The sequence below is a fragment of the Catharus ustulatus genome, chromosome Z (genome assembly GCF_009819885.2).
Source record: "Catharus ustulatus isolate bCatUst1 chromosome Z, bCatUst1.pri.v2, whole genome shotgun sequence".
Taxonomy (NCBI): domain Eukaryota; kingdom Metazoa; phylum Chordata; class Aves; order Passeriformes; family Turdidae; genus Catharus; species Catharus ustulatus.
In genome coordinates, this window is record NC_046262.2 from 17,988,107 (window position 1) to 18,116,199 (window position 128,093).

Consider the following 128,093-nt stretch of genomic DNA (forward strand, 5'->3'; position numbering starts at 1 on the left):
TTTGCTTTTTGCTGAGCCCAGTGCAGGCAAAGAGGAGGGTGTGACCAGTGCAGCCTCTTTTTTCTGCAGACTTCCTAGCCCCTTGTCATAGTTTCTGCTACTCAGAACCAGTTAAAATTGAACTAGTCAGAATTAAAATTGCATTCATTGCCCAGAGTGTCTTGCGATAGGAGTTGTAGCTTTTGTGCATGTTCTTTAAGTGCAGAGGAGCTGTGTTATTTGCCATAAAGCCACCAACAAACCCCCCCGGTGTCTGACTCATATTATCAAAAACATTAGAGCTTAAAAATATTCATGTGGGTTTTTTTGCTGTAACTGGAAGACAGAATAAGTACCATGGAATGTAATGACCTAGATGAATTAGTTCAATCCTAGATTACTTTCCATTAATTTGTGGGCTAAGTACATGTGTTTGCAGCAAAGAGAATTAAACATTCTGCTTTAGATGAGTTGATAAGAATTCCTTTAAGAGCATTTTGATGTTTGAATTTAAGAGAAACAGTATTTTAGCTGTAGTCAATGACATTTAGACTAAAAAACACTGAACACAAGATCTCTCTCTTCCAAGCATTACTTGCTGAGGCAAAGAGAAAGACTAAGACATGACATGGAAGCCCTTTTATAATTTCACAAGGAAGTGGGCCTATGCCTAGTGTCCAGAGCAGATGATATAACTTCCAGTTTATGCCATGATTTTTCTGAATGATAGTAAGATGTTTCACTTGTCTGTGCTTTAGCAGTTGCTGTTACACAAATAGAGCACGGATAATAAGAGAATTACATTGTTAAAATTGCAGAGCAATCTAAACTGTCCACCTAACAATGAAATCTGTGTTTAAGGGGATCTTCATATCGCTATTAACACACCTCACACTTTTTCAAGACAGCGACATGTAACATTTTGATTTATCAGAAGCACCTTTCATTCCTTAAGAGGTTCTTCTGAAACTTAATTTCTCATAGGGACAACAGAATCATTAAAGCTGGGCTTTGGGAAAGAGAGGACACAGATGTTGCCTTCACTGTGCCTAGGGACCAGGAGTGCAGGGGGCAATAATGGCAGCAGAAGCCTTCCCCCGTCCCTGGAGTTTAACCATCAGGGCCATGCCTCCGTGCCTGGTGCTCTGCAAAAGCTTAGCTGAGATTGCAAAGGAGAAGTAAACAGATTTTTCCCTCTCTAATTCTTGAGCCTATGTATATCCTCTTCTAGACCAATGAAAGCCAAAACACTCACAAAACTGTATGATAAGCTTAGGCTTACTAGCAACATTTTCATTCATACTTTCCCATCTTCTGCAACAAGACTAGAATGCAAGACATCAGTGGAATTCAGACCTCTGACCTTCTGAATATTCACAATGAACACGCTTTGAAAGCATCATACACTCCAATCTCAGGACAGCTTTTGTTGTCTTTGGTGTGGTACAATTACTAAAATAAGATGGTTGGAATGCCTTTCCATGTACCAAAACAAACACCTTCACCTGGTTCTGTAGCATGCATCTACACCAAATATACTATGGTTGTGGTTTTAAAGAAGTTGTTTGACATGTTTATAAAGCTAGTCTAAGTTTCAGATATGAATCATTGTTATTCCAAAAAGTAACAGTTTATCTCATGATTTGATGAGAGCAGGGGAAATAGAAAAATTTTCTCTTCATCGCTATTAATTCGGCATTCTTCACATCATCAAAATGCATTGGAGTTTAACTTCTCTACTTTCAATACTTTCAAAAAGAGAGAAGGATGGAGAAGACAGGAGTTCATGATACATACCACTTTAACATGCTGTCATTAGTGATAGTTTTAGAATGAAAAATAAGAACCAAAGAAAATACTAAGAGTAAAAGGTTACATACAAAGCATTTATTGACTTATTATTTATTGACTGATTTAAATACATATTCACATAAATTATAGAAATAGTCCTGTTCAATTTGAGGTGCAAATAAGTTGTTTTATGCCATTTATATCAAGGGAAATTCTGCATTTAAAAAATAGGATTTTTTAAACTTTCTGCTGGCTTTTCCAATTGGCCGTATTCTTCTTTCATCACTTTCTCCAGTGATACTTCTCAGATGCTCTTCAGCTTTCTTCAAACACTGGATTACTTAACATGGTAAAAAAATGAGTTGTGTCATTCTTTGATACTTTGATACTCATGGAGTAGTGCATATCCACAAATCCTACGAAATCTGAAAGAGAAGCTTCTGGTTGACACGTAAGGTGTTCCACAGAATTACATACCATTGCTTTGAAACTGAAGATTCCCACAATTCAAATCTGAGCCTTAACAATCTGAGGGAATTTTTAGAAATTTGGAAAAGAAAAGGATTTTAGTCAGAGAAAAAAAAAATCGATAGCTTTCTATTGCTTAAAGATGCAGCAAATGACAATCTCCCCTACTAAAATTTAGTTGGCAGGATAAGAGCATAGAGGATCGACCTGGACTAGAAGGGTGCTTTAATATATTAAGAGAAAGGTACCTTTCCTTAAGGTTTAGTGAGTTTACACTTGGAGATTAATGTATATGGAAAGCTAGGCTTTCCTCGTACTTAAAATAAAATGTTGCTGAAATAATGTGGAAGTGCTTCTACTGAACTAAATTAAAATAAATCTTAGTCCTCTGTGAAAAAGAAGGAATATATATTGTCACAATTCATAGTAAACATGGGAAGTTAGACTATTTAAAGGAATTTGAGAAAAACTCAGGAAGTTAGGAACTTAAAAATAAGAGGGAGGATTATTTTATTTGTTATCATCAGTCTGCATTTTATTTTTACATTTGGTAAAATGTAAAAATACTCTCCATACTTCATATATACATTGGTATATTTCACTAGAAGCCGAAAGAAGTTATTAGAAAGTGGCTGCAATTGTTCTTACTGTAGTCTGGAAGGTATGTTACCACCCTGTGAAGGATCCTTTGTTCTTGTTAAACAGAGCAAAAAAAAAAGCTATGATCTCAAGATTTCCATGACTAATATGTAAAAGTGTTAATACACATTCTTATCTTGGATAGAAATTAAAGGAGAGACTGTTCTCTTCAAGATAAAGCGGACAGTCCATGCAGCTTATAATTAAGATGTTAGAAACTAACTAAATCAATATAATGAAATTGGTGAATATTTTTAAACAAAATTGCTTTCCGAATCTCATGTCTAGAGGAATGAAACTAAATGCAGCATCTCAGAACCATTTCTTTGTTAATGAAGTTTAAGAGAAAATTGTGACATTTGTTTTTTAACTGATCTGACTTGCACTGTTAGTGTCATGCACAGAAAACTTGATTAGGGCACTGTCCTTGAAAAGCAGTTACACAACTAACTGGAAGCAGTTTGCATGGATAATACCTTCAACTGTAAGTTGTCACTTACGCACTGGAGACTTGCAAACCTTTATTCAAAATCTGAAAAGTTTTGGCTTAAACCACAAAGAACAAGGAAGATAGGCAATCAGTCAAAATAAATTGTGTATACTACCTTGGCAAGCATTAGAGTAATGTCCTCTCCCAAATCCACACAACATATTCTGTCAAGGTCATTCCTTGCTTCTCCAAAGCTTTCATAGTGCAAACACGTAGAGTATTTGAAGTCAGCTCAGTTTTGTACCCTGATAATATTTTTAGGTTACATCAGTGAGATGAAATGATCAAAACAAAAATTGCAAAACCACAAAATCTAATCCAAATCCATAAAAGTAGCAGCATATATATGTAACACAAATATACATGGTATTTGCATGCTTTTATATAACATGAAAAATAACTTTGCAAATGTCAAAGACCACCAACTAATACAACAGCAGTTTTCTGTGATTTCAGCACCTAATGAAAGGATGGTAAACACACAGAAAATAAAGGATTTTTCTATTCATGATTTATTGATAGGGTTAGTATCCAGACATCATAAAAATTACAAATTAATTTGATGTAGCAAAGAAAGTTGCAATGTAAAACAGTTAGAGTCTATAAATGACAAACCTCAGGAACAGCAATCAGATTCAACAAGTAGGTTTATATTATGGAATAGAGAGAATATTTAAAAAAGTATCTTACCAGTAAAGTAGAACTCAAGAAAGGTCAGAAATTTGTTTTGCAAAAATATATTTTATTTCTTTATATTCTTTTGGAGACAGCTTTTCATGACTTACAAAGATGATTGATTTTAATAGCAATCAAATACTAGAACTGAAACGTTACTTTCCTTAGAACTCGCCAGTGCAATTTTCTCTTTCCAGAAACCACATGGGAAACTTTTTTATGACTCCTGGACTCTTACTTACATATGCACAGAAAATGTTGATCAAAATCGTGTTCAAAACACATTGTCATTAGATAAGCAAACACCTACTACTGATGTCCGGATCCTATGGTTTTTAAAGATGTTTAGTTTAGATGATAGCTTTGGACACTATGATTAAATGGCTTTGGAAACACTGTTCTCAGGGACAGTGACTGGCACACAAGCAATAAAACAGTGTTGTGCCAACTACATTGTTGGAGGGAATAACAGAGATTTAAATGCCTAAGAAAAAGGCCATACAGCTTTTTCTAAAGAGGTGGAGATGGTAAAGATCTGACTACTTGGACACAGAGGATCCCAGAAATATTTTTAAGATCTGGATTCCCTGCCATTGTTACAGCTAATAGCTGTTTGATTCACTTCTACCATGGTGCCAGAAAATTGGCAGACTTAGCATAAGGGGTCACATGATGAGCTGGGCACGGATGCTTCTGCCGAGTTTTATTCCCTCCGACAGCTGTGAGGTCCTTGGCAAGCCTACCTGCTGCATTTAGGAGAGGAACAGCACTGCCATCATTGCTAGGCATCATGAATGGAAGCATACAGACATTATGACTGGAGGGCCAGGGTGGGATGAACAGAAATTAAAAGGAGGGAGAGAAGGTGTCAGGCTGGATGCCATTACTGCACCCAGAAATGATTATTCAGATATTTGCTGGCTCTGGAGAAAGCAAGCAGGGTACTCTGTGGAGAGTGTTCCTGCCAGCTCCTTGTCCATCTGGCAATTATTCAGGGAGGCAGTTATCCAGAGGTCTCTGTCAAATTGTGTCACTCTTGTCTGCTTTTCTTTTACAGGATGCTCAAAAGGATTGTGTGGTATATGCTGGATATATCAATCACACAAGACCGTTGTTTTAGGGCTCATAGCCATGTTGAGATATACCAACAAGGCTTTTAATGTTTGCTGGTGGTTAAATGTTTATGTTTTCAAGTTACCATCCTCTAGTAACTGCAGTTGGCCCTGTGTGATTGTGCTGCTGGCAGAGCAAGGGTGATGAGCAGCAGGCAGAGGACAAGAATAATTGCAGGGTCTCTTGAGTGGGAGTGAGAAAGTGGTCCTTCTTCCGTCCTGTTGAGAAAAAAATAAAAGTGAAATTCTTCCATCTGTTTCTCCACAATTTAGAAATTTGTAGCTTCCGGTGGAAAAAAGCTGCCACAATTTATTACAAGCTGTGCTTCTATTTGTGTCTTTGACTCATAGAACAGAAAGAATAACAAATACCTAGGCTGAAAGAGATGTAACAGGTAGTAGCAGGGTGACGGAAAACTGAGCTATTACTGTTTTTCTGAAATTGTAGAGTTGCTTTCCCCCAGAGAGAGAACATATAGTGGTGCTTACAACAAATGGAATTGCTGATCCAGGTGAGAATTATGCTATCAACCTGCTAGTCTGGAAGAATACAAGAAAAAGAGCTGATGGCTGGTTTTGCTCAGTTCTTTAATATATTTCTTTTGAGCAAGGGCTTCATCTTGAAACTCAATAATATTATATCCCTCAGCCTTGTGTAATGCCTTAGGTAGATAAATGTATTTGTTACACAGTTACAGTTGGAAAAAATTGAACCATGAAAGGATCGTGACTTATTCAAGGCCAGAAAATCCTCTGTAGTACAGCCAAGAAGAATACCCAAGTCACACATCATGCCATCAATATTCTAAAGACTATTCAAGGTTAAAAATTGAACTGATTTCAGTAGTTAATGCAAGATGTACGAACTAGTGATAAAAAATCAAGGCAGCAGATATACTGTACAAGGACTACACTCTAGCTTGCTGATTGCTCTGTTGCCTGTTTGTTTTTCATACTTAAGTTGCAGGCTCTTTGGTAAGAGATCACCTTTTTGCTTTGGATCATATGGTGGATAGACCAAAATGTTCACCAGTTCGTGAGTGGATGCCACAGCAAAAAGAATTGTTAAGTGTAAGGAATGTGACTAGACAATGCTGGAGTGTTATAAGCAGCATCAGCATCATTAGTTTTTAGAAAGAATCAGAGAACTGCTATTGCATCTTTGGCAGAACAAGGAAATTTAAATACAGCTCTTTCCTTATGTGTCTGATGTCTAGGTCAAAACATCACTCTCAATTTCATGGATTCCAGAAACATTTTTACGAAAAGTTCAGTTCCATGTGGACTGAAATGTGAGGGAAGAGGTTTCCATTGAAATAAACAAGAAAAGCATAATCAAAATGTTAAGAAAAGAAAAACATAAATAACAATAGACTAGACTTTCCCAGTGTGCGAGCAAAACCCCTACCATTTTCTGTAACACATTCCAGTTTTCCCTGACATTCTCTCTCCTGAGAAGTGGAATGGGATCCTGCTTTTCTGAAGGAAACTTCTTCTGAAAGGTACACCTGTTATGCCATAAAGTAAAAATGGTGCATCAGCAAGATGGCAAAGCATTTCTACAGAAAACAGTAAAGCCAGCAGATTTTCAGTAGGACCTAGGAAACAATCATTAAAAGGTCCTCAGATTGGACCTCATTTACTTGCTTCACTTTTCCATTACATGGAGGAGTAAACAGGAAAGGATTCTTGCTTAGGAGCAGGTTTGTTTTCCCTTTCTCACAACGGAAAGAATGAATAGAAGATGAAGGTGGGGATAAGTCGTTCTACACAGACTAACAAGACAGGAAGAATCCAGCTTGTATACGGTATTAAAGCACTTTTTGCATGTTTAGTCAAGACCAGAAACTATGGACTGTGTTATCTCTCATATTTATTCTGTTTGTGCTTGATGATGCCTAGGTTATGTATTCAGGGGCACAGCAGATTCCTATCTCTAGCATGTTGAAAGTTGTTGATTATTCATTACACTGTTACAAGTTTTGTGCAACAAGGAAACTCCTTGGCTTGCAAAATCTTAGTGCGTTCCCAAACAGAAGTTCCTTTGTGTACAACAGTAGATGTTCCAAATATTGCACGATGCTAATTTGAGGCCAAAGGCCTCTGTTTCATAACAAACCCTGAGTGCCGTTACTTGTGACTGAAAACTGCTAGAAGTTAGTCTCAAATTACCTTCTAGACCTGTGTTTTAGGCAGACTGAGAAATAAACTATGCAAGAGGTAACTGAGTATCTTTAAGAGCTCTTCAGTAAGTTTTGTCCTTTTTTTTCCCAATCAGCTTAACTGGTTTAAGTGCAAAATAAATGTTAAGAGCAAATGGGTAAACGCAGATGTCAATCAGCATGTTCAATTTCTGATTTCAAAGCGGTAGAGGCTTTGTATTGTGCATAAATCTGTGTTGCATGCCAGCAGTGCACTACATAGTGTTCTGGAGTGAGTAATGGAAGGTGGGTTTTATTAGCCACTGTGCTTCCTCCTCTGGTCAAGGCGCTGTGGAGAAACACACATTTGAAAAAATAAGGTGAATATAAAGATTAAAGACAGAATGTTATTTATTAGAATTGAAATTCAGCAAGCAGTCAAGAGATAAGCAGCCAACATAAGGCATGTTATGCAATTTTAAATGACAGAATAATTTGGGTTTTCCACTTTTCATCTTATCCAAAAGTCACTCAAAACCTTGACAGCACTGGCCTTACTCAAAAGGCAAAGTAATGTCTTAACAGGAGTGGTGACAGCACCTGTCTCCTTTCAGCTATTTCTTACACTGGTGCCTCCCACTGTCACTCTATTTTATGTTTTGCCTTGTTCTTAGCTGCTTTCCAGAAAGTGTTTCACTCCAGTGTACAGGCACATTCCTCAGTACCCTACTGCCACTCTGATATTTTCTTTGAATTTCCTGTTTCCTTCTCCCTTGTTAGAGTCTTGGCACTCTAGGACAGCTGTCCCCTGGAGCTGTCATACACACTGTATGCACCCTCACTGCCTAGATTATTTTGTATTAAAGATATGCTTTTCCTTCTCTGTATTCTGTTCTGACCAATTGCTATTCATTAGGATATTCCTCTTCAATGTGATGAGTATTTATAAAATACCTGAAGTCATCTTGTTCTGTTTAGATGTCTTTAAAAGCATAGGGTTTTGTGTGGTTATTTTCTTTCCTTTTTCTGTAAATGTGATTTTATGGCAGAGAGGAATATTTGGAAAGATATAATAGAACACTAATTTGCATGCAAATAATTTCATGCTGTGTCTATAAAGTGGATACTTTGTTATCTTATTCCCATAAGTAACATTCTCACTTTGTCAATGCGTCTTGGTCTAAGAATCTTCCCGAAAACTGTCTCTAATTTATAGCAGAGGCTTTAAATAACCTTAATGAAACTCAGAATTAATTTATATCTCTGAGTTGTACCTCACAAGAGAATATTAGATGATCTGTTTATCCCAAAAAAACCATACCTTCAAGATGACAATGAATGCAACTGACTTTCTCACATCTTCTTTCACTGAAAAACCTGCACAAGGACGATTGTAGTGTGGCATCTTGATAGACCTCCTAAATAATTCAGTGTGACCTCAAGGCCTTACCTGTTGACTCTATTCTGCAAGTATATAGAGTACAAAGGGTGTCCTCAGCTTTTTGTCTAGCGGGAAAACCTTTTCCTATCTGCTTATCACATCCTCCAGCAAAGACACTACATTTAGTCAGTCTCTGATGTATGTATATGTAAGGCAAGAAAGAATCTGCTTCTGTTAGAAGGTATTTCTCACTCAGCTAGTGCTCCAGATCAAATCACTAATCTCAGCAAATTAACCATACTAATAATCATTGCTGAGACGCTGAGTTAATGTTACGCTTAGATACCTGCCAAATTCTGAGAAATAAGCCTAAAATATTCAGCTTCACTGCTTTGAAGTGCATGAGTTCTAAAAACCACATCATCCTGAAAACAACCTTGTATGCGTAGCAATATTCATTTTTCCTTGTCTCATCTCAGATCAGAAAGCAAAACCATCCCAATGTGGTGGAGTGACAATCCCGACAAGTAGAAAATTTACTTGAACCTCCCCAAGGTTCGGTCATGTGATGTCTCCTGCGTTTCTTCTCTCTCGCAGTCTCTCAGGAAACAGCCGCAGCGGTAGGTGTGCGCGGCAGGGTTTAATCTCATCTACATGTGCATTCCTGCGCACACATGGAGACGAGTGTGCTCCGGCGGGACATTAACGCTTCTCCGTCGTTTACAGACATGGAGAAATACCCGGGGACGGGTGGAGAGGCGCCGGCCAACTGAGGGCAGCCTGCAGAAGGACGCGCGGAGGCTACGAGCGAGGATGCGCATGTGATTTCCTACTGACTCCAGAGAGGGACAACCAGGTGAGCTGGGGCGCTTGGGAGAGGCGATTGCTCGGCTGCACGCAGCTCGGCAGCTCGGGCGCTCCGCTCCTGCCGGCCCCTCGCCGGCTGCCAGGGAGGGAAATGCTGGGGAGAGGAGCGGCTCAGGTTACGGGGGTGCTAGCTGGGAGCGCTCGGAGATCCGGGAAAGGCTTCTCCGCTCCTCGCACGGGGGAGCCCAGCCCAGCCCAGCCCGGCCGGCCGTACCCCGCCGGGACCACCGGAGCCTCCGCCGCGCTCCCGCACGTGGGGAGGGCCGGTGGGGGCGGGGCCGCGCTCCCCGCCTGGCGCCTCCACGGGCTCCCGGGCTCGGCTCGGCCATACGGACGGACCCCGTCCGGCTCTGGCTCTGGCCCTGGCTCCAGCTCTGCGGATCAGCCGCGGCAGGCGCAGCTCCCACCCGGCTCCCTCCCCGCCCCGACACCTGCGCGGGGGCGGGCGGGGCGCGGCCCCGCGGCACCTACGGGCGCGGCCCCGCCCCCGGCGCCCGCCGCCGCCAATCCGCGCCCGCCGTCCGCCCCCGCCCTACGCCGTTTGCGCAGGCGGCGCCGTTTGCGCAGCGCGCTGTCCGCCGGCGGCCCCCGGTGCTCGGGAGCCCGATGTGACCCGACAGAGAAAATGGCGGCGGCGGCGGGGGATCGCGCCTCGTCATCGGGATTATCCTCGGGCGGCGGCGCGGAGGCGGCCGCCGCCGCCGCCTGCGGGAGCCTGAAGGGCGGCGCGGCGGCGGGGAGCGTCGCCGGGACCGGCGGGGGGCTCTTGCGGGAGGCGGGCGGCGGCGGCTGCCGGGAACAGCGCTCTGACTGGAGACGGAAGCAGCTGCGCAAAGTGCGGAGCGTGGAGCTGGACCGGCTGCCGGAGGCGCCCCTCTTCCTCGCCGCCGCCCCGGCCGCCTCCTCCTCTTCCTCCTCCTCCTCGCCGGAGCCCCCCGAGACGCTGCTGCTCCACTACCTGCCCGGGCCGCCGCGCTCCAGCCCCGCCAGCCCGGCTGCCTCCCCCAGCCGCTGCGCCGAGCTCCTGGAGCCGCTGCCGGCGGGGAGCCTGGCGGGGACGGACCCCGCCGCGGAGCGGAGGATGGAGCCGTCTCCGGCCGCGAGGTGAGGGGCGGGCAGGGGTCGGTCCCGGCGGGCGCTGCGTGACAGCGGCGGCGTCGGGGCTGTTCCCGCGGACGGGGCTCGGGGCGGGCTCCGGCGCCCCGTTCCCCGCTGGCCGCGGGCCGGGAGCGGATGCGGGGGCGGCGGGAGCTGCTGCGGAGCGCAGCGCTGGGGCGCGGCAGGCTGAGCTCGCCCGCCCGCCTTCCCCCGGGGCACCTGGTTCGGGGCGGAGGGAGGGGCACGGCCGGGCCGGGCCGGGCTGGCTGCCCCGCCGGCCGCAGCTGTCAGCGGTGCGGGGCTGCGCGGGAGCCGAGCCGCGGGGGGCGGCCCGTCTGGCTGCGGGGTGCGTTTGTGTTTGACTTCTGCCGGAGTCCTGAAAGGCTTTGAAGTGTGAGCTCGGGGCGGTGGCGGGGCCGGGGCCGGATGTGTCAGCAGCCATTGGGGCTCGGGGCGAGCGAGCGCGGTGCTGCCCGCGGGGCTGGGGCCGGGCTGCGGGCGGCGGCTGAGCTGCCTTGGGTGCTCCCAGGCGCTGCCCGAGCACTTTGCTGCAAAACTACTCAGCTGAAATCGACTTTATTTCATTTGTATTCCAACGCCCCCCCGCCCCCGCCGGCCAAGACTTCTCCGAAGTCAGATTCTGATTTGCAGCTTTGCAAAGAACTGATTTCTTTTAGTAAGAAGAGGAAAGACTTAGAAGCATAAATATCCTCTCTGGTCTGTTTTCCTAGGAGAAAGTAATTTTATCGTGGCTTAGTCTAGGTGATAAACTAAAGTGGTTGTGTTCAGCGCCCTGGTGTTTGCAGCCCTTATTTGCCTTCTATACGTATTCATTGATAAGTCCATTTTAATGTTAACTGCCAGTATTTCGCGTGTTTAACTTGTGTGCAAGTATTCAGGATGAAAGCGAACTTATACCCATGGTGAAGCAGTTTAAGTGCTTCAGAACACACTTCAGCTTTAACATGTACTCGCTGGGTCTTTCTGGTGTGTAGGCACTGCAGTATGACCATGTAATTTTGATGTGAAAGTGACAATTTCACCTAGATCTCTTGTAAAGTTTTATCTGATGTGGACTCTGTAGTTTAAAAACTTAGTGTTAACATCCAGGAAGCTATTTTAGTGATGCCTTACAGTTTGGCTAGTCATTTAAACCTCATAAAAATATAATTCCTCTTTGGACTTATGACTTGTGTGTTCTTTTCGATTGTGTCTTATGTCAGCCAAATAGCAGGAATATTTTTTAAAGATTAAATTGCCAAGGGAGTACTGTAGTAAGAACTGTTTTCTAGACCAATGTCCTGTTTATATGTATTCTCAGCAATTCAGATGATTTTGGCCTGTTCCTAGGGTAGTGTAAAAATACTTTTTCTGGTGTGGTTGTTCAGATATGACTCTGTCCTTACAGAAGGTTTTCCAGGAAATTGTAAATGTTTTGGGGAAGGGGAATGATGTACAAATTTTAGTGAATGCCTTGTCTTTTATAAATTCTCAGCACCATCTTTGTTTTTATAAAGTCATGGAATTATAAGGGACTGTATATTGTAATACAGTTATATCAAGTTTTGTGGTTTTCCAGAAAAAAAAGGATCTGCATCAGAATATGTTTAAAGCAATTGAGTCTCATGGTGATAGCAAGTAGGAGTTAGGCTTGATGTTTGAGGTGCAGGAAGGTCAGTGTCTATCTCATCCATGCTGAAACTTTGCGTTCATCCTTGGCAGCTGGTCCCAAGTAGCAATGACAAAGCAGCTGTAGAATTTTTCTCCTTTTCACACTGACAGTTTTGTTTACTTTTAAGTACCTGCATTTGAGCAACTCTGTTTATTGAGTGTGTAAGTTAAAATACTTTTAAGTGCTTTGTGCTATTTGACTAGAAATGTTAACAAATCTTTGAAAATACTGAATGCCAAATGCTGTTCAGTATTTCAGTGAGTCCACTCTGAGTTTATTATAAGTGCAGTTGAAAATACATGACTTTAACAATGATTGTCCTTCAGAAGTACCCTATAAATGCTCATATGGAATATCTCAGTAATTCTGTGTGTTGTGTTACCAATAAAAGGGTATTAGACCAAGTTGTACTTTATCAAGCTGTTTAAAAATTTAAAACATCTATCTGCCCTTATTTCAATATTGACTTGTTTTGTCTGGAGGAGAGAGGCTAATTTATATGTGAGTAACAGTAATACACATTAAATTTGCCTGGGCAGCTGTTGCCCAGATATTTATTAAGAGGCAAACTGGAAGGCATAATTTAAATAGTGTTTTATGAGGAGGCTTTGAATACAGTTAGCTGTACTTTCATGTAAGAATCTACTATTAGTTAGAAGATACTGTGCTTGCTCCAAAGTCCCCCTATCAGTCTCTTTGGTATTACAGTTACTTCCTTTTAAATAGATTCTCTGTTTCTGTTTATGCTGGAAGACCTTCCTGAGCCTCAAAACGAAGCTGAGAAGGGAAACTGACTGCTATTGAATTATAGATGTAAATATTACCTTTTTTTCTTTAAGCTCTCAAGCATTCTGCTTGTCAGCAGTAGAGTGAATATTTTACTAAAAGCAGTGAAGGGTGTAAGCTGTCTTATATCACTAGAAGAGAAGGAGCTGTTTTCCTAGGAATTGCAGCTTGAACATGATGAAGCACTTCAGATCTCCTATCCCACATATATTGCTTACTGCAGTGTATTATTTTTGTTTATAACAAGATCCAAATAATGGTAACTGTAGTGTGATTTCTTGTAGCATGAGTAAATACATGGAGGTGAAGTGTACCTCCTCTTCTGTGAACTTAACAATATGCTTTTAAAACATCCAGATATTAAAGTAATGGTTGTGTCTGAAATTGGTGTCGATGCCTTGTTACTTCCCCAAGTACAGAATTAGTTTATATTGCTGTAATAATGTTTTTATAAAAACGAAAGGAAATAAATGATGCAGATCATCTCTTCTGTGTGCAGTAACCACATACTTTGACTTCCATGAGAATTAGGTGTTTGAAAAGGCATATGCTGGGATAGTTCAGCTGCAAGGCAGCCCTTGTAGACGTTTATACTGTATTTTTCTGCAGTTGCTGTTTGACAGATGCTAGAGGCACCAAAGTCACACTGGAAAACAGAAGTTTTGTCTGTATGTACAAGTGTACTAATAAAAGCTCACTAGTTTTGGCTCTGTTTATCAATTTGTAGCACCTTTGATGACTTTCAAAGGAGGACATGAATGCTTTTAACAGAGCACTGGGAGTTGGAGTGGGAACAGAGGGGGAGCACCTACAGTAACTGCACAGCATGGCCAAGGATTTTTTGTGCCACTGAAATGCTAACTTTCTCTGTTCCTGTCAGAATGTAGCTAAGGTTAAAAAAATATAGCTTATTGTTGACCTTGCTGTTCCCAGCTAAGGTAAAATATAATTTTGTATTTTGTGTAATTCTCTAATGCCGGGTGTTTGTAACTGTCTGTGTAAATAAGCCACCAAATTTTCTGCATCCAGTTTGAGTGAAAGAAGATTGCCTTTCTACCTCTTCTGTGCTCTGTGGCTTGGGAGTACTTTTGGAAGAGGGTCACCCTCTACTATGTCTGATTTTTATCACTCTTAGTTATTGCAAGTTGTAGGGTTCTGCTTAAATGGTCTGATCTGGTATGGCAGTTTCTTTGTTCCTGTGCAAAGTAAATAGATTGTAACTAACTAATCTGGAGCTTTCTGTCTCATTGGATTTAGTGATACTAAAGGTTCAGTCTCTACTGTCACTCAGTGGAGTCTAAGTACTGCTCAGTCCAATACCTGTGTGTAGACATACGCAGTCATATTTTACCCAAAGGTCAAACATGTAGAGCACAATATTTGAAGACCAGTTTTTCCTTCTATATGATGGATTTGAACTTCATGGACCCTCTAGCGTACTAACACTCTCAAAAGTAATGTTGCAGCTGTGCAGTGATTTATGCTGCTGCAAGGGACCATGAGACAGACATAGAAACAAGCATCTAAGAGTGGAATGACTGTGGGAATGCTTCTGTTGGCTTTCACTGGCTCCCAGTATTGGTGAAACTTGGCTTAAGCTTGTTTAAAATACAAATTATATGTTACCATGTGGCTGTTTTTTAGACAAACTTGTAAAGCTAGTTTTCAGCAGAAGTGGTGATAAGAGGACGGGTCTGGTTTGAGTTCTGAGTTTCCAAGCCTAATCTAAGTGTTCTCAGAGGATTCTCTGCAGAGACCCGAGGGTCATTCTTAATTTACGTTTTATCTGCTGTGTGCTCTCTTGAAGCTCTAGAATTACGTTTCATTCTTTCACTTAAGGCAGAGTGGACAGAAAGCCTTTTAAAGGCTTCATTACTTGTCTGTGACTAGAGAACGTGGTTAAGTGGAGAATTGCTTTCTGTTGCTACTGTCCCTTTTTATCTTTACCTGGAGGCTGAGTGTATTACCTGCAGGATAGCTTCCGCTTTCCAGTATCAGAGCACTACACAAGCAGAACTGGAGAATTGTGGTTGGTGCTGAGGTGTCTTGACTATTTTTTCCTGTATGTTTGGAGTTTTGAGGGGGTTTTGGTGGGTTTTGGTTTGGTTGTTGGTTTTTTTTGTTTGTTTGGGTATCTTTTTTTTTGGTGGGGGGGCGAGGGGGAAGTGGGGAGTTTGTGTTTGGTGGGGTTTTTTTTGGTTTTTTTATCTGTTTCTTGGCTTGTAGGTTTTGGGTTTCTGTTTTTGCTGAGTTTTGGAGCGGGAAGTTTGTTTGCTTTATTTTGTTGGGGTTGTTTGTTTGTTGGTGTGCTTTTGGAAGTTCAGTTTTGTTGGATCTTGGCTGTAAAATATCCTGAGAACACAGCAGCTCTATTTACTTGCTACTTAAGAGCAATCTGAAATTGGAAATTATATACCTTCTGTCTGGAAGTTGATGAAATAGTTTTCAAATTGTCTTAATAAAAGGTGATACAGACATCATTCCCTCTCTTTTTTTATTATTAATGTCCAGTTGTTTTGATAGTGTTCAGCATGTGAAGATTTTAAGATGTTTGCAAAAAGTGGGTTTTTTCTTTAAACTTAGAATGTCAGAGTATTCCTGTTTCTGAGATTAAACTGTAATTCAAGTCAGTCTACCTTTGTTTCACTCTGTCTCCATATATTTCATTTGCATTCCTGAAGTGTAAACTATTCAAGTCATTCATGGAAATACAGCATAATGCTGTCATCTCTTGTCCTAGTATTCTAATTGGTGGTTAAATGACTGCTGTGATTATTGTGCTGGACAACTTCAGTTCTTTCCTATTATTTCCCATCAGTAGATTTCACCCTCCTCTTGGTACTGGAGCTCCTTGTAACTTGCCCAGGGTCACTGTGGAAGGTGGAAATAGAATGCTAGGAAGCGAGTTGCGTCTGCTTGACCTCACTGACATCTGACCACATCTGACATCATGTTTTCTGAGCTCTTCCCCATCCTGTTCATGGGCCTCCAGTCATCTTGCTTTTGAGCAAACTGAAATGAGTTTTTACCAGCTGTCAGCAGTGATGATCAGGTACTTTTGGGAACTGGTGGTTTGCTCTCAAAGGTGTGCATATATTTCAGTTATTTCTCTGAAATACTGTCTTACATCCTGCTGATTCTTGTGGTCCTGGATAACTGTCATGTTTCTATCTCCAGGGCTGTTCCCTTCAGATGCTTGAAGAGCTTGGTCTAAATATTTAAAATGTTGAAGGGAAAAAAACCCCTAATCCTAATTTGTCATAACAAAGTGAGGAACAATTTTGGGGTTTTTTTACAAATTTTGTGTTACCTCACATTCTACTGCTAATAAAATGTCTGCACAATATTATTTTAAAATTCTAGTATTCTTTAAAAGGGAGGCTTCTAAGCTCGGTGAATAGTATTTCTCCCTCACATCATATGTAAGTGCCCTGCATTTCAAGATGTATACGAGAATGTAAATATCTGTCACAGGTGTGGTGAATCTGTGGGATTGTGTGTGAAACTTGCACTGACATCCAGTTTGCAGTTTGTGTACAGTTTATTGAGCTTGTCAGATAAAGACAGTCTAACAGGCTAGTGTTTGTTTACCACCATGGCTAAGACAATATTCTAATTGCTTTGAATTATGACAGTACTTTTAATTTATGGTTGCTGGATATATAGTTTGAAAATTCTTGTGTAGTCAGAGACAGTTTCTCCATTTATTGATATTTTACTTTTTTTTTTTTATTGCTTCTTTCATGGTTTTAGATGGTAGAGTTGCAAAGTCTGATATTAATAACCTTTTCAATCTTTTTTTCTCTGGTTGCACATTTTAACTTTAGCATTAGTTCTATAATTAGTATCTTAAATCTTTTCATAAATAAATATCTGAAATGTTTGTTATTTTACTAAAGGAAATGCCTCTACAGAAGTCTAAGCTAGGATTACAGATTTCTTTGCTTAATGTAAGAAATTATTGCAGTTTTGATTGGCATGGAAGCTTTCTGGGACAGTGTTAATGTATTCTTAAACACTTGGAAAGGATCTTCCATATTAAGGATCTGTATTGCATATTAATTTTGTTAGATTATTCATAGAAATAAAACATAGGGGATGGCTTCTGTAGTTGGGTGAGGTTCTTTCATAGTTCATACTTGAAATGGAAGTGTGAAGGTTAGTTTTTTTTAATTATGTGGAGCTGGATGGAGTTACTCTTAAAACTGTACTAATATGCATAAGTTTATTTTTAAAAAGATAATTCAGGAATGCCTCCATATAGATCCAGAAAATGGTTTCTCCAGTAAAGATAGAATTAATATTGGTTTTTTTGGGGTTTTTAACTGTAAATTCTGCATTGATTTATAATGAACAGCTTAATACAGTAGGTCTCCTGATCTCTGCAGGCAAATTGAATGCCCCAGCCTGTAGAAATTGTGAGGGCTTTGAGGGTTTCTATTAGACTTTCCATAGAGTGGAAACTTTTTCTGTAATGCCCAGTAAATGCAGCCAAGCTTTTCACTATCTACCTGGCACGGATGGGTGGTGGTTTCTGGCAGGGTCACAGTAACCAGCATAACTTGCTTTCTCTTTGAACCTCCGAGGTTAGGGCTAGGACTGGTGGCTTCGGACGTTCCGCTCCACACAGCTTTGTTTACGCACTTCCTCAAACATCTTCCTGAAATTAACTAAGTCAGAGTTTGTTCCCTGGAGAAGAATTTAGTTTTGATTTGCAACTGCATGTTTCTTACCCTTCCTACAGGCACTTGGGAGAAGAGCAGAGGAAAAGAGATCTTAAAAACATGCAGATTTTTCTGCATTTGCTTTAAGCAGTAGTACAAGAAGAAGGAGAAGAAGCTCCTGCTTCACCTCCCCTCCAGCCTTGTGGACAAGAAAGCCTGAAAGGAGACACCGTGAGCCATGCAGAGCTCTGGCAGGGAGCAATGCAGATGGCCTTCAGGGTTGTCATTTTAGAAATGCCCTGTGCCAAACCAACATAGAAAAGTTTGATCTGCTTGGTTTCCCTCACTATGAAGATTAACATGCTGACTGAGTGCCCTTTTTTATGTTAAGAGGGCATATGATAAAACAATAAATATTTTTGATTAAACTAAGATGTCTTCCATCTCTTTAAAGTTGTCAGGGGCTTTCATGTAAGGATGTGTTCAGCATTGTAAACCAGCATACACTGATACGCTCAGCAAGCTGAGTGAGGAAAGGTATAGATTCACAAAATGTTCAACTTGGGAGATTTGTGCCTGGTCATTGCATTGGCTTATGCTGCACACCAGCATCCTCGTTCAATGTGGTTACTGTTTTCACTCATTTCCGCTATGCTTCTGGTAGCAAAGGATTCAACTCTGAAAAAGAATGCTTTTTTCCTTGTATAGATACTTCAAAGCCCAGTGAGTCCAGTTGACACTCTTAGGAATGGAAAATACAGGAAAAAGGCTTAGAAAGTACCAGAGTACTAATATAAAAGAAACACGAAGTGTTGCCTGTACCTGAGATGCTCATTATTTTAGCCAAATAGAATTTCCCAGTCTGAGGGGGCGTTTTATTCCACAAAAGGAGAGGTTAGGATTTGCAGACTCTTAGAAGACCCTCCTGCAAATCCTGTCTCTTTTCTGCAGTAGAAGATGGACTTCCCTTTCTGAAGAAAAAAAAAATGTTGGAAAAGTTTGATCTGAACATTGGCCATTGACATGTCCATGAAAAAGGTCTCGATGACATCTCATTCAAATGTTTACTGTCTGTTCCAAATAAAACAGTGACAGTAACTTTCCTTGGCTGCTGCTCTTTGGGATACGGTTTACTCATAGTGTCACAAACCTTTGAATGCCAGTGAAAACTGGCATTTCTCAGAAAAATGGTGTCTTTAACCAAACCTGAATTCATGATAGTAGACTAGTGAAACTGCTTACTGTTTGTCTTTCTAAACTCATTTGAAGTACAGTTATACTGGATCTTGAAATTGTTATTTGTGTTGAAAATACTGAAATATAGTTCTTTATGAAAAGTTAAGTGTTTGTTTGATAAGCAGAACAGTGCTACTGCATTGTCAGATTTGTCTTTTAAGCATGTGGTTAAGTTACAGCATGTTCAGGTACAATGGTAAACCATCTTGTCCCGGTAAATATGCTGAAGTATTTAATTCTCCCTGGTGTCTTAGCAGTAAATTAGTATGCTCTCCTGTTTGCTTGTTCTGACCTGCTCCGAGTTGCATATTTGTGGCAGTGTTTCACAGTTCTGCTGCTGCTAGTGAGGATACCCAGCAAAGCCAAGGGGAGAAGAATTGCTTTGACATTTTGAAATCAGCTACCTATGAATTGTATTCCTTTATTTTAAAGTTGACTGGAAATGAGAATATAGGTCCACTGCCAGGGCAAGCCACTTGTAGACCCTGGGAATTAAGACTACGGGGGTGAGCACAGCCAGAACTTTTAGATTTTTGGCTTCCTTTCAACCTACCGAGTGGACTGTTGAGAAACTAGCAAAGGGAACTAGTAGGAAATCTACCAGTTTCTATCATGTAGACAGAGTTCCAAAGGAGCTTCATCAAAATAGGTCTTTCACTTCTTCTTATTCGACAAATAATTTTTTTAAGTATTTCTTCCCTGAAAGCAACTTAGCTGTATGCATTAGTATTTCAACTGGGTTTAACATTCTTGCACGTGTGTGAGTAGTTGAGACCTAAATAGCCATAAATACCTAGGACTTAGACAAAAACTCCGATTTTAATGTTGTCAGTGAGCCTCTAGCAAAAACCTTAAACAGTGGTGGAGCCTTATAGGCTTTTATTGGTATTCTTTGTGAGCAAGTGTTCACTTAATGTGTATCTATCATATTTATAATATTGGTTCCCTCGCCTGAAATAAAGCAAGGCATTTATCACTAAGTATGTGACTAACTAGTGTGGATTTTGTTTGAAATGTCATTTCCACTTCAGAGGAAAATCGGCATCCAAATTTACCACTGTGCCCACCTTGTTACATGTGACTCTGTCAGGGTTCTGAGCGAGTTTTCTCTGCTCATCAGCTCTTTTGTAGCAGCTGGCAGCAGATGTAGCTGCCATACCTGTTGTACTCACAGTGGCTAGGTAAGTTCTTTGCACCTTGTGGCACTCAGCTACATAAAACTTTGTCCAGGACTTGTAAAGTTAGCAGTCTGGACTGCTTCTGATGCTTCAGGCACTATGTACCTCTCTAGAAATTTTGGGGAGAAAAAGAAGGGTGCGGCATCTGGTAGTGTAGGATGTGCTACAAACTGCAAGACCTCCTGGCTGTAACAGAATCTCTACGTAGGAATGTGTGGTTCAATTATCACACTTACGTTGCTTTTGCCTAGGCTAAGCTGATACTGTTTTGATGGATGCTGATTTGTTAAATATCTAAAAAACTCATGGGTTTGTCATGATTAAAATCTGGATTCAGAGGATATAATGGTGAAAGTGGTCAAAAGTAAGCCTGTTTCTTTTATGTGCCTAGGACCTTTAGCTATAAATAGCTGTATTTACAGAGCTGTAAGATTTTGAAAAAAAAAACCCAGTTTCTTTCATCCAACTTATTGGGAAATAATTCAGGTTTGTTCCATTAATGTTTGTGAGGGGAAAGACTACTGAACAAATATGCCTTCTCTGGTTAACCTTGGTACAAAAGCTACATTGTTTCTCTGATCATAAAGCCAAAAGTGCTAAAGCTTGGATTTGCACAACTAGTAAGTAGGCAAAGTGGATTGGAACAAAGCCAAAACAGATGGAGGACTGATTTATACTATAGCAACATTTTCAGAGATGTGACATGTCATCTCTGAGAAAGAGCTCAACTGGTTATACTACTTAGGACCAGCTCTGTTCTGTCTCTCCTCTGTGGGGAGAGCACAGCTCATGTTATGGGAGGGAGCTGGTGCCTTAGGAAGGATAGGCTCTTTTTTTCTTTAAGTATTGTCAGTTAATCTCTGGTCGAGAAGACACCATTGCCTCCAGATCTCAAAATATTTGTGCATCAGACATGATGACTAATTTCTAATTTGGTGCAGGTACAGAGTAGGCATATGGATTTTGTGCTATTAACATTTTTTTAAACTACTGTTTTTTGCGTGAAACCTCAAATAATTATGCAGTCAATGTTTTCAGTGTAGTTATTATCAGGCAAGGTTTTGGCATTTTTCTTAACTGTCAGTCTGCCTAATCTTTCCTTCTGTTTCTTTATAATCACTTTGGAGGAGGAAAAAAAGCTCTGTAGAACTTGCTCTTTTTCCTCCCTTAAGTTCGTTTTAGAGAACCAACATTTATTTCACTTTATCTCCTGAAGGCCCAATGTATGCTTCATTGCATTTCTGAATCTCATTGTGAAAAGACCTGCATTTTGATACTTAAAAGGAAATAGGAAATGAGACAATATGGGTTTAGCATACTCCCTTTCCATGTTCAAATAAATGGCATGTTTTCATAACTGGGAGGGGATGAAGCTGGCTCTCACAAGGGAAGTGGTTAGTTCTTACCATGGTGACTTTTGATAAGGGTTTCTTGGGCTACTGTATACTTATTTGCACTTGCTAAAATAATCTATAATTACAGGATTTTAAATTCTTAACTCTTTCTGTGTAACTGCATTAGTTCTTCAGTAGTTGTGAATGGGCAACCAAGGAATAAGAATTTTGAACTCTGCTATTCCATATTCATACAGCAGCTTGTTTCTAATTTTGTGTAGGTGCATGACTGGCTGGCTAATACTTAACCCAGACATAATAAGCAAGTATGGGAAAGGTGTTTTCTGAAAGTGCTCACCTTCCCTGTGGAGCGTATTCAGAGTGATAGAGTTTGTGTTACATATCTGAGTGCTCCTGAGGCTGACTATGCAAATGCCTTTTGGTTTTCCAGGACGGGACTATGTGACAGCGTGTTCTTCACTGGTCCTGGGCTGCAATCAGCCTTGTTCCAATGTTTCAAAGGCGTGTTTTCTTCCTGATGTCTGCATGGACTTGGGGCTCTGTCACCCTTTGCTTGTCCCAGGTTGCCTGACATTTTAATGTAGCAATTAATTCAATGGGTCACAATGAAGACATGAGTCTTCAGCTTCTAGTTCACAGTCAGGTCACTCCAGTACCTAGTAAAATATTAACTTGTTGAGAAAAGTATTTCCATAAACAGTCCATTAGTAAGTCACAAGGTTACGACTCATTTCACATGCAGACTTTCCCCCAGCTGTAGTTACACCAGTGTGTCCTAGAAACTAGTTTTTATTTCTGGACTTTTATATGTTATTGTCGTTTCATGGTGATTTGAAAAGCACTCGCACACCTCCTTGAAGAAGTGAGACTGCTTTTCCAATTACTGTCCTGTGTTTGAGACGCTGCTACTGTCATACAAGTTCTCATGGTAAGAAATAAAAGTAGTGCGACATCTTTAGTGATCACATATGTTTGCCTAATCTTTAAATAATTTATTAAAATTTAATAAGTTATCTGTGCATTATAGAAAATGCTTTTTTGTTATCTTTTTCTTTGGCATTTGTCTTGTAAAGGTCTTTCAGGATAGTATTCTTTTGTCTGTAAAATGAGCGTATTGCAAGTGTGTTTCAGTGATGGTGGTTAAACTTTTAAGATGTATGATCATGTGTTGATTTTGCATGACTCCTTTTGTAATCTCTGAATATGTGCAAATGCCATTAAACTGGAGCACCTTCTGGAGTTGCAAGAGGCGTGGATATCTTTCCCCCACTTTTTTTTCCCTTTAAAGTAAAACTCACGTGGTGCAGAAAAGTAAATTAAATTTGGTTTGAAATTGTCATAATCAGACAAATTCTGCAGTATAATTGTTACTATGTCAAGTTGTTTCAACTGAGGTTGAAAGTCCTCTAAGAGGAGTCATAGCACAGTGGGGTAATCACAAGTGGAACTCAACTCATACTGTCATGATGTTCAGCATTCTTGATAATTACCTGTTTAATTTATTGCTGCTTTACTATTTCATGTGCTGAATCAGTGGTGATGAGTTTCTTGATAACACCTCAGGGAACTCAGATTTAGTTGTTGTTACTGATTTCCTTTGAGTGAAAAATACTTCCTCTAACAAGTGGCATAATTTACCCTTTCTTTAGTTGGTTCAGTGAAATCGTGAACTTTTATTTTCCTTATTTTTGTGATTTCCATTGCTTTCACTTCAAGTTCTAGTTTGTGTTTATGTTTAAATGTGTTGCCTAAAAAAGCAACACTGTGGCTTAGGCTATACTGATTTTTTTGTACGGATTCTGATATTAAATCCTCCAAAAGATTATTGAAGTATGGACAACACAAAACTGAGCTTTCACTTATGATTGTGTAAAAAATATCCATGAAACTTGAAGAAAAACTTTATTAAGGCAGATGAGACAATCTCATCTTTCCAAATAATAATTAATCTTCTTGAATATAATTAGCTCTCCATTTTCTCTTCACTTAATTTTGAGTAAAGACTGCTGGCAAATACATGTAGTCACTTTAAAATCTGTAGATTGGTCCAGTGAGTCTAATACAAAAAGTGAGGAATTTGCTTCAGAAGGAATTAAACAATAAAGCACAAGGATAAATACTCTTTTGAGCTATGCAATTTAGTTTTTTACTTTCTGAAGATACTTTAACATAATTGAGAATTATAGAGAGACTATATATCGAGAATTACAGAAATGTAATGGATGGCTTCATCAAATCAAAAAAGAATTAAGTGACCTGGGAGCTGACCATCACCTGTGCCATAAGTACTTGATGCTATTTGCAAACGGCACAGAAACTATACCAGAACTTCAAACTAGCAAATTGTTCTTGGCGTGGTGTTGGGGATTTTTTGTTTTGTTTTGGGGTTTTGTTTGGGATTTTTGTTGTTGGTTTTTTTTTGTTTGTTTGGTTGGTTTGGTTTTGGTTTTTTGTTTGTTGTTTGGTTTGGTTTTGGTTTTTTGTTTCTTGTTTGTTTGTGTTTTGTTTTTTGGGCATTTTGTGTTTGGTTTTTGTTGTTGTTGTTGTTTTCGGTTTTTTGTTTTAATATCCAGTTGAATTCTCATTCATTGTAGTCTCATTTTCACTGTGAACTATTTTTCCAAAGTAAGTGTCATATCCTTTATTCAGTGATTTGGTTTTGGTGTTTTGGTTTTTTTTAGTATTGGAGTTTTAAAATGCATTCTTATCTTGTATTGCTGCTTTTAGGCTGATACACTTCCATCTGGATGTTTATATAGAAAAGAAACCTCACTTCAGTTACTAAAATATATCTATTTTTTAAAATTTTTTATATTTTTAATAGTTCTGAATTTCTCACGTTGTTTGATTTACGTGTTCTCTGAAAAGGAATGCCTGTTCTGTTCTTTTTTCTTTACTGTGCTGTTTTTAACTGGAATTGCTTATGTCAAAAGTGAAGGTTGGTTTTGAATACAGCTGAAATACAGATTTAATGTGAAACCTGCATTTGGAAATGGCTTTTGGAGGCTTGACATTTTTTAGAAAATGAAACTGCCCCTTGGATACTTTTATATGAATTGGGAAGCTATTTTAATGTGAAGGCAGGGAAGAGAACAGTACAGAGAAAATAGTGACTAGTAGTCTTACACCTTTTTCAGAAATGTAGTGACTTTTTTTTCAAAGCTGACAGTGAGAACAAAGCACCAGAAGAGTGCATTTATTAGCCAGTTTCTCCATGTGATGTGGTTTATTCTGACTTGTTAAGGAATGAGTACACAGTATTAAATGTTATTTACAGTAAATTCACGAATACAAGCTGCACTGAGTACAAGCTGCATCTCTGGGTGTTGGCAAATATTTCATTTTTTGTCCATAAATAAGCCGCACCCGAGTGTAAGCCGCTCTGTTGTTCGCAGCGAGGACCTGCGTGCAACAAAGTTGCCAAATAGTAACAGAACGGTGGCAGGGCGGGGTTTACTGGCTCAGCTAAGGCTGTGCAGGCTCTGCCTGCTAGGGGCTGCTGACAGGGCCAGGTAGCCCAGCCCGGTGCTGCCGCTCGGCGGGGCCGCTGGGGGCCAGCCGCCGCTGCCACTGGGCTCGGTCACCACGGCCCGGTGCTGCCCTGTGGTGGTAGGCAGGGACGGAGCAACCCCTGCTCCCGCGGCGGCGGGCGGGGATGGAGCCCCCCGCCGCCTCCCAGAACCGCGGCAGTGGCGGCGCTGGGCCCCCCACGTCTCTCCCCCGGGCTGTGGTGAAGGAGGGAGCTCTCCCTCCTCTCTCCCCGCCCCCCGTGCTGCCTGCAGGCAGCCAGGCTCCACCCGCGGTGCAACAGAGTAGCAATTTGTAACAATCGCAAAATGCCAACTTTGCAGCTGCTCGGCTCGGCACTCTGGCTGGCACTTCTGAGGTTGTAAATGTCAGAAAATTATTCACATATTAGCCGCTCCTGAGTATTAGCCGCATTTCCGGTTTAGGAGCAAAATCTTAGTCAAATTGGTGCGGCTTGTATTCGTGAAATTACTGTACTTTATTACTTTGAAGTTGGAAATAGTTAAGAATCTTCCCAAAAATAATGCAGAAAATTTGCTTTTCTCAAAATACATATCTTGCTTGAGGTGCTTTTGGTAAAAGTCTGTGATGAGAACGTTGCCATTTTCATGGACCAGGATTTGTTGTTGAATGAAGAAATTATGAGATGGTTTTTAAACAGAAAAAGAAAATTCAAACAATGTTAGTTTAACCTTCCCTTAGAACCCTGAAATAAGATGAAGAGCTCAGGAAACCAGATTAAGACACGCTTGAAAGCACAGAGTTCACTTACTGCCTTTCTAATTTTAGACCATTGTAGTGGTCAAAACTATGAGATTTCATGAGAAACTGGTAATAAATTGAAGTAAAAATGCACTGATATGCATTAGATTCAGAAATTCCTGTTAAAATTACAATGCAGAAAGAGTATCTGAATGAATTAAGCACGGTGTGAAGTTACTAGGCTTGGAAATTTTAGGTTAGTTCTGAAGTGAAATGACACTTGCAAACTATCTATCTACTTGACCTTTTGTAAGACAAGATAGTTTCTCAGATAGCCTTGAAACTTCTAATCTGTGTTGATAAGGATTTGTATCAGCCAGTGGGATGTGGATAGGAAAAGAGTTGGAGCTTGGCTTTACTGAAACTCTGTACCTATTCAGCATTATCATTTATATCTGCCCCTTCTGTGTTTGCCTTTGCTGGTGTTTCAGGTGTTTTCCGTTGTTGTTCTTCACTGCACTAAACAGTACAGAGAAAAGGAGGGACAAAATATTTCTGTGGTTAGGTTCTGTACTAAGTTTTGGAAGGTGGGCTTATGATTCTGGCTTCTTACCAGAAAGCTTCTTACCAGTGTCTGGCTTCTTAAGCTCAGACACTCATCCTATGCTAGTTTAAATAAAGTTGTTCTTGTAGGTGCACAATTGTATAGATTACTTTAGAGCATAAGATTTAAAATTAAGTGCATATTCTTTAATATCCTATGTTTCAGTGTAAAACTTAATTAAATTTATTAAATCTCTTTAATAGTGTCTATTACCAAGAAGGTCCTGAAAAGTACATAGATACTTAGATCCCAATATTAATACTAGAATAGCTCTAATATATTTTGATCTTATGACAACTTAACAATATTTTGCATTGGAAACTGTGCTTTTAATGATCAAATGAAGCAGTGAGGGGATATATATTAGTATATCACAATTTGTGTAATATTGCACTAACTGGTGAATATATGAAATGAGAAGAAGATTCAGACAAAGGTAACATTTTCTTTCCTGCCCTCTGCCTTACGCTCCATACACTAGTGGCACTTGTGCATTTGTATTTTAAATTAGACATAGTCATTTTTGCTTATTTTTCTCATACACGTATATTTTGCTGTGCTTTGTGAGGGAGAAAAATCATGGATATGTTGATTGAATAAAATTTAAAAACTCAGATAACTTGCTTCCCACATTGATCATGATTTTTTGACAACACTTTTATTCATGGGCTTGATTTCATTATCTTTTTTCTTCTTAGTAAGAACATTGCTTTTAAATTAATCCTGTTGCATAAATATGAACTATTTGCTTGTTGGGTCTCAGACTGAGAAGAGAGTATGATGTGCTGTGCTACAGATGAGAGATACCCATAGGATATGGATAAGTAGCTTACTTTCTAATGTACCGTGAAACTGGAAATAAGTTGTAAATCAAACATCCAGCTGCTAGTTACGCAGTAACATCTCCTAAATTAGATGATGTTTTCTTTACTATAGCACTTTCAACTAACTGTATTGCACGTGACTGACACAAGTTTTCTTTTGCTGTAAAGATAATTTTATAGGATGAATATTTGCATTTTATTAACTGGAAACAACTTTCCCTAAAAAAAAAAAAAAAACCAACAAAACGATCTAAATGTTCTTTTTTTCTCCTAGATAAATGTTTAAAATTACTGCTATAAAAGTCTTCTGAGATAAATTACAGGTAACAAGTACCTTGCACTATTTTTAGTTTACCTCAAGCAGCTGATGGTGAGTTTGGTGTGGAATTGATGCAAAGTCATGCAGTAACACAGAACAGTCCTAGTGAGTGTGTTCTGCAGTGCAAGAAGAAAACAAAGTCCTCATCTCTAGAGAAACACTTCCTGTTGTGCTCTTAACAGCTCAGTTGTAGTAAATTGTTTATTACTTAAAAAAGCCACATAAGGAGAAGCTGAAGTGTGACATCGTCTAGTAAAATTCAGTTCTGTGCTGATCATACCTTTTAAGCTTATTTAATTATGATGCACTTCAGGTCAACTGGTATACTGTGCTATTTGGAGCTATTCAGTGCAAAAGTCTCGTAAGACTAAGTCGCATGCACATTTCCCTCTTCTAGTTTTTGAAACAAACTGCTGTATTTTGTCTTGGGCCATTTTAGTTTTTTAATGTAATAATCAAATAACCTTATAAAACATACTCAGATATTTTAACAGATCTTGATAGTAGTTCTGTTTTTCAGGTATCTGTCTCTCAAGAACTGTTTTTCATAGAAATTTTTGCAAGCTGCAGTGCAAGAAAAGGGAAGGGCTTTTTGTTAGTTAGGTAAGAGAAACCGAAAGCATGCAGCTGATTTTGGCAAAATGCTTTTTCGTTCCCTGGCTTTGCAAGAGAAGGGAGTCCTTATGAAGCTTTCTTAAACTTCCATTAGTATTCTTCTTCGTCTTAATGCTGTCTCTGTTATGACGAGTATCGCTTTAATGTGTGTACTAAATTTCCTGTTTGAGAGATTGAGAATGCATCTTTCTTGATCAGTGTCTGGTCATGATCTCTCTAGGCTTTGGGAAGAGACTGGCTTTTTATTGTAGATTCCCTCAGAAATCTGAGGTGGTTTTCTTGGTTTTGTTTATCTTAAATTCTGCTGCCTGCTTCCCCTTGTAGCTGAGGTTCCATTTCCAATGTGATAATAAAAAACAGTAGCACCATGTGAGTACAGTAATCTGTTCCTGTGTGCTTGTTAAAAGCTGAAAATGTGACAGTTGTTTTGATAGTTTGCAAAGCAGGAAATTACAGACTTCTAATGCTTTGTCAGAAACTTCAATGCCTAAAGCAGGAAGAGCTACTGAGATCCCAAGGAACATGTTCCAGGATACAAGTGTTTCTGTGTTAACTTTACTGTTTGGAAGGAAGCTAACTGGACACTTATTTTAATTTTTTGGTGGGGTTTTTTGTTTGGGTTTTTTTGTTTTGTTTTTGGTTGGTGGTGGCTTTTTTGCTGAGTTTTAGTTTTGGGTTATTTTGTTTTTTGTTTTGTGGGGTTTTTTGTTTGATTTGGTTTTTTTGTTGTTGTTGTTGTTTCTATAGTTTTTAGTAATTATAATCTGTTCTGATTTCTTTTTGTGTAACTTAGAAATCAGTTTTTTGAACATGGTGCAAACAGAAGAATTTTTAAGAATTTGTTGCTAGTATAGTTGCCCAAGGGAAAACCTTCATAAAGTGGAACTTGCCTTTCTTCTCTTCTGGGTTGTATATACGTGGTAGCACTGACAGATGTGTGTGTTGAATGTCTGTTGGCACAGACAGGTTCCTTGAGAGATTTAATATAAATCGTAGTTCTACAGTTTCTCCTTCTTCCGTCCCCAAAAGGTCAAGTAGGTCACTCACGTTTTTCTCTATGCCAGTTTGATTTGACTGGAACTTATTCACTGAATAATTCATTATATAATTCTTAGTGTAGTTTAAATTCAGTTGCATATAATGGCATTTCTGGTGTAACATTTTCTGAACATTGACACAGTAGAATTTCTTGCATCATTCTCTTGTAATAATGCTGATAGTGTGGCATGAAGTCAAAGATTGCAATGTCTTCTGCCTAGAGAAGTCAAAGACCTTTTCAAGATAAACTTAGCTAAAGCAAAATTAAGATAACAAAGCCTGTACCTGTGGATGAGTGCATTTTCTCAATACCTCAGGAGGTTACATAAGAACTCTCTTTTGACTTGCCTGCAGGAGCAGATTTATTGGTTACAACTCTTTTAATACTTGCATGAGGTTTTTAGAAGCAGCAGGAAATTCAAGGTGTGTGTGTCTTTATGGTAATTTTTTTAAGTTACTGTATCCCTCAGCCTAGAGTCTTTCTGATTTATAACAGTGGGGGTTTGTTCCCTGACCTACATTTGTACACAAGAGTGTTATATATATATTCAAATAAAAAAGAAGCATTTACCTCTAGCATGCATCTTAACGATTTTCTGTACTGCAGTTATTTTCAACATAAGGGGTTTTTTTAGTTTTGTGGTGTGGTGAGTGAACACAATTTTTACTTTTTCCCTGCGGTCAGCTCAGCATCTTTTAAAACTCTTGGGTTATCTCACATGGCATGCCTTCAGTTTCTAGAGTGCATTCTATGTGTAAACCAACAGATGAAGATACAGCAGATAAAAAACCAGACAAATTCAAGTGGAGGTATCCTCCTCTCATTCATCCCTGGAAACACGTATTGGCTGCTGAAAGTGGGGAAGAATCTAGTGGGAGGAGTTGTTCAGAGATTTACTGTGGTTTTATCATAGCACACACAGATAGTTGCAGTTTCACATAGGATGCTGGGCTGGATGGACTCGTGGCTTGAACTTACAAAGATGCTTCTATGGGGAGATCCTGTGGAGTGACAGCCTGTGCAGCTGGGAGCCTTGTGAATGCACAGGGTCTGCAGTTCTCTGTAAGCTCTATTCTTATGCTTAGTCATACTGACATGTTTCCTTTCTGTCCTGGAAATGCAACATTTTCTTCCTACAATAAATAAGAAACAAAGGAAGTTGTTACTTTTGGGGATAATTTGTTGAACAGAAAGCAGGAAGAAAAGGTAGTATGACTTGCTTTCAGTGTTAAGCTTTCTAATACATTTAATCTCATGGCTGAAGGTCATAACTCCTGCTGTCTTGCTGGATTGAAGGAGAACAAATTCCAGCTTTTGAGGACTGTTGTTTCTGCTCTAGCAGCTTTATTTTAGTAATAAGATCTTCATCCTACAGAACTGTAGTCTTTAGTATGGTAAAACCCATTTCTGCATACGGGGGATCTTCTCCACTGGAATAAATCTGTATTACAATGCATGTGTACTGTAAAAGAAGCATGTTTGTCAGAAGTGCCATCCTGTTTTGTTTTCCTGGGAAACTGTTAGAGCACCATATGAATTAGGTTGGATATCAAATCCAGACCGACCATTTCCCATCTTCTCCTCTCCAGCTTAAAGTTCAAAATGTGTGGTGGCGATCTGGGGTTTGGTTCTGAAGTCAGATCAATATTGGTAGGGATAAATAGAAGTTAATATCTTAGGTAGAGAATAGGAACTCCTTAAATTGACCTTGTGTTTGCAGAGATGGTATATGGAACTGATTACCAGGTTACCTACCCAAGTTAGGATAGCTTCTGGCCCCTTCTTCCATTGGATTGGCATAAACAACTGTTTTTCAGAGCCTGGGTATTAACCTAGTGTTTCTAGGCTTGTCACCTCTCTACTTCTAATGTTACTTAATCTAAGAGTACTCCAGCAGCAAATGCAAGATTCTACTTGCATATAAATATTTTAAATGTTAGATGTTTATGTCTGAAATTGAGATCCATTACCAAATTGACAAACTACCTCCAGCACCTTGGCTTTTCTTTAATTGATACAGAATGGTGGAGACGGAAGTAAGAAGAAATGAAATTTGGTTGCGTTCCTTAAGTAGGTTTGCTTTCAGATGAATATTCTGAAAAGCCCTCTTAAGTTTTTTGCTTTTCATTCCTCACATTTTCGAAAGCTGCTTGGTAAAGAAATAAACTTGGATTTTTTACTTTTTCTATGCTGTCAGCTGGAATAAACTTTCAGTAACCTTTTGGAATCTCCAATTTACACGTTCCACATGACATTCAGTTTGATAGCATCCCCTGAGACTCATTTCAGCTTTTTTTAAAGACTACATTATAATGCTAAAAATACCTTAATATCTCTGTCACATTCTGCTTATGTGTAGGACGTTACAGAAAAATGTAGCACTTCTGATTTTTCTGATTTATGACCTAGAGCAATTCTGGCCTATATGTTGAATTTCCCCTTTGTTATATTGAGAACATGATTGAGTTGAAATATTCAGAAGAAAATGGTCAACTGCACTTGAGTTTTTGAGACAGCATTCAGCATTTCTACTTAGTTAATTCTGTGTTTTCAAGTGAGTGAACTATGGAAAATGTTGCATCTTTTTATGCGTGTCAGATTTTGAAAAGATTAATTACACTGTTTTTTTTTTCTTCATAGCCTAACAATACTTCATGATATATTGAATTTTAGGAAGATTAAAAAATTGACCTCGGGAAGTAGTTATTTTGAAGTGAACAGCATAGAAAACAGATTTCAACTGCAGCTTCAGTTTGAAATCTTTTGCTAGCTTTATATGTCGAGTCTAAGTGTAACCTGACCTGAGAAGTGGAGTACAGCAGTCTTCATGAGTCTAGAGGCACATCACACTGCTGTAACTACATTTTCTCACAAGCACCTGAGCTATGTTTAAGTGTGGCACTTGGCAGTGGCATGGCCTCCAGTCTGTGGTTAGTATGTTCCATCCAATGCTCAATTTTTGTGTCACACTGGTTGCATTGACAGTGTAAGGTGGTAAAGTAAAAACCAGTGTGCTTTAGGAGATGAGGGCTGCAATTCTGCTATATCCTTGTAGAGCAGGTAGAGGTGTCCATAAACAAGACCATGTTTTCTTACCTTCTGATGTTGAAGTGTTAATTGTGTGGAAACTATCTGAAACCCAACATTGCTGGGGGAAAGCATTAAAGCTTAGTATACAGGAAGATCCAGGTAATGAGTAAAATATATGTGTGCATTAAAGCAGGACTCATGTTAAAGTTTCCTTGTAGGGAGGAATATATATGGTTTGCTTGCAGCAGCATACAAAGTTATTTCATCTTGCTTTAAAACTTAGAAGAACTATGTCCTATATACTGTCCTGTAATAGAGCTTCATGTAGCAGGCTTTCTGCTTAACATGTGGATTTTTAGAAAGCTTTGTGTTGATGACAGCAAAATGGAATATGAAATACTTTTATTTCATGATCCTTTCATAAACTTAGACACTTATACCAGGGATTGACAAAATACACATACTTTTCCTATACAGCTTTAACTTGTCCTGAAAGTTATTTTCTTACTTAACAACCACCACCATCACCCTCAATAAAAAACAAACCACAAAACCCCCAAAATATTCCAAGTATAGTACTGAAACTGAAAATCAAAGTTTTGATACTTCTGTACTAAAACAAAAGCATGTTGGGACAATCTGAATAAAGCATCTGTTGGCATCAGTGCTTGGCGCCTCTGGATGGTGGTCTCAAACACACTGATGCCATCAATTTATTATCTTACACTAAAAACCTGCATACCTTTTCTTTAAACTTCCCAGGCTGCTGGGCACACTTTTACAGAGGACACATGACTGATGCCAAAGAGAGTGGCAAGCATCAGCACTTCATTAGTCCAGGCACAACCTTTTATACTCTTTTCCTTCTCTTGCACAACATCTGTGTGCCCTTTTACTCTTTTGTGATTGGTCAATACACATCACCATTCCACACTTCTCCTTCAATGCTGTTCATCTGTCTTATACAGCTTCACCCCATTAGGGACAAGGCTCTGCCACAGCCCCTTTCCTAATTTCCCATAATCTATTCTCCTACAAGCATCTGCTATTCAGGACTGAAGTTTCTTTTGAGCTATTTTAAGTAAATTACAGAAATGTTTTCATTTCCACTGCTGCCTGAACCATACTCTCTAATTCCTAATAATGATTGTGGTTAATCAGTTGGTGGAATAAAACCAAAATATTGATAATTTGACTTTTCCTTATTTTAGATTGCTTACTTCAAATGGATGGTAGACCCGTTAGTTGGTTTTTTAGGGAGGCATGCTGAGAACTGTGGAAAATCGTAGTTGGGATAATGAAGTACTTTCAGTTGAAGATGTTTTTGAGAGTTGACTTCTGAGCTGAAGGTATCAAGGGCCATTATAAGTGAATAAAATGCAGCCACATGAATTATACTAGTATAATTGTATAAGATTGACATCTGCCCAGTAAGTAAGACATCTTAAAAAAGGAAAACAGGTGGATGTTGACATTTGACTTGATTAATTTCTGTTGTAGAATAGGTGCTTCTGAACCATGGATCTGCATGTTTCTCTGGGATTAACATCTTTATTAACAAATTGAGCAAAAATAATAGAGGCAGTACTTCATCTATAGAAAGGTGCAGTTTTGAAATAAAGTCTGCAAATAAAGATATTTGAACACTGTACTGTAAAATTACTTTAGAAGGCTTTCTTAACAAGCCCAAATTTAGTTACTTGAAATTCTAATTTCAGTATGGCCTTCCTTCTTATGTGTAATAGTGAAATGTCAGCTTCCAGACAGATGTTTGTTTATACAAGTTTCTCAAATGTGTTTCATGAGAAGTTTGAGAAAACCCTGGAACTTCTTTGCTTATATGTGAGGTTAAGTGATGTTTCAACCTATCAAAAATGTTTGTAATTATTTTAATTTTGGTGCATTGGATAAAGTTTACTTTTATGCATACCTTAATTTTTTATTAGAAGAGTTAATGTTATAAAAACTTCAGTGGATTCAGCTTTTCTGGTCTCACTGCAGTGTAGAAACTCTACACTGCTTTTGTATCACTGTTCAAAGTTCAGATAAACCTTAGTGTTTCATGAGGGCCTGACCACATGTTTTATATCAAAATTTTAAGTTATTTCCTTTGGGTTTGGAGGCAGTAGTGAAGCAATGAAATGTTGACATTACAGTGCCTGAATATTTAGATATTGTGAACCTCATGTGGGGGCATCCCAGCTTTCTTCCATATATTCAGAATATTCATGAAAGGATTTTGCTATTATTATTTTAAAATTTTTCAAAATGGAAGCTTAATAATAATGTATAAATTTCAGAGGACTGTTCCATCAGAATTAATTTGTAGAGGTCAAACAACTGTGGACAGGAGATAGATGTTTGAGGATTGCATCGATGAGCTTACATGAGTAGTCCACAAAAGCCTACTGTATAGTATTGCAGAACAAACAGTATTTGTCTTTCAGGCTATGTGGGAGAGCAGTTTAAAAATCTGAAAGTACACTTGTGTGTTAATGGGTTTTGTTTTTTTTCTTTAAAGTCATGGACTTCACTGAATGCTGCTATCAGCTGAAGCAGTGCTTGAGGGTACTGCACAAATGCTTAGTAGCTGCTTCCTATCTATAACCTTTCAGAGTCCTTTAATATGGATGAATTTCAATTCTTTATCAAAATTGTCTTGGTTACTGGTTCATGGCTTGAAGTCTTTTCTTGCAGTTCTTCTTTGACTTTATTGTTGAAAAGTTTGGATGGGCACAGACTTAACTGCCAACTACCTGAAAGATGTTCTGAGTAGTTGTTGGTTTTAAGTGACTAAAGAAAAAGGCATCTTAAATGGTAACTGGTATCTTAACTAGCCAATAACATAAAGAAAATCATATTTTTTTTTCTTGAATGCTGACAGTAAATTTCTCATGAAGCAAGAAGTTTAATGGGCAGAGAGTTATAAAGAAGGATCTGTCATTGTGCACTTTTTGAAGTACTAATTACTGTATTTATGATGATTGCCAGTGTTAAATATGTAAATCAAATCCTAGATAAAGCTAAACTTAAAATTTAAGTGCATCATTTTAATTCTGCTGCTTAAGTTCCTTTTTTAAGCTTAAATAGGTGAAAGATATTTATAATTGAAAACATGTTTTTTTCTGCCTGAAGTATACATATATTTATATTGCTGTGCTCCAAATAACTGTTGTCATGAAACCCACTGGAAATGGCTTTGGTGCTTGTCCTATAAACAGTGCAGTAGTTTTCTCAATGAGAAAGTAAATGAGCTCTTTTGTAGTCATACTTATTTTGTAATTTCAACAATGTGAGGCTGCTTCTTTAAAGACAACGATTACAGTAATTTCACGATTATAAGCCGCACCATTTTGACTAAAATTTTGGTCCGAACCCAAAGTGCGGCTTATAATCAGGTGCGGCTTATATATGGACAAAGAACAAAAAGTTGCTGTTTTAGTTTGGAGGACAGGTGTCTGCTCAGAAAGGCAGGAACTTCTCTTTGAAATGGAGAATGTAAACCCCCTCTCTCCAAATTATTATAATTTGGAAATCAAGGGGCTTTCAGGCAAAAATATGGAAATTAGGAATAACAGTTCTTTTCTAGGGAAATCAAAATAGAAATACAGTACTACAAAGAAACAAACTCCAAACCCTGACAAAGTCAGAGTACAACCTGACACCCCATCAGGCAGGATGTTGGTAGCAGTCCCATTAAATGGTGGCTGCATCCTCCTGCAGTGACAGATGTGACTCAGTTGGAGCAGTGCTCCTGCAGAAGGTGCAGTTTCCCTCTGGAGTCCAGTGGTGATGTGGAGAAATTCGGTTTTCCTCTGGAGTCCAGTGGAGAAAGGGGCTCCCTCAGTGTCCCAAAACCTCTGTTTTTATCTTGGTAAGAAATGTTGGGCTCTTCCCCCTGGCTGGAGCAACTTTCAATGGGATGCAGTAATTTTATCAGTCACACAGTGGCACTCAATGGACCATTAGCAGACAATGACTCGCTGGAGGAAGGATGGGTTGTGAAAAGATAAAGAACAATGCCCTGCCTGGTTTCAATGGATGGCCCATTAGCAGAATATCTGCCATTGAGATAAGGATCACTGTCCCCAACCTCAACAGATGGTGATAGAACAGATACCTTTTATCACACTCTGTATTGTAAGATGGGGCTTATAATCAGGTGCGGCTTATATATGGACAAAAAACCAAAAAGTTGCTGAAACCCAGAAGTGCGGCTTATACTCAGTGCGGCTTATAATCGTGAAATTACTGTACTTCTTTTGTGCATGTGGGTTAGGATAAATGAAGAAGCTTTTGTAAAGTTACTTTAATGTAATACCTATCCATGGCTATAAAGCAAGCAGTGAGTGCTGCTGTTAGTATTTTTGAAATAAGGATTTTAGAGACTTTTTCAGTTCTATTGTTTAACTTTTTATAGTTGTTTGAAGTCCTTTGTGTGCCCACAAGACTTGTGTTCTATGATTGCCTGTGCTTATTCCTGTTTATAAGTTTCACATTTTTCAAAACTTTTTTCCACCTTCCCTGATTCTTCTGGATGAATTTTAAAAAGTTAAATTTAGCTGCTTTGATTTTATTTAGTAATAATGTATAAAGGTTATTATTGTAAGTCCTTCCCAGCCAAACCCCATGCAGTTACCTTTGGGAGATCTCAGAATGTGGTAAGGAGCCGTAATTGCTCTTACTCAGTTGTGGTGCTGATTAGAGAGGACAGTAAAATACTAACTATCCAGTTCTGGAAAGCCTTCCTCCATTCCTCTTCAAAAGCATTTTTAACAGCAGTAGGAAACAGTTCAGCTTTCTGCCAACTGTACATAGAGGTGACAGGATTGTTACTCATGTTACTTAGTGTTTGTTACTTGTTTTAAAATGTTACTATTTTTGTTCAATGTATTTTTGTGGTGTCAAAGTCCTGTGTGAGGTTAGAGACAGATTTGTTCCAACTACCTGGTAAGTACATATAACCAGAATGTTCGGATAATGCAGTAGTGGGAGATGAGTAAATGTCAGTGTAGATTTGGGGTTGTTCCACAGTGTGGTTTATTTTTTCCAATAGGCCATATCTTTTAATCTTTTCATAGTGCCTTATGCATAGAGTGGCTTTTAGTGTGCAAAGTCGTGGTCTAATCAGTAAAGTGATGGTATTTAAAGAATTTTTGCTAAACAATCACTCAGCACAATCCTGGAGGAAAGATAGTGTTTCTTAAAGCTGGCAAGCATGGGAATATTAAAAAGTCCTTGAATCAAAAATTGCCAAAATAAATGCAAGAAATTACAAGTAGTCAAAACATTTTCTGGTGGACTGCTGAAAGGGAAAAGTAAAGGTGCCACCCGCAGCTTCACCCACAACATTTTGAGTTCACATTAAATGAATGCTATCTGATGAGGTTTTGCATGAAGTGCAGTTTACCCTCCCCACCCCCATCTCTTACTACTTTTTCTGTCATTAATGAAGCCATAGGTTGGGAGAGCTCAGGGTGGGGATCAGAGTGGGATGCAGGGAGTCAGAGTGTAGCTATATGTTCTGAGCACTGTTTTTTATAAGCAGAGAGATGACAGTGGCCCACAAAACCTTCAGCAGGTTGGGGATAGTCTTCTGGCAGTCAGTGTGCTAACTGAAGTCTGAACATAATTAAGGCATCTTTATTCACCACTAGGGACTCTTTAAGACTTAGCACTTCTTGTCAAATACTTCTACTCTTTCATGGACCTGGTCTTGGCAGGACCACGTACATGTCACTAGATAAAGATTAATTAGTTTTGCTAGTTTAATTTTTTAAGAGAATTTCACAGATAGGAAACGTGATACCAGCTAACCTAATAGGTCTTCCTCTTGCATCATCCCTCAAGTACTGCATTAACACTTCTTACTATTCTAGTTCCTCTTGCATAGTATGTCTTGATGAAATCAGACGATTTCTTTTCATATATTAGCATGTTTTGCATAAGTGCAGTATAGTGTCTATATAGTTTGATTCTGATGCATCTTTCTACATCTATGTAATGTTATTTTTCTCTTTCTATGGAGGAGTCCCCATGTTTTAGCATACTGTTATTCACAGTCAGTTGGGCATAGTAGAATGTATTGTGCCTAGGAACCTGGGATGAAATGGTTAATCTGAAAACTTGAACGCAAAGGCTTTCTGATCAAATGTGGTTTGCATGGAACAGTGTCTTTCCTCAAGTCACTGATGACAAGCTGGAATTCTCATAAAGTAATACTTCTCTTGTGTTATGCTTTCACACTGCTATGTGAATGACTCTTCAATCTGTAAGTCCATTTTTAAGCAAATACTGAAGATACTGATTTTCCTTTGCCCAGACCCATATCATACAGAAATAAGCTCATTGTATTTTTACTCTGACAGTATGTAATTTCTAATTAGTATCAAGAATTACATTGCGTAAGGACTATGCATTACTTTGAATTAAAACCTTAAATACATTGTTATAAGTGAGATGTGAAAGCAGCAAAGTTTTAAAATAAAATCTCAGGAATTCACTGAAGATGATATGAAAAAATGGTATATTTTTAAGCAGTATATTTACTGTCCTGTATTGGCTTTCTTCTTTTATAGAGCCTTGGTTGATTATTATGGAAAAACGTTTTTATTGCTTGCTAACTGCACAGATTTTTAATTTTTTTTAATTTTTAAAAATTGTCTCACTAAACACTCTCTTCCTTATCTGGTAAGATTCCTGTACTTATTTTCTCTTTTTTCTGTAGATTTTAAAGAAGACAAAACAGGAGTTACTGAGGCTGTATCATTTTTAGCTGTATTTTCACAGAAGGTTTGAATGCCATTTCCTGTGATTTTTTTTTTTTTTTTTTTTTCATGGCAGCTTGTTGTTAAAAAAATAAACATTTGCAATAGTAGCTGCCATCATTTAAGTGGGTGTAGTTACTGTATGGTTGACCTGTGGTTAGATTAGCTGACAGATACCACCAAAAGGTCTCATTGTTCCGAAGGAGGCACCCCTGTTCAGCACAGAGCATTCTATACCTGCAAAGCACTGCGTGTGTGAACATTAAGGATCTGCAGAACTTAAATCTGAATCTTCATGGTGAGAGCCAGTTCCCCTGTGGCTTCTCTGCTGATTAGAAGATAAACGCTCTTCAATATGTATCCACCCTAAGTGGTTTGGGGTAGTATTTTTTCACCCAGCAGTTACTCAGAATAGGCTTGCAAGGAATTTTTAATGTTATTTCTCCATCATAGGAAAACTTTTTGTGACAGTCAGAAATCTGTTTGGAAACATTTAGCCCACTTTGGCTTTGGAGCAAAATTCAGTGTATGCATGAATCTTCAGAGCACAGGGCCTTTCTAAATGAGTCTCTGTCAGTGATCAAGACTTATCTCTCTTTAGCAAGTCAGTGCCTGTTTAGTATAGCTTACTCTTTCTATATAATGGTAATCATACTAATGATATAAATTCCCAGTGTGACTTGGATTGATAAATATATAGACAAGAAATATGAAAAGAGGAAAAGAAATAAAGCTTAAACTTTAAAAAATGAGTACCGAATAACAAAACATAAATAACAGAAACTAATTGGGGTAGTTAGAATGCTAGGGGCCTGCTTCATGACTTCCAACTGCTACTTTGGTACACCTAATTAACAATAATAACTGATTTTAGTTGTCATCAGTGAGGAAACTTGCTAAGAAACAAGTATAACCATGGTGAGAAATAATGATTATCATGAAAGCATGTCAGTCAGGTCATTCTTCAGAAAAGAGCAGGAGGAGTCTTTTAAAATTAAATTCCTTTATGCATCTCTGGTCTTGTTTTGTGAGACCAGAACCACCAGCCATTAAGACTTAAAATTTGTAGAGGATGTTATGTTTCTTTTCTAGAAATAACATATAAATAAGCCTCAAGTTTTTTTCATTTGCCTTCTTTCATTGTTTATTTTATGATCATATTTTCCTGAGAGAACTTTCCAGTAGTAATCTCTGAACATTTGGTATCTGCTGATAATTCTGCCATTTTGAACAGGGCCAAGAACATTCTAAATTTTTTCTCATTTATAGCTATTACAGAAATCTCTTAGTAGGTTGTAGCTTTTAAATTTTATGTAGCTTATCCTGTTCAACTTGCTTGTATCCTGTCTTGTTTCCGCAATTCTCACTGAAGGTGGAGAACATAATATGCATGTTTTACCTGCTTAACCCTACTATCTTAAGCTGACTCGAAGGATAATTCTTTTGTATGAAATATCTGAAGTTCTCCACTGGTGACAGGGGATTAAAATTGGCTAAGAAACTCTTAATCCCGTGCATTATGTGTGGAGATGTTTTACTCTTCTCTGACAGTCACCTAATATACAATAAGAAATTTTCTCTTTAAAAAATAGGACAGACACTTGAAACAATAGGGTATGTACTCGACATATAAAAATGATTTCCAACGAGAGCTTTGTTTACGGACTTGTGTTTTGGGTTTTACCTTACCTTTAATTCTCATCGTTCTGTTAATGAGTTCAGACTTCTGCATCAGCCAGGGCCATATCTGCTCTGACCTGATCTTTTCTATGTGTTGGCAATCACATTTCAACTAGTACTCCTAATTTGAGCTAGGATAACCATAATGAACCTGAGGCAAAAGATCAGTTTGGTGCCTAAGAGATCAAACTTCATTCTAGAAGTGAAGAATTTGATTCTGTTAAAAGGGAAGTTGACTAACATGGTATGTAAAAAGTGAAAACTTGTTCTTACACTTCAGTAGAGCTAGAGGATGGCTCTGGTGGGCTAACCTGGGGGAAAGAATTCCTAACACCTATGCTTGAGACCCTATAACCTGGTGCAGAGGAACAAATCATATAGCTGTCAGTGAGCACGTCTGTTCAGTCTTTGTAATAACATTACTGCTGTTCTTGAAGTAAGACCCAGTGCACATTGCACCACAATGGGGATAGGACTTGGGTATTCTGTTCAGCTGGTGTAATGTGAGCTGGGCATAGTGGGTTCTGCTCTCTGCTGGGATGCTGAAGTTTGTCATACATTAATAAATATATGAACCTTTATCATCTCATTTTGGGTATATTAAGCAAAACTCAAAATAATTAAACTACACAATTATTAGTACCTTTGGGTAAATTATTTCCTCCTGTAAATTCTATAAGTTCTGCTCAATAGTGGCTTAAACTTCAAGGGTTTTGGAGATAAAGTACCAAATTCTCTTTCTAAAGAATTTAGTATGAAAGTGTGGAGTCTGAGAGATCATGTAACATTACTTCTGTTTTTCACATCTTGAAAACACCTATGTGTACACCCTAATCCATCTGGACTGTGACTGGTCCATAAATAATGTTAGAAAGAATTAGAGAACCCTAGGAACTTCGTGTAATACTGGTGTGAAATGTCTGATAGGCTTCTCTCCTGTGTATTTCTTTAAAAAAAGCTATTGCATTAGCTTTGTAGCAAGTATTTGTTGCAAACAGAGGTTGCTGTTTCTTGTTTTGTAGGAGGGCTCTTTTTCCATGGCTACTGAATAATGTGTCTCGAAGGATTAGCTAGGTGGTTAGCTAGAGCAAGAAATAAACATTTTACAGAGGTGAATCTGACTTCATAGGAGCTAGAAAATCTGTGCATACCTCTGTATGTTTTGACATCCATCTTTGGAGTTTTGAGCCTTCATCCCTGAAGCTTATAGGAGGGATGATCCGTCCTGAGCTGGGCCTGTGAGGTTCTACTGAAGGGGATGGCTCAGTTTTGTAGTTAAAACTTTGGCTGTGAACACTGATTGTCTCATTAGCAGTTAAATACTCCCTTTGACATTTGCACCTTTTGACTTACCAGCCTTCAAGGGAGCACTCTTAACAGAATAATACAACTAAATTTCACACTCCTACAACATTCAGCTAAAGTCTGTGTAGCTGTTTTAGGAAGCCAGGTACCTTTGTCTTTAAGTTGAAGTAGCACATTCAATTCTATTGTTAAGTGGCACTTGCTGCCATTTATTAAAAGGTTGAAAAAATTCCCTGTGCCATAGCTGATATTTTGCTTTGTTTAAAATGGATACACAGGGTTAGATGATAGATGTCAGCAGTAGTGAATCAGCAGAAGGAGCAGGAGTCTTGATAGGAGGACAGACCATGACTTGTCCATCTTGCTCTGTTTTTTATTTACTGATTTTGATTTCATTAGAAGTACTGAATGGCAAAAGAGAAACTGTGAGCACTACTGAAACTATTAGTGGCAAGAAGTTACCTAGCATACTAGTAACTGACATCCTCAATTCAGGGAATGGCTAACTCTTTTGTCCCTGTTCCTCACACTGAGCACTGCTCCTATGTGCCATCCTCCTGGCTGGCCAACTAGCCTGTTTCTGGTGATGCCTGGAACAGAGACCAGACAGAGCAAAAAGAATAATGTCGGTTTTTATTGGAAGGATATACCTTGGGCAGTGCAAGAGCCTGGCCGAGGCTGCACTCCAGTTGAATCCAAGATGGATCCTGGTCATGAGTTTTTACACTTTTACAAGTTTTGGTTCATCTACAAATTGGGGTCATTTGTCTAACCACAGCCCCAGGCCATGAAGTCTCAGTCCCCTGGCTTGCCCCCATCCTGTCAATATTGTTTGTGCTTTTTGGGTATTGGTTGTCCTTGATTCTCTAGCTAGGAAGGGATTGTTTTGTCTAACTACCCTGTGAAGAGAACTCACTAACACCTAACAGGAAGTTTCAGAGTTACACCCCAAGCAGCAGAGAATCTGAAAAATATAAAAACTAAAACCCAAGGCATCACTGGGACCTGTTGAAACTTGGGTTGCATTTAGCTGGGTGACCTTAATTCTTAATTCTTGCTTAAGATCCTTAGAATCTTTATATCCCATCTAAGGTCACTTCCAGTTTTGATTGTTACAATAGATGGCATTTGTATTGAACAGATTATATAATGTCTGCTGTATTTGTTCTTTCTCATCCAGTGCTCTTCCATCAAACCTGTTACTAACTGCATTGATTGTTCTAGCTGCTTTGTGACCACTTTTGTTCATAATGTTTCTTGTGGTTCCCCATGGTTTGACCACTGCTCGTATACAAGTTACTTTTGCTAAATTGCTTCAGATGAATGTTTAAAAAGAAAAAAAAAAGCCCAAACAATTTAACAGCTAATAACTTTTCTTTGCTATGATTGGGTACTTGTGGATATAGCAAATATAACTTTTCTTAGTAAATTGACTCCTGTTTCAGAGCTTGCCTTTTTCCTGTCTTCCTGCTGCTAATAAAATGTGATCCAGTCTGACTATTGGATAAAGCGTTTTTACCCATTTAAGAGAAGCGAAGACATCTAACTGTTGAGAAGTACAGTGAAATGTACAATTGGCAAATAAACTGGAGCTACAGTTGAGCTTTCATATATCCTTATATAACTTTGTAATAAAAATACTTGCAGAGAATTGGTACTAAATTCACTAAGCTATTATAAGTACAGTTTGCTTTTGTACTTCACCATAGTTCACTAAAATAGCATGTGTACTGCAAACCTCTTTATAAAATGCTGAGTCATTGATCCATAGAAAACAAGTTATTAATGATCTAGCTACTCAATTGCTGTTTGCAAGTCTTCAAAATTAAGACAGAAATGAAGGACATTTTGCACTAGAAGGAGATGTTGCAATAGATTGTTTCCATGCAGTATGTTAATCTTACTGTATTGAGTTTTATAGTTCATGAAGTAAATATTCCGAAGTGAATAATGGAATTATTAAGCTGCAGATCAGTAATCTTATGCATTCAGTATTCATCACACTGTTGACCTTGCTCAGTACTCCAAAACTCAGTTTGGACCCATTTCTTTGGAATTTCTTGACTATTAATACAGGAGCTGGTGTCTGTTGGTTTGAAAATATCAATACAAAGAATTCAGAAGATCCTGAAGGGGGAGGGAAGCCCAGTTAAAAAGTTAAAATTTAGCCAAAAGAAGTGTCTTTTATCTTTTTTTGTTTGACTCACGAGAAGCTGAAACATTTAAAAGCAAAATCCTTGCTTCCTAATGAAGCAGAGGGGCGGGCTGTTGAGAAACATAAGGCTGTTGAGAAATGTAAGGTTCCCCCTGGCATTTTCTCTAAGGTTTGTTTTTAGCTTGCTCATTAACTTTGCGCTGCAATTCAAATAAAACATCACCTGAGAGTCACTTAAGTACATTTCTATCATGAATGGTGCTGCTCTGTAAAGATCAAAACACTCTGTACACTGCAGGATGAAATCCTTGGTGGAAAATGCTCTGGACTTCTTGTTTTTATTTTGTGCTGAGGTACAGTGATCTGGGGGCTAGCAATCTAGACACTGGCTGCTGTGTAGAAAAGTATCAGCTTGCCTGGAATAGATGAGGGAGTTTGCTTCAGATGCTAAATTTAAAAAAGCCAACAACAACAAAACAAAAGCAAAAAACAAAACGTGCAAGTTCAGGGTCACAAGATGAGGATGTCTTGCAGTATATAGGAGTTTGGTGCAGTAACAGGAAAAATATTTTTTACGCAGACCCAGCAGATACGAATATCTATATTTTAGGCAAGGCTTGAGTTAAAATATGAAGTTGTTTTGATCACTTACAAGGCTGTGTTCTATAAATAAAAATACGTATGTACAGGTCTACATACAACTTAAATTCTGCATAACATAACTGATTTACTAAGCAAAAGCTTTCCGACACAGTTGATCTTTCCCACCTGCATGTAGAAAAAGCACAAGAGTTCTTTGTGCAGACAAGAGTAGATCGGTTTAGCTGTCACATGAGAGGAAGATAGCTGCTTCTGCTTTTTAGAGAACAAGAAGAGATTGTGAAGCCTTTACTGTTGTATTACATTGTTCATGAATTCAAGTCCAAGGGCCTCTAAAAGACTTTTTTTATATCAGTTGGGAAGTTAATCATGGTTATATGAACAAATGAAATACTGTGTCATTCTTTCACTGCTGATGTGGTGTTCTCTGTCTAGTATATTAAGTATTCATGCAACTTGAGATGGGTTGTGCCATGAAATAACTAATATAAAAAATAGAATAATGCTATTTTAACTTGCACCTATATTACTTCAGAGCTGTGCTGTTCTTATCAAATATTTTTTGTCTTTAAACAGATTTTTTGACAGGAAAAAATTTGAAGTTGACTCTTTTTATACAGTGATTTCTTCTGCATTTGAAACTTCTAGGCACATTTTTCATTTGGACTCTATCAACTGCTATAATATCTTTGTTTTTCATTAATTATTACTACTTTTTGTCTCTGTATCTAGAAGCAATGTTATGGCATTCACTTCCATTACTTTTAGAATATTAGAATTAAGCAAACATGAATGCTTAACCTCTAAAAAAAAATTAATTCTTAGGTGGATTGTGTTTCTACTTAAAAACATTTTTAAGTCCTTAATCACTAGAATCACATAGTTCTGCTTATCTAAAATCAGTTATTAACAGTAGGTTTAGAAATTAGCTTGAAAGAAAATATATTTTCTTTACAGTGTCCATCTGCTTATTACGTTTCAGCACTGAACAGGAAGAATCATTTCCTGCCTCAGAATCCTTTGTTTCCTTTGTCTCTACAATGAGAGAAGGAAAAAACCACCAGTACTCTCCTTCTGACCTGCAAAGACTTTTCAATTCCTTTAAAGTACAGATTTGTGATAAATGACCTGATTAATACAATGCTGCTGAAGACAGGAATTGTAATTTTAGCATCAAATATTTATTGCAATAAATATTGCAGGGAATATATTTTTAGGTGATCATAGAGTACATAAATGCAGTTGTGACTGCCTGGTTAAATGTTTTAAAAGCTGAGATTGCCTGGAAGAAAGCAGTGTTTGTAGCTAAATTACTGTATACTCTTCTTCTTTAAGTTGTGATTTTATTTTTGAAATAAAACTTAATGCTGACAGTTGGCTTAATCAAGCTTGCTTATTTTTAAAGAGCACTAGCTTCAAGAAGGTGGGTGGCGATCATGTGATGCTGCTTAAGAATGTGGTTTTTTTGGTGATTTAGCAGATAGCTCAACAGAATCAGGAAATCTTCCAGACTGTTCATATTTGTTTTTCAGTGTCTGACAGTATTTTTTGCTTAATTGTTGTTGCCAGCAATCACAAGGAACTACTTTGCTGTAGGTTAAAAAGTACAAGCCCAGATGGATTAAATTTTCATTTTACAGATATGAACTTGCTGTGAATTTTGCTCTTATTATGGCTGACTTTATGAGCTGTTGAGTCATTAGAACTCACAAGGCTACTAGCTTCAATTTTGTGACTTCTGTCTGTAGTTTGAATATACTGTAGGCCAGGTTGGATGGGGCAACCTGGTCTAGTGGGAGGTGTCCCTGCCCACAGTGAGAGGGTCAGAACTAGATGATCTTTAAGAGTTCTTCCAACCCAGGCCATTTTATTATTCTGAAACTTACTGTGTGTGTTAGTGTATTAGTTTACAAGTCTGGGGGTTTTTTGAGCAGAGTTAATATATGAAGAGGCACTAGGTATATAGCTTCATGCTCGTTCATTCTATGACTATGGGAAATTTTCAACTTTAATATAAATTAATTTTGTAAATTATTTTAAAATGGAGATTGCAAGCTTCGAATTGCCAAGGAATGCATGAATCATTGCAACACTTGTGAAACCTTTGATGAATGGCATGACATTACACAGAGGGTCATTTTTGTAGCGGTTTTGTATTTGCCAAGGTCTTAATTTTTACTGGGTGTTCAGTGCTGCAAGCAGTGCACACATTTTAAAGAAATATCCCTCTAAACAGGTATTCTGCATCAAATGGCAGAATAGCTGTTAAAAGGCTTCTTGCAGTCTGGTGGAAATAACGTTCTAGCAGCTGCATTGCAAGGAGAGGAGGAACAGGGTGGCACAAAGTTTAAGAATGCTGTGGCCTTATACTTTAACTGAAATTAATTGTGCTTATGACTTCTTTTTTCTTTGCTGTAGTCGTGACATGGAGAATAAAGAAACCCTTAGGGGGTTGCAGAAGATGGATGACCGCCCAGAAGAGCGCATGATCAGGGAGAAACTCAAGGCAACGTGTATGCCAGCCTGGAAGCATGAATGGCTGGAGAGAAGAAGCAGGAGAGGCCCTGTGGTAAGTGGCACTGGTGGAAGGAGAGTATCTGTAACAGCTATTACAAATAAAAATCAACTTCTTTCTATTAGAAACCTCTTTTTCTGAGCAATTTCCCTGCTCTTGCTTGTGGCGCTCCTGTCGGTTTCCTAGGCGGTGTTTAGCAGGACGGCGTGGCTCCCTTTCCGGGATGCCCGGGGTCGTTGCTGTCTGTTTCCAGCCGTGGCGGTGCGCGCTGAGCGCCCGGCGCGGCCGCGGCACCGCCGCCCTCCAGCGGCTCCGGCCGGGGCAGCTCCAGCCGGGAGCGCCCGAACCGCCGGCGCCTCCCGCAGCCCTCCGGCCGCTGCTTTGGCAGAAATGGCTTCCCGGCGCTTTTAAGAAACCTCAAACTTTTTAAGAGTAGTTCCAGTTCTGTTCAGCGTAATGCTGTTTAATTAATAGCCAGTACTTACCTGTGAACGTAATTGCATTGGTTGATGTGACTCCCACGTGCCACTAATGTACTTAAGATCACCTGATTCAGTAGGCAGGTGTTTGGGGACAGCTTTTGTGGAGCAGAAATAAGAAGGTTCTGTTGTGAGAAATAACATTGAAAATACTTACAAGTGCTCCAAACCCCATTACCTCAAAGGGTCAAATGACATAATTTTAACTTAGAAAATTTAAATGCTTTTGGGTTACTGAGTAGCTTGGAATTACTTCCTTGCTCAGCCCACTTCCCTTGAGATTCCTGTGTGTGTTAATATTGTTAATGTTTGATGCTCCAGATCCTCAATTACTATAATTTGAATTTTTTTATGTTTTCAAGCACAAGTAGTTTGTCCATAGGTACATTAATTTGCATTTTGATCTTCCAGGCAAGGAGAAGCATTACTGTAATTGGTAGAAGGGGAAGAAAAAAAAGTTTTCACTGCTCTTTATATTTCTGTTTTATCCTGTTCACTTTCATAACTAGACACTGAGTCTAGATGTCTTTTCCTACCCTGAGGAGAGAAAGCTCAGTTTTTGTCTTAAAGAGACCTCTTGAACTTTCTAGGAGAGATCTGCTCTGCTTTTCTGAGGTGTTGCTTGGAGCTTCCTTCCAGTGTTGAGTCAAGCCTCTGAGACACTGAAAAATGTAGAACTAAAGCTGAATCTTCCCAATGTGACTATTTTTAGTTCGATTCCCAAGGATGTTACTCTTCTTATGCATTATGTGGGTCTGACTGGCAGAAAGCTGAAAGTTGTCTTGAAATATTCCAATCCTCAGTCAAGATTAAGTGTTCATGCAACAAAGCACTGTTGTGTATGTCCTTTCGCTTGAGCACCCCCTCTATCCAGATTGTGCAGCACCATGCGCAGTGGTTAGCTTAGATACCAGATGTGGTGTAGCTGTTTTGCTTCTATGGCAGACAAAAAATGTGAGTGTGGTTTTTACAAAGAACAGCACGTGTAATTTTTCTGGATTACCTCCATGTTTGAAGTCTTTATTTTGCAAAAGTGTTGTACTAAATAAATAGTAGCTCTAGTATTTTTCAGCTGATGCCATGTAGAATGGATGGGTCTAGTATTATTGCCACAGTACCTGTAAAGAAGATAGTTCTCTTGGCTTCTACTATCCAGGTGGGGAAACGGCTATTTTTGAGGTTTCATGTCTGATAATTATGTGAGTACTTTAAGAATCAAATCAGTTGCTGCCACGACTAACATAAGCTGCACAAATGGACAGGAAGAAAGGTTCTTGCTTTTGTGTCGCGTATAGATCAGTAAGCAAATCCCTCTTAGATGTTGGTAGTATAGCCTAAGAAATATTTGGATATCTGTATAATGGCTTAATTACAACAAAATAGTTATTAATTTGCTTTGCTTTAATGTAAAATTACTAATTAATAATTTTAACATGTGCTTTGATTCCTGCCAGGTGGTGAAACCTATCCCTGGAAAAGTAGATGGATCAGAAATGAACAAACTCTGTCTAGATACTCAAGCTGAAGGACAGAACACTGCTTTGTCACCTACACAGAAAGGAAGACGTAGTCCTTCTCCTAGCAGTTCCTCTTCATCATCTGCTAGGACAGTTAAATCTGAGTCACCAGGTGTTAGAAGAAAAAGGGTATCTCCAGTGCCTGTAAGTTGCAAGCTGTGATGTAATTTTCAATTTGGCTATATTCTGTGATCTTTTGCTTGTGGGGCAGTTGGTCTTCCCTTTGTAGAGCAAGATGCTGATATAAAGATGTTATTACAGGATATCACTTGAGTGACATACATTGGTCATGTCATATTTCTCATGTTTTATTTCTCATGTTTTCTTTTTCCTGCAGTCCTGCTTTCATTTGTTATTGCTAGAAAAAAAATGAAGAAATATAGATACTCAATCATGAATACATGTATGTTCTCTAAGCTTGATTAACATGAAGAAGTGCTGGTAGTTTTTTTGTTGGTTTTGTTTTTTGGGGTTTTTTTGGGTTTTTATTTTTTGGTTGGTTGGAGTTTTTTTTCTTTTTTTCCTTTTTTTTCTTTTTTTTTTTTTTTAATAGCTGTAGGTTATTTACTGCCTGTCAGATCTGTGGGCAGATATATTCCATTGAGGATAGGACTGTGAATGAGATTGAAATTCCTGTAGAGAATTCTTACTGGTAAACTGTTGTGATCCTCTATTTCAGAACTTATCTTCATGTTAGGGAATTAGGGAAGGCTTATGTATGTATGTTGTTAGAAGTCTAAAATCACTATCACTGCATTCTAGAGAACATCTAGAATAGAATGTTTTGAGCGAGAGTAGCTGGCTTAATGAAAGAATATCAAGAGTATATTTTGAGAAATAATATCTAACAAGCTAACTTGTTGTAAAAATGCTCATCAACAGTTAAATTTACAGTGCAATTCACAGTGCTATTAGAGGATAAATAAGATCTAATTGGTTTTATTTTCCCATAAACAAGTTTTTCCAGTATCAGTTAAAATATGTACTGCCATTCTTCTCCACTGGAGACAAGTTACAGCACAGCAGTGCTAGTCCTTTCCTCTTGACAAGAGAAATTGAAACGTTAAAAAAAGAAAACAACCATTTTTAATTGGTTGGGGTTTTTTGTTTTATATTACATTTTCACATTAAAGACATTAAAAATATAATAAAATTTATATTTTACTTATATGATGGACAACAAATTCATTACTTTCATCCTTAACATGAAATTCAATGCATATACATAAAAGCAGAACATATGAAATGGGATGGGACCATTAATGCATCTCGTAATGTTAGAGATGTGAAGAATTTAAATGAAGACAATCTTCCTAAAAAGTTAGGGCTATTGATTTTTTGATTAAAAAAAACCCCAAAAGTATCCTCATCTAAAAGTTGTTTCCATGGTGAAAAAGGAAGAAAGCTGAATAGATTTTTTTCTTTTTTTGGAATTTCCTTAAACTTTTGATCTTTGAACTTGTATTCCCTTTTTTAAACTGTAGTCATAGCATTTTTTCATTTATGAAATACATTAGCATTATACCTTATAGAATAATCTCCTTTATTGATTAATAATCCCTAATTATCTTCAGATTGAATTATACTTGATAATTAAGTAGTAATATGGTAAGGCAACCAATGGCAACATGAAAATAAGAAGCAATTCAAAAGACTCCTTTGGCGTCCCAATGTCAGACAAGTTTCAGCTACAGAATTTCAGTTTTCTTCTGCCCTTGAGTTCTGGGCATGGGAGAAAAGTAATTATTTTAAATTGTGTAGTCTAAGAGATTATAGTAGTTGCAGGTTTTGGGGACTCTTACTCTGGAAACACATAAACCATACCTATTTAAACATTCTTCTGTCCTTTGAATGCTCATGACGGAGGCACTTGTGTAGTTTCAGAGCGGACGGATAACACCACCGCGACGAGCCCCGTCTCCAGATGGCTTCTCTCCGTACAGCCCTGAGGAGACAAATCGCCGTGTCAACAAAGTGATGCGAGCCAGACTGTACTTACTGCAGCAGATAGGACCCAACTCTTTCTTAATTGGAGGTGACAGCCCCGATAACAAATACAGAGTGTTTATTGGACCTCAGGTAGGGAACATTTTTGTCTTGTGTATAGCTTTTATCAATTCATAGTTAATCTTGGAAAACTGTTCAAAGCCAGATTAGTTCAGTTGATGATCACTGTTCTATAAAGTAGAACAGTATCTGTACTCATGTAATACCAAGATCAATTTGTACTTAGTAAATTGTTTGTCTACAGTTTCTGTTGTTTAGAAGAAAAAAAGACTCATTCCTAGAGTGGCTCTGAATTATGTCTTACATATTATTGGCTAAAATTTGGCCGCTTCATTCCTCTATTCATGAGATGTATATAAATGACAAATACATGACATAATTCTCTTAATAGCGTGCTAATTTCATTAATACCCCTAATGAGATCCTTTTAATAGGCTTTTTTGTACTAATGTGATGCAGTATTGGGCCACATCCAGGTTGGGTGAACAGAAGCATCTCATATAAGTTTGACTGATGTCAAGTTGTGACATCATTCTTCCAGTATGAAGCATAAAATTAGCTTCAGTTGATTTAAAAAAAATAAAGTTGGGGGGGAATAAATTGAAACTGATGTCATAATTTTATGCTTTCGTGTATGGATTTCTGAGTAATATTTCAGACATTCTCTTTTTTTTGCAAGGCTATGCAAGAAGACATTTATACCTATATATGATTTTTTTTGTTTGTTTGGGAGTGGATGTGTTCTATGTCACACTTAGATGTGGAAGAATTACCAAGTCAGTAGAACTTTAGTATATACTTTTCTTTGCAGACTTGTAGCTGTGGCCGTGGGACATTTTGTATCCATCTGCTGTTTGTTATGCTGAGGGTCTTTCAGCTTGAACCCTCAGACCCCATGCTCTGGAGAAAGACACTGAAGAACTTTGAGGTAATCAGTTTCTAACAGATGTAATGACAGTCTAGAATACACTCCATAATGTCTTTAGAATGCTATCTTAAAAATGCTGAAAACCTAGATTTTAAAGCAACAAGAATAGATGTTTGTAATTATATCTTTAATTCAGTCTCAGTTCTGGAGTGGAAAAAATTACCTGCGAAAATAAGACATAACTGCATAAATAGTGCAGAGCTGTAGTTTAGTGAGTGATTCAACTATTTTCTATTAAAATTCATAGATTTGTCTCACTGATTTCCTAAAAGGAAGAAAAAATGTGGGCATTTTGAAGTAATTGTGTGTATACTTAGACCTGTTATTTATTTTCAATAAACAGATAAGTTTATGGTGTAAAATGTTTCTTGTGATCTTTTTTAGTAGTAAGACTTCTGAAATGTCTGCTGCTACTGCTAATGCGTTATTGTGAAGGTGAATAGATTTTTCCTGTTAGCAGTAGTTTATGCTTCAGTAATATGACTCTTAATTACCAGATATTTGTAGCATAAATAAGACTCTTGCTATCTTTTTCTGATGTTAGGTTGAGAGTTTGTTCCAGAAATATCACAGTAGGCGTAGCTCGAGGATCAAAGCTCCATCTCGTAACACCATCCAGAAGTTTGTCTCACGCATGTCAAATTCTCATACATTGTCATCATCTAGTACTTCTACATCTAGTTCAGAAAACAGGTTAGTATTTTTTAAAGGAATTGCAAGATTTGTTCTTTAGTTTCAGAATCACCTACATTCTTTTTGTTCAAAGCTGCTTTCATTTCAAGCCACATTAAGTCTCTGCATTTGCAAGCAGTCAAGTCAAGCATACATTAGTCACTGTGGTACCAAGTGGGCATATTTGATTTGTAACTTCTGTTTGGAAAATGTTAAGTAGAGTTGTGAAAATAATTTTTTTGACCCTATATGAATTTTGCGATACAAACTGTTGAAATCTTGAGGGCAAGTTTGAAACATATATCAACTTTGGAAGCCTATTGTGTGCATTTTGAATACAGCACTTGTACAAATGTTAACAGAAGAACAAACGTTATTTTTTTGTCTCCTGTCCTGCTTTGGAGAAAAGCTTGTGTCTCTGACAAGGCACTGAAAAACATTTAGGTAAATATACTCTGCATAAACACATACATAAATACAAAAAAGGAAGCAAGCATATGTTTTTTAAATACTTCATTAAAAATGGGTGATTAAAATATTTAAAGAGAGATATTAACATATTAGTTATGCCTTGTCTATGAATTGATGCCTTATCTGCGAATTTCAAGTGATGTGTTATTCTTCCATATTTTTTCCCTGACTACAGTAATTTCACGAATACAAGCCGCACCATTTTGACCAAAATTTTGCTCCCATACCGGAAATGCAGCTAATACTCAGGAGCGGCCAATATGTGAATAATTTTCTGACATTTTCAACCCCAGAAGTGCAAACCAAGTCAGTGCAAACTGGAAAGTCGAGCTCCTGCCAGTAAAACCCTGCATTTACGTGGTTGTTACAAATTGATACTCTGTTGCACGGTGGGTGGAGCTGCTCCGTGCAGGCAGCACAGGGGGTGGGGAAGGCGGGGCAGCTCCCTCCTGCTGGCCCCGCGGTCCAGGGGGAGGCAGGGGCTCTCTCCTGCTTGGACCTGCGGCTCGGGAGGCTCCCGTCCCCGCGTGCCGCCGCCGCAGGAGCAGGCAGGCTCCATCCCCACCTCCCATCGCCGCCGCAGGTGCCGGCGGGCTCTGTGCTCCCCCTGCCACCGTGGGGCAGCGCCGGGCCAGGGTGACTGAGCCCAGCGGTGGCGGCAGCTGGCCCCAAGCGGCCCCACCGAGTGGCAGTGCCGAGCTGGGCCACCCAGCCCTGTCGGCAGCCCCGAGCCCTCATGGCCCGAGCCGAGACAGTAAACCCCGCCCTGCCGTGGTTCTGTTACTATTTGGCAACTTTGTTGCACGCGGGTCCTCTCTGCGAATGACAGAGCGGCTTATACTCAGGTGCGGCTTATTTACGGACAAAAACCAAAATGTTTGCCAACACCCGGCGATGCGGCTTATACTCAGTGTGGCTTGTATTCGTGAATTTACTGTACTTCTACTTAAGTTCTTTTGTATGTTCTTTTCCATGGTTTTGAAAGATACTGATTAATGTTTTAAACAAATAATTTCTACTTACATTATTTAGTGGTTAAACTGTACATCATTTAGAGAGATCCAACCAAAGATGGCAACCCTAATTGAGGTTTAGTTTTTGTGAAGTGGAATCTAACTTGAGGAGTACCTTGATATGTTACTTTGTTTTAAAGAGTATATAGTAAGATGAATGTATTCAGACAGGTTTATAATTCTGATACACAGATTTGTGATCTTAATTTCACTTAATCTTATATTTATTTTTCCAAATTGTGTCACTGTAAATAAGTTGCATAAACAAAGTTGTAAAATACATGATTATTCTGGAACAACTTATCTGGCAAGTCAGTTCCTTTTATGTTGACACTTCATGTAGGAATTTTTCTTTTCATTAGATTGTGAACTTTGCTGCATTAGTTATCACTTCTTACAGGATGAAAGATTTTCAGTTGTTTGCTAGTACACCTGGTGATACTGATTCACCCTCTAATATTGATTCAATGAGAGAAACTGCTGTTTTGTGCAAGTCTAAATTTGTATAGTACAGGTATTGAAGAACACTGAGGATCACATTAATTTGAGATAGAAGTTTACTCAGTTCTGATAATTCCTGTGACTTGCATTTATGTTTTACTTACTGCTAATTCTTCAAAAATAAGTTTCTAATTAATATATAATATATATACATACATGTGGAGAATTATTTTTCATTGTAAGCTTACTTTTGTGGATTTTTTTCAAGGAATAAATAGCTTTGCAAGCACTTGGAGAGGAATAGAAAATAATGTGTATGGAAATAATGCATGTACAAGTTAATTTTATTTTAAAAATATATTATTGGTGAACAAATGCAGAGTTGCTGCAAAGTTTCAGAAGCACACAACTTTAACATAATTTTTTTGCAATGAGTAATTAGTTTTGCACATTTAAACAGTATTGCAGAAGATTAAAAATCTATACTTCTCATGGCATGTTGTTTTAAGTTTAGAAGAATTTATTGGGTAAATCTCTGTTTATATTAATTTTAAAATTACAGTGGAGAAAAATGAAATAACCAGAAAAGGAAAATATGAAGTTGTTTAAACATCTGTGTGTGAAATGTATGTTAGTGTTCATGTGAATCTCTTCCATCAGTTTCTGCTTGTGACAGAAAATTCTTGAGTAGTTGTTTATTTTTTGAGTTGTACTATGTTCCTCAAAGAGTATTTTCTTGTAAAGGGCTAAAGACTGCCTTGTGACTCCATACTTTGAAAGGAATGTGATGAAAAAGAACATGGGTAGTTTTCAAAATATAAAAATTCCTTAGTTTTTCAAACCCAAATGGTAAATTAAAAAGTGAAGGTTGGTTTGTTTAAAGAAGCCTTAGGAAAAAAAATGTTAAGTGCCCAGAGCTGGGCCTTTCAATCTCTAATTGGTATCTGACCTAGTTTGGAAAGATGTCATGCGTTTTGTGACTTTCCCTTTCATTTTAACAAAGTGTTGTCTGTACTCAGCGCTTCTAAAAATCTGGTTGCTTACTTATTCAGACCAAGGTTTAGGAGAGTGATTCATGAATAGCTTGTAGTTGTCTAGAAATGACTGTTCCAAACTGGAAGTTAATCTTTTTTCACTGTTAAGGCCTGTTCTGAATTCAGATATGCCTCTTCTACAATCACAAATGTCTCTTTTTATAGTATGAAGGATGAAGAAGAACAGATGTGCCCAATTTGTTTGTTAGGCATGCTGGATGAAGAGAGTCTAACTGTGTGTGAAGATGGCTGCAGGAACAAATTACACCACCACTGCATGTCAATATGTATGTTATCTTTGTTTTGTCAAGTTCTAAATCTGCAAAAATATTATAGCTTAGGATGGTTTTGGGTTGTTTTATGCTTAATTAAAAAAACCGAGAAATCTGCTAGCAGATGATGACTGGTAACTCTGAAAATTTGGTATCTTTCGGGTACTATTGATACACCTTCTCTTATCTGAGTTTGTAATTCCATGCTCTGATAGAGCAGTTACCTGCAGGTCTAGAGGTTTAAGCCTCTCCTACCAGAGTGAAAAGATTATATCCAATCAGAATAAGGTCAGGAATAGACTTTCAACTCCCTGTGACTTGTCATTAGTATGTATAAAAGATATGTAATGCTAGCTAGGGTTATCTAATGAATTATTAGGTGTGTTTATATAATACATCAAGTAAAGTGTATATAAGTATTTACAGTTTGCATTAGCAAATAAAATTTTCCTATATTTGAGGTATAAAAGGACCTGAATTTCAGTTCATAACTTAAAAGTATTAATTGTAGTACTGAAGTGAAGCATTTCTTCATGCAGAAAAAAATGTTTAAGGACGCATATTTTTTTATGCCTAAAATCTGCCAGTTTTGTACATTGAAAAACTTAAGTGCATATGATCCTGTTGCTGTATTCCAGGGGCAGAAGAATGCAGAAGAAACAGAGAACCACTCATCTGTCCACTTTGTAGATCTAAATGGAGATCTCATGATTTCTATAGGTGAGGATTCAGTTGGGGTATAATAAACTATCTGTTTCTGGATCTTTTAATTGATATTTCTGAATATGGTGGATTATTTACCTCCAGATGTTTAATTTGTTAATCTGTGTTGTTCTTGGTCTATAGTCATGAATTGCCAAGCCCTGTGGATTCTTCTGTTCTCCGTGTGGTTCAGCAACAATCTCAGCAGCAGCCTGCAGTTGGATCACAGAGAAGAACTCAAGATAGCAATTTCAACCTTACTCATTATGGAGTCCAGCAGATCCCTTCTACATATAAAGATTCAGCTGAGCCATGGATTCAGGTAATTCTATTTTGTAGAAGACCTAATAGCCTTTAGAGTGTTGAGGTGGGTTCAGCTGAACATGGGGTCACACACTTAGAAATGAGAACACTTGTGTTTCATTTATTTCTGCCATTATTTTCATCTCATATAGCTAGACTTGATTTCAAGGCTGTTAATATCAATGTCTGGAAACCAGCTTCATACTTAATAATTAAAATCCTCTTAATAGAGCTTTTACAGAACCAAGTAGCATGTAATTTATGATGTTTCATTTCTATCACAGAATCTTTTTTAAGACACTGTACTTTCAGACATAATTTTGCTGTCAGCAAAATGATGATTTTTAACTGGAAATATCTTTTCTCTTTTTGATTGCTCTTGCCAAGTACTTATGTTGCAGCATTGTTCATTTTGACACCTGTAATTTTGCCTTCTTCCTTGTCAGGTATTTGGGATGGAGCTAGTTGGCTGCTTGTTTTCTCGAAACTGGAATATACGAGAGATGGCACTTAGACGTCTTTCCCATGATGTTAGTGGTGCTCTGTTACTGGCTAACGGTGAAAGCACTGGAAACTCCGGAAGCAGCAATGGAAACAACACAAGTGCTGGAGCTCTGGGAGCAGCTAGTGGGTCATCTCAGACCAGTATCTCAGGAGATGTGGTGGTGGAATCCTGCTGCAGTGTGCTGTCCATGGTCTGTGCTGACCCTGTCTACAAAGTGTATGTTGCTGCTTTAGTAAGTAGTTGTTTACTTGTCCTCTACTGATTTTGTAATTATTTCATTTTTGAAGGGGGAGGGGATGGAAGAAGATATGTGAAATCAGAAATCCTTGTAATTGTTTTTGAGCACCACTGACGACTTCTAACTACCCTTTGAAAGTGGGATGATCAAATACTCGTCGTAAGTGAAAGGACATGATTTCACTGGCACTTGCCACAGTGCTAAGTATTGACAATATTTGTATGTCTTTTCACATAAGGAAAGAGGAGTTGACTAACTCTAGCAGTGAATATTTAGTAAGCTATTTATCCTTTGAATATTTCACTGACATTTTGAACACAATTTAGGTAGAATGGAATTTACAACTCTTAAATGCTTATTTACTTCTCTTTAAAACAAATAAAAATTTGTGTAGCTAGTTGGATTTCATACGCTTTTTTTTTCCTTTCTCTTAGAAAACTTTAAGAGCCATGCTAGTGTACACTCCCTGTCATACTTTGGCAGAGAGGACTAAACTACAGCGACTTCTCAAGCCAGTAGTAGAGACGATACTAGTAAAGTGTGCAGATGCTAACAGGTATGATGTCTTATGAACTTCATTTTGGATTGTTAGTGAAATATCTTAAAGCTTCATTTGTTGCTATTCATGTCTAACTAGTTGGTGTTAAAATAAAATGTGTGGATTGTTTTGCTAGCCTAACTGCTGCTGGCAAACTTCTGGCTTGATATATGTAGGTTTTGAAGGCAAGTGATTGTATACTTTGTTTTTCATAAGAGCTTTTTCCCGCCCCCCCCCAAAGTAAAGAAAGATGTTAGGTGCAGTCATGAACCCATCATGCTATTGCTTTGATCTAATTCTCATGTCTCTCCTTAGAGCTATTAGCAAGTACTCCTCAGTATTCTTCCTACTTCAGCAGTTGTCACACATCTTTGCCATGTAGTAGCAGCAGTTACATAACACTTGTGATTTGTAGTTCAGAGTGTAGTGATAGGTGATTGCTATTTAGAGTGAATTGCCCTTGGCTTGAGTCTTCCTGTCCTAGGCTACTCTGTTTATTCTACCATTTCTTCTCCTGTACTGTAAACTAGATTCAGAACTCCACCAGCTTGAGTTTTGTCTATCAAGGTTTAGTTTCTAAGCAGCATTTTTTCTGAAACTGCAGCTAGAGATCCTCCAGGAACAGTCTAGCAAGAGAATATCTAAAGTTAAAGTAGTAAGTGAAATTGAACTGGTTTTATGCGTTTGGCTACATTTCACAAGAGAACACGCCCATTTGGGCTTTTATTTGTATATTACTGATAGACATTACATTTCTGGACCTATCCTTGTAAAAATGACACAACGACTGGTAGCTTACAAAGAGTGGATTATAGAAATTTATTGGTATAAAATATGTGAAATAATTTCACACATAATTCCCAGCTGGTGATTTTCTTACATATAATGAATGGAATCTTTCTCCTTGAAAGCATTTTCCAAAGGAATTCTTTTTTTGGTTTTGCTTTCTTACAGTCGAACAAGTCAACTTTCAGTCTCAACGCTATTGGAGATGTGTAAAGGTCAAGCAGGCGAGCTGGCAGTTGGGAGAGAAATACTTAAATCTGGTAATAGTAACTCTTCATATACAATTAAATTATAATTACAAGCAAATAACACTGGAATTATCAACTACAAGCATAGCAAAGAGAACAGTATTCTTCTCAACAGTTTGGAAGGGGGCTAATTTGGGCAAACAATGAGTAATTCTGTATGAATCAGTTCTAATCTCTGTGTAGACTGTGAACATAATACCTAATTTTCATTTTATCAACTTTTTCATAGGCTCCATTGGTATTGGAGGTGTTGATTATGTCTTAAATTGTATTCTTGGAAATGAAATTGAATCTAGCAACTGGCAAGCACTGCTGGGACGACTTTGTCTAATAGACAGACTTCTGTTGGAATTTCCTGGTGAATTTTACCCCCATATTGTCTGTGGAGATGTCTTGCAGGCTGATACCGTAGTTGACAGGTACTTGCTTGTACTATGTGAATGTTACTCTTTGTAATTACAGTAATTTCATGATTACAAGCCGCACCTGATTATAAGCTGCACTTTCCGGGGTGTCGGCAACGTTTCGTTCTTCCTCCATATATAAGCCGCACTGGATTGTAAGCCGCACTTTTGATCGCAGTGAGGATCCGTGTGCAGCTTTCACAAAGTCACCAATTAGTAACAGAATCGCAGGATTGCAGGGTTTACTGGCTCGGCTCATGGCCAGGCGGGCTTGGCCCGCTCAGGGCTGCCGTCCGGGGCCGGGTGGCCCAGCTCGGCGCTACCGCTTGGCAGGGCTGCTCAGAGCCAGCCGGGCAGCACTGCCACCCCCGCCAGGCTGGCTCGCCCCCACCTGCCGCCTGCACTGCTGCTGCTGCGTTTGCTCACCCTGGCCCGCCTCCACCGGGCTTCCCCACGTTGCCGACTCTGGCGCTACTGGGCGGCCCCGCGGTGCTGGCCCCACCTCTGCCGGGGCCGGCCGGGCTCCAGGTCAGCTTGGGGTCGCCGTGGGCTCGCACTTCCAGGTTGGCAACTTTTAGAACACTGGTCATATATTGGCCACTCCAGATTACAAGCCACACTTCCGGGTTTGGACCAAAATTTTAGTCAAAATGATGCAACTTATAATCGTGAAATTACTATAAATTTGTTGTTGGTGATTTCATGAAAGAAGTAGTTGTTCTAACTCCTGTAAATAAATAACGTGTTTTTATGCAAAGCATGTTTGCTTTACAGAGTAAATAGTTGTCTTTTTAAAAACTTCTGACCCGTGAAGCATTTTCGAAGCACCAGTGCAATAATAAATATCCTTCCTACTTCAGAACTGATAACTAAATGCATTATCTTGAAACAACTTTTTTGGTACTAGTTAACAAGAACATGTCAGTGTATAAAAGATCTCTTTTCTTTTTTTAGGTATAAGAAACTTCTCTCCCTCTTAACTTTCGCCTTGCAGTCAATTGACAATTCCCACTCAATGGTTGGCAAACTGTCACGGAGAGTATTTTTAAGTGCAGCAAGAATGGTAGCAAGAGTGCCCCATATTTTTATAAAGCTGTTAGATATGTTGAGTGTGACAAGCTCAACTCATTATGCAAGGATGCGTCGACGTCTGATGGCAATAGCAGATGAAATGGAAATTGCAGAAGCCATTCAGTTAGGCATGGAAGAAATGCACTCTGGGGAATGCCGACATGAAGACTTTTTACAGCTACCCGTGCCAGATAACTCTCCAGAAACTACAGAAAATAATACTCCTAATAATACTGTGCAGTTATCAGGGAAAAGTGGGAAAGGTCTGAGTGACAGAAAACTGAGTGCCAGTCCAGACGACATTTCTGAGATCCTAGGTGGCCTTGCTGTGGGACTTCCTGTTTCATCAGTAACCACTGAGCAACCAAAACCAACCATTCAAACAAAAGGAAAACCCCATAGTCAGTGTGTGAACTCCCCTCCCTTATCCAGTCATTCCCAGTCACTATTCCCAACACTTATGTCTCCATCAAACCCATCTGTACCAGCTGGCCCTGTAACAGATGTCTCTAAACTCAGACCTCAGGGATTTGTTCCCTGCAAAATCCCCTCACCTTCTCCTCAAACACAGCGGAAACTTTCTCTCCAGTTTCAGCGAAACTGTAATGAAAATAAAGAATCTGAGAAACTTTCTCCTGTTTTTACCCAAGCCAGGCCATTGCCATCCAGTCACGTACATAGGCCAAAGCCATCACGACCCACCCCAAGTGATGTGAACAAGCAAGGAGAAACCTTAAAAAGCAGTATGACACTTGACCTGAATGATATTTCACAGTGTGATGGCAATAGCAGTGCAGTTATACCAAGTGAAGAGACTGTGTTCACACCAGTAGATGAAAAGTGCCGGCTGGAGGTTAATGCAGAGCTGAATTCCAGTATTGAGGACCTACTTGAGGCTTCCATGCCAACGAGTGATGGCACAGTTACATTCAAGTCTGAAGTTGCAGTTCTTTCTCCTGAGCGGGCAGAAAATGATGATACTTACAAAGATGATGTAAATCATAATCAAAAATGCAAGGAAAAGATGGAAGCTGAAGAGGAGGAAGCTTTAGCTATTGCTATGGCAATGTCAGCATCTCAAGATGCCTTGCCAGTAATTCCCCAGCTACAGGTCGAAAATGGTGAAGATATCATAATCATTCAGCAGGATGTAAGTATACATATGAGAATTTAGAATAAGTCTCAGCTGAGGGTCACTGAAATTGTAAAGCAGTGCTGTTATATTTCGAAAGTGATAGAAAACATGAAGGTGCTCAATACCTTTTCATAGGAAATTTAATATAAACAGTTTGCCGCTTGAGGGTGCTAACAGAATCCTTCCATGTTATTAACAGATCTAGAGAAGGTGTTTGCAAGAGAAACACCATATAATGTATCAACACTTAAAGTGAGGAAAAAGAAAGTATAAAACTGGGGAAACCAGGAAATAAAATAAAAAATTTTAAGCAGCAGTAGCATTGTACTGAGTCCTTACTTTGAAGGCAATTGTACTAAACCAAACTAATTTTTGAAAGAAAGAATGGGAAAAAATCTTGTCTTCCTTTCTTGAGAGAAGATGAGAAATACTTTACTAGTAGAAAAAATACATCTATATTTGCAACTAGACAAAAAGCAGAAGAAATAATAATAGAGAAAGCGGGTATTTTATTTGTGATCCTTTGAGGTAACATGTAAAGCATAAAATGGGAGGGATAAATTTAATAGACAACAACCTGGTTTTGGTTCTGTTTGGTGTAAGTACAAGCTAAAGCCTTAACTAGGTGTGAGACAAGGAATAGAAAAAAAGTTGTGTTCCAACTTATGTCCTTAATCTTGCCTTTCACCTTCACATAGTAACACAGAGGAAGCTCTGTTTCATGTAGTGGAGTTATGTGGGTTACAAAATATGCCAGTGCACTCATCTCAGCTGATACCTATATATAAGCATTTAAGGAAGTGTAAGGGAGAGGAGAGGCATATAAGCTTGGATATTTTCTAACAATTTAGAACATCTGTATTTTAGATGCATGTTAGTAAACTTGGAATTTATTCTTGAATTTAATTTGCAGACACCAGAAACCCTGCCTGGACATACCAAAGCAAAACACCATTACAGAGAAGATGCAGAATGGCTTAAAGGTCAACAAATTGGTCTTGGAGCTTTCTCTTCCTGTTACCAAGCTCAAGATGTGGGAACAGGGACGTTAATGGCTGTAAAACAGGTAAATACTTCAGGAAAGTACCTCACTTTCTGTCTCAGACCCCTTGTATTCCTGCTTCTTCTAGTCCCTGTCCTGACATTATACATAACTTCAAAAACCTTTATGTGCATGGTATTAACTAAATATATACAAGTTTTTTCAATTCTTCTTAGAGTGAAAATAAGTCCTTTTTGCTATGCCCATTTTCTTCCATAGTTCTTCAAGTGCATTTTTGCTTCTATCAAGTTGACTGAGTTAGGAATGGGGAGCCCAGATATCTTGATTCCAAATTAATGCCCTATTTGCAAGATAGCTATTTAAAATAGTTTCTCCTCACTTGTCAAGAATATTTTTGCTTTAATTTTAAATGGAGGAAATATAGCTTAATATTTGTTTCCTTGGATACTTTGATAACTAAGTAAAGCCAAGTTGGAGGCAAGTATTTTTACTATTTAAATTAATAGATACAGAAGTGTGGCTGAGAAGAGGCAAACACAGTAATTTCACAATTACAAGCTGCACCGGATTGTAAGCCGCACTTCCGTTCGCAGCGAGGATCCGTGTGCAACTTTTCACAAAGTTGCCAATCAGTAACAGAATCGCATGATCACAGGGTTTACTGGCTTGGCCCTGCTCAGGGTGGCCACCAGGGAGCGGCCCCAGCCCCGCTTGCCGCTGCTGTCGGGTGGCAGGGGAGCGACGTGCCCGGCTGCTGCCGCCAGGAAGAGGGAGAGGGGCTTGCCCAACCAGTGCCGCTGGGAGGAGGGAGAGGGGCGTGCCTGGCCGGTGCCACCACGCCCCCCAGGGCCGGGCAGGCTGCGGCTCAGCTCGGGGCTGCTGCTGGCTCGGACTTCTGGGTTGGGAAATTTCCAAAATTTGTTCATATATAAACCACTCCTGAATGTAAGCCGCACTTCCAGTTTGGGAGCAAAATTTTAGTCAAAATGGTGCGGCTTATAATCGTGAAATTACGATTATATTGACTTCATATAAATTACGATTATATTGACTTCAGTCAATATTTTTGAAGGTTTCAGCTGTGAGTACAGTAAATTCACGAATACAAGCCGCACTGACTATAAGCCGCATCTCTGGGTGTTGGCAAATATTTCGGTTTTTGTCCATAGATAAGCCGCACACGAATATAAGCCGCTTTGTCGTTCGCAGCGAGGACCCGCGTGCAATTAGTAACAGAACCGCGGGAGGGCGGGGTTTACTGGCTGAGCTAAGGCTGTGCAGGCTCGGCCCGCTAGGGGCCGCTGACGGGGCCAGGTGGGCCAGCACGGTGCTGCAGCTCGGGGCCGGCCCCCGCTGCCACTGGGCTCGGTCACCCCGGGTCGGCGCTGCCCCGCGGTGGCAGGCAGGGACGGAGCTTCCCCCGCTCCTACGGCAGCGGCGGCGGGCGGGGACGGAGCTTTCCCGCGCCCGTGGCGCCGGCGGCGGGCAGGGACGGAGTTTCCCCGCTCCTGCCGCGGCGGCGGCGGGCAGGGACAAAGCACCCCGTCGGCTCCCCGGGCCACAGCAATGGCGGCGCGCGCTTCCCCCCCCTCCCTGGGCCGCAGCAATGGCGGCACGCGCTTCCCCCCCCTCCCCGGGCCGCAGCAATGGCGGCGCGGGCTTCCCCCCCGCTCCCCGGGCCGCAGCAATGGTGGCGCGGGCTTCCCCCCCCCTCCCCGGGCCGCGGTAGGGGCGGCCCGGGTCCCCCCTCTCCTCCCCGGGCCGCGGCAATGGCGGCGCCGGGCCCCCCCCCCGTCTCTCCCCTGGGCTGTGGCAGAGGAGGAAAGAGAGCTCTCCCGCCTCTCTCCCCACCCCCCGTGCTGCCTACAGGGAGCCAGGCTCCACCCGCAGTGCAACAAAGTAGCGATTTGTAACAATCGCAAAATGCCGACTTTGCAGCTGCTCGGCTCAGCACTCTGGCTGGCACTTCTGAGGTTGTATTAGCCACTCCTGATTATTAGCCGCATTTCCGGTTTAGGAGCAAAATCTTAGTCAAATTGGTGCGGCTTGTATTCGTGAAATTACTGTAAATTGTTCACACTAGAGCTGCCTGTGGCTGAATCAGTGGTAAAAAAATAGAGGAAATTTTAGTCCCAACGCTCTTATCAGTTTTATAATGAACTTACATCTATGGAATACATGAAATGTTTTGAAATTTCTCAAAGAAAATATTCCTCCTTTGAAACTCTTCTGCTTGTGAAAAAGTGGGACTGTCCATGAGGTCCTGGACACATGATGATGATTGTGATGCCTGGGGAAATACTCTGCAGCATACCATTATGTCATATTTAGTATGGATCAGATCTGAGATTGGCTCAAATCCCATTACTTCTGATCTATCAAGTTCTCCCCTCAGTTGAATTTCTGTAAGAGCTTTAGTTATAAAGCATTTAACTGGTAAAATTTTATAAGTAACACTCAGGATTCTATTTTCATGCTTTTTCTTTCTTCCTTTTCCTCAGTATGTGGAAATCAAGGGGTTTTTTCCTAGTATAAGCAGAGGTGAAAAGAGGGATGTTTCCCCACTCTTTACTTGCAGAAATTTTTGTTTGTTCCCTAAAAGATTGCTCTTAATTTTCTGTGACTGTCTTACATGGAGACATGTTCTCAGCTGATGGGGTTGGAGGCAAAAAAGTAGTTCCAGATGGTGAAAACCATCCATTCTTGTTGCTGTACTGAAAGGCGATTACAGGACTTATACTTAAATTAGGTAAATCTGAATACCATATTTCAAAACAGGTGACATATGTTAGGAACACATCATCTGAGCAAGAAGAAGTGGTTGAAGCACTGAGGGAAGAAATAAGGATGATGAGTCATCTGAACCATCCTAATATTATTCGAATGTTGGGTGCTACATGTGAGAAGAGCAACTATAACCTCTTTATTGAATGGATGGCAGGTAAACAACTGGTGAAGATACTGTTTGAGTCTGGAAGTACGTAGTGTTGCATCACTTGAGGTTGTGAATTCACGTTTTCATGGCTGTGTTGGCAGCCAGTATAAAGGTCTACCTACAGAACAGCTCAGGTGATGATAGCAATATTCTTAATGGTGCACCCTTTTGTCATACAGTTAAAGCAGCTGGAAACCATGAAGAAAGATTCTATTACTTTTCCTTGCATTTCTGACTCTACATGAGAAGTTATAAATTTTGGTTTATTTCCAGCTGAAGTGACTGTCTCTCAAACTTGCATTTTCAGTGTATCTGTGTAGCTTTAGGTTATTATTAAAAATAACTTTGCTAGAAAGTTTGGAATGCCAAACTTTCATTTCTTTCATTTTTTTTCCTGAGCTTTTTCATAAAAATTGTATCAGGTAACATGCAGAGGCATTTAAAAGCCAAAAGTAAGTTTCAAATAATGAGTAGTAAGTGGTGCTTTTAGGAAAATTAATTCAAATCTTAAATCTCTTAACAAATAATCTAGTAAAAAATTTTGAAATCTTTTCACAGTTGTATAGACCAGGGACAAGAAAATTTGTCTTTATTTTGAGAAGTAGTTTTATTAATTTTATTAATGTGATTATGTGTTGCTGCTGTCCAGTTATAAAGTGGTGGTTTTTACATCCTTATTTGCTGTAAAATGAAGCATTGCCGCCTAACTTAGGGTCAGTGCTGACATGCAAAGCCCCCTAAGTATATGTCATTACAAGAAGTAGTGCAAGAAATATTTTCTCAAAACTTAGATGTGTTAAACCTTTTAAGTGTAACTTTTTTTTAATATTATTATTTAGATAGCTAAATGTCAGGAATTGGGTTTATCTCATTTGAGCCCAGTTTATGTTGCAATAAGAGACAAATTGGAAATCCAAAATCTTAAGAATCTGTTATGAGTTTTGGAAAATAGAGAAAGATACTGCTTTTCCTTGCTTGTCAGTGTAGTTCTATGTATTGGATGATAACAAACATAATGAAGATATTAAGAGGGAATATTTACTGGAGATTGCACTTACCTCAATAAAAGTTAATGTTCTGCAGTTTACATGTTAATGTGAAGTGTGGATAAAGTGTTGTTTTTGAGGATGTATAAAATTATTAGGAAGCATGAAGACTTTTGTCTTTTATGTGTACAATTCCATTTTGAAAGTAATTGAGGAATGAATTATATCGCTTTTTGCCTATGAAATTCTTTTAATTTTTGAGGGTAAGGGAAGGAGGAATATTAATTAGAAATACGAATATCAAGTTCCAGTTTTAGGATGCAGTGTTGCAGTCTATTAACAGAATGTGTAAGTGTTGATAGAATGTACTGTTTTATCTTCTAGGGGGTTCAGTTGCTCATTTGTTAAGTAAATATGGAGCCTTCAAAGAATCGGTTATTATTAATTACACAGAACAACTGTTACGTGGCCTTTCTTACCTCCATGAGAATCAGATAATCCATAGAGATGTTAAAGGTGAGAATTACTGATAAATTTTTCTAAGAAGAAGTATTCAGAAGGCAGCATTTGTTTTGGCTTGAGACCTCTTCATTCTCTCAGATACCATATCAGGAGTGGTATTTCTGCTGGGTTTGTCTGATCATTTTTCAGAAACTCCGTTGCTGAAATTAATAAAAATATTTGTGGCAAGCTTGTGGATATTTGCTACCTGTGCTAACAGCTTAGAAAAATTGTCTTTCTCAGTTAGTTAAAATAAGATAGGAAGTTGCTATACAGTTTAAAACTACTTCTGCTAAATATTTACATTGAAATTATAGTAAAATCTGTGAACAGACCAAGATAAAGAGGCCAGATTTCCAATGTGTTGAGATACTGTGATGAGTTTTCGTCCCTCATCCTAAAGGAACATAAATACAGTTGACCCTGAGTAACGTGAGCTTTACCGGGAAATACCAGTCTTACTGAACTTTTCCCTTTAATATCACTATAGCTGTCCATGAACTGGAGGTATATTTATATAAGTAGAACATATTCATGGCAAATCTTTGTCTTTACTGATTCTTTTTGAAATAGTATAACTTTAAATTGCTTTTAATTATTCTTAAAGCAACTCAGGGTTACTTGATAATGAAATAACTTTAAATTTATGAGAAGCTGTAGGCAACGGAAGTCTCTAGGGCCACCATTTTCTTCCATTATGCCATCTCCAGGCATTGTTCCAGAATCTTGTGTGTTTACCCTACTTTGAAAATTTGATTGCCTCTTGAAATCTCTCGAACAGCCTCAAGCTGTGTGCAGTATCATTCAGGTGTAACAGAAAAGTGAGGTTATTAGACTGTATCCTTGATTTTTAGATTTCCTTGATACTGGGGTGGGGAATGTGAAACTGTTTTGTAATTTTGAAGTGGAGGGAGGAAAAGTGCCAAGTGTCTGTGCATCCTTTTGCCTTTTATAGAAAGCCAACTAATAGTATTTTTACTGTGTTGTTGACAGGTGCCAATTTGCTGATTGACAGCACAGGTCATCGATTAAGAATTGCTGATTTTGGAGCTGCAGCCAGGTTGGCATCAAAAGGAACTGGTGCTGGGGAATTTCAGGGACAGTTGTTGGGAACTATTGCATTTATGGCACCAGAGGTAAGAAACCAATTTATAAAGTGATTTCAAAAAGTTTGTTTGAACTCTTTAAGCTAATTCATATAGCCAAATAACAGAAAATTGCTGTATATGCTTCAAATGTCTTTTAAATGCCTTTGTTCTAAAGATTAGGAATTATTCCAACATGGTAATGATGACATTTCTTTCTTGGTGTCAAAGTTATTTTAAGTAGTTTGCTACAAGATATCACAAGTGTTATTACTAAAGGACCATCTGCTCAAAAGCTAGTCTTTGCAAGGTACTTTGCTTGCCACTTGATCAAGTATTTTATTTACTAGATCTCTAGACCTGTGTAAATATTGTGGCATTTACATCACTAGTCATTCTCTTAGCCTGAGATGTTAATCAGAATATACTTGTTTGTTAATGTGTTGAAGTTTACTTCTAAATGACTTAGAGCTAAGAGACTTTGAAGCATAAATCTCATTTTTGGTGTCTGTCTGTTCAGGTCCTGAGAGGTCAGCAGTATGGAAGGAGCTGTGATGTGTGGAGCGTTGGCTGTGTTGTTATAGAAATGGCTTGTGCTAAACCTCCTTGGAATGCAGAGAAACACTCCAATCATCTTGCTCTGATATTTAAGGTGAAGTATTTTGTTATTATCAATATACTACAAAAGATGTCAAGTAATCTTTGTATACAACAATGTGAATTTTAGAAAAGTTGCATGTTTCAGGGGTCATTGCAATAGCGTTTTTTTTTTATTTTGGAGCTGTTAGTACAGAAGCAGTACTGGTACCAATATAATCATACTTGCTTCTTTAAAAAAAAAAAAACAAAAAAAAAAACCAAAAACAGATACCAAAAAAAATATACATGGAATTCAAAATAATAGAATTGTAGGTTTGTGTTGGAAGGGACCTTAAAGATAATCTAGTTCTACCTTCCCTGCCCCTGGGGAAGGTGCTGGGGCAGCTTCCACTACAGCAGGTTGCTCAGAAAGGTCTGCTTTAAGATACAAAAACATAGTGTAACAGGCTAAAAAAAATAGGAATATAGTTGATCTTTAATTAGACAGAAGATTGGGATTTGAACTTTTCTTACAATCCTGTAAAATACAGCTTTTTTACCATAAACCATTTGTGTATGTATTCATATTTCAAAGTGGGGAAAGTCCTTTGTAAAAGTCTAACATTCCCCGCTCAGATTTTGCTAAAAGATGTTTTCCATTATGCCATGCTATATATGATTTTTGCCCCTTCCTGTGCTAGGTCATCCATATTGGCATTCTTGTTGCTTTCTAATATCAGTTAGTTATAGTTATATTTAATTTTAAAGGTCCAGTTGAACTGTAGGCTGCAAGTAAAGGAAGTGTTTGCAGAAAATAGACATTGCATAGCAGTACTTGGATATGTTCTAACTAAAATCACTTGTGATAAAATTGCCTTGGTTCTGTGTCTCTGTGAATTTGGTGGTACCAGATTTTGATTGATTTCATCAATAACTGGGAAATGTGTTCCCAGTCATCCTGCTTTAATCCATCTAGATAAAATAATTTGTAGGGAGAGATCTGTGTCTTTCTGAGAAACATTTGCCTTTGGGGTAGTAGCAGAAATACAGTAAAGGCAGTGCAAGAAAGCATACCCAGTTTAACTTCTTGTAGTGTAACATCGCTCAGTTTAATCTCTCTCTGTGGTGACTCATGCCAGTTAATAATGAAGGCAGCTAGTAGACTAAAGAATGTCCATATGTGTGCTGTAGGAGCTTTTCCTATGGCTTGCTCAGAGATTTGCAGGATCTTGCTGTGAGAAGAACTTTTAGAGATGAGTATCAGGAGGTAGTCAAACTAAAAAGCAATGGGTGTAAGGACAGTAAACTGCAATTAGTAATATAATCTTCAGACTGCAGTAGGAAGCATTCTGAATGGAGAAAAGTTCATAAATCTAACTCATCAGTTGAAATTATCAGTTTGTAGAATGCTTTTGGGATAGAAGAGGGGTCTTAATTGCTGACTTCTAAATGTTATTTCCCCTTGTTAGATTGCTAGTGCAACTACTGCTCCATCAATCCCTACGCATCTGTCTCCGGGCTTGAAAGATGTGACTCTTCGGTGTTTAGAACTTCAACCTCAGGACAGACCCCCTTCCAGGGAGCTGCTGAAACACCCAGTCTTCCGTACTACATGGTAGCTACTTGTTTGTAAGGCTGAAATACTGAAGAAAATGCTACTGAACATACAATAACTGTCTTGCAGTGCAGTTAAGGGCAGCAAATTATGTAATTCTGTTGGCCTTAATGATAGATACATCAAGAGCATAAGGCCAGTGGAGGACCCTACCTAAGTATGTGATTGACAAATCAAGATCTTTACCTAAGCTCAGTATGCAACATTTGACAATTCATGCAGAATTTATAAACTGTGCCTTTTCAAACATCTGGCTATATGTTAAAATAAAAATATTTTTCCTTAAATCTGCATGATTATTTAGCAGGTAAGTGATTTTTATTTTATTTAGAGCACTTTTTCAGCAGTATTAGAAGCTGAGAGGCTCGAGATCTATTTTAATATAGCAATCACTGTTCAATTTCACATGTAGATGCTCTGCAATTAGTAAGTTTTCAGTACTGGTTAAAAGGGCATTCTGTATCTGTCCCTTTTAATTACATTATGTTCTCTGAGTAACAAATCCAAATATTGGTGGAAACTTTAAAAAAAGCATTTGCCTTCCTATAAAGTAAGAGCAGGCACTCATGGTTCACTGTGCATTTACTGCTGGCCATGTAATTTCTTTTGAAATCAAAGTTTGTTTTCTTTGTATTTTTAACTTTCTGAAAAGGGGATATTTTAAAATAGTCTTTAGAAAAAAAGATGCAAGCTGTGTCATGGAATATTTTCCTGACACAAAGAGTTTTAAAACCAGATTTGCTGGAAATCTGGGATAAAATGCCGCCTTCAACAAGGATATGTTGAAGGCTCTGATAGTATAGGTTATTTAATAAACAAGATTGTTCTGTATAAAGCGACTTAGTCTGAACCATGCTAGAAGTTGTTGAGCCTTTTTTCATATAGCAGTTTCTTCTGGCAAATCGTGTAGAGAAGTGTCATGTCAAAGGCCCCCCAAACCCAGCTCCCATTAAAGTTTTTATGGGAGACTTTGGCATGTACTTCAGTGTGAGCAGGTGCCAAATGAGCAAATCTCATTCTTTGTGTAAAGAAACTGAGGTTACATTCTCTACTGATAACAAGTTTTACCTGCTGTTTTCCTTCTGCCGTACATCATCTATTTACTGTAGCCATTAGTGATAATTTAATTTGAAAATGTTAAAAATATTACCATAAGAAAGGTATTTATTTTAACAAGAAACAAACTTGGACTTGAAGATCAAGATAAAGTAAAATGTGAAGTAAAGCTTCACCTGTAGTGCAAAACTTGTTGGTTTTTAGGAGCTGTGGGGGTTTTTTTTAAACAGGTTTTTAAAATTATTTTAAAGGCAGGTTTTTAGATTCTGATGCATGTAATTCTGAAGGAAAATGGCAGCTTTTTCTTTTGCTTTTTTAAAAATGGGGATCTTTTTTAATCTAATAATGATTGTGTTTAATCCATTTTGAAAAAAAATACTGTTCATGTTATAACTCTTCAGAAGCCAGTTGGATTGTTGGACTCAAATAGAATTGGTTATTTTCAAAGACTCAGGACAAACTAAATAAGCTATAGTACCTTAAAAGTGTATAATACAAATTGGAAACAAGACATCTTAAAGATAAGTTTACATGAATGATAGTGCTCATACTAATAAAAAAAAAAAACAAAACCCATGTCATTAGTTGTGAATGTGTTTCTTTTGGAAATTTTACATTCCTTTGTTTTTGAAGATTGGCAGACTTTGAAGAGTTAAAAAGATAATACCGAAATGTGAAGTTTGGTAGCTCTGTTTTGTACTTGACTTTTTTTTTGACCACTTTAGAATTTCTCATTCTAATAAGATTGTTTCCAAGTCTTTCTTATGTGCAAGCTTTAAAGGATGCACTCTTGCCAATTCATGTACTGGAAGATCAGTTGTCAGATTAATACTGTTTCTGGCAGAAATGTAAACTGTATAAACTGATGAACCTCAGCTAATCAGTATTACTATGTAGATCACCATGCCTACCACATTTCAAACTCAAACTGCCTCTTAGGTGTCCAAATGCATTTGTTTGAGTTTGCATTTCCCTCGGCTTGCTGGTAATTGTGGTGTTTTTAAAATGGAGATGTGATGTAATATTCTTATTTTCTTTGGATCAAAGCTGGACTGAAAATTGTATTGTGTAATTATTTTTTGTGTTCTTAATGTTATTTGGTACTTAAGTTGTAAATAACGTCTACTGCTGTTTATTCCAGTTTCTACTACCTCAGGTGTCCTATAGAGTTTCTTCTACCAAAGTTCACTTTCACAATGAAATTATATTTGCTATGTGACTGATTCCTAAGACTTCCAGGGCTTAAGGGCTAACTTCTATTAGCACCTTACTGTGCAAGCAAATTTTACAGAAATCTCTGGGTTAAGAAATTTGGCTTCATTGTATCCTTTGTTATTTTAAATATATCAAGATATTTTAATTAAAAGTTTTTACCCCATTGAACCAATTTTATATAGTATAATTTGTACGTATTTTGGTGTTTTTTGTCTTTATAGTAAATAAAAGTTTTTGAACAAACGTTGTCCTTTGCTTACTGTAAGGCAAACACATTCCTTTTACTAATGGAAATAAAATATTTCTGGTACACTTCACTGTTTATACAAATTTTCATACACTTGATATATCAAGTCTTAGTTTCTAATACTACATGACAGAAGTGAATGAATACTGGCCTACATACATATTTATATTTCTTGGGTGAATTAATAAAGAATGATTAGATAAAGGGCATGCAACAAAGACTAATTTCTTTTTTAAAATTAATTATAAAGATAGAAACTTCTTTTATGACAGCACTGTTTTCTACAAACCTCACTTGATTATGCCTTTGAGCCAAGAATTTTCTAAATTTTGCATTACTGCAAATGTAACAATTACCTGTTCAGGTGAGTCAGTTAGGTCAGTTGTAGAGGCATTGAAGTGTGCTGGAAGTTAATCTGTTGTTTTATGTTTCTGGTAAAATGATTCTGTTACTTGAGATTTTAATAGCAAACAGAAGCCTTTTCTTACTCAGACAATCCAAATATTGCAAAGCTAGGCTTATTTCAATGCTTGTCTTTCTCCAGATATTAATTTTTAAGATTTAAAAAAATCTTTTTTTTTAATGGAAACAGATTTCAACTATAGACTTTCTTGTGGCTATAAATCCTGTATTTCAAAGGACTGGACTTTTCTATCATTTTCATCAGGTATGAGACTTTCTGCAGATAGAACTGAGTGTATCAATTCAACAGAAAAAACTGGCAGCAGAAATCTTCAAAAAAGTCCTAATATCTGATTTCTCAAATCAGAAAAATGTACTACCTGAGATGTCAGAAAGGAAAATACATGGAACAAGGGATGGCAGAGATCACTGGTGCCCAGCAGATGGCAGTGAATTTCAAAGACACCTACATAGGGAACCAAGGGCATTTTCAGTACTTCCACAGTCAAAGGGTAAACTCAATGCCTGCTGGGACTTCTCTAGTGGGAATAAAATAACTTTTCTGCATGTTGGTCATGGGTTGAAGTCTGATGGTGTTTCATCTTTGCAAGTTCTCACTCGAGGCTAAGGAATGCCTCCAGAACAGGTTGAGTGTCACAAGGGTCACGTCCTTTCATCACATGAAAGTGGGCAACTTGTGTGCATGGTTGTGACCTGACTGCCCCCCTCCCAAAGCTATTTCCCTTACTAACTTGGCACTCGTTGCTCAGTCTTCCGTAATGATCTGAATGGGGCTGTGAGTGCCCCATTTCTTCCCTGTAATGACCGCAGAAGGCCAGGAGATGGCAGGGAAGCGCTTTGTGGCAGCCACTGTGCCTTTTCCTGCTTTTTCCCTCAATTTCTTCGGTTCACAGTAGCCAATCGCTCAGCTCCTGTTCTTGGAAAAGATGAGGCAGGGCCAACAGTAGAAGTGAAGTGATTATGGAATAAATTAAGGCACAACTTAAAATATTTGTGAAGCTCTGAATGTGAAGTTAATTGTGGCAGTTACATTGCTTTGGTGGGCCTGTCTCCAATTTCCAAACCTTTGTCAAAATTTCTGGTCGAGGAAGGAGTGTAACCCATTAGAGGGTTTTGAAGTCAGATTTCTCTGTTTACTCCAAAACCAATTCTCAAACACTCCATATTTTTTAAACTGCTTTCTAAAGAAAGTAAAATATGTGCATATATGTTTTTATTTTCCCAGTTCATAGCCAGTGTTAAACTAAAGCTGCAGATAAGGAGCAGCATCCAAAGATTGAAGTTTTGTATGAAACTTGGTCTCCAAGCACTCAAAGGACAACAGCGGCCAAAGATAACAGTACCCTTATATTTACACCTGGAGTGTTTTGTAGACAATGAATTTGGAGCCACTGCTAATTTTTGAAGACTAATTGCTGAACAATTGTTTTCCTCACTAGATATTTAAAATTACCTTAGAGATAAGTAATGGTAGAATGTGGCATCAAAAGAGCTTATGCCCCTGTTTGCAAATGTTCATGATTTGTATGTAGTATGTCCCTTTAATGTATGTACTTCGCTGCTGCTGCTTGCTGTATGTCAGTCAGTCGGAAGCACCTTTAAATCTACAGTTACTTATGATGCTATACAGTACAACTCATGTATCCTTGTTATCACAGCCACATACTAGATAGAAGTGTGGACAGAAATGTTACAGGTGTCTTGTCTAACGGAGCCACTCTTTATGACATGGATCACAACTCCGGAGGACAAGTCCTACGAGGAGCAGCTGAGAGAGCTGGGGTGGAGGTGGGGAAGGGCTCAGCCGGGAGGAAAAGAAGTTCAGATGTGACCTGGCTGAAAGGAGGTTGGAGCCGGGTGCGGGCCGGCCTCTTCTCCCAGGCCCCAGGACGCGAGGACCTGGCCTTAAGCTGCTGCATGGAAGGTTCAGCTTGGATATCAGAAGGAACTTCTTCCCAGGGAGGGTGATTTAACACTGGAATGGGCTGCCCAGGGAGGTGGTGGAGTCACTGTACCTGGAGATGTTTATAGGAAGACTGAACAACGATGCTCACAGGGGTCATAGGTTGGACTCCATCTGAGAGGTCTTTTCCAACCTAATGCTGTGACCATCTGAGGCATTAACAGCCCTTACCATCACTAGAAGCAGAAACGGGATGATTTTGGAGTGACAGTGTTAGGAGTGGTCCTTCATGATCACTTCTAGATAATTTTTAAACCAGCTTTTAATATGATCCTGTCTTTTTAGATTGCTCAGTACAACACAGACGGTGCAATTGTGTAACGTTGTTCCGAAAGATAAGTGTGTGTATTTACGCCTGTAAGCGTACACAGGAGCTATGCGTTTTCATTCCTGGTGCCTGCCGCTCTTCCCGTTCCGGGCACTGCGCGAGCGGGAACCCGCCTGGGCCCTGAGGCTCCCCTCACGGCCCGGCCGCCGCTCGGCGCCCCGCCGGCCGCTCGCAGCCAATGGCAGCTCAGGACACAGACACGCGGCGTGTGTCCGGAGCGCGGATTGGTTGTCCCAGTCAGCGCGGCGCGGCCCGGCAGGGGGCGGTGCCGGGGCCGTGAGGGAGCGGCCGCCATGCTGCGGGAGCTGCGGCGGCGCTGGGGCTCCTACAAGTACCGCTTCGTGCCCTGGCTGGCCCTCAACCTCCGCCGCCAGCGCAGGTGAGGCGCGGGGAAAGGTCCCGGGTGCCAGCCCAGACCCCGCTGCCCCTCGTCGGAATGGTCTGGGGCACCGCAGAAGTTCACTCGGGTTTGTCACTCAGAAGTGACATTTAAATTATTGTTACATGGTTATAAGTAACAAAATTAAAATCATTAACTAAATTGAAACCTTCCTTGCCCATGTGATACTTGTCTCGCCTCATTTAAAGTGTAATTAACTATTTGTATTTTTTAAAATGAACAGTATAATAGTTATGTTTTTTAATTTTTGGTCCTTTTTTCACTGAGAGCTCGGTAAGGTTTAACCGACTTGTGGTAAATACTTAGAGATGATAATTTATAGTAGAACAGGTACTGGTTTTAATTAAACAACTAAGCAGTTGTTTTAGTGTTTTTGGTGTTACAAACAGTGGTTTAACTTGAACAAGTGTGAAAAAAAGCTTGGGGTTTTGTAAAAAAACAGTATATCGGAGTTACTGGTGCTGCAAATGGGTCTTCTGTATTTAGGAAAAAATAATAATATATGTTTTGAATTTTAAAATATTTTATTTTCTTTACAGGACGCTTCGATATGTTCCTGAAAGCTCTCAAGACAAAATTATTGCTGATGAAGACGTCTTTGAAACACTGCTGAAAACATTTAAGGCTCTTTTCATAAATGACTTCAGTAGACAAGCAGATATTCTGGCTGTACTTCCAGAAGTCAAGTGTCAATATCTGGAGTTACTGACTGTGGAGCAGAAGCAGTCAGAAGTAAATTCCTGTAACCATCAGGGTCAGCGCGTGTTTAGTCCCGAGGAGGTTTTGTTTAACACGCTTGGGTTCACTGTCAGCAGACACCGGAGTTCCCTGGTGTCTGCTGGAACTGGAGTCTTTGTTACCAAAGGTTTTGTACCAAAAGGGACGGTTGTGTCCATGTATCCTGGTAATGGAATATTCTTATTTTTTATCAAGTTAGATTGGACTTCTGACTGTCTGACCACAGAATGTCAAAGATCTGCACTAATTTTTATTTTATGGGTTTTCTTTCTGTCATTCCCTAACAAAATCACCAGTTAGGCTGCATGAGAATATTTATAAACTATCTATAGTTGTTTTGGAAATACAAAAAACAACATTGGGAAGTATAATTTTGTTTATAAAAAAATTTAGTGATTAAAGCCTGATTTTCCAGCAGCTGCAAAACTTGTTCCAAATGTAAATGCATGGGAGAAATTGAAAGTAGATGAACAGTGCAGTACAAACAGTACAGTTTAATTCTGTGGGGTTTCTGTTTTGGTTCAGGATATGAAAAATGAGGTTTTGAGATCTCCACACAGGTCAGTAGACAATTGCATGAGCTTCTTCAAAGTACAGAAGTGCAAAATAGGGAATAAAAATAAAACCTTAATGTAGCAGAATTTTATTCCATGAAATATGTTTGGAAAACTCAATACTTCTCCTCATTTCTTGGAACTGTATTTGCATACCTTTGTTAAAAAGGTTTGTAATTCTATCAGTGTGGCCAAGCTAACACCTCTACTGAGTTGCTTTGGGTTTGTGTCTGTTTCATCTGCCAGCAAAATCATCCCCTGTGGTCTCTGGCTTGTGCCAGCAGTGCAGGATCAGGAGCAGCCCAAGCATTCACTGGGCAGTGGAGTGTGTCTTTTGGGATGCCTGGCTGTGAGCTGACTAATTTGTCAAGGGGCAGCTAGAGAGCTGCCACTTCTGCAGCTCATTGCATATTTCAGGCACATGCTCGATGTGAGCGTAGGCTCTTTCAGAGTCTCCTGTAACAGCTCTTCTAGCAAAACAGGAGGATGGGCTGTTGAAATGCCTTTTCAGGGTAATGAAGGAACCTGCCTGGCTGGGGATGGGACCCTGTGTACAGGGACTGCTGCCTGCCTGCAGCCTTTGTCTGGTTCCTTGTGAGATTGCAGTGCAGGATTTCTGCAGAGAGGTGCTGGAGATGTAGTGGGTGTGAGGGATGCAGCACAACAACTTCACGAAAAATGGCAAGCCAGTCAGCTGTAGCTTTTCTGTGCTTGTAAGTTGTGGCAGGTTAAATCCTCTCTTCAGATTTGGGCAACAATCTGCTGAAATAATTTGTTCTTAGTTTGTCATTTTCCATCTCCTGGACCAAACAAAATCTCTGGGGTAAAGGAGGGAGACGTTTCAGGTTTTTTGCTGAATCTGTGTGTGTTTTTCAGAGTCTCGACACAGTAGTAAAAAAACAACTTAGTATCTTAAGCTGTGTTTTCTAGATCAAATATCACCTGGTGCTTTCATCTCTGAAGCATGCTAGTTGGCTGTGAGGCTTTACCTACCTCTCCAAAGATACTCAGCTCATTTTCTTACATCCCAAAAAGTTGTGTGTGATAGCTTGTAGGTTTACAGATGTAAACCTGTCACTAAGTGAGAGGAGACTTCTACCTACTGTCTCTCCTTTGAGTTTCTGTGTGGAGGGGACTGTAAGCCCATTCTGACAGTTAACTTACTTTCTTCTGAAATAATATCTGTCTTGTAACAGGAACAGTATACAGAAAGCATGAGCCCATCTTTTTCCAGTCCCTTGGCAATCCCTTTATTTTTAGGTGCATTGATGGAGTCCTTATTGATGGGAACGATAAAGGACTCTCAAGATCAGTGTACAGGTAAGCAAAAGAAATAGAGGATTGTCACTCATCTGATTTAAAACAGGTACTCTTCGTCTCAGTTCCTGTTTCTTACCCTGAGTTGTACATGATTGTCATCCAACTGTGCATTGCTCATAATGCAAACAGGACAAGGGTGAGAGATTCTGGATGTGTACTTGTGTCTTCATCTGTAACACCAGTGAGATGCATTTTTATGTAGAGACTTCCATGTGCAGAAAATAGTTCTGCTAGAGCAAGGTGAGTGTAAAAGTATTGAAATGTTTCTGAGGTGTCATTCAAACCTGCTTACTTCAGTTCATTAAGTCCAATTCCCTGTCCTTGTGGTCCTACCTAAAGCTGAACCGTACGACAAGAGCATCATGCATGCACTTGTTGAGCTGTGACAGACTTGGTGCTATGACCATTCTGCAGAGGAGCTCTGTGACTGGCCACACTCTCAATGAAGAATCTTTCCATAATGTCCAGTCTGAACTTCCTCTGACAGAGCTAACTGGTTGATTTACCATAAAATATAATTTGTTGCAATTTGTGTTTAAATATTATATGAATACAACTATCAGAATGATGAAAATAATACCTAGTTTGAATTTTAATACCTACTAATACCAGATTTTAATTTCTGGAATGAGTTTAAAAGTAATATTGTAACGAGTCTTTGCATTTTTAGAGATGAGTGAAAGGTGTTGACACTTCTGTAATGGTAACGTTAGATGTTGATTTGTGGAAGAGTGTGTGGTAGTTTTGTGCATGTTCTTCAACCAGAATCTGAAGGACACCACAGAATAGTGGGAGATGTTGGTCTGTGCACGTGCCCTCCACCCCAGGTGTGTTGGGCAGCTGTAACTTTATGCAGTGACTGTGCCATTCTGACAGAGGAAGTAAAGACAACCTATTTGAGCCATGATCCATGCTAATGCAGTTGGGTATTTCAGGTCTTGCAGCAGAAGAGATCAACTTGGCCCTTTTCAAATGAGTGATGAGAGCTGGCTCACAGCCACCCCGCAAAACCCACTGGCAGTGGGACAGTATGTCAACAACTGCTCACATGGTAAGTTGCCAGATAAGTTTTACAAGTATGAGTTGGGCTTTATGGATATAATGATCTTGGGGGGCAGGCAGTAGTGCTGTTTAAAACAAGCACTTAGGGAGTAAAACATTTCTGATGCTTTTTGTCACAGCTGAGTATTAGAATCCTTCTGTGCAGCAATGCTTCAAATACACTTTTTCTTTTGTCACTGACACCCCAGTTTCTCTCCTGGTATGTAGAATGAAAGGCACACACCCCAAAAGTGAGATGGTGGGAAAGAATAGCTGGCAAAGTAGCACCAGACTGAGGCAGTAGAGAGTTGCAGATCAAGTTCCCCAGAATGGTTCCAGGAGGTTTCATGAGAAAACTGCACACAGTGACGTAGGCAAGTGAGATTCTGTCACTGCTCACTTTGAACCCATGACCTTTTCTATACTTCCTTACATTTATGCATGAAGTCTAGGAAACTGTTGTTGTAGTCTCACTTGTTGGACCTGAAGAAGGGAACTACTTATCTGTGTCACTGTTGATTTTAAGTAAGTCGTGGGAACAGCTGTACTGTACAGAAAGTTGAATTGATACCATACTCAACTTGTAAATGGCTTTAGTCTGCATTACACTGAAGATTCACTGCCCTCCAAGTAGCATTAAGAAAGGTTGCTGAGGACTGGCACCGAGATACTGACTGGGCTGTCCCACAAAACTGTTCCAGGTCATGTCTATATAAGTGATGGTGTTCTCCCTGTTTGTATTTCTGACATGTTTTGTCACCAGGTGAAAATATTTGAATTTTTTTTTTAATTGTAAAAGCAAACGTTGTGTATTTGCAACATTTAGCAGTGATGTGAGCTACTCCTGACACTAAGCAAGTTGGGCTTCTTCATAGACAAGTTGATAGCCGGGCAAAACTCCTGTACCTCTTGTGTCATTCAGAATAGCCTTCAGAGGAGTGCAGTACCTCTCAACAGAGGAATGGTTCTCAGGCTTGATGAAGCATCTTGGTTCTGTAGCAGTACATTTGGTGTTTTGACACATCTCTAAGCCCTGATAACTTTTTTTTTTTTTAAATTCCTAGAAAAAGCAGCAAACGTGTGTTATCAAGAGTTTGACGTGCCAGGACATTTTCCGGTAGAACTGAAACAGTATCTTCCAAACATCGTCTACAGCCATGACATAGAGAGGTTGGCAGCAAATGAAAGAGCTCATAGATTTGTATGATACGAAGCATGCTGCATGCACAAAGAAAAGACAGACATGGTTGAAAAATAACAAATCATATGAAGATGAGTTATGCAAAAGTGTCCGACTCTATGGGAGATTTACCTCTCTGAATAGACTAATTTTAGTGACAAGGTTCTTGATTCCTTTTTCCATATTTTCACAAATGAAATCAGCATTGCTCTGAAGACACAGTTTTACAGGCAGTTGTTGCACTATAGTGCAATTCTTCTGCATCCCATAAAACTCTAGTTGTACTTTGTATTACAATACTGAGGTGTTTCAGTATGTATTTCAAATCTGTTTCAGCCTTGACCAAAGCCTTTCTGAGATAATTCATATTTAGGCTTCTTGCTCTCTGTTCTCCATGACTTCTGCTTATGTGACAAATTAGCAGATGAACTTGCAAGAAAAAACCTAAAATTGTGAAATAATGTGCAACATAAAGGCATGAACTTGGAGTTGCAGTACAGTTAGTAAAATTATGGCATCCTGGTTATGACTTGAAAGTCCACCTTTTTTTGGAAATTAGAACACTTGGAAATCTTTCTCAGATAATCCTCTTCATTTCAAGGATGTGTCAGAATTTTAGAGCAGATAATCTGAATTTTTAATGTAATTCTGATTTAACTACAGTAATTTTACGATTATAAGCCGCACCATTTTGACTAAAATTTTGGTCCAAACCCAAAGTGCGGCTTATAATATAATTAGGTGCGGCTTATATATGGACAAAGAATGAAAAGTTGCTGTTTTAGTTTGGAGGACAGGTGCCTGCTAAGAAAGGCAGGAGCTGCTCTTTGAAATGGAGAATGTAAACCCCCTCTCTCCAAATTATTATAATTTGGAAATCAAGGGGCTTTCAGGCAAAAATATGGAAATTAGGAATAACAGTTCTTTTTTAGGGAAATTAAAATAGAAATACAGTACTACAAAGAAACAAACTCCAAACCCTGACAAAGTCAGAGTACAACCTGACACCCTGTCAGGCAGGGTGTTGGTAGCAGTCCCATTACAGTAGTTTCACGAATACAAGCCGCACGGAGTATAAGCCGCACTTCCGGTGCCTCGACAATGTTGCTGTCTTTGTCAATAGATAAGCCGCACCCCGAATATTAGCCGCACTTTCGTTCGTAGCGAGAATCCGTGCGCAGCTTTCACAAGTTGGCCAATTAGTAACAGGATCGCGGCATAGCGGGCTTTACTGGCTCGGGGCGGGGCCAGGAAGGCTCGGCCCGCTCATGGTTGCCGACGGGGCCGGGTGGTGCAGCCGCCGCCGCCGGGCTCACTGGCCCCCCCTCTCCCGTCAGCACCGCCTCGCTGCCGCGTTTGCTCGTCCTGCTGGCGGGCCAGCCGCCGCCGCCGCTACCAGGCACGCCGGCCACCCCGCGCCATGTTAGCTCGCCCGGCCGGCAGGGCTGCCGCCGCCGCCAGGCTCGCCGGCCACCCCCTCCCGTCTGCACCACCGCCGCGTTTGCTCGCCCTGACCAGCACTGCAGGCCCCCGCACCGCCGGGCTCCCCCACGCTGCTGGCCCCGATTCTGCTGGGCTTCCCCCGCTGCCACGCAGCCCCACCCGCCGGGCTTCCTGCTTCTGCCATGCTCCCCTGCACTGCTAGCCCCAGTTCTCCCAGGCTCCCCCGCCCTGCTGGCTCGGGCTCAGCCGCCCGCCCCCCGCACTGCTGGCCCCGCCTCTGCCAGGCTTTCCTACCTCAGCCGGGGCCGGCCGGGCTCCAGCTTGGCTTGGGGCTGCCGTGGGCTCTCACTTCCGTGTTGGCAGCCTTTAGAATATTGTTCATGTATTAGCTGCCCTCAAATATTAGCCGCACTTCCGGGTTTCCACCAAACTTTTGGTCAAATTGGTGCTGCTTGTATTCGTGAAATTACTGTAAATGGTGGCTGCATCCTCCTGCAGTGACAGATGTGATTCAGTTGGAGCAGTGCTCCTGTAGAAGGTGCAGTTTCCCTCTGGAGGTCCAGTGGTGATGTGGAGAAATCCAGTTTTCCTCTGGAGTCCAGTGGAGAAAGGGGCTCCCTTAGTGTCCCAAAACCTCTGTTTTATCTTGGTAAGAAATGTTGGGCTCTTCCTCCGACTGGAGAAACTTCCAATGGGATGAAGTAATTTTATCAGTCACACAGTGGGACTCAATGGGCCGTTAGCAGAAAATGACTCACTGGAGGAAGGATGGGTTGTGAAAAGATGAAGAAGAATGCCCTGCCTGGTTTCAATGGATGGCCCATTAGCAGAAATCTCCCACGGAGATAAGGATCACTGCTCCCACCCTCAACAGATGGTGATAGAACAGATACCTTTTAGCACACTCTGTATTGTAACCTGCGGCTTATAATCAGGTGCAGCTTATATACGGACAAAGAACGAAAAGTTGCTGAAACCCAGAAGTGCGGCTTATACTCAGTGCGGCTTATAATCGTGAAATTACTGTACCCTGAAATTTAATTGGAGAACATTATGGTGCATATTGGAAAAATGGCTTTTCTGAGTTTGTTGAGTCAAGTCTGAAGATGCACTTGGAATCTGTAGATAATTAAATAAATGCTAAAAAAATAAGCAGTAGGACTGAATTCTCAGGAAGCCTGGATTCTGTACTTTAAGAGTAAAAACACATAAACTATGGGACTGCTTCACGAAGGGGGGATTTTGTTCTTGCTTGGAATATGTCCAAGAAAATACTGTCTTCTGGTCATCATTTTTCCTGGTATACAGCTACCAGAAAAAAGATCCCAATCTGCTTCTAGATGCTTGTTTCAATACTGATGTATACAATGCTGACAACATAGATTATCTGATTTCTAGATCTTTTTGTGTCTTATGAAAGAGTTCTCAGTACTTACTTACCTTGTTGTTTCATATGTTTCAAAATGGCCTCACACTAAATTTTTAATAGTGGAGACTTGGGTTGATGCCGTTTTCCACTTCCTCGTTTATCAGTATCCAAAACACATGCTCCCCTTCCTAGCACGTATACTTCAGCTTTAGGGTCGTTTACTGGAAGGAAGTTTAGAGGGTTGGGTTTCTGTATTTCTTTCTCAGAAACTGCCTGCCAGCCCCGATTGCAGCTGACTGAGGGAGCGCTGGGGTTGTTCAGCCTGGAGAAAAAGACTTGGGTGATCTTATCACTCTCTACAACTTCCTGAAAGGTGGCTGTAGTCAGGTGGGGGTTGGTCTCTTTCTCCAAGCAACAGCTGACAGAACAAGAAGACACAGTCTCAAGCCGTGTCAAGGGAAATTTAGGTTGGATATTAGGAAAAAGTTTTTAAGGGAAGAGTGATAAAGTACAGGAATGGTCTACCCGGGGAGGTGGTGTAGACACCATCCCTGGAAGTGTTTAAAAAAAGACTGGATGTGGCACTTGGTGCCATGGCTTAGTTGAGATGTTAGGACGTGGGTTGGACTTGATGATCTTGATGGTCTCTTCCAACCCAGTGATTCTGCATCACTGCAGATGGCAGCAGATCTATGTTAGCAGTTAGGAGCTGTCTTCTGGGTGGTGGAGGGCCTTAGGAGAGATGCTTTAGCCAGCTGACATCTGTGGACAGGTGTGTCCACAGGAGTGGAGTGGCTTCTGCTGCATGAACTCTGTTCAGCTTCTGCTCCTGTCTGAGTGTGTCTTTTGCAGTTTTGACTAATTCTTTTCATCTCTGAATGGTGTGGAACAATTGAATGGGAATATTTTTTGCATACTCACATAGGTGTGGTTTTCTTGATAATTATATTGGTTTTGCTTATATTTGCTGTCTGTATTCCAGTGTTGTCTTTCCATGTTCCCTGCCCTGCCTTATGCATATTACTCAAAACTAATCTAGATGAGGCCACTGGTTTAGTTTCTTGAAATGAAGAATTGAAAACAATTGAAAGGAAAGTATTAACTGTTCACTTTCACATTTTTGCTTCTTCTTTTGCAGCCACTTGAGGTGTGTAGTTCTTGTCACTCTCAGAGACATCAAGCAAGGAGAAGAACTTTTTTCAAATTACTACACTGTTGTCAGCTGAATTAATAGATTCAAAACTGAAGAAAACTGTCAATAAAATATGTGTGGTGCCCGTACTTCAAGTTTCATCCTAATTTTTGTTTAAGGGAGAGCTGTAGTTTTACCATCCAGAAAACAAATCTGTAGGCTTGAATTTCTCTGATATTTTTTTCCTCTGCAAAAAGTCTGCATTTCATGCACAAGTGAAGATTTAACCATTACATCATTAGGTTCTCAGCTGTCTGCTGTTGTTGATACTTCTGCATATTGGTGTTCAGCTGCCCATAAGGTAGATCGTAAAATTAAAATCCAGGGACCCCATGTTCCTGAGTTCTGGACATGTCATTTAATCTACTGGATTGCCCAGTTGTCTGTAACTGGACTGTTGTAGTATTTTCCCATTTAATTTCCTGTGCTTAAAATGGACGCAACAAGTTAAGAATGACTTTCCTCTTGAACTGTATAATAATATATAATGCTAATTCTCGTAGTTCACAGTAGTTACTTTTGTCTTTTCCTGGTTTCTTGAAGTTGACCCCTTTGATATTATCTTGTTTTAAAAAACAATGCAGGCAGTTGTCCAAATCTTGTATGATTTGTATGCTCCCATTTTGGAGCTGTCAGTGATGTTGGAGACAGGAATGCTACATGTGCACACACCAAGTTCATGCAGAAACAGCCAACTTTTATTGATGTGTGCCTCCTTTTATAGGGACTTCAAATTTCCTATGGTTGGTCAAGGGTCTTAGCTCTGCCCAGCTCACTGGGCAATGATGTGGGGGCATTCATACTTCAAAGGGAGTGGCTGGGGTCCCCTTTTTTGAGTTTGGGTCCAACCTATCCGTAACATGCCTGGAGACTTGCTTACTTATTCTGTAAGGAGCTAGGCTGTGTCAATAGCCAAATGATCTTGTGCAGCTTCCAGCCCAGCTTTACTGTCAGGTAGAACCATTGCTGATGAGCCCCTGAGCTGTGCCTGTATGGTGCACTGTCATCTTGAGCTACTGGCTTTAGCTGTGCCTGTCCTGGGTTAGGAAAAAACATGTGCGTGCCTTGAAGCCTTGTCCAGTCCTCATTCCAGTGATTCACTGAAAGTTTCCTGGCATGCAGCAATTTTCATTGCTTTTATTCTGTAAGAGGACTTCATTAATCAGTTGCTGGTATAAACAGGAGCAGCTATTCCCACATTAATTTTTGCTGCTGTCTGCAAACTGCTTTCAGAAAGATGAAACCAGTATTTACTGCAAAAGTCCAAGCAAGCCTCCCAATGAATTTGTGATTGGCATAAGCTCATGAGAGGAGGAGCTGAGCAACGCTGTGCTGTTATGAGTTGGGTAGTGGCTGGGGCAGCCAGGGTGCCCTGCTTAGCTGCTGAGGCATCCTCTCCTTTTCAGAATGCAAAGCTTTGTGGTGTCTGCATGACGTGTTCTGCTTCCAAGCCTGAACCTTGCCTGTCACATTTGTTTGGAAGTCCTTCCTTTGGCTATTTCAGCAGGAATTAACTGGCAGAGCTCTGAAATAGTGGTATCAGGCTCAGCATGGGTGCTGCAAGTTTCATGGCGATGCTCAGGGCAACTTCTAGTGACATTCTTTGTGTCTTCACTGCCTGGTAAGGGATCAGAGCAGTGATCACCAGTCTGCTGAGGAGGGTGGTCATCCTCCATGACTCTCAGGATCCCTTCTCTCCTGAGCTGACTCTTCTCCCCAGCTCTCTGGAAGGTTATTGGGACCTCTTGAACTGTGGAGGAAGCTGGATGTCAACAGCACTTGCAGTGTTTTTGGTGTAGGGGCTGTGTTTCCCATGGCACTCTGGAAGGAGGAGAGCAGGAAAGGTGTGTGTGGGGGTGTGTGTATTTGTGTGCTATTCCTTATTTCTCCCTTCTCCCTTGCTCTTAAAGCTGCTGTTCTTTTCTGGCCACTGCTTGTCAGAGCCTCCCATGAGCTGATCTGACTTGAGAAGCACAGTAACACCACCACTACCTGAAGCTTTCTCTGCTGTTTTGTTCTCTTTTATTTGAAGTGAGCAGAAACAGCTCATGGAAAACAGCTCATAGAAGGGCCAGAGTGAGCCAGAGATTAAGAAGCCCATAGGTAGTGTCAGAGCTGCTGCTTGACTCCCTGGGTCTTAGAAAGTTTTCAGACCGTTGCACATAAAGTTGATGCTGGGCTTGCTCGACATCTCACTGTCTTGCCAGGTTGCTCTGCTCCCTGCTGTGGGCTTCTCCCCATGCCAGTTCTGGAGCTCACCTGGCAACACAGGAAACTGTCAGGAACTTCAGCAAGAGGGAGTGGTGGTGTTCTGCCGCCTTACAGAGCTGTGCATGGCAGGCCTGTTGGCACAGCAGGCAGCTGAGTGCCAGCCACGGTAAAGGAGCGGGTGGGGATAAGCAGCCATGCTGCAGGGCAAGAGTGGGCCCATAGCTCGGCACCTTTCTGCTGGGGCATCCTGGCCTCCTCCGCTATCAGAGAGACAAGACTTACTGGGAGCTTAAAATTATTTTCTCCTACAGAGAGGGAAGAGAAATCCAAAAACTAGTAGAGGAAGTGTTTTATCAAACTGGTAGCCAAGGTTTATGCTTCTAATGTTTCTGCCTTGCAACTTGACAAAATAAGTTGGTCTGTGAGGCAGCAGCAGTGACTGCTTGGATAGGTTTGGGGGTGAGAGTTAGATCGTGCTGTTCATGGGGTTCCTGAGCTCAGCAAGACTTGAGTGGCAGCCCCAAGCCCTGTCTGGACCTGGACTCAGCAGCCTGTCGCCCACTTTGCCAGGAACAGTGTGGCAGATTGAATTGGCTCTAAGGAGAGTGAACATGAACATGGCACAGCAGGATGACCAGGAAGGGCTGCTTTGACCATCTGGAGGGAGCCAATAGAGGCAGATAAACAGACTCAGTGTCTGGTGGAGAAGAGCCATGGAAAGATTCTTTCAGCCCCAGTCTTATTAATGTAAGCTAATATTAGCATAAGCTTGAGTTGTGGTGTTGCTGCATCAGAGCTCATTCCCTTGCAGCTGCTGGAGTCTGTACTCAGCACTGATGTGCTGTGTCCAGTTCTGGCCCCTCGGTTTAGGAAGGACGTGGAGATGCTTGAGCGCGTCCGGAGGCGGCATCACGGCTGGTGAGGGGCATGGAACCCAAAGCCTGTGAGGAATGGCTGAGGGAGCTGGGGTTGTTCAGCCTGGAGAAAAGGAGACTCAGGGGTGACCTTATCACTCTCTACAGCTCCCTGAAAGGTGGCTGTGGTCAGATGGGGGTTGGTCTCTTTCACCAGGCAGCACTGACAGAACAAGAGGACACAGCCTGAAGCTGCACCAGGGAAGATACAGGTTGGATATTAGGCAAAAGTTTTCCACTGAAAGAGTGATAATGTACTGGAATTGTCTGCCCAGGACCCCAGGAGTCCCCATCCCTGGATATGTTTTAAAAAAGACTGGATGTGGCACTTGGTGCCATGGTTTAGTTATTAGGGCATGGTTGGACTTGATGGTCTTGAAGGTCTCTTCCAAGCTAGTCATTCTGTGGATTCCGTGTTAATTCTGTGAATTCTGTGCATTGTTGACCCAGCCATGTCAGACCTGCTGATGACAGATGCATCTGTCCAGGTCACAGACTGCCAGAAGTGTCTGATGCCTCTCAGGCTGGGCCCACAAACAGTTCTTTTGCAGTGTGCTGTGGCTGAAGAGGTGTGTCACCAGGTGAAGGAGCAGAGGAAGAAGTGAACAAGCTATGTACTATTTGAGTGAATGAGTAAGGGATTGACAGTTATTTTTAGAGACTCTCAGGATTCTCAAAACTCCATGGTAGTAGAAAAGGTGATGGACTCAGAATCCTGCAAGGTAATTAGCCAAGGGTCTGTTGAAGATGAAGGCTGGAAGCAGGTCACTGCATGTACCAGGAGGAAGGTTCCTTCTCCTGAAAACAATTAGGACTAGCATCTGCCACAACACGTACGAAGCCCTGGAACTAGAAGTCCAGACAATAGGTAAGTGAGGAAAGATCCTTCTGGAATAGTGGGGCCTTGGTAAACAACACTCCCTGTACTCCACATGACAAGCCTTTCTTCTAAGAGAAAACAGGTAATTTTAATAGGAGACTCTCTCTTAAGGAGAACAGAGAGCCCAATTGGATTCAATGCATAGGGAAGTCTGCTGGCTCCCAGGGGTTCAGATAAGGGACATTACTGGAAAGCTCTCCAGTCTAGTAAGGCTGTTTGATTACTATCTGCTATTGTTGTTCAAACTAGCAGACAAAAAACCCAAAGAGAAGTCTGAGTGCCATCAAAAGAGCCTTCAATTAGGAGTCTGAAGGACCAGGAGTAAAGGTAGTGATTTCCTTGATTCTTCCAGTAACAAGGAGTAATATTGAAAGGATAAAGGACCAAGGGAGTCTCAGTTTCCTGAGCTGGAGGACTATGACTCTCAGAATGATCAGCTCCCAGCTGATCCTGAAATTGTGTGGAAATTGCTGTTCCAGCTGAATCCCTACAAATGTATGGGGTCTGATAGGATTCATCAGAGAATCCTAAAAGAGCTGAGTGATGTTGTTGCAAAACATCTCTCAACGACTTCTGAGCTGTATTGGGAATCTGGAGAGGTTCCAGCTGACTGGAAGATGGCAAATGTGATTTTCGAGAAGGGCAGAAAGGAGGACCCCGGAAAACACAGGCCTGTCTAATTAAAAAATACTTTCTTTACCTGAAGATTTACTGTGCCAGCCACTGTAAAAACAAGCATGCTAGGTCTAGGAAAGAACTCCACTAACTCCATCTGGCATTCAACAGAATTGATACATAAGATCTTACAGCTTTTCAGGGTCCAAGATTAGTCCTTGTTGTCTTGAGGGACTGGGGAATCAAGGCAAAAAGCATGTCAAATTCTTTAATTGTTAATTGTTAAGTACAATTAAGGCCTAAACTAAGTAAAATTTTTGTATTCTCAGCTGTAATCTACCTTGACAGGGATTTATGGATTTGGGTGAATTTTCTTTCTCCAGAAAACAGGTACGTGTTCCCACAGCTCAGGTGCAGTCTGAACACGGCTTGACACTGATGCAATGTGTTACTTTGAAGCTACATTTAAGACCCATCTGAGCTTTGCTATACTTTAGCCATAATATTTCAAAAGTCTGAGGCAAATCATTTCTCATCAGCTACCTGTATCAGCTAACTGTGGGCTGCATTTTTCACTCCTCTGCGCACCTCGAGGTGGATGGTAGCATGTGACACCCAGAGTTCTTCAAAGTGCATTCAGAGTTACTGCTAAATATCTCTGGAAAAGAAGTAGCAAACACAGTGCAAATGCATGAAGAGCTTTGCAAATAAAGAAAGGTTTCCAGACATTTATTTCTGGAACTGTACACCAGGTATTAAAGTACAACAAATACAAAATAATGCTCAAAAAAATCAGTGTTTATGTACAAATATTAAAACCAATGCAACAACAGCGACTTCCTCTTGAACATCTGATACTTAAACATGTTCCGATTGTCACTTGATTTGTTGTTATGCACAGGGTAGTTACTTTGAACTGAGAATAACTGGAATCTCTGTTTTATTAGGAAGACTATAACCATTCCTACTTTATTGTACAATTGATAGCATCATCCTCCTTCTTTCAATGAAAAATAGGAATAATAAAAATAGCAACCTTGTCATTATCTTACAAATTACTGTATTTCATTTCCCTGGCTGTAGACAATGTGCTTGTAATGCTGGGCAAATAGCGTCCCTGCTGGTCAGTTTATCCATTAGTTTACATTCAAAGTTAAATACTCATTAGAGACTTTGGTTAAATAAGTAGTATCACTGTGTCCTACTCGAACTGAAGTTTTCCTATATTTTTGACTCTCAGTTTCAATTGCACAATTCACTGACCTAATTGTATGCAATTTCGTATTCTTCAAACAGTACTGTACATCCTTCAAGTAAATTCAGCAGTTTGACCTTACAAGAGGAAGACTAAACACTTAAGAACCTAGCATGGGAAGATGACGTGTGACCAACTGTGGTATTGCTATAATCACAGCACCAGTTACACTTCTACATGAATCTGCTACCCTCTTTAGATTCCCTGTACATAAAAAGGATACATTTACCAACACCGCAATTGCCCATTACAGATTTTTTTGGTTTGTTTGTATGAAGAAAACACGTGGCAAAGGACAAAGAATTCATCACAGTTTGTTACAAGAATTGTGCTTCACTGTGTAAGAGCCAAGGCATTGTAATTTCTTCACATGGTTGCAGTTCAGTTATCTCCATGCTGATTTTCAAAACACAATTCTTTTAATAAACAGTAACAAGTTCTCCATTTAAATGTTTAAACCGAGAGAAAAAAAAAAGTAAGTCCAGCTTTTAAAAGTAAAATTCAATAAATAGCTATTTTACATGGATAAAGTCATAGTGGTACAAATTTATGGATGTCACATCAAGCATGCACAAAAATGTTACTATACACAGAAGTAGTCAGAAAATATTGAAAGAGATATCTAAAAAGATATGAAGAATTTACATATTTACGAAATCTTGCAAATTATTGCCTCATTTTAACAAGGAATTAAAAGTAAACGATACCAGCTAGCTAGCCAACAGGCTGAATAAGATCAGCATTTATATTAGACTACCCGGAAATCATTTTTCTCTCATATCATTTTCTGAATTTTGGTCAAAGTCTTTATTAAATAACTAAAGTGTCCATTCAACTTGCTGACAACCCAAACCTTAGACAAGTCTCTGCCTACCTTAAGAGCCCAGCAATGCATAGATAAACTGAGTATATTACTGCATCAACTAATGAAAATGGGCATGTTCATTTAAGTGCAACTGGTATAAGCATTCAGTCATCTTTGTATGATTTTTATACAGACCAGCCACTCACTGTAAACCCATAGATAAACTTGAATTTATAACAATGGAAGATTATGGCCAGAATTCTACAAAATTACTTAAAATGGGTTGATTCATAAACAAAAGAAACAAGGTACAAAATTCAGCACAAAACACAGCAGTAGGAAGCTGAGAACTTGGCTAAAAATTTCAAGAGTACAACACAGGGCCAAGGCTACCCGTTATTTACTGTGTACTTACTAAAGTTAAATATTTCAGATGTTTAAGTTAAGAACTGATTACAAAATCATATCTACTTTTGTCCACTGTGCTAAACTAATTTGTTTTTAATGTGATAAATGTGCTATTGCATAAACACTTCAAAGCAATCTTCATTACAATGCTGTAAAGAAAACTCCGTATGCTGCATCTGAAACTCAGGATGTCAATGCAGTTCACATTATGCATAATAAATACCCTCTTCCCTTTCAAATATTAAAGTCACTACTTTCTAATTGCTCAGCACAACCTTGAAGCAACTATTAAATATATCAACAATGCAAATTTAATTGCTTAAAAATGAATACAAATCAGTGGCAATTAAATTTGTAATACAAACAGTGCAAAGAAAAGGTATGGAGGGACAGGGGTAATCCTACTGAAGTGAGGTTCAGGCTTTCATTAGAACACCCTGCAAGTTGTATGCTATGACATGTTACAAGCCAATACTGTGCTTGGTTCCTGCAGCAATTGGAACAAATGTTTACAAGACAAACATCCTGGATGGCTAAATTGCACTCAACGTTCAAAATAAAAAAATGCAATGAAGTTAAATAGTTGCTTTTATGGGATGCATTTTTACTCATCCTTTCCTATTTGACCAAAGAAGTGAAGTGCCATTTTGAAGCCAATGACTTGCCTAAACAAATAAATGCAATCCATGCTAAATAAAAACTTTCAAGCATGTACTTCAAGGTTCTACTCTTACTATATAAACTAGATAGTCCCTCAAAACTGTAACACTTAGAACTGCAGTGCTCCAAACAACTTAAGATGTCTTCCAAATGTATATTGTTTAGTGGTAAATCCTAAGCTGTGCAGACTGTAGCTTTATACATCAGCTGCCTTAGGAAAGTTAAGATACACGATTACATTACTCCTCAAAGTTGTGGACAAACCCCATCCAAATACAATATAGCCTAAAACTCATCTGTTTAAGCTGGTAAGTTTAAAGTACACAGACATCTATGGCAGCATGATTATTTTTGTGTAAGGTAGCCATGACCTTTAATTTTGCAACAGCATTCAAGTGTAGATGTTCACTTTACTCATCTTAAGTCCCTTGTGCTAGCTTCCACCAATATGAATTTGCTGTTTTGTAAACTGAAGTGCTCTAGTTTAGTATCACATGAGAGAAGGTTCCATTAAAAATACATCCTTGTATGCTTGTGCAGTTTAAAATAAAGAAACCCATCCCTGCCTTTATAAGGGGGGGAAAAAAAAATGCTACATTTAGCAGGGATCAGGATTGGTACCTGTAAACATTGTTATTCCACTGCATCCATTACGGCAAAAGTAACTTAGACTAAAAAAGCCACTCCAATCCATTCTGAACTTCTGTGCTGGTTTTGAAACGGTGGCCTCTGTCTACAGGCTTTAGGGAAAAAAAACTGAAGCAGAGCTTAAAGCTGCACCACAGAGTTCTCTTAGTCCCAAACTCTGCCACACATCCTATGACATTTCCACATTTATGGACTGAAAAAAGAAATCACTCTTGATAAATCAAGATATAGTTCTATACATACAAAGACATCACTGATGTCATAAAGTTCAAACTTCCAGTGAAAGACTAAGCAAACCTGATAGCTCCCATCAAGTTTACTACTACTGCATAAAGTACCCACTGTTTGTTTAGTTGTCCACAGTCATTCTGAATGAAGGGCAGCATGTTGGTGCAGAGTGTGGGTATTGATAAAACCATTTGTCTCATTTGCAGATAGACTGCTGAAGTCAGCCACTGAAACAGCCATTTTGGCACTGGTAATGTGGTGTGTGTGGTTCTCGAAGTCCACACCAAGGTTATTTACAGAGACATCATTCATGAAAGATTCTGGGACAGCAATCCCCATTTTCAATCTCTTTGCAGGTCTTTCTGCCTCCTCGCTGCACATGTTCATTTGGTTTAGGTCTGAATGATAAAAGCCAGTCTCAAATAAATTAAAACAATCACTTTCACCATTGCTAGGCAAGTTAAGCAATTCTTCTGTTCCAACAGGCACATGATTAACTGGTGCTCGGGGTAAGCTGTCCATGGGAGGAAAAGCATCATCCAGGCAGTTCACATCTGAAGTGTGGCAGACTGTAGCTACACTGTTTGTCAGTGCTGGAAAACAGATGAACACAAATGCAAATGAAATAGTTGTTTGTGTAGTTCCAACCAAGATACATTTTTTTTCTTGATTTACCTGTCAACTCATTGGCAGTGATAGAGTTCAGTATGCTTAGCTGTTGATCTGGAATGGTTTCCGTTCGACTATTAGATGAAGAATGCACTGCTCCACCAAGGGATTCTGCTTCATCTACCAAACGATCCATGTAGTCCCTAAAATAATATCGCATCCATAATGTATTATATAACTGGAAAACAAGACCTATAAATGATGATAGATTTAATTTCAGTTGCCATTGCCACTGAAGCTTTACACTGAAATGACAGAAGTGGGGTGGGAGGGAGTCTTCCACATTTATGATTTGCAACAGAAAATACATTCCAAGAGCATTTTACTTACGTAACTCCTGGATGATGGTTGTATTTCTTCTTTCCAAATCTTGTTTGCTGAGCAAAGTAATCATAACGTTCTGACTTTTTCCACATGTAGTAGAAAGCCACACACTCAGCAACTGTTCTGGTTCTTACCTAAAGGGCAACAAGAAGAATTGACAAGATTAATGTGAAGACTTAAGTTTTGTCATCTTCCCAATTCCCACTCCTGCAATATTTTAAGTTTTCATTGCTCTGGAACAAATCTTTGCAGACTTCAAACAGACTTCTAGTTTCAAGTATTACTTTATTTGTTCTACTCAATGCATTATTAGATTTTTTTTCGTAAACTAGGTTTAAACTCTATTTACATCTCAAGTGCTTACAGATAGATAGATAGCTAGCTAGATTAAAAAAATAATCATTTTTTAAAACTGTAAGATACCCTCTCTTATGATGGAAAAAGCTGAGCAAATCAATGATCTAAGAGGAGTGAAGCACTTTGGATACGTATTCCTTCAGGGAAAGTCCATCCAGAACTGTGGAGGCTTTGGCAACAGAATTGTCACACCACAACAGTAAAAGCTTAAACAAAATAAAATTGCAGTCTTGTTGAGAAGACTCATTTTGATCTATGTTAACTGTTTGTCTCTTTCCCCAAAATGGAGGTGCTTTGTGAAGTCAGACTCTTAGAGAAAAAGTAATTATTTCCACTTTTATCTACCTTTTGATGCAGAAACATTTCACATCATCATTGTGTCACCCACAGCTCCAGTTTTATAACTCCATCCAGTATACAACTCTATCCAATAGAGTCTGGCAGTAAAATATATTTCAGTGTTTTCAAACATACAGACATATCAGTGGCAAATCCCAAATGCCCTGAGTGCAGTAGTAAACCTTGCTAGTTTAGGCATAGACATACCAGGAAGGCGAAGAAATTAACAGGTGTCCATATGCTAATGCATAAAGTCCCAATTAACAAAGCTTTGCACTCCAGTGATAAGGAAACACATCTTGTTAAGCTCCTCCACGCACTAAATCTTGTCTAGCTAATACTTGCTGTATACAAGTGACATCACCTTATGCTGGATCCCAGAGCTTTCCCTAAACTTTCTTGCCTTTTGCCTAAGATTTCTTAGACAAATTCTGGTCCATAGTGACAGACATCAACACATGTGTTTTGGTCCATGTTGGAAAATATATTTTTAATCTCTGATGCATTAACGTTTATTTGTAAAGTCCATTTAAAATTTGAACTATCCAAATCGTTTAGGATGGGTTAAGCCAGGGACTGGGCAAGACCAGCAGACTCTTGTTCAACAGCAACCACAATCCTATAAAGTTCACCTCAAATACAATAAAAACACCAGACTCCTAAAAAAAAAAAAACCCTTTTAATGTAGTATGAAAAGCATAAAGGAGGTATATATGAAATTTGGAAACATGGATATTATCAACTATTGCTTTCTGATAAAAATAACAAAAAGCCCTATTCCTCAGGCACAGAGGAGTCAATCATAAGCAATCCAGACCTTCCTAGTGACAGAATAAATTAGGAAAAGATTCATTCTCCCCTCCTATAGCTATGGTATAGAAATGCTGTTCACTTCTAGGAAAGGCATGAATGTAAATTGAATTGTAATGCACATAGCATAAACAGAGGTAATGTTAACTTAAGATGACTTCACAGATACTATATTAACTCATCTCACAATGCCTAGTACTTCCAATGACACTTGTGCAATGACATTAGTGCAAAGAAAGGAAAAATTAGTTCAAAATTGCCAAATTAATTTTAATATGGTTCTTATTTCCCTCTTCTGTACAGCTTCTGACAAATTGCCTTCACATCGTATAATTTAGCAACTCTTCCATTTAACTGTAAAATACTAACCTTGTTTTTCTGTATGAGATGAAAGTCTTTTCCATACATCAGAAGTGCATTTTCAAAGCTTCTGCATTCTTCTTCTGTCCATGCTGTCATCTCTTCTAGATAATTACAAAAGTAGCATGAGAAACTTGATTTAACTCACTAACTTTTTACAAAGAATAAAATTTTTGTTCCTATTGGATGAATATCCAAATGCATTCTAAAAAAAAAGTAATTCAGTTATTTAGATCCATGTTATTTCTCCTACTGAGGAACTATCCTATCTGAAATTAATCATTCTTCTTTACAAAGAATGATCTAGAAGAATTTGATTTCAGAAATCTTTCATCCTTTAAGACAAAGGATATTTCAAAGGTTTATTGTTCTTAATGAGTTTGTCATTAAAAAATAGTGTTTGATAGCATCACTGAGGTGGTAGGTGTGATAATTTTTCTCAATATTTATTGTTACACAGAACACAAGGAAGAGTGGCTGAAAACAAGAGCAAAGGAAAATCCTGATCTCATGGACGACCCTGTTCTGGCTGAGTGAGCACCACGGACAAGAAGGCCTGGCAGAGCTCAGCCCTGCTGTGCAAACCACAGGAGCAGTGCTAGGCCCTCACCCTCCCAGGCACTCAGCAGTCTAGGCAATGTCTTACCCAGGAGCCAACTGCCAGCCTTGGAGTGTGGCACTGTAAATCACAGTTGAGAACTAAGGTGGGATGAACTGTCATCAGGAGGACATTCCAACCTGACAGAGACAGCCAATGGATCCACCACGAGACAGACTGACAAGAGCATACAACACCTTGTCTGATCTCATAAACACCCTGGTGAGGTAGTGCACTCCTGGAAAAGGCATAATGCACCATGGAGGAGTGCCACAGCACTAAGCCTAGGTCAGGAAGCCATACAGGACAAACTAACTGGGACTATACTTAACATGATCCAGGTTTTTGAAACATGAGGGGTACCAGGGAATCCAGAAAAAAACCAAATAACCACCTGGTCCTAAAGACCCACAGATCTCTTCTAACCCCTTCAGATCCCTTGAGGAAAAACTGCAAAATTATTTTCTCCTTATTTTTAATTACTAAACTTGCATTCTCTAAAACTGGATTTTGGTGAGACAAACAACAACAAAAATCATTCAAGACTCTTCTTAATTTGCTATACTGATTGTAGCTTTGGAATATACATAAGCAAGGAGTGATTCTTCAGATATCTTACATTCATAATGGTGATACGAAAAGTTTCCACTCAACTAACTAAGCAACTAACATTTAAAGCCAGTGGGGGAAAAAGCATTCACACATTTCAAAGTATCTCTGGAAGCAGACACTGAAAATAGGACCTTTGGGCTCCCAGTGAAAGTGATAATCACTCCACTGCACAGCTTTTTTTGTTTCTCAGCCCCATTAATTTTGCATTCCTTACTACAGAGTTCTCAATCTTTGAAGAGGAGAAAATACCCCCATGTGAAGTCTCACTGTGGTGAGTCATCTAAGAGTGGTTTATTTTTTATTTCCATGCTGAGAACAGTAGTGATTTTCAGTGGATAGAGCAGAACATAGTACAATGGCTATTCTAAGAGACAGACACTACATTACAGAACCACAAAATCATTAAGGTTGGAAAAGACCTCCAAGACCATGAAGCCCAACTTTTGATCAAACATCACTACGCCAAGTAGATCACAGTACTAAATGCCTTATATCTAGTTGTTTCTTACACCCTCAGGAATGGTGATTCCACTACCTTCCGGGAAAATCCATTCCAATGTTTTAACAACCCTGCCCAAGGAGTTCTTTGCAATATCTAATACAAACTTCTCCTTGGTGCAGCTTGAGGTCATTTCCTCTCATCCTGCCATGGTTGCCTGGGAGAAGAGGCCAACCCTCACCTGGGCACAGCCTCCTTCCAGGCAGGTGTAGAGAGTGATGAGGTCACCCTGAGCCCCCTTTTCTCCAGGACAAACAACCCCAGCTCCCTCAGCTGCTCCTCTCAGGACTGGTGCTCCAGACCCTGCCCCAGCTCTGTTGCCCTTCTCTGGACTCACTCCAGCCCCTCAGTGTCTTTCTTGCACTGAGGGCCCAGAACTGGACACAGCACTCGAGGTGTGGCCTCAGCAGTGCCCAGGACAGGGGGACAATCCCTGCCCTGCTCCTGCTGGCCACACTATTGCTGATGCAGGCCAGGATGCCATTGGCCTTCTTGGCCACCTGGGCACACCCTGGCTCATGTTCAGCTGCTGGCACCAGCACCCCCAGGTCCTTCCCAGCCACTCTGCCCCAGCCTGTGGCACTGCCTGGGGATGTTGTGACCCAAGGGCAGGACCTGGCACTTGGCCTTGTTGAACCTCACACCACTGGCCTTGGCCATGATCCAGCCTGGCCAGATCACTCTGCAGAGCCTTCCTGCCCTCCAGCAGATCAGAATTCTCACCCATTTTGGTTTTGCCTGCAAACGGACCAAGACGGCACTTGATCCAGATCATTGGTAAAGATATTAAACAGAACTGCCCCCAATACTGAGCCCTGGGGAACACACTAGCTGGTGTGTTTACTACCATTCTCTGGGCCAAGCCATCCAGATAGTTTTATCCCAGCGAAGACTGCACCTGTCCAAACCATGAGCTGTCAGCTTCTGATGGAAAATGCTGTGGAAAATGGTGTCAAAGGCTTTACTGAAGTCTAGGTAAACAACATCCCCAGCCTCTCCCTCATCTCCTAGGCCTTCCTCCTCCATCTATCCCCTTACTATTTCAGTGAGGGTGTAACAATTCCATTTGAACTGGGGGATGGGGTATGGGTAAGGAGTACTAGTCCTTAGGATGAGAGGGCCTCTAAGCTACAAATGGACAGAGGTATTTTTCAATCCTGAAACAGAATGTAAATTCCAGAGAGGTACTGGATTTAGGATACAGCCCTGCAGCTGATACTTTAAGGTCTACACAATCTCTTCTTGTACATGACGCTTTTAAAGCATTCTCCTTATAGTCCTTATTACCCCATTCAGCTTGATCTTAGTGTCCCAATTTTGGCTGAGATAATTTTCCTTCTAGTAACTGGTACAGTGCTGTGTTTTGGATCCCATACGAGAACAATATTGGTAACACACTGATGTTTTAGTTGGCGCCAAACTGTGCAATTAAGGACATTTCAGTGTCCCGTGCTCTGCAGCAATCAGGTGCCCAAGAGGCTGGGGGAGCATGGCCAGGAGAGCTGATCTGACCTGGCCAAAGGGATATTCCATACAGACTGACATGGCCAAGAACTGGGAGGAGCTGGCTGGGAGGGGCCAGGCACTGCTGGGGGACGGGCAGGGCAGCAGTCAGCAGGTGCTGAGCAACCGCGTTACAGGGCATCACCCACCTCTTGGGGGTTTTATCCTCTCTCTTTCCCTTTCATTACAATTATTGTCAGTATCGCTAGCATTCTTACTATGTTCTTTTTTGTTTTAATTATTAAACTGCTGTTAGCTCAACCCAAAGTTTTACTTTTTTCCTCTAATTCTCATCTACACCAGGAATGGAAGTGGTGGGGCAGGAGGAGTGAGTGAGCAGCTGTGTGGTACTTTAGTTGCAATCAGCGTTTAACCACTTAGACACGCACCACTTTCACAGCACCTAAACTGCATACACTCAACTTCCTTTTGGATCCAGTTCTGAGTACAGGGCTATCTGCCAGAATATCAACTTATAGCAGAGCTCATAACCCATTCCACTTCACACAATAGATACGCAAAAAATAAAGGAAAAAAACCCCATCTTTGTTAAATGACAGACTCTGGTTTACATTTAAGGGATTAATAAATAATAAGCAGAAACAAAATGGTAGCCCATTTCCCAAGCAAAGCTCTCCATGTTCCATGCAACAATGCAGTCCATTTAGGGCGGGCATAGCACAAATGTTAGCACAGAATGGGGGCTTATTTATGTACCCACCTATATTCTCCTGATTTTGGTACAAATGTTATCAGACTGCAATCAATCACAATCTCAAAAAGATACTAACTAGTGGATGAGAATTGCTTTGCAGCAGCAGAATTACAACTCTCCCCACCCTTCTCAGCAATCTGCTTCATTATTAGAATAGCTGTATAGGAAAGAAGGGAAGGTCAAAAGTAAATCCTCAGCTTTTCTACAAACTGCAAACTTCTGTAGCAGAACTTCCAAATGGCTGACTGTCAGATTATACCTAATTTGTGCTAAAGTCATTATGACATGGATGTGCTTGATAATCTGATTCTTACTCAAGGATTTTCCACACAACTTTTTTTAAATCACATTTTTCTAAAAAATAAGGTATTCTCTTACCCTGAGATGCCTTTCCATTTGAGCAGTATCTCTCAATTGCTTCTTTAACATTATGGCTACTTTTAAGAAGTTCATACAGGGCCTATAAAATAAAAAAAGTCTTTAGAAAGTGACAAAGTTTTCTAATATTCAATCTAGACCTCTAAAACTAGTCTTCCAGCAAACATATCGAGTGTAAAAAAATAAATAGAGGATTCATCTTTACACATGAAAATTTAAAAATAAGAGCCAAAACCACCCAAAAGCTGAGGCAAGATTTAACTTAAAAAATGTAAAACACTATATGCAATTATCAAAAAGGCTGAATTTGTCGACAGTATGAAAATCAGAAACATCATAGATCGTAAGGCTGCCAACATTCAAATACTCAAGATTTTTAAGCATGTGCTTAAAAATTTTAATTAAGATCTTGACCCCGTAATATTCAACAAAGGAATGAAGACATTAAGTAGTGGTGCCTTTATAACACAACGCAGAGAAGGAGACCACATGTTAATTACAAATGGAACAGGATATAAAACCTACTTGTTCATTGTCCCGTGTATGTAGTCCTTCAGGAATTCTGCCAATCATTTTTTCATTTCCTGTTCTTAAGGAGGTTTCAAAAAGGTATTCTTTAACTTTACTTTCTGAGATCACATCAGGTTTCCAAAGCAAATGGTCTTCATTTTCATAAGCTGATAAAACAGAAACCCATTCATGCCAGGTATAACATTTTTAAGGCTGTAAAATTAAAAGCTATTTCACAAGTACAAAGAACAGGAACACAGAAGCAATCAAATCAAGCATGAATGTACCACTTTTAAACCACAGTTCACTTTGGCTATTTAGTCAGTTTCACCTAAAATTTGCCAAAAATTACGTAACAAAATGGCAACGTGATGATTTGTTTTTCCATTCAGTAGCAACTGAGTGCTGTTAAGAACTTAGTATATTGAATGCTGTGAGAGTAATTTCACGATTATAAAGCCGCATTGAGTATAAGCTGCACTTCGGGGGATAGCAACTTTTTGTTCTTTGTCCATACATAAGCCGCACCTGATTATAAGCCGCACATTACAGAGTGTGATAAAAGGCATCTATTCCATCACCATCTGTTGAGGGTGGGGGCAGTGATCCTTATCTCAACAGCAGATATTCTGCTAACGGGCCATCCATTGAAACCAGGCAGGGCATTGTTCTTCATCTTTTCACAACCCATCCTTCCTCCCGCAAGTCATTTTCTGCTAATGGCCCATTGAGTCCCGCTGTGCGACTGATAAAATTACTGCATCCCATTGGAAGTTGCTCCAGCCAGGGGGAAGAGCCCAGCATTTCTTAGCAAGATAAAAACAGAGGTTTTGGGACACTAAGGGAGCCCCTTTCTCCACTGGACTCCAGAGGAAAACCGGATTTCTCCACATCACCACTGGACCTCCGGAGGGAAACTGCACCTTCTGCAGGAGCACTGCTTCAACTGAATCACATCTGTCACTGCAGGAGGATGCAGCCACCATTTAATCCAACTGCTACCAACACCCTGCCTGACAGGGTGTCAGGTTGTACTCTGAATTTGTCAGGGTTTGGAGTTTGTTTCTTTGTAGTACTGTATTTCTATTTTAATTTCCCTAGTAAAGAACTGTTATTCCTAATTCCCATATTTTTGCCTGAAAGCCCCTTGATTTCAAAATTATAATAATTTGGAAGGAGGGGGTTTACATTCTCCATTTCAAAGAGAAGCTCTTGCCTTTCTCAGCAGACACTTGTCCTCCAAACTAAAACAGCAACTTTTTGTTCTTTGTCCATATGTACGCCACACCTGATTATAAGCCGCACTTTGGGTTTGGACCAAAATTTTAGTCAAAATGGTGCAGCTTATAATCGTGAAATTACTGTAATTAGGAAGTACAGTCCTCCACAGTATATTGAAATGACATCTGCAACTTTCAGATAGCTCATTTCAAGAAAGATACAGCACAAAAGAGCTGACTGGAACCTTTATCAGTCTGTGCATATGTTTCAATACTAGATTAAACTATAAATCCTTTACTCTGATCAATAGATGTGATTACCATTGCACATTGTGTTTTCTCTCAGCAATACAGAATTTGAGTTATTTAATTCAAACACAGAATCATAATGGTTGTTACAGCAAAAAAGATGGAGATGCGCAAAGCTGTCCTAAAACTACAGGGGACAGAATTAGGCTAAGGTGGGGAATAAAATTATGCCTCTTTTATGGCTTAACAACATGGAAAGCTTTCAGACAGACATGTTACAAGTATGAAGTTTATAGCAGTGCAGAACTGCTTTCTAGCTCAATTTTAGTAGCTGGACTACACAGCATAAATGTAAGCCCCTATTCGCCATTACTAGCTCTTCAGGGCATGCAGAAAGGCTTTCACAGAATCCTCCACCCCTACAACCAAGTCAAAGCTTCCTGAGTGCTGGTGACACTCCTCTTCAGCTTTCTTCATCAACCAAGGCAGCACAGTGCTTTTTGCTAGCGTCCATGACTAACAACCTCAAAAGATCCACCTTGAGCTCTCTGACCTGGCAGCTACCCCTTTGCTCTTGGCCATGCTATCAGACAAGACTTTCACTGATTCTCCATACTACCAGCTATTACAGAGAAAATTGTCAGATTAACCTGTCCTTGGTCATCCTCTGGTTATAAGAACTTAGCTCTTGGCTAAGGAGAAGTCAAGATGTGGAAACAGTAAAAGAATTACCCACACAACCCAGTCCTTACTCCTCCATTTCTTGCAACTCATTAGCACCATGCTTGAATCTTAAAAAATTGGGGGCTTTCCTAGATCTTAAGCAACACAAGGGATATTCACTTCCTAACACTTCCAGCTCCATCCCTACCAAACATTCTTCTTTTCATTGCAAAGGATTATACCTCAAAAGAGCAGGTGGTACTATGGAAAAGACTCAATACAATCACTCAAATAACATCCCTCTTAAATGTTAAAGGCACTAAATGTTAAAAGCATTAGAAGCATGTTAAATGTTGAAAGCACTTCACAGAGTATCAAAAATTTACACAGAATACCCTTCAGTTATTATTCTATCACCCTACAATTTCTTAATGTCATATCTGTTGCACCCATGACAAAAATTTTTTGCATTATTTGCATTTTAATTCCACACTATATGTCCCAGGTTTCTAAAGAAGCAAAATACAACTCTGCTAAATAGGGCTCTTTTTTCTACTCTAGCACAACTGCAGTTTTTAACCTAAATTTGCACTGGAATAACATCATATTTAAAACACCATATTTTTAAGAGACAGTATTACAGGAGTTATACAAAGAAATTTAAAATAGCTTAGTGCTTTGTTTTCCGTACCAATTTCGTAACTAATTTGGTTCTATCTGCCAAAAAAAAAGCAAGGAAAAATACTGTTTTGAACATCTTCATTGCAAACTAAGTTACATACTAATAGACCAGCTATGATTCTCCAACAAAGGTACTCATTCTTGACCTACAACAGTTAGCTGACACCTAATATTACCAGACACTTCAAAATTAACCCTCTAATTTTGTCTTAATAAGACAAAACTGGAGAGTCACACTTCTGAGATATAAGTAGACAGTTGCACTACTTCAATCCTCTAGTATCTCTTTTTTAATGGTCTCTAAGACTTTAGCCAGGTAATTTAATCAACCTTACAAATTCAAATAATGTTTTCCATCAAGTGCTATATTTAAACATAAAATGAGAAGTAAAACAATCAGAAGAACAAACCCTTTTCATCATCACTGCATCTGCCAAGGTAAGCTGGAATTTCAGCCTGGTACTGTGAACCAATCATTATTTCCTGAAAATGTAACAAAAAATGACAAGAAAAAGTTATTAAGAATATTTTGTGTATTGAAGTATTAAAAAACATTACTGGATTGTTGTTAACAGCAAAGTTCTAAATTTTAAAAAATATAATTATTACCTTTCTCAAATCTTCAGATGAATTACCATTGTCTGTCTCTACATCTTCACCATCAGATTCCTTATCTCCATCACATGTGGTGTTTGCTTCAGAAACAAAGAAGTCTTTTTTTAGTTGCGAAGAATTTTCTGTTCAAGCACAGAACTATAAAATATCATTTACTTTTGAAAGGAGCACCTGCTTTTATTCAGGGAGACACTTACTGTGTGCCTGTTAGTCAGAACACACAGGTATTTGTATACTGCAGAACTGAAACATTTAACTTCATTGAAAATGAAAAATCTACAATATTTTTAACGTCAAAAGGTAACAAGATAATTTTTTGTTAATTTTCTCAATAAAAGCTTATACCTAGAGAAGAAACAGAAAACTTCCAGGGCTATGACATAGCCTCAAGTTACTCACAAATAGAGTAAAGTTGAAGGTACGCCTTTATTACCTACTAAAACCTTTCATCAGAAGTTTTAATGGGCATTCAAAACCTTCTTTTTAAACAAGGGTACCTTAGCACAGAATAAGATACAGGAGAGACATAGAAAATGGAGTATGTAAAATAAGCAAAAGACTGCTTACTCCTCTTAAATCTTTTTTTTTTCTTCCCTTAGGAAGAAATACAGCAGAGCCCTCCAAACAATTCAAATACATTACTCCACAGAATAATTCAAATTTTAGAATCTGGAACACTGTGGTACTGGGTTCTGAAGGAGTTCTGTTTTTATTAGTTGTATAATCCCCTGCAGAAGGGAATCTACAGTTGTGACATGATTACTATTTTTTATTTTCCAACTTCAGAAAAAAAATACTTATAGATTGAGCTAAAATTTTAGCTTCATCACAACTAAAACATCATGAACATATGGACTGAGGGTCTTCTTCTGTAGTCATTACTAAAATCACCGGTCTCTCTCTTTTTGGTTTTATAAGTAAAAAGCAAGGGGCTAACCTGAATGAATGAAACAATATGCTTGGACAATCACAGGCAATTATTTCCTCCAATTAATGTAAACTTAAGGAAACAGTCTGTTGCATATTAGATAATGCGTATCTTAAAACTTAATGTTATCTTAGAATCTGGGAAATGGACAGAGAGCAAAAAAAGATGGAACAGCCAACAGACAACTGACATCTCCTTCCCTGAAATGGTGGATACTTTATCTTAAAATGCCCAGCTTAATGTTCTAATGAAGTAACATTTTGAAAGAAAACCGTGACAGCTGATAACAAAGATGACTGTTTCTAAATCCTCAGTACAAATGAGGGGCTAAAGATATTTTTCTATGAAGATGCCACACTTAAAATGTCATACTCATTAACAGTTTGTAAGCGCCAGTGTGTTTTGGAGTTTGCTTAATTGAAAAAGGGGCATTACAATTTTTAAGTTTTTTGTGTCTCTCTTTCAATACAGATGTCCAGCATTTATCAGACAGTAGCATGCAAAAGGCTATGACTGCTGGTGACTGATGCAGCACAATACCTTTATTCCCTCTCCTCTAAAAAATGAAATCTTCCATTGAATACCTTCAGATATTTGCCAGATTAAAACTGTGATAAAAGTCTTCCACACTGCTCTAACTGTAGGACACCAGTGAAAAAATGAGATGTAACAGGTGATGAGAAATCTCACATCCAGGTTGGATAACTGAACCACTGGTTCTTTCCCATCATAGCTCCATGGATAGTGAAATTTTGGTGGTTTACAGGCCCCATCCCATATAAAACTACTTTGGCTCACCCCATGAAGCCCTATGGAAAAGTGTTGAATATGTGAAGGGAAATAATGACAAAGACACTGCGTCCCAGTTCATATCCACAGGCTGCATGGAGATATCAAAAGCAGCAGCAAGAATTTTAGTACAGAAACACTAATTTAAAAGAATGACTTACATGTTCATATTCACTAACACTGAAAATTATGAAGGGTGTTCCTCAATACTGTATTAACTATTGATTAGGAAGTTATTGTATTTATAGAAAAATTGATTTTACTTGTGCTTTGAGAAGAGAACCAAATGTAAGTCTTTTAGGTACTCAGTAATGCCAACCAAAGACAACGTTCATGTACAATATCCTGCAAAGCACTGTTTCCCAACACCTGCTACAGTAAGTAGTACTACGAACCTACATATAATGCTACAACTTTTTGAGTACTATTATAAAATTAGGTTTCCTACATCTTAGTGGCCGAGGAAAGAAGTCAGTAGCCTCATGTGAAGTAACTGATGGTGTCAAGTCATCAGCAGAGGACTGTGTTTCTTCATCATCACCAGACAAGAGGTCTTTAGCGATTTCCTCCTGTATCATTAAAATAAAAAAATGAAACCTCAGAGTGACTATAAAATATAGGCTAGTGAGCACTTAGATTCAACCAATTGTAAGCTCCATTAATTAAAATGAGTTACCTTACCATAAGAAAATTTAGTAGACCCTATTCCCTTAAAAAACAAGCTAGTTTGCTCCTACTAACTAGAATACAATCATTCATTTCAGTGTGAAACACAGTGGTTCCCCTGTGTATTCTATTAAAGCAAATGCACAAGAATTAACTTTTGCAAGCATCAATCTCAGATGTTCCTCCAACTGCTTCCACTAAGAAACACCAATGGAAACTGCCTCACATAGCTAGCATTCTGTCATTCTTTGTATCACAGATATACTGAAGCTTTAAAAGCCTACTGCCTCCTAAACACTGGGGAAAAAGCCAACCGACCAAAAAAAAAAAACCAGCCAGGTTTTTTGTAGGCTTTTGCTGAGAGGATAGTTCTGGATAACAAAATATCAAAAAACTCTTACATTTTCATAGATAAAGAAACAATATTAAGAAATAAAAGGCACACTTCCTCCACTAGCAAACATGTTTGAACCTCTCTGACAGAGATTTGGAAGGGAAAGAACTGTATTAGACAACAAGCCGACTACATTTTTGTAGCCTCAACACAATCGTGAACCCTAATGAGAATCAGATGTGCAGAGCCATCATTATATCCTTCTTTCTGTGGATCTACCATTACATCATACTCACAGAAAAAAAAAAGACATACACTTACTACTTGCATACCTTCTAAGCTCAACTACAAGCTGCACAAACTTTGTAGCCAAAAATCAGAATAAAATCTCAGAATTTAAAGTCAGCTAGCAAGCCACAAAAGCTGAAGTTTCAGGGTTTTGTATTAGCAATGCAACACATATAGTCACTACACATAATCTCTCACTCCCTAAAGCTTTCTAAAAGATATGTATTTGAAAATAAAATTCCAAAGCATTCAAAAGTGCATTTTCAAGTTATTTTCATACCATCTTTTGGTACTTGATGTGTGGTGGAAGTCAAGAGTTATTTTTGGACATTGCATATATTATCGAAAAATTCCACTTAACTAAAAAAAACCCCAAACAACTAACAAGCCTCCTACTTAAAAGTTCTTAGCATGAAGCGTTCTTAGTTTTAGAAGAACTGTTGACATATTTAGTTTTCTTCTGTACTAATATAGTGACACTAAAATCGATATGCATCATTATTAGAACTAGATTTCAAATATCCTTGGAAAGGTGGGATCCCGGAGTGACAATGTATATAAAAATTAACAAAGATACGTATTTTGTAACATCAAGAGATTATGACATGTAATTAAAGCCACCTGGATTTCTGCTTCTAAACAACAATTCAGGTGAAAATCGTTCTGACTTACTTTATCTAGAGTCATATCTGGAAGTTCATCTGCAAGTTCACTTGGAGAGCTATTCGCACTGGAACCTGGTATGACTGGAATCGTGGATTCATAGCCATAGAATGCTAGTAAATCTTCCAAAGGCATGTTTCCTTCCTAATACAAGAAGATTTACAACACTTCAATATATTGCCAATTACTGTAAACAGTACAGGCCTAAGAGAATGACATATAATTTGAAGAACAGAAATAAAAAACAAAAAAAAGCTCAGCTGAAAGTAGGAATGATTAAAAGTTTAAAATATTTGTGATTCTATGATAACAATAATTCATAAACATGTTTCTTGGCATGTAGTGAAGTTCTGTTAAGCTGCTGGGGCAAACATTCCACTGGATGAAACTAAAGAGTATGTATTAAAAATTTGCTCCATATCTTATTAATACTGTAGAATGTGATTTGTCAATGCTTCTTCAAGGGAAATACAGAAACCCCTGAAGACTTTATTCCTACGTAGCTACAGCTGCACATGTGAAAACCCCCACAGAAGTAAACCAATACAGCAACTTCTAAGCCCCTCCTTTCATCTCTTGCACAATGTATTTTATGTTAACTATTGAGAATGTAACAAGAGAAAGGTAGACAAGAAAAAGCAAAAATCAAGAGAAAGTCTTGATTTTTAACATTTATTTTCCAATAGCTTTTGATCAAGTGATTCTAATAACTTTCATCATACTTGCATCCTAATACAATTAATAAAACAATAAACAGTGTAGATTTTTTTCGTTACCTGGTTCAAGACATCAGAGTATGAAAAATATTTTCAAATATTTACACCTTTAAAAGTTATACCTCTAAATTTATTGCTGAATTCATACACTGATTAAATTCTCTTTTTTTTCTTTATTCAGGTAAGGTCTTAGTCCTGGCAAAGACTTTTCACAATGGGTAAATGGAAACTCATGTCAAAGTCTTTCCAGGACAAGGACCTAAAGTAATAAAGTGTTTAAGATTCGTGTTTCTCAGTTCTTCTTTCTTCTATTATAGAAGCAGTAAGAGAATTTTGTGGAGTAAAAGCTCCATTTTAATCATCAGACCCGGCAAACTGCTTCACCACTATCACAGCAAGCTCATAATCAGCAAAAATGCAATTGTAAATGCAGTAAGGTAAAAAAAAAAAATTAGTTCTATAAACACTGTCAACTCCACGTATAGAAAATTTGTTTTTACACGGACTACATAAACACAGCCTTGCATTTGATGCTAAAAAATACATTTTTTCAGATGTCTGTTGACTAAAACCTGCAATTATCCTGAGTGGTGTAAGTGCATCACCAAATAGTAATGCAAACAGCATCAATTTCTGGTTCAAACTTCAGCAGGCATTTGGAACGCGTGCTACACTACCATGGATGAACAAGAGGTGTAAATATGAAAAACTTCTTATTAAGAAGTGCAAAAATGAATAGCAAAAGCCAAAGAGCACACTGATAATTCTGTACATCCATTGAATGCTAAACTAATGAAAGTAAGACATAGAAATATAATTTATATAACAAATTAATGTGACCCATCATGCCTAAACCAGGATTGTTTGTCAGCATATTGGAAAAGTAAAACCTAGCCAACATAATGAAGCACAGCTAGATATCATTTTAATAGCAGGTAAAAATTTATAGTTTCAACATACAAGTGATCTTAAATGACAGGTCTCTAAAACCTACATCAGTGGGTTTTGCTCTACCAAAGCAAAAAAAAAAAAAATACAAGCACCAACATCTTTGTGAAGCTAAGTTCAGCCTTTTCTGTAATGATGCACTGCTACATCCTAACCTTTCTTTTAAACAAGCAGCAAGTGCATTTTAGCATTATACAATACAAACTGAAGGACAGGTTGAATGTTCTACTCACTAGAAAAGTTACAATACATATGGACATTCACAAGGGAGAGAGTCGCTCTTACCTTTTCTAAATCTTCAATTTCAGAGCTGAAATTTTTGCTTTCTTCCATCATCTCCTCTTCTTCAAGAGTTCGCTCATCATCATAATCGTGTACCAGCATTTCAGCAGATGGGTCAAAGTCATGATCCTCAGATGACAAAGAGCCAACTATCAAAAAAAAACTTAACTTGAGAAATTTCTTCCCCTATACCAACATACAAAATTAAATCCTGGCAAAAGAAGAAAAAAATTGCATGAATTCTCTTACAAACAGGGTCAGAACTTTCAGTGGAGTAACATTTGTAACTACTTGACAAATTCAGTTGCTTCAGATGACCTTCCCATTTCATATTTTTAAGTAATAAGGTCACCTTTTTCTTTTGCTACATTCAAAATAGCAAGAAGTACCTTACAAAGCAAAACTAAGCTTCAGGGAGCACAATCCCAAATTAATATTTTACTGAATAGAAACTTATTCAACACATCCTTTAAATCATCATGAAGATAGAAAGTACACACATCAAAATGTATCAGAAGCTGCAAAACTGTGATCTATAGACTCTGATTTTATTGACATAATTTTTATATTAACAAGCATAGTTTTTCACTGGCAAACAGGTAACAGGTTATGAATTCACATCGTACTAATAGCAAAATAAAGTGAGACTCGCTTCCAATTGCTTTAGTCTCACAAATGGATCTTCTAATAAAATTAATTTGTAGAGCACTTGATCTAGAAGAATAAACACAGGAGAATTTCAATAAATACTATGGAAAATACACTAAAATAACAAGATGCTTTTAATGGATCATATTAATTAACAACACAGTGTGATAGCTCTGTGGTCCAACAGACACTTTCTAATTACTGAAGATGATACTCAGAAGTCATCAAAAAAGTACTATTATTTTAAATGCACTCTGTCATTTGAAAGATCATCATTAGTCAACCAATTTTCAAGATGAAAATATTCTGCATCAGTAGTCAGTGTTCTACAGTAAAGAATCACCAAATTACAGAATTGCTTTGCTCTTTAATGTTCACTTCTTTATGGCTTTCAGGTTGGAGAAAAAAGATTAATTCCATTACTATTATTTCTATTTACTATTTATTAGTATATTTCTCTTCCACTTCTGGTGTCCCCTTATATGCTAGTGCTCTGTTGCAATCCTTAGCGTTCAAGCATCAAAGAAAAGGTTAATCAAGAATTATTTCTATCAAGGAACTTCTTCAAAAGTTTTGATAAAAACAGCTATGAATTTTTCAACCCTCTTCAAAAAATAATACAGTATTTCTCTTTGCACCACTTTCAGCCTTGAGACAGCTGTATATATCAACCTGAACATTAAAGAATGCAATTTTTCATCATTTATGGTATGTATTCTTTCCATACAAGCAGGTAATTGAACTTTGTTCAGCCTGCCTAAGACAAAGCTGTCAAAGTTTATAACATCATACTGTAGAGAAACATACAGGCCAAAAATGCTTTTTTATTCACATGCTATTCATATTACGGTCTCACAGAATTTTCTGCATAGCTGACAATGCTACTACAGTTACAAGAATGACATTATGTTTTTAATCCTCCTGCTGTTAGCTATCACATCCTGCTCAAGTTTTAAGAAAGTATCACCTATCTTAATCTAACATGTACTTTTAACGGTGTGCTCCAGATTATTTCTTCTAATTGCTTTTCTAATTAATTTTCCATTTAACTCAAGGGGAAGTTCTGTTCCATAGACTTTATATTAAACTACAGTCCCACTTCTCCTGTAGTTCCGAATGTCCAACACCCCATTTAAAATATTCAAAACTATATTGAAAAATACAAGCTCAATAGTTTCATAATAGTTGAAGATTCATAACAGTTAAAGATGATGACAAACACTGCAGAATGCATTTGCATAGAAGCAAATATGCTCCCCAAATACTTGAGAATAGTCCTGTTTATGTTAATGATGCTTGGTTGTATAATGTGTTCCAAAGAACCTTAACAGCATTTAGTTACAGCCTTGAAAATTACTTGTTATTATGATTTTAAACATTTTCTGTTATTACCAAGAAGCCAAAAATTTAGACAAGCCTGCAGTTATCAGCAAGAAGAGAAGCTGTCTCTCTCCAGGCTATCTGGTTTTACTGAGATGTTGACTTAAAAGTGCTACACAACTTTGATTTCATTTTTAGTCTCAAGCAGCCAATTTCTAACTTAAGTGAAGAATTCCGCAGCGCACATCTCCTCTTAAAAACCTGGCAGGCGGTTAACAGCGTACACAGGAAGCCTTAGGAAAACTATGAGGGGATAAATTTGGGAAGGAGCAGCAAGGAGAGAACAGCGTGCGGGCGACAGGCCGGGTGCCGATGCAGGAGGTGGGCGAGGACGAACCTGGGCTCGAACTCCCAAAGGAAGCCTGCAGGGAAAAGAGAGAGCAAGATGAGAGCGGGCTCCCGGTGGCCCGGCAGCAGGCAGGGCCCTTCATTTCATGCAGCCGTCGCAGCTGCCCCTTTTCCCCGCCACCCCGCTTTTCCCCGTGCCCCTCCAGCCTCAGCCTCAGCGTCCCGCCCTGTTGGCCGCTCCATCCCGCTCGCCCGCACCCATCCCTCCTTCCCTCGCTCCCGCCTGCCGCTCTCCGTCCCTCCTCCTCGCCTGGCACAAGGCCCCTCCGCCCCGGGGCCGCGCAAGGCCCGGCCGGCGCTCCCGCTCCCTCCGGCCCCGGCCAGGCGGGACGTGTCACGGACCGGACCGGCCGCCGCCTCGTCCCCGCTCCTAGCCCGGGACTCGCTCCTCCTCCCTCCCTCCGGACGGTTCTCCACGGCCCGCGCCGAAGCGGCGACACCGCCGGCCCGTCCCGCGGCCCCTCCGCCGCCCGCGGGCCGCGCACCGGCACCGCGCCCGCCCCGCGGCCTGGTCGCGCAGGCTCCGCCGCCGCGGCCCCGCCGCCCCCGGCAGGCCCGCCGAGCCGCCGCCGGGGCGCCTCTCGGGGGTGCCGGCGCGGGGCGGGGGCGCTGCGGGCGCGGGGCCCCTCAGGGCGCCAGCGAGCCCCGCGCCCGGCCCGCTCTGCCCGCTCACCTCCGCCATATTGGGACGATGGGGCCGAGCGGCGGCGCCGCGCCGAGTGCCCGGATGGCGCCGCGAGCCAATGGCGGCCGCGAGCCCGCCGGACCGTCCGTGCGGGCGCAGGGGTACCGGGACGGGCCGGGCCGGGCCGGGCCGGGCGGGGCGGCGGAGGCGGGGCAGCGAGCGCCGGGACCCGCCGGGACCCTCCTCTGGCGGCGCCGCCCCGGCCGGCGACGGCGCTCGGCCCGCCCCAGCCCGGCCCCGCCCGGAGAGGGCGCCCGCCCCGCTGGCGGGGGCGGCTGCGGGGGCGGCGGCGGAGCGCTCGGGGCCGGCTGGAGCCGGGTGGCTCGGACTGCGCGGCCGGGGAGCGCCGAGCGGGAGCGGACCGGGCTGTGTCACCTCGGTACCGGTGTGCAGGAGAGCTGGAGTCACGCTGACCCCCGCGCCCTAAGTGTCAAGAGCATGAAACAAAACTCGAAACCCTTCAGCCTTTCTGGTGTGCATTGTCTGTTCTGGCAGAGAAAGTAAAATTTACTTTGCAGTGTTTTTATCTAAAACGTGCCATGTCTATTACGTGCAAGTTATATCTACTGTTTTTTACAGAATCACGCAATTGTTAGGGTTGGAAGGGACCTCCAGAGATTCTCTGGTCCAGCCCCTTGCCACAGGTTGGGTGTTCAATGTCTCCAGAGTGGGAGACTCCATGACTTCCCTGGACAGCCTGTTCCAGTGCTCTGCCACCCTCAATGTAAAGTTCATCCTCAAGTTTACCTGGAACTTTTTTTAATATATGGTCATTACATCTTGTACTGTTTCTGGGCACCACTGAAAAGAGTCTGGCTATCCTGTTGGCCCCTGCCTTTGAGATATTTACACAAGTCAATGAGATCTCCTCTCAGTGTTATCTAGACTGAACAGGCCCAGGTCCTGTAGCCTCTCCTCATAAGAGAGATGCTCCAGACCCCTCATCATCTTTGTTGCCCTTCACTGGACTGTTTCTGGTGCTCCTTGTCTTTTTTGTACTCAGGAGCCCAGAACTGGACACTGTACTCCAGATCTGGCCTCACTAGGGCCAAGTAGAGGGAGAGGATCAATCTCCCTTGACCTGCTGGCCATACTCTTCCTGTTCTCCTAGTAGCATTTTTTGTCCCTCTACATATAAAGTTAGATTGGGCTGTTTTTGGATTCCTTCATCCCAGGCTACAAAGACTGATGCTTTTAATTTTGGATTCACAAGTTTCTTCTTCTGGCCAAATTTCAATGGCCATACTTGATATATTGAGTATTGCTGTGCTGGAGGGGTGGTGTGTTTTGCAGCGATGTGTGTCCCAGGCTGTGCTCCACATGGGGCACTCGGGAGGCTCAAGACTGTACATGGAGTGAATGGCTGCTTTGGATGCAACCTAAGTTTGATTTGGAGACAGCATAGAGATCTCAGGCTAGTTTAGGTACTTGAGCGAGAGAGTTTTGCAATGCTCCATTCATTCTGTGGGGACCTGTTGCTCTGACAAATAGAGTGAATTAAATAGTGTCATGCTGAGTCTAATACAATTCCAGTACTCAAACTGTTTGTATGCCTTCAAAACTACACAGCAGCAACAATGTAGTCATACTGCTCTCCATGTACCTGGGGTAGAATGCTGACAACATAAAAATTGCAAGTCTTTGCAGAAACACATATTTAAGGAAAGCTGTCACAGTCCCTGCAGGTTCATCAGTACCTCAACTTCTGTTGCCTGATCAGCCTTCATGGTTTTTGGAGCTTCCCAGTAAAAATGGTCAACAACAGACAGATGGGCTATGTCAGGGCACACTGCACATACTCAAACATTAAGAAGAAAGAGTCAATCCTTTCCACTCAAAAATTAAGAAAGCAGACTTAATCTTTTCCACCTCAGGCTGATCCAGAATGTAATTATAACCCACTAATGCTACTTAGCCTCTGTAAGTTTTGTTCCCTCTAAATACAACAAATCCAGTTCCCTATTCTCTTGAAGCTTCAGGCTGGGTAAGGCAAAATATCTTCTCATGAGCTCAGAATGTGTGACATGTTCACAGGCCTGTTCATCTTACCAATAAAATTGCACAGAAAATGCAGCAGGGAAAAAAAAATCTCAAATCAGGGAAGTACGCATTTACTACTTTATGCATTTTATTAATAGGAATTCTCCCAATTTGGATGCAAGTACCTATTTACTAACTCCTGAAGTCGTTTACTTCAGGGTTATTTGACTATTTAACATGATTAAGCTTTTCAGTTGTGTGCAATTTTACAGAAAAATCGATTGTTAATTTTCTACTTAAAAATGTTATCAGTTTTAGAACTGAGTTTTTAAACTATAATTCAGTCTTCTTTGATAAAATGTTATGAGCTAATAGCTCTATCAGAACAGGTCATGATGTGTATACCAGAGTTGCCATATAAGGTGCAGCAGGTTTACTGGGAAAACTAGTGCTCAGAGCTGTGAGATTTAGTTTTGAACTTGGAAATTGTAACTATACAGAAAAACATACAAATATTTGCATATTTCAATACTTCAGACAAAGAAAAGGAAAAAATCTGGATCTTGAAGATTTGAAAAGAGCTGCTATGATCCTATGTCACGGTGGGGGTTGGATTGTAGTATCTACAATATTCTATGCTGTAACAAGATGTTTTACCTTTCAGTGGTTTTTACTGAGTGCAGGTCAAGATAAAGAGTGAGGATGGTGAATTACTGGGCTAGAATTGTTTTTAATGGAAATGGAATGGAACAGGGATGTGATTGCACACCTGCTCTCTCCATTTTTCTCCAGGAACAGGGGTGAGGACCTGAAATGCTTGTGAAGTGTAACTCGGAAAAAAAACCTTGTATTTTGGTGAAGTCTGGTATGGCATTTTTGTGGAGCTTCTTCTGGAGCCCAGTGCTTTCATGAGTATTTTTCTGCCCTCTGCCCTGCCTCCCTGAACAGAAAGGCAAGGTGAGATTGCTCTTTCCATTCATTTTACAAGGACTCAGAATTAAACATGGCAGAAGAAAATATATATATGTATATATAGAGCAAATCATATAACTGCATCAATGGAGATGCAGTTTTCAGTAGTTACCATGCATATTAAAACCTATGGAGTTCTGTATTTCAAGGTGTCTTTTCTTTTGAATTGGAATCAAGAAGATGGGACAAAAACCTGCCTATACTGTACTTTATGAAGTAAAGGAGGATGATACATCATAGTTATAGTTTTAGCTATATTTTATCATCAATTGATTCAAACAGTAAAGAAAGTGGAAATAACTGAAGATAATGATAAGAAACCTGAAACAAAAACCTCAACAATGCAATGAAACTGAACAGTTATAAATGGGGAATTATAAGACTAAGAGGGCAGAAGCTTTAGAAAGAAAAATCTCTTCATCTGTAGCAATTTTTTCTCCTTCGCTCCTAAAAATGGTTAAAATTTAGTATTTTACTTCCTGCACTCTTAGTGTGTGCTATCATGGACATATCTAAAAGAGACTCATGATGATCAGAGATTACCATAAACTTACCATAAACTTCAAACTATAAATACTTGAAGCTTTAGTTTTTGTCTGGGTGGTGTGGATATGGGGCTAATTTTTTACTTCATTCCACAAATGGTTTCCCAATGCCCTGGAGTAAAGGCCTCAAACAGCCCTTTCTGTAGGCATAAAGAAAAAAAAGCAAGGCTTCCTTGTTCAGGAAGTGGAGCTGGTCTTAGACCTTTTGGCTGTATCTGTGCTAGTAAATTACAGTAATTTCACAATTATAAGCCACACCATTTTGACTAAAATTTTGGTCTGAACCCGGAAGTGCGGCTTATAATCAGGTATGGCCAATATATGGATGCAGTTCAGAAATTTGCCAACCCGTAAGTGCGAACCCGCAGCAGTCCTGAGCTGAGCTGGAGCCCGCCCGGCCCTGGTGGGGCAGCGGCGAGCCGAACCCGCGTGGCCCGGAGCTGAGCCAGTAAACCCTGCAATCCCGCGATTCTGTTACTAATTGGCAACTTTGTGAAAGTTGTGAAAGTTGTACTCGGATCCTGCTGCGAACGAAAGTGCAGTTTATAATCTGGTGCGGCTTATATATGGACAAAGAACGGAAAATTGCTGACACCCAGACATGCAGCTTATACTCAGGTGCAGCTTGGAATCATGAAATTACTGTAAATATGCTCAGGGATGTTTGCTTGAGATTAAAACCACTAAGAAGCACAGAACTTCTGTCTAGAACACAGAACTTATGTCCAGAACTGCACATATCTCTGCAGCCAAAACCTCTACTTTTGTCAGACACCACCTGTTGTAGGTGGACAGTTGAACACAGTAACCTGAAAGGAAAGCTGCTCGTCATGAAACAAAAAGGACCATGTTAATAGTTTGATGACCATGTCACAGCACTGTTCAACTTACTGGAAAATAAAGTATAAGGTGCTTTCTCCTACCAATCCGTATTCTTTGAGCTTTGGGAGGGGAGGATGAAAGGAGCCCATCTACGTTTTAGGCATATTGCTCCTAATCACATTTCTTGTTGTGCTGTTGCCATCAATTTGACTATTTTATATCAACAGAGAATGGATGTGCAGAATAAGTTTAAAATCTCCTGGTTGCTTGTCAGGGTTTACAGTTGGCATCTAAGTACTGTGCAACTGCCTGCTCATTCTCCCCAGGTAGGGCAAAAAGTCAGGGAAAAAAGTTAACTTTTTGACTGAGGTAAGAACAGTTTAATAATTAAAACAAAACAAAATATAATAGTAGTTATAACAATATCTATGATCAACAACCATTATAATGAAACTCACAGAGAAGAATAAAGCCCCAAAAAGGCAAGAGATGCTCAAATGCGGTTGCTTATCACCCAATGACAGATGTCCACCCTGTCATCCTGCAGCAACAATCAGTACCTCCCAGCCAACTCCTCCCAGCTCATCCCTTGGCCATGTCAGTCTGTGTTTGGAATATCCCTTTGGCCGGGTTGGGTCAGCTCTCCTGGCCATGCTCCCCCAGTTTCTTGGGCACCTGATTGCTGCAGAGCACAGGACACTGAAATGTCCTTGGCTATGGAGAGGATTTAAGAATAATAATTTAAAAAATAAAAACAATATGTCCTGGTTTGAAAGACAGGTGTCTGCTGAGAAAGGCAGAAGCCTCTCTTTGAAATAGAGAATATAAACCCCCTTCCTCCAAATTATTATAATTTTGAAATTAAGGGGCTCTCAGGCAAAGGGAAATAGGAATAACAGTTCTTTACCAGGAAAATTAAAAATAGAAATACAGTATTACAAAGAGCAAACCCAAAACACTGACAGAGTCAGAATACAACCTAACAAGCCGTCAGACAGGGTGGTGGTAGCAGTCTGATTAAGTGATGGCTGCAGTCATTCTGCAGTAATGTGGTTCAGTTGAAGCAGTGGTCCTGTAGAAGGGTGCAGTTTTCCTCCAAAGGACCAGAGATGATGTTGAAAGGTCTGTTTTTCCTCTGGAATCCAGTGGAAAAAAGTCTGCTTTGGCATTTCAACTCTGTTTTTATCTAGCCAGGAAAGGCTTGGCTCCTCTCCCTGGCTGGGGCATCTCCCAATGGGATTATGTAATTTTATCAGTCATACAGTGGGACTCAATGGCCCATTAGCAGATGATATCTTCCTGGAGGAAGGATGGAATGTGGAAAACATAAATATAACTACCCCACCTGGTTTTAACAGATGGTGATAGAATATATACAGTAATTTCACGATTGTAAGCCGCACCATTTTGACTAAAATTTTGGTCCAAACCCAAAGTGCGGCTTATAATCAGGTGTGGCTTATATATGGACAAAGAATGAAAAGTTGCTGTTTTAGTTTGGAGAACAGGTGTCTGCTGAGAAAGGCAGGAGCTTCTGTTTAAAATGGAGAATGTAAATCCCCTCTCTCCAAATTATTATAATTTTGAAATCAAGGGGCTTTCAGGCAAAAATATGGGAATTAGGAATAACAGTTCTTTACTAGGGAAATTAAAATAGAAATACAGTACTACAAAGAAACAAACTCCAAATCCTGACAAAGTCAGAGTACAACCTGACACCCCGTCAGGCAGGGTGTTGGTAGCAGTCCCATTAAATGGTGGCTGCATCCTCCTGCAGTGACAGATGTGATTCAGTTGAAGCAGTGCTCCTGCAGAAGGTGCAGTTTCCCTCTGGAGGTCCAGTGGTGATGTGGAGAAATCCAGTTTTCCTCTGGAGTCCAGTGGAGAAAGGGGCTCCCTTAGTGTCCCAAAACCTCTGTTTTTATCTTGCTAAGAAATGTTGGGCTCTTCCCCCTGGCTGGAGCAACTTCCAATGGGATGCAGTAATTTTATCAGTCACACAGTGGGACTCAATGGGCCATTAGCAGAAAATGACTCGCTAGAGGAAGGATGGGTTGTGAAAAGATAAAGAACAATGCCCTGCCTGGTTTCAATGGATGGCCCATTGGCAGAACATCTCCCAAGGAGATAAGGATCACTGCCCCCACCTTCAAGAGATGGTGATAGAATAGACACCTTTTATCACACTCTGTATTGTAACCCAAGACAGTTGCTGACACCCAGACGTGGGGCTTATAATCAGGTGCGGCTTATAGTCGTGAAATTACTTTTCGGTCACATCCTGTATTCTAACCTAAGACACAATAGCAAAAAAACAATAATAAACCACAATTTAATTTTAGTAGTGAGCAAAGCAGCTTACTTTTGATGAAGCTTACAAAAATCAGAAGATTTATAGCAAGATGCTTTACCCAGACTTACAGATATATGATTTGCACATGCATTGTTAATTACACAAGAGATGTACACAAGAGGGGCTGTAATGTGAACACTTTTATTTAGGAGATTTTTACAGAGGTAATCTAAGGAAGGCTTCCTATCAAGGATCTACCTTAGGATACAACCTTCAGCCCTCCTTAGGTTTTAACCTGTGGGATGGATAACCCTGGTGTGAAGGGAATGAGCCCTGTGTGCTGCTAAAGGAACAGTCTTCCCAGGAAGTTTATCTTGCTAAGAGAAAGCATCTCTCTGATCATCTTCATACTGAAATGGGACCGCCCTTGCAATATAACTGAAAACTGTTACTAAGCTATGCAAAGAAAACAGATGATCAGGTATGTCCTCTGTATGCCCTTCTGTTGGTCAAGGAAGATATTTTGAATGAAAAGGAAGGTAGGTAATTCAATTATAAACAATTAAGACCTTAATAAGAAACAATTACTCCTCGGTATTGCACATTGCTAATTTTCATTCTATAATATTGGTAGATGTGTCATACATTACGAAGAAAAAAACCCACGGTGTTTTTCTGTGTCTCTCAAAATATTTTAAATGCATACACAATAGCCATCATAATTCAAAAAATATTTTCAAGAAACTTGCCTTTGCTTATGAAAAATATGCTATTAGCCTTTCTGGCAACATTGCTATAGTGTAATAAGGTATCTTTGATTTGGGAGAAGTGGGGGAGAATATTTTCTAAACAGGAGGCCTGGTTGTCTTGGTTTGAAAGAGGTATCCGCGAAGGAAGGCAGGACCCTCTCTTGAAATGAAAAATGTAGACCTCCCTCCCTCTAAATTATTTTAATTTTGAAATTAAGGAACTCTCAGGCAAAGATAGGAGAATAGAAATAACTGTTCTTTACTAGGGAAATTAGAATTAAAATATAATAATACAAAAACCCCAAAGCACTGACAATCAGAACACAGCCTGACATCCTGTCAGTCAGAGAATTGGTAGCAGTCTGATTAAATGGTGGCAGCAGTCCTCGTGGACTGACAGATGTGGTTCAGTTGAAGCAGTGGTCCTGCAGGAAGGGTGCAGTTTTCCTCCGAAGGTCCAGTGATGATGTGGGTGAGTCTGGTTTTCCTCTGGAATCCAGTGGAAAAAGGTTGCTCTGATGTTCCAAATCTCAGTTTTTATCTAGGTAGGAAATGTTTGGTTCCTCCCCCTGGGTAGGGCATCTCCCAATGGGATGATGCAATTTTATCAGTCATGCAGTAAGACTCAACGGCCAATTAACAGAAGATAATTCCCTGGAGGAAGGATGTGTGGAAAAGATAAAGGACAGTGCTCCACCTGGTATTAACAGATGGCTCATTAATAGAGGATATCCTTCTGCCAGCTCCGTCAGTGCCCTAAATCACCAAGTTCACAGCAAGTGTCATCACTGTCTTTCAAAGAGTTCACAAAGGTACACATACTTACAAAAAACTTTGTACTGTGCACATTGATGGGCAAAACTTTCAGAAAATCCTTACAAGAATGGTTTTCTTCACTTGGATATGTAAAGTTTCTAAATTAATCTAGTAATTAAACATGGTGGAAATTTTAAAAATGGCACAACTTGGATTTTTTAAAGAAAGAAGGGCTAAAGCAAATAAAAGTGGCTATGAAATTAAACAGCATTAAACTGAGATCTGCTATCTGAGGTATGTGCAAGATCCTGGTATCTTGCCAGTTATCTGGTCTCTTTATTTTGAATTTAATATGATTTAAGTTCACAAGTTAACAAGGCTAATTTTAGGGAAAACACAGAATTTTCATTTTATAGAGAAAAGAACAGGGTAAAGACAAGTATCTTAGGAAAATTAGTCACTTAGTATTGAATATTTAGTTCATAATTCCTTCAACATAATTCCTTCTCATCTAAACAGTTTCTTGTCATTAACAGTCACTATTTTAAGGGGTTTTTTTTAAATTTAGAACAGTAATATTCACTTGCTGTTACCTCATGGGTGGCAGAAGTTGAGTACATTTAGAATTCAGATGTGTAATATTTTGGAGGAGATGTATACCATGACTTTGTCCTTCAACAGAAGAAATGTAACGTAGGCAGCATTCATCTGGGACATATTCGAAAAACAGTTGCACCCTTTTAACCTCTATTATCTCTCATGACAAGGAAGGAATACTACTTAACGGAGATAAACCATTCAATTGGCTTCAAATAGCCTTTAGCTTAGTACTGCACAGTGTTTATGGAATGTGTTATTGGAGATGGATGCTTTTACTGTTGAAGTGGGGAAAGCTACTAGTAAGGCTGTTTTCAGTTACAATCTGTATGAAAAACTTGAAACTGAGAAGAGCTCGTTTAAAAGCATGGTTCCAAAACAGTTTCTAACTAATTGGTTTCTAACTAAAAAAGAAAAGTATGGCTTCCCAGTTTTTGTCCTGGCTTTTCACTAGTGTCACCAAGATACTGATTATTTGAGATAGGATCAGACATTATCTGGAGAGAGGTAAAATGATTCATTTACTTCAATAATACAGGCATACCGAGATATTACTTCAAAATATGGACTGCTAACTACATCTTTATAGCAATCTTTGCCCAAAATTCTCCTCCTGTCAAAGTCAGTGGTAATTTAAATATAAAAGTTCTTTAGAAAATAAGGACTCTACAATAAGGACTCTTCTGTTTTAATTTCCAGACCCGACTGGTACTTAATTATTATATTGAACGCATTGTATGCAGAGATGCTCAGAACTCTTGAAAAATAAAATAACTTGACATTATACAAAATATAATGTGAATAATAACTGCCAATTATTTATTACAGTCAAATCCCATTGTCTTGTTTATGTAGACAGACCCACTGAAATCTGGAATAAATTAGTAAAGTCACCTTGCCTTTCCTTCCTGGAAGGTATAATACATAAAAATAGACAAGCCCAGGTAGTCCATTCATGTATTCATCATGTTTTTGCAAATGATAATGACTAGATATTGCTGTGCACTTTTGTATACTGTTTCCATTTTAAAAAATTTTGCTACTTAAAATGTAAGTGAACATGCAGCTGAAAGATATTTAAAACTCTGCAGTAAGGACTGTTCATTACAACTGTGTTGGTGTTGAGGAACGCTCACTGTGTTTGAGAGCTGATTATGCAACTAATCATTTGCTGAGAACATGCATTAGATTTGGTGTTTTATTATCAGCATTAGGTGGCCATTTGCCTTTTAGTTTTTAAATATTGGGCTCACTGCATCAGGAGCTTTCTGGATCAAATCTATATTAATCAGATTGAAACCTCTTACATGAAAATTTTGATTTTGGCTTTCTACCTGAACCTTTGGTTCAGATTGGTTGTATATTAAGCACAGTGGGTTTTTAAAAAAAGTTGAAGTGTTTTTACATCTACTGGAGGGACACAAAAATGTGTAATAGAAGGAAAATAATTATATTTCTATATTTTGCTATATTATTTCTTTAAATAACAATCTGAGTGTGTACTATATTCATGTAAGTATTCCACTACTATAAATGAAAGCATATTTCAAGTCCCTGCCAAAATACATTTTTTGTCTTATACTTTATTTCATTAGGTGAGGAAGGAGAGGTGGTGGGGTGACTTTGTACAGTAGGGAGTGTTTCAACTGTATAGAGCTCAAAGATAGTGATGTCATAAGTTTGAGTCCAGATGAGCAGAAATCAAGGGGATGGCAGGGCAGATATCCTGATGGTAGCCTGTTCAAGACCACCTAATCAAGATGAAGAAGCAGACACAGCATTCTACAAGCACCTGGAGGATATCTCATGATCACTGGCTCTCGTTGTTGTGGGAGACTTTGCTTTAAGATGCTGGATCTCTGTTGGAAACAGCACAGCAGAGAGGAGGCACTCTAGGAGATTTCTGGACTGTGTGGAAGACAATTTCCTCACACAGATGGTGTGTGTGAGCCAGCAAGGGAAGACCTCACTGTTTGTGAATAGAGAAGGACTGGGGGTGATGTGGTGGTCAGAGGCCTGTCTTGGGCATAGTGACCACAAAATGCTAAGCTTTCAATTCTTGGTGAAGGAAGAGAGGGCATTAACTAAACTTCTGCCTTGGCCTAATAGAGGGCAAACTTTGGCTAGTTCACGACAGTCGTTCAGAGAATCCTTTGGGAAACAGTCCTTAATAACAAAGAGATCCAGGAAGGCTGGACATACTTTAACAAGGAAATCTTAAAGGCACAAGAGTGACCCATCCCTATTTGCCAAAATACAAGCTGGAGGGGGCAGGGGAAAAGAAGACTGGTCTGGCTGAATAGGGGGCTTTTCCTGGAACTCAGGCTGAAAAAGAGATTTTATAACCTTTGGAAGAAGGTGACTTGAGTAGTGTACAAGGATGTTGTTGGGTCATGTAGACTGAAAATTAGAAAGGCAAAAGCTCAGCTAGAAATTCAGTTTGGCCACTCATGTGAAAGATGATTAAAAGAGTTTTTATAAAAAAATTATAAACAAAAAGAGGATCAAAGAAAATCTCCAAACCTTACTGGATGTAGAGGGAAACATTGTAACTAAGGATGAGAAAAAGGCTGAGATAGTTATTGCCTGCTTCGCATCAGCGTTTAACAAGAAGACAGTTATTATCAAGGCAACCAGCCCTCTGAGCTGGCAAACAAAGACAAGGAGCAGAATTGAGTCCCTCTCCAGGAAAAGTTAATGACCTGCTGAGCTGCTCAGACAATCAAAAATGTAGAGGGCCAGATGGAATCCACCCAAGGATACTGAAAGAGCTGGGGGAAGAGATCACTGAGCCACCCTCCATCATTTAACAATGGCCCTGGCTAACTGGGGAGGTCCCAGTTGACTTGTGTAGGGATTGGCCAATGTGACACCTATCTGAAAGAAGGGTTTAGAAGGAGGTTCTGGGGAGCTGCAGGCCTGTCACTGGTGCCTGGAAAGGATGTAGAACAGATCATCCTGAGTGCTCTAGTGCCATCATATGGCACGTGCAGGACATCCAAGGTATCAGGCCCATCCAGCATGGTGTCAGAAAAGGTAGGTGCTGCTTGCCAACCAGATCTCCTTCTATGACTAGGTGACTTGCTTAGTGGATAAAGAAAAGGCTGTGGGTGTTGATGCTGACAGCCTTTGATAGTGTCTCCAATGCCATTCCCCTGGAAAAGCTGGCAGCTCATAGCTTGGACAGGTGCTCTCTTTACTGGGTAAAAATTGTTGGGATGGCTGGGCCCAGAGGGTGGTGAGTGGAGTAAGATCCAGCTGGCGGCCGGTCACAAGTGAGCTTCCCCAGGGCTGTGTGGGGGGCACTGTTTGTTTGATATCATCATCAAAGATCTGGATGAGTGGATTGAGTGTGTATCCTCAGTGTTGCAGACAACACCAAATTGGGTGAGAGTGTTGGTCTGCTAAAGCACCAGAAGGAAAGGACCTGGGCAGGCTGGATTGCTAGACTGAGGCCAGCAGTGTGTGGTTCAACAAGGCCAAGTACAGTAATTTCATGACCATAAGGCGCACTGGACTATAAGACGCACCCCCCAGGAGTTGGCAAATTTCGCAACTTTGTAGATCATATAAGGCGCACCGGCCTATAAGGCGCTGCGAAGATCTGTGCCATGCACAACAAAGTAACGAATTGGTAACGGAATCCCGTGATCGTGGACTTTACTGGCATGCGCTCAATTTGCAAACATTTTTCACAGATTGGTGTAGCCTTTAAACGCAGCGCCAAGCGCTCTCCCCGTGTGTGGGGCCCGGCACTCCCGTCTGCCCCCAGCTGGCGAGGCGGGGCTCGGGGTGGCCACGGCTCACACCTCAGGGTTGCTGCGGTTCAGGGCGGCTCGGGGCCGCCACAGCTCGGGACCATTTGTGGCTCGGGGTGGCGCAACGATGCCTGATCCCTCTCTCCCTGTGCAGCTCCTGCTGGCTGGGGGCTGGCCGATGCCTGGCCGGCACTACCTAACCCACGCGGCGGGGGTTGGCTGGGGGCTGGCCGCTCCATCTCTCCCTGTGCGACTGCTGCTGGCCGGGGGCTGGCCAGTGCCTGGCCGGTGCCTGGTCGGCGCCACCCAGCCTGCGCTGCAGCGGTTGGCTGGGAGCCGGCCGCTCCTTCTCTCCCTGTGCAATTGTTGCTGGCCGGGGGCAGGCCAGTGCCTGGTCGTTGCCTGTCCAGCGCCAGTGCCACCCAGCCCGTGCTGTGGGGGCTGGCTGGGGGCTGGCTGTTCCCTCTCTCCCTGTGCGGCTGCTGCTGGACTAAGGCTGGCTGGTGCCGCCCAGCCTGCGGCAGGCGCTAGCAGGGGGCTGGCCAGTGATGCCCCCTCCTTGCTACTTGGCGCTCCCGCGGCGCCACCCCCCCATTGCGGCTCGCACTTCTGAGTTGGCAAATGTTGCAACTTTGTACATCATATAAGGCGCACCGGACTATAAGGCGCACTTCCGGGTTCGGGGGAAAATTTTAGTCAAAAGGGTGCACCTTATAGTCGTGAAATTACTGTACTGGGTTGTTGGTTCACAGCTGGTCCAGGTGTTCGGGCACTGGCCTGCCTTGCCTGTTCATGATTTCAGGCTTGGCATCAGGCTGTGCAGGTAACTAAGGGACACGGGGATGCTCTCACACCCTTCCTAGGAAATAAACGGACAAACAATTTCAAGGATAAGGAGAAAGGGGATTTCACTGCAGTCAAGATTTGCTAGAAAAATGCTGCTCATGTTAGAAATCAGAGTTGGGGTTTAATTGCTCAGAGTTGAGCTGAAGATTAATGTGACCATAATGGCTTCAGAGCTTCTGTCAGTTTAAAGATGACATTATCATGTGCTTTTTCTACTTTATTTTCTCAGTTGTTGGTTCTTAGTAAAGTTTCTGGTGATGGTTGCTTTCTAGTGATTTCTATCAAGTTATGAAAAATAGTTTACTTTGGCCACATATACAAGCCTGTAAAATATATTAAAAAAACAAAAATCCTACTGTTTGAGAAAATTTTTGTCAAAAGCGAGTGCATAATCTTAGTTTCTACAATAACTTAAAACTTGTGGAGGAAACTTCCAAAGAAAATCCAGAATCAAACACAGGTGCTACAAACACCTGCCAGAATTCTTTCTGAAGGTAGCTAAATACAATTTTGCAAATTTACTTTTTTACCTAATTAATTGAAAAAAAAAGTTTTGGTTGCATTGGTGAAAGGATTTCAAAATTGCAACTCCCTGATTTTGACATTAGATCTCAGGCAGTAAGAATTTATCCACCATTTTTCTCTCAAAAGTGCAGGCGCTGAATAACTGCGCGGACGTCCAGGGTATTTCCATTCGTTCACTTGTACACTGAAGCCGCATCTGTCGATCTAGCGAAGAGGAGAATATTTTGTTTTATTAGATGGTGGTTACTGGTTTTTACTGGCCTCGGGGCCCGCGATTAAACCGCGCTGCGGGTGCGGGGTGCGGTCGGAGCTGCGGAGCGCCCGCTCTGTCCGCAGAGCCGGACACCGCGAGGGGAACCTGCGCCTCACGGTGCCCGCCGCACCCGCTTCCTCCCGGCGGGGATCTCACCGGCACACACCAGGCTGATCCAGGCCGCGCTGGGCGTCCGCCCGGGCGGGGCCGGGGCCGGGGCCGGGGCCAGGCCAGGCCAGTCCGACCGCCCCGCCGCCCGAGCCCGCGCCTCGGTTTGAGCGCCCCGCGCCGGCGCTCTTCGCGCGTGCGCCGGCGGGGCGGCGCCGCTGCACGGTTAATTACGGCGGTGCTGAGGAATTCCCGCTGCCAGGGCGGGGCGCGCTCTGGGGATTCCCAGTCCCTCGCAGAACGTTCGGGATAGTTCCCGTGACGTCAGGGCGGTAC

The 128,093-nt window shown here is 39.9% G+C and overlaps 3 protein-coding genes across 8 annotated transcripts; 2 read left to right on the forward strand and 1 right to left on the reverse strand.

Annotated features, from left to right (window-relative positions):
- Positions 1–7,795: 7,795 nt before the first annotated feature.
- MAP3K1 (mitogen-activated protein kinase kinase kinase 1) lies at positions 7,796–73,122 on the forward strand. 4 transcript variants are annotated; one of them, XM_033085907.2, is made up of 21 exons: positions 7,796–9,296; positions 9,403–9,532; positions 47,119–47,269; positions 49,149–49,355; positions 51,090–51,290; positions 52,030–52,146; positions 52,691–52,839; positions 55,943–56,064; positions 56,688–56,769; positions 56,896–57,073; positions 57,501–57,791; positions 58,232–58,353; positions 59,290–59,381; positions 59,599–59,788; positions 60,728–61,994; positions 62,893–63,045; positions 65,761–65,923; positions 67,288–67,419; positions 68,398–68,540; positions 69,010–69,141; positions 70,538–73,122. In XM_033085907.2, exons 3-21 carry the CDS (start codon positions 47,126–47,128, stop codon positions 70,685–70,687), a joined length of 4,035 nt encoding a protein of 1,344 aa, XP_032941798.1. In that variant the 5' UTR covers positions 7,796–9,296; positions 9,403–9,532; positions 47,119–47,125; the 3' UTR covers positions 70,688–73,122. The 4 variants fall into 4 exon arrangements, with proteins under 4 accessions (XP_032941798.1, XP_032941797.1, XP_032941800.1 ...); XM_033085906.2 differs by having other exon boundaries at positions 7,796–9,532; XM_033085909.1 differs by lacking the exons at positions 7,796–9,296; positions 9,403–9,532 and adding an exon at positions 10,148–10,647.
- A 3,066-nt stretch (positions 73,123–76,188) lies between these two features.
- Positions 76,189–85,241, forward strand: SETD9 (SET domain containing 9). Its single transcript, XM_033086114.1, has 6 exons — positions 76,189–76,294; positions 76,855–77,219; positions 78,804–78,927; positions 79,863–79,978; positions 81,033–81,138; positions 85,099–85,241. The coding sequence occupies exons 1-6, from the start codon at positions 76,209–76,211 to the stop codon at positions 85,184–85,186; spliced, it is 885 nt and encodes a 294-aa protein (XP_032942005.1). The 5' UTR covers positions 76,189–76,208; the 3' UTR covers positions 85,187–85,241.
- Positions 85,242–90,480: 5,239 nt separating this feature from the next.
- On the reverse strand, positions 90,481–113,612 carry MIER3 (MIER family member 3). 3 transcript variants are annotated; one of them, XM_033085635.1, is made up of 13 exons: positions 113,542–113,612; positions 112,858–112,882; positions 110,496–110,641; positions 108,556–108,690; positions 107,044–107,164; positions 104,873–104,958; positions 104,674–104,746; positions 101,466–101,617; positions 100,941–101,022; positions 96,645–96,736; positions 94,776–94,903; positions 94,452–94,588; positions 90,481–94,369 (listed from the first exon to the last, which is right to left on the reverse strand). In XM_033085635.1, exons 1-13 carry the CDS (start codon positions 113,548–113,550, stop codon positions 93,912–93,914), a joined length of 1,644 nt encoding a protein of 547 aa, XP_032941526.1. In that variant the 5' UTR covers positions 113,551–113,612; the 3' UTR covers positions 90,481–93,911. The 3 variants fall into 3 exon arrangements, with proteins under 3 accessions (XP_032941526.1, XP_032941525.1, XP_032941527.1); XM_033085634.1 differs by having other exon boundaries at positions 96,645–96,739; positions 113,542–113,611; XM_033085636.1 differs by lacking the exon at positions 113,542–113,612 and having other exon boundaries at positions 96,645–96,739; positions 110,496–110,703.
- Positions 113,613–128,093: the final 14,481 nt, after the last annotated feature.

Coding starts and splice junctions, on each gene's coding strand:
- MIER3 (XM_033085634.1), bottom strand. Junction 108,691..110,495: donor AAATTGAAGATTTAGAAAAG/GTAAGAGCGACT, acceptor TTCTTGTATTAG/GAAGGAAACATGCCTTTGGA. Junction 94,904..96,644: donor ATCTCATACAGAAAAACAAG/GTTAGTATTTTA, acceptor GTTGCCCTTTAG/GTAAGAACCAGAACAGTTGC.
- SETD9 (XM_033086114.1), top strand. CDS start 76,209: ATGCTGCGGGAGCTGCGGCGGCGCTGGGGCTCCTACAAGTACCGCTTC. Junction 79,979..81,032: donor TGTCAACAACTGCTCACATG/GTAAGTTGCCAG, acceptor TTAAATTCCTAG/AAAAAGCAGCAAACGTGTGT. Junction 81,139..85,098: donor TACAGCCATGACATAGAGAG/GTTGGCAGCAAA, acceptor CTTCTTTTGCAG/CCACTTGAGGTGTGTAGTTC.
- MAP3K1 (XM_033085909.1), top strand. CDS start 10,169: ATGGCGGCGGCGGCGGGGGATCGCGCCTCGTCATCGGGATTATCCTCG. Junction 10,648..47,118: donor GAGCCGTCTCCGGCCGCGAG/GTGAGGGGCGGG, acceptor TCTTTGCTGTAG/TCGTGACATGGAGAATAAAG. Junction 61,995..62,892: donor TCATAATCATTCAGCAGGAT/GTAAGTATACAT, acceptor TTTAATTTGCAG/ACACCAGAAACCCTGCCTGG.